Below are 142,741 nucleotides of genomic sequence, written 5' to 3'. Positions count from 1 at the left end.
TCATGCAGAGTGTGGTATGTGTATGGAATGAGCTACCAGAGGAAGTGGTGGAGGCTGGTACAATTGCAACATTTAAGAGGCATTTGGATGGGTATATGGATAGGAAGGGTTTGGAGGGATATGGGCCAAGTTTTTTATTAGATTACTTTTATTTTATTAGATTACTTAGTGTGGAAACAGGCCCTTCGGCCCAACAAGTCCACACCGACTCGCCGAAGAGCAAGCCACCCAGACTCATTCCCCTACATTTACCCCTTCACCTAACACTACGGGCAATTTAACATGGCCAATTCATCTAACCTGCACATTTTTGGACTGTGGGAGGAAACTGCATATGAAGCACCCGGAGGAAACCCACGCAGACACGGGGAGAATGTGCAAACTCCACACAGTCAGTCGCCTGAGGCGGGAATTGAACCTCGGTCTCTGATGTTGTGAGGCAGAGTGCTAACCACTGTGCCGCCTCCCAAGTGTTGGTAGGTGGGACTAGAATGGGTTGGGATATCTGGTTGGCAAGGACGGGTTGGACCAAAGGATCTGTTTCCGTGCTGTACATCTCTATGACTCTAAATGGACTGAGGAGAGCTAAGAGGAGGCACGAGAAAAGCTTGGCAAGAAGGATTAGGGAGAACCCAATGGCATTTTACTCAGATGTGAGGAATCAGAGAATGGTCAGGAAGAAGGTGGGCCGTACAGGGATAGCATAGGGAACTTGTGCGTGGAGTCTAAGCAGATAGGGGAAGCCTTAAATGAGTTTTTTGCTTCAGTTTTCACTAAGAAAAGGGACCTTGTTGTGAATGAGAACTTTGAGGAGCTGGGATACAGGCTTGACCAGATCAAGATTGATGAAATTGATGTGCTGAAAATTTTGGCAAACATTAAGATTGATAAGTCCCCAGGGCCAGACCAGATTTATCCTAGGCTACTCCGGGAAGCGAGAAAGGAGGTTGCAAAGCCGCTGGCAAAGATCTTCGCCTCCTCACTCTCCAAGGAGTCATACCGGAGGATTGGAAGGAGGCGAATGCTCCTTTTTTCAAGAAGAATAATAGGGAAGTCCCTGGCAATAACAGACCAGTCAGTCTTACATCTGTGGTCAGCAAAGTGTTGGAAAGAATTCTGAGGAATAGGATTTATGACTATTTGGCAAAGCACAGTATGATTAAAGGCAGTCCGCATGGCTTTGTGAGGGGCAGGTCATACCTCACGAATCTTATTGAGTTTCTTCGTGGAGGTGATAAGACAGGTCGACGAAGGTTCCCCATGGGAGGCTCATTCATAAAGTCAGGAGGTATGGGAAACAGGGAGATTTAGCTATCTGAATTCAGAATTGATTGGCTGACAGAAGGCAGAGAGTGGTTGTAGATGGAAAGTATTCTGCCTGGAGGTTAGTGGTTTATGGGGTTCCACAGGGCTGTGTTCTTGGGCCTCTGCTCTTTGTAGTTTTTATAAATGACCTGGATGAGGAGGTTGAGGAGTGGGTTAGCAAAATTGCTGATGACACAAAGGTTGGAGGTGTCGTTGATAGTATTAAGGGCTATTGGAGGCTGCAGCACAACATAGAAGGATGCAGAGCTGGGCTGAGAAATGGGAGATGGAGTTTAACCTGGATAAATGTGAAGTGATGCATTTTGGAAGGCCGAACTCGAATGCCACATATAGGATTAAAGACAGGATTCTTGGCAGTGTGGAGGAACAGAGGGATCTGGGTGTGCAAGTACACAGATCCTTCAAGGTTGCCACCCAAGTAGATAGGGCTGTGAAGAATGTATATGGTATTTTGGCTTTCATTAACAGGGGGATTGAGTTTAAGAGCCGTGAGGCGTTGCTATAGCTCTACAAGTCCCTGGTGAGACCATAGTTGGAATATTGTGTCCAGTCAATGGGAGAGGCCATTTTGGATTTGGTGCTCGGCAACGAGCCAGGACAGGTGTCAGATCTCGTGGTGGGACAGCACTTTGGTGAAAGTGATCACAACTGCCTCACATTTAGAATAGCTTTGGAGAGTGAAAGGAGCAGTTACAAAGGGAAGTTATTTAATAGGGGAAAAGGAAATTAAGACGCTATCAGACAGGAGTTGGGAAGTACAGACTGGGAGCAATTGTTCCACAGAAAGGGCACAGCAGACATGTGGAGACTATTTAAGGTGCAGTTGTTGCAAGTGATGCACAAATTTGTTCCTCTGAGACAGGTTAAAAAGGGGTAAGATTAAGGAGCCTTGGATGAGAACAGAGGAGCTTCTCGTCAAAAGGAAGAAGGCAGCTTACGGAAGGTGGAGGAAGCAAGGATCTAGCACAGCTTTAGAGGATTACAGACTTGCCAGAAAGGAGTTCAGAAATGGACTGAGGAGAGCCAGGAAGGGACATGAAAAAGGCTTGGCAAGAAGGATTAGGGAGAACCTAAAGATGTTTTAACTCATATGTGAGGAATAAGAGAATGCTCAGTGAGCAGGTAGGGCCAATCAGGGATAACGGAGGGAACATGTGCGTGGAGTCTGAGCAGATACGGGAAGCCCTAAATGAGATTTTTGCTTCGGTTTTCACCAAGGAAAGGGGACTTGTTATAAATGAAAACTTAGAGGAGCTGGGATACAGTCTTGACCAGATCAAGATTAATGAAGTTGATGTGCTAGACATTTTGGAAAATATTAAGACTGATAAGTCCCCAGAGCCAGACCAGATTTATCCTAGGCTGCTCCGGGAAGCAAGAAAAGAGGTTGCTGAGCCACTGTAGAGAATATTTGCCTCCTCATTCTCCAAGGGAGTTGTACCGGAGGATTGGAAGGAGGCAAACGTTGTTCCACTTTTCAAGAGGAGGAATATGGAAATCCCTTGCAATTACAGAGCAGTCAGTCTTACGTCTGTGGTCAGCAAAGTTGTGGAAAGAATTCTGAGGGATAGGATTTAGGACTATTTGGCGAAGCATAGTGTGATTAAAGGCAGTCAGCATGGCTTTGTAAGGGGCAGGTCATGCCTCACAAATCTTATTGAGTTCTTTGAGAGGTGTCAAGACAGGTCAACAACGGTCGAGCAGTGGATGTGGTGTATATGGATTTCAGCAAGGCATTTGATAGGGTTCCCCACGGTAGGCTCATTCATAAAATCAGGAAGTATGGGATACAAGGAGATTTGGCTATCTGGATTCAGAATTGGTTGGCTGACAGAAGGCAAAAAGTGGTTGTAGATGGAAAATATTCTGCCTGGAGGAGTGTTGAGTGGGCTCCCGCAGGGCTCTGTTCTTGGGGCCTCTGCTCTTTTGAGTTTTTATAAATGACTTGTTTGAGGAGATTGAGGGGTGGGTGAGTAAATTTGCAGATGACACTAAGGTTGGAGGTGTCGTCGATAGTATAGAGGGCTACTGCAGGCTGCAGCGTGACATAGACAGGATGCAGAGCTGGGCTGAGAAATGGCAGATGGAATTCAACCTGGATAAATGCAAAGTGATGCATTTTGGAAGGTAGAACTCGAATGCTGAATATAGGATTAAAGGCTTGATTCTTGGCAGAGTGGAGGAACAGAGGGATCTGGGTGTGCAAGTACATAGATCCCTTAAAGTTGCCACCCAAGTGGATAGGGTTGTTAAGAAAGCATATAGTGTTTTGGCTTTCATTAACAGGGGGATTGAGTTTAAGAGCCGCGAGGTTTTGCTGCAGCTCTACAAGTCCCTGGTGAGACCACACTTGGAATATTGTGTCCAGTTCTGGTCGCCCTACTATAGGAAAATACAGAGGCTTTGGAGAGGGTGCAAAGAAGGTTTACCAGGATACTGCCTGGACTGGAGGGCTGTCCTAATGAAGAGAGGTTGACTAAGCTCGTAGTTTTCTCTCTGGAGAGAAGGATGAAGAGAGGAGACCTGATCAAGGTGTACAACATACTGTGAGGAATGGATAGAGTCAATAGCCAGAGACCTTTACCCAGGGCAGGATTGATGGCTACGAACAGTCATAGTTTTAAGATATTAGGAGAAAGGTGTAGAGGGGACGTTTCTTCACGCAGAGAGTTGTGAATGCATGGAATGCGTTGCCAGCGGTGGTGGTGGAAGCTGAGTCGTTAGGGACATTTAAGCAACTGCTGGACATTCACATGGATAGCAGTGAGTTGAGGGGTGCATAGGTTAAGTTATTTTATTTTACATTAGGGTTAACCTTCGGCACAAAATCGTGGGCCAAAGTGCCTGATCTGTGCTGTACCTTTCTATGTTCTCACTGGATTGTAAGTTTGGGCTTTTCTCTTTCCCCTTTCATAGTGTTTAGAATTTCTTCCTGTACTTTCACTGCATGATATTTGTATTGTCTTCCTCAAACACACCCACTTAATATATTCTTTATTATGTTGCAGTTTCTGCCCACAGCTCCTTTCTACCACCAATTTATTGCTGCATGACATGTGTTTCCAAACCAGTGGCAGTTATATGTCTGCGTTGGTGTTTGTCCCTGGGCCACCATTTTGTGAACTCTCAGCCATCATTTTGTGAGGTGTTGAGCTTCCTTTGTAATGTTAAAAGATTAAGTTGTACTATCTCTCTGGATATTAATGTAATGTTAAAGGGTTAAACTATACTGTCTTTCTCCAAGAAGCTGAACATTCTGGAAGTGGGTGGGGGCGACATTCTGTCTCACAAACAGCATGCAGGAATGTGGATGACTATCCGGAATTGATTTGCGTGTACTGTTGGTAAATCTAAAATGGTTAGAGTACATTTAGACAAAATGGGACAAACACTTGATAAATGGGTCTTTGGTACCAGTTAGGAAATATTTGTTGCGACAATCCACATGATGGGTTAAATTATCGAAGATTGAGCGCTCAACTAAACAAGTTATTGTTGTCCCAGTCGAATTCATGGAAACTCATAACGGCACACAAACCAACAGCCACGCTCAGACAACAACTCACCAGAACGAAGGACCCGATACCCAACATGAGCAAAACTAATGTAGTGTACAAAATACCATGCAAGATCTGCACAAAACACTATACAGGACAAACAGGAAGACAGCTAACAATCCGCATACATGAACATCAACTAGCCACGAAACGACATGACCAGCTATCCTTAGTAGCCACACACGCAGACAACAAGCAACATGAATTCGACTGGGACAACACTACTATCATAGGGCAAGCCAGACAGAGAACAGCCAGGGAATTCCTAGAGGCATGGCATTCATCCACAAACTCCATCAACAAACACATCGACCTGGACCCAATATACCAACCACTACAGCGGACAGCTGAAACTGACAACCGGAAGCGGCAGGGACAGACCACTATAAACACCGGAGGAAACATCAAAGAAGCACTTCGCAGGAGGCTCCCAAGCACTGATGATGTCGCCTAGCCAGGGGACGAAACGTTTGCAACAAAAACTTCCAGCTCGGCGAACAGAACCACAACAACGAGCACCCGAGCTACAAATCTTCGCACAAACTTTGAATTCTAGGTGTTGATTCGAATGCCCACCTCAGTGAAAGTCAAGGGAAAAGATTGCTGGATTCACCTGAGCGACTGTAAACGGTGGAAGATGCACCAAAGGAAGAAAGAGGAAAAGGACTAAGAAGGACTGATTAAAAACTTTAATCTGTACTTCTGTATTGCCGGCTCTGCTATCGATACACCGTGTGTCTCTAAACTTGCCTCCGGTAAGATGACAGAATGGGGTTACCAAGGGAGATTAGTAGTATTATGATGGACTTAACAGGGATATGTCTACTTCTCCTAGGAGAAAGTGAGGACTGTAGATGCTTAGAGATCAGAGCTGAAAATGTGTTGCTGGAAAAGCGCAGCAGGTCAGGAAGCATCCAAGGAGCATCACCTTCTGAAGAAGGGCTCATGCCTGAAACGTTAATTCTCCTGCTCCTTGGATGCTGCCTGACCTGCTGCGCTTTTCCAGCAACACATTTTCAGCTATGTCCACTTCTCTCCAACCAGGGTACCAAAGGGAGGGTCGAGATTTGAAGGCTGGGTAGACGTAAACAGGTCAATCATTTCTGCAGGAGAGACATTCTCACTTGTATCAATGAACAAGGGAACCCATTTGGGGTATGGAATGTTACTAAAATCGATTACTGCAATGGATTGCTTGCCCAAACAGTGGAAGCAGTCATGTTAGAAACATTTAAGGTGCATCTTGATTTCCTGAACAGGAAATGGAACAGGAGGACAGAAACCACATTAGGGCAACAAGTAGCATGTCTTAAACAAAAAGAGTAGGAATCAGCGCAGTCTTGGTGGGCTCTGTTCCTGTGCCATTTTGTATAATGGATCCGATAGTGCCAAAGTCACCTGCCATGTGTATAAAAGTTGGTGAATTCTGCAAATATCTTGGAGCTAGCGCTGAGACGGTGACCTTATAGCACATAGAACATTACAGTGCAGTATAGGCCTTTCGGCCTTCGATGTCACGCTGACCTGTGAAGCCAAACTGAAGCCCATCTAGACCTGTTAGCAATGTTGTGCCAAAACTATTGGTGCTGGGTCCACTACTTTTCATCATTTGTAAACCTGTAAATGATTTAGTGACACCAAGATGTAGTGGTGGACAGCAAAGAAGTTAGCTTAGAGTACAACAGGATCTTGATCAGATGGGCCAAGGAGTGGCAGATGGAGTTAAATTTAGATAAATGTGAGATGCTGAATTTTGGAAAGGCAAATCAGGGCAAGACTTATACACTTAAGGGTAAGGTCTTGGGGAGTGTTGTTCAACAAAGAAACCTTGGAGTGCAGGTTCATAGTTCCTTAAAAGTGGAGTTTCAGGTAGATAGGATAGTGAAGAAGGTGTTTGAAATGCTTTCTTTATTGGTCAAAGCTTTGAGTATAGGAGTTGAGAGGTCATGCTGTGGCTGTACAGAATATTGGTTAGGCTACTTTTGAAGTATTGTGTGTAATTGTGGTCTCCCTCCTTTGGAAGGATGTTCTGTAACTTGAAAAGGTTCAGAAAATATTTACAGGGATGTTGCCATGGTTGGAGGGTTTGAGCTATAGGCCGAAGATGAATAGGTTGGGGCTGTTTTCCTTGGAGCATCGGAGGCTGAGGATTATAAAATAGAGGTTTATAAAATCATGAGGGGCATGGATGGGGAAAATTGACAAGGCTTTTTCCCTGGGTTCACACCGTGACGTCACGATTTTACTGCTCCTCAGATGCTGCCTGAACTGCTGTGCTCTTCCAGCACCACACAAATCCAGGATCTGGTTTCCAGCATCTGCAGTCATTGTTTTTTCCCTGGGTTGGGGGACTTGTGGGCGGCACGGTGGAGAGTGGTTAGCACTGCTTCCTCACAGCGCCAGAGACCCGGGTTCAATTCCCGCATCAGGCGAGTCTCTGTGTGGAGTTTGCACATTCTCCCCGTGTCTGCGTGGGTTTCCTCCCAATCCAAAAATGTGCAGATTAGGTGAATTGGCGAGGCTAAATTGCCTGTAGTGTTAGGTGAAAGGGTAAATGTAGGCGAATGGGTCTGAATGATTTGCGCTTCGGCAGGTCGGTGTGGATTTGTTGGGCCGAAGGGCCTGTTTCCACAATGTAAGTAATCTCCAGGATGAGAGGGGAAAGATTTAAAAATAACCTAAGGGGCAACTGTTTCACACAAAGGGTGGTGAGTAAATGGAATGAACTGCCAGAAGAAGTATTGGAGACTGGAACAATGACAATATTTAAAAGGCAGCTGGATGAATAGGAAGGGCTCAGAGCGGTATGGGCCAATTGCTAGTAAATGGGACTAGATTAATTTAGGATATCTGGTCAGCATGGATTAGTTGGACTGAAGTGTCTGTTTCCATGCTGTACATCTCTGTGACTCTAAGTGTGCTGCTACACTATTTAAAGTCATCGAGGGATTCACTTGAGCCCGATAGCTACTTCTTTTTCCTGACTAGAGCTTCAATATCCATCGTCAGCGAGGGGTTCTTATACCTGTCAGCTTTTCTCTTTACCCTAACAGGGACATACTGTCCCTTGACTCTTCAAATTGCACTTTTAAGAGGCTACCATTTGCTAGTCGTTCCTTTTCCTGACTTGCATTAGTCATTCTCCAGTCCTCTGGTACTTCACCTAAGGCCAGAGAGGAATTAAAATTTTTTGTCAGAGCTCCTGCAATTTCCTGCCCTTCCTCCTGCAGCAACCTGGAATGCCCCCACTGCTCCACTATAGAATTATTTGCAAGGAACTGTTCCCAGTCAGCTTTGGCCAGTTTCTGCTTTATTTTAATAAATTATGCCTTTCCCCCCATCCAAAGTGTTTTTTGCAAGCCACCTTTTCACTTGTCCTTAAGTAATTTGAACCATGTTGTTTTCACTATCACGAAAATGTTCCCCCACTGCTATATTAAACACTCATCCAGCTTTTTTCCCCAGAATCAGATCCAGCACTGTGCTGTCCTAAATTGAGCCTTCGACATGTTACTACAAACAAAACTTTGCTGGATTAAATTCCAAGAAATCACCCCCTCTAAACCCTTTCACTCGGTACTTCTCAATGCAGACTGTCATAAATGCTTAGCCTTATCTTTGCACTAATGTGCTAAGGTCCTCCATAATTGAGGATGGAGATGTTTATACAGTCTTCTCCTCCAGGGAGTTGTTTAATTGTCTGCCTCTATTCACGACCAGACACAGCAAATTGTAGAGCTTAGGTCTGAACTGTTGGTTGCGAAATCACTTGGCCCTATCTATCATTGTGTGCAATTCTGGTCTCCCTCCTATCAGAAGGATGTTGTGAAACTTGAAAGGGTTCAGAAAACATTTAGATTAGATTACATTAGATCAGATTATATTACAGTGTGGAAACAGGCCCTTTGGCCCAACAAGTCCACACCGACCCACCGAAGCGAAACCCACCCATACCCCTACATTTACCCCTTACCTAACACTACGGGCAATTTAGCATGGCCAATTCACCTGACCCTGCACATCTTTGGACTGTGGGAGGAAACCGGAGCACCCGGAGGAAACCCACACAGACACGGGGAGAACGTGCAAACTCCACACAGTCAGTCGCCTGAGGCAGGAATTGAACCCAGGTCTCAGGCGCTGTGAGGCAGCAGTGCTAACCACTATGCCACCGTGCCACCCACCATGCCACCCACACTCCACACAGTCAGGTTGTTGCTAGGATTGCAGGGTTTGAGCTACAGGGAAAGGCTGAATAGGCTGGGACTGTTTTCCCTGGAGTGTCAGAGGCTGAGGGGTGCCCTTATAAAACCATGAGGGACTTGGAAAGAGTAAATCGATATGGTCTTTTCCCCAGGGTGGGTCCAGAACCAGAGGGTGAGGTTTAAGGTGAGAGGGGAAAGATTTAAAAGGGGTATAAGGGGCAATTTTTTCACACACAGGGTGTTGTGTGCATGGAATGAGCTGCCAGAGGAAGTAGTGGAGGCTGATACAATGACATTCAAAAGGTATATGAACAGAAAGGGTTTAGAGGGATATGGGCAAGTACTGGTAAATGGGACTAGATTAGATTAGGATATTTGGTTGGCGTGTGTAAATTAGACTGAAGGGTCTGTTTCCATACTGTATATCTGTATGACTATCTGCTGTTTCGCAATTAACTGTATTTTGTCACTTCATTATGCTGACACATCATTTGTAGGTGTACCCAGTGTTGCTCCATTGAACCTCTTAATTGTTCGATCTCTTGACTTGATGAGTATGCTGGGCCATGCAATTACAGATTGCCTTAGGGCACAATTTGATTGATGGCCAACAGCACCTCATGGATGCCCAGAATTGAGTTGCAAGATCTGTCAGAAATCTATTGCATTTAGCAATGTGATAATGCTGTGCAATAGGATGAAAGATATTCTCAATGTGGTGTTGCAACTTTGTCTCCACAAGGATTGTAGAATGATCATTGTTAGGATGAAGTCAAGTACATTTTTTTCCAAGTTGTTCATTCCTTCTCACTTGTGCAGACCCAGGCAGGAGGAAGCTATGTGCCTTAGGGTCAGCTCAGTAAGTGGTGTTGCTGCCAAGCCATTCTTGGTGGTTAACATTGAAATGTCCCACAGCCTCCCTGACATTACAAGTGCTGGGCATCGCTTTTCCAATTAATTTTCTTCCCGTGGGCCCCACGTTTCTGGTTGGTGCTTTATTCTCTCCCTGACTCTCTGAGTACTCACCCTTGTCTCCTCTATGGCCTCCCATTGATCACCCGAGCGCTCGCGACTTTAATTTTAGCGCCAAGACCAACCGTCAGATCCCGTCTCCATGGCAACTCCCGCCACGAACCGGCGGCGGGTATTTAAGGCGCGGCCGGTGACGCCCGTTCCCCAGAGACGGCCCCGTGCGGGAGACAGAGAGATTTAAAAAGTAGAGATTAAATTAAACAAAGAGGGTGGGGCCTGGGGAAAGGCGGCGTGTGGCCGCCAGAAAAAGACGGGAACGGCGCTGGAGGGGCTGGGGCTGGAGTTTGGGGGGAGTTTGGGGGCTGGAGGGGCGGGGGGAGTTTGGGGGCTGGAGGGGCGGGGGGAGTCTGGGGGCTGGAGGGGTGGGGGGGAGTTTGGGGGCTGGAGGGAGTCTGGGGGGCGGGGGGAGTTTGGGGGGTGGAGGGGCGGGGGGAGTTTGGGGGGTGGAGGGGCGGGGGGAGTTTGGGGGGGTGGGGGGGGAGTTTGGGGGCTGGAAGTGGGGGGGGAGTTTGGGGGCTGGAATTGGGGGGGGGGAGTTTGGGGGCTGGAAGTGGGGGGGGGAGTTTGGGGGCTGGAGGTGTGGGGGGGGAGTTTGGGGGTGGGGGGGAGTTTGGCGTCTGGAGGTGTGGGGGGGGAGTTTGGGGGAGGGGGGGAGTTTGGCGTCTGGAGGTGTGGGGGGGAGTTTGGGGGTGGGGGGGGAGTTTGGGGGCTGGAGGTGTGGGGGGGAGTTTGGCGTCTGGAGGTGGGGGGGGGGGTTGGGGGCTGGAAGTGGGGGGGGAGTTTGGGGGCTGGAAGTGGGGGGGGAGTTTGGGGGCTGGAAGTGGGGGGGGGGAGTTTGGGGGCTGGAGGTGTGGGGGGGAGTTTGGGGGCTGGAAGTGGGGGGGGGGGGTTGGGGGCTGGAAGTGGGGGGGGGAGTTTGGGGGCTGGAAGTGGGGGGGGGGAGTTTGGGGGCTGGAAGTGGGGGGGGGGGAGTTTGGGGGCTGGAAGTGGGGGGGGGAGTTTGGGGGCTGGAATTGGGGGGGGGGAGTTTGGGTCTGGAGGTGTGGGGGGGGAGTTTGGGGGCTGGAGGTGTGGGGGGGGGAGTTTGGGGGCTGGAGGTGTGGGGGGGGAGTTTGGGGGCTGGAGGTGTGGCGGGGGAGTTTGGGGGCTGGAGGTGTGGCGGGGGAGTTTGGGGGCTGGAGGTGTGGGGGGGGAGTTTGGGGGCTGGAGGTGTGGGGGGGGAGTTTGGGGGCTGGAGGTGTGGGGGGGGGAGTTTGGGGCTGGAGGTGTGGGGGGGGGAGTTTGGGGGTGTGGGGCGGGGAGTTTGCGGTGGGAGGGGTGTTTGGGGTGGGGGGGAGTTTGGGGGCTGGAGTTGGGGGGGGGAGTTTGGGGGCTGGAGGTGTGGGGGGGGGAGTTTGGGGCTGGAGGTGTGGGGGGGGGGAGTTTGGGGGTGTGGGGCGGGGAGTTTGCGGTGGGAGGGGTGTTTGGGGTGGGGGGGAGTTTGGGGGCTGGAGTTGGGGGGGGGGAGTTTGGGGGCTGGAGGTGTGGGGGGGGAGTTTGGCGTCTGGAGGTGTGGGGGGGAGTTTTGGGGCTGGAGGTGTGGGGGGGAGTTTGGGGGTGGGGGGAGTTTGGGGGCTGGAGGGGTGGGGGGGAGTTTGGGAGTGGGGGGAGTTTGGGGGCTGATGGGGTGGGGGGGAGTTTGGGGGCTGGAGGGGTGGGGAGGAGTTTGGGGGTGGGGGGAGTTTGGGGGCTGGAGGGGTGGGGGGGAGTTTGGGGGGTGGGGTGGGAGTTTGGGGGGTGGGGGGGAGTTTGGGGGTGGGGTGGAGTTTGGGGGTGGGGGGAGTTTGGGGGCTGGAGGGGTGGGGGGGAGTTTGGGTCTGGAAGTGGGGGGGGGGAGTTTGGGTCTGGAAGTGGGGGGGGGGAGTTTGGGTCTGGAAGTGGGGGGGGGAGTTTGGGTCTGGATGTGTGGGGGGGGAGTTTGGGGTCTGGAGATGTGGGGGGGGAGTTTGGGGCTGGAGGTGTGGGGGGGGGGAGTTTGGGGGCTGAAGTTGGGGGGGGGCAGTTTGGGGGCTGGAGGTGTGGGGGGGGAGTTTGGGGGTGGGGGGGAGTTTGGGGGTGGGGGGGAGTTTGGCGTCTGGAGGTGGGGGGAGTTTGGCGTCTGGAGGTGTGGGGGGGAGTTTGGGGCTGGAGGTGTGGGGGGGAGTTTGGGGGCTGGAAGTGGGGGGGGGAGAGTTTGGGGGCTGGAAGTGGGGGGGGGGGGAGTTTGGGGGCTGGAAGTGGGGGGGGAGTTTGGGGGCTGGAATTGGGGGGGGGGGAGTTTGGGGTCTGGAGGTGTGGGGGGGGAGTTTGGGGTCTGGAGGTGTGGGGGGGGGAGTTTGGGGGTGGGGAGGAATTTGGGGGATGGGGGTGTGGGGCGGGGAGTTTGCGGTCGGAGGGGAGTTGGGGGTGGGGGGGAGTTTGGGGGCTGGAGGTGTGGGCGGGGGAGTTTGGGGGTGGGGGGGAGTTTGGCGTCTGGAGGTGTGGGGGGGAGTTTGGGGGCTGGAGGTGTGGGGGGGGTGGAGTTTGGGGGCTGGAGGTGTGGGGGGGGTGGAGTTTGGGGGCTGGAGGTGTGGGGGGGGTGGAGTTTGGGGGCTGGAGGTGTGGGGGGGTGGAGTTTGGGGGCTGGAGATGTGGGGGGGTGGAGTTTGGGGCTGGAGGTGTGGGGGGGGGAGTTTGGGGGTGGGGAGGAATTTGGGGGATGGGGGTGTGGGGCGGGGAGTTTGCGGTGGGAGGGGAGTTGCGGGTGGGGCGGAGTTTGGGGGCTGGAGTTGGTGGGGGGAGTTTGGGGGCTGGAGGTGTGGGGGGGGAGTTTGGGGGTGGGGGGGGAGTTTGGCGTCTGGAGGTGTGGGGGGGAGTTTGGGGGCTGGAGGTGTGAGGGGGGTGGAGTTTGGGGGCTGGAGGTGTGGGGTGGAGTTTGGGGGCTGGAGGTGTGGGGGGGGAGTTTGGGGGCTGGAGGTGTGGGGTGGAGTTTGGGGGCTGGAGGTGTGGGGGGGGAGTTTGGGGGCTGGAGGTGTGGGGGGGGGGAGTTTGGGGCTGGAGGTGTGGGGGGGGGGGAGTTTGGGGGTGGGGAGGAATTTGGGGGATGGGGGTGTGGGGCGGGGAGTTTGCGGTGGGAGGGGAGTTGGGGGTGGGGGGGAGTTTGGGGGCTGGAGTTGGGGGGGGGAGTTTGGGGGCTGGAGGTGTGGGGGGGGAGTTTGGGGGTGGGGGGGGAGTTTGGGGGTGGGGGGGAGTTTGGCGTCTGGAGGTGTGGGGGGGAGTTTGGGGGCTGGAGGTGTGGGGTGGAGTTTGGGGGCTGGAGGTGTGGGGTGGGAGTTTGGGGGCTGGAGGTGTGGGGGGGGGAGTTTGGGGCTGGAGGTGTGGGGGGGGAGTTTGGGGGTGGGGAGGAATTTGGGGGATGGGGGTGTGGGGCGGGGAGTTTGTGGTGGGAGGGGAGTTGGGGGTGGGGGGGAGTTTGGGGGCTGGAGTTGGGGGGGGAAGTTTGGGGGCTGGAGGTGTGGGGGGGGAGTTTGGGGGTGGGGGGGTAGTTTGGGGGTGGGGGGGGAGTTTGGCGTCTGGAGGTGTGGGGGGGAGTTTGGGGGCTGGAGGTGTGAGGGGGGTGGAGTTTGGGGGCTGGAGGTGTGGGGTGGAGTTTGGGGGCTGGAGGTGTGGGGTGGAGTTTGGGGGCTGGAGGTGTGGGGTGGAGTTTGGGGACTGGATGTGTGGGGGGGAGTTTGGGGGGTGGAAGTGGGGGGGAGTTTGGGGGGTGGAAGTGGGGGGGGGAGTTTGGGGGCTGGAAGTGGGGGGGCAGTTTGGGGGCTGGAATTGGGGGAGAGTTTGGGGGCTGGAATTGGGGGAGAGTTTGGGTGCTGGAAGTGGGAGAGTTTGGGGGCTGGAATTGGGGGGGCAGTTTGGGGGCTGGAATTGGGGGAGAGTTTGGGGGCTGGAATTGGGGGAGAGTTTGGGGGCTGGAAGTGGGAGAGTTTGGGGGCTGGAAGTGGGGGGGAGTTTTGGGGCTGGAATTGGGGGAGAGTTTGGGGGCTGGAAGTGGGGGGAGAGTTTGGGGGCTGGAAGTGGGGGGAGAGTTTGGGGGCTGGAAGTGGGGGGGGGAGTTTGGGGGCTGGAAGTGGGGGGGGAGTTTGGGGGCTGGAAGTGGGGGGGGGAGTTTGGGGGCTGGAAGTGGGGGGGGGAGTTTGGGGGCTGGAAGTGGGGGGGGGAGTTTGGGGGCTGGAAGTGGGGGGGGGGAGTTTGGGGGCTGGAGGTGGGGGGGGAGTTTGGGGGCTGGAAGTGGGGGGGGAGTTTGGGGGCTGGAATTGGGGGAGAGTTTGGGGGCTGGAATTGGGGGGGGGGGAGTTTGGGGGTTGGGGGTGTGGGGAGGAGTTTGGGGCTGGAGGTGGGGGGGGGAGTTTGGGGGTGGGGGGGAATTTGGGGGATGGGGTTGGGGGGGGGAGTTTGGGGGTGGGAGGGGAGTTGGGGGGAGTTTGGGGGCTGGAGTTGGGGGGGGAGTTTGGGGGCTGGAGATGTGGGGGGGAGTTTGGGGGTGGGGGGAGTTTGGGGTCTGGAGTTGGGGGGGGAGTTTGGGGGCTGGAGGTGTGGGGGGTAGTTTGGGGGAGGGGGGGAGTTTGGGGGCTGGAGGTGTTGTGGGGAATTTGGGGGCTGGAGGTGTGGGGGGTAGTTTGGGGGCTGGAGGTGTGGGGGTGGGAGTTTGGGGGCTGGAGGTGTGGGGGGTAGGTTGGGGGTGGGGGGGGAGTTTGGGGGTGGGGGGGAGTTTGGGGGCTGGAGGTGTGGGGGGGGGGAGTTTGGGGGCTGGAGGTGTGGGGGGGGGGGAGTTTGGGGGCTGGAGGTGTGGGGGGGGGGAGTTTGGGGGCTGGAGGTGTGGGGGGGGAGTTTGGGGGCTGGAGGTGTGGGGGGGGAGTTTGGGGGCTGGAGGTGTGGGGGGGGAGTTTGGGGGCTGGAGGTGTGGGGGGGGGAGTTTGGGGGCTGGAGGTGTGGGGGGGGGAGTTTGGGGGCTGGAGGTGTGGGGGGGTGTTTGGGGGCTGGAGGTGTGGGGGGGGGAGTTTGGGGCTGGAGGTGTGTGGGGGGGGGAGTTTGGGGGTGGGGGGGAATTTGGGGTTGGGGGTGTGGGGGGGGGAGTTTGGGGGCTGGAGTTGGGGGGAGGGAGTTTGGGGGCTGGAGGTGTGGGGGGGGAGTTTGGGGGTGGGGGCGAGTTTGGCGTCTGGAGGTGTGGGGGTGAGTTTGGGGGCTGGAGGTGTGGGGGGGGTGGAGTTTGGTGGCTGGAAGTGGGGGGGGAGTTTGGGGGCTGGAAGTGGGGGGGGAGTTTGGGGGCTGGAATTGGGGGGGGGGAGTTTGGGGGCTGGAATTGGGGGGGGGGGGAGTTTGGGGGCTGGAAGTGGGGGGGGGGAGTTTATTATTCTGTCCTAGTTATATTAAGAAAATCTGGGGTTTTAAAGTGAGGTACATAAGATAATGTTTGCCTATTCAATCTTGTTATCGTGGCAGCTGGACTGATTACAAATCAGACAACACGAGGTTTATAGCCCAACAGACTTATTAGTAGTTGCAGCTTTTGGATGCTGCTCCTTCATTAGGTAGTTATGGAGCAGAATCATAAGACACAGTCTATAGGAAAAGATTCGTGTCATGCATCTGAAAAGATACATTGAACAAACTTAGATTGCTGTTAAGTCTTTCACTTTTAGAATAAGTTGCAGGATTTGGTTCATTAGTCGAGGTGGAATTTAGACATTAATGTAGCTCAAGGTTTTTGTCTGGGGACACTGGTTCAAACATGACCATGGCAGCTGGTGGAAATTGCAAGTTAATCCTCAATGATGTCCTGAATGCTTCATTTTTAAATGAAAAGACCCATCTGGTTCACCAATGACCCTTTTTAAAAGAGGGCATGGCTTTATTTGGTCTGGTCTGTGTGTTCACAGCAATGTGGTTGACTGTCCTCTGACATAGATTAACAATTCATGCAACACAAGTGTAAGGGGAGATAGGAGAAAAAATCTTAAATGCTGACCTTGCCAGAAACATTCCATGGATAAGGTTCCACAGATTCCAGCTTGGAAGTAGGCAGTAACAAACTAAGGGGACAGCATAAAAAAGGCTGACCACCCAATACTGCATAGAAGAGACAAAGATGTCACAAGTGTCTTGGTTGAGATGAGCTTCAATGTATTTCTACCACTTGTATGAAAAGCAGTCTCTCTCTCTCTCATCTGACCCCCAGTGGATACTGGTTTTAAGGTGGTGTTTGCAATGCATTCTCTCGTGATTCAGACCCATTGCAGGCATCAATGTAACAAGACTTGAGGACAGAAATGCATTCAAAAATCTAAGCAATAGACAAGGATGGTGGCCACTCTAGCCATCCCAATAAGACTACCAAAATATCTCTAGAAGGATTTCTTCCAATACAGTGATTGTTTTAGTTGTAACAATGCTGGAAATCATCATAGTGTAGTCTTTCTTGAATTTGTTTCTCCCGATCTTTCAAAAACACCAGAACAAATGGATGACCTAGGACCCAGTTTTCACCTTCTCCAATGTCTGAATAACTAGAGGAGTGGGAATGAAAAATTATGTAGGTGCCAATAAAGTAGAATTGATCGCATACACATTTAGCCCTTATTAAAATTCATTCATGGGCTGTAGATGTCATTGGCCAGGCTAGCATTTATTACCCACTCTTAACTGCCCTCTGGAAAATTGTCAAATCACTTTGCTATGGGTCTGGTGTCAGTTTATGAATTGACAAGTATGGGTTGCGAGAGTAGTGGTGCTGGAAAAGCACAGCAGGTCAGGCAACATCCGAGGAGTAGGAAAGTCAACGTTTCCGGGCAAAAGCCCTTCAGGGAATTATGGGTTACCTTGCCATCTTTGCATATTGCCCACAAAGACCTCTGGTTGACAAAGGGACACTGCTCATGTTCAGCTGGTTTGTGACTCTAGCAAGATGTTCCTTCATAATCCACTTTGAGTCTGAATCAAAGTCACTCCAAAGGTTTTGTCTCATTCCACTTATCCGAAGAGGTATATATGACAACTGGGGATACCCTCTGAAATGGTTCTGGTAAAAAGTTTGGGCAACTCCGTTTGTGTTTTGGATACCCAAGTGGTCTGTGAATTATACTCTGACCTGCAATGCATAATACAAATGCTGGAAAAGTCTGTACTGCATCACTTGAAGTGCATGCTATAACAATTTATGTAGTCCTGGATGGATACCCAAGTGGTCTGTGAATTATACTCTGACCTGCAATGCATAATACAAATGCTGGAAAAGTCTGTACTGCATCACTTGAAGTGCATGCTATAACAATTTATGTAGTCCTGGATGGTGTTGCACATCAACTGTTGGAGTGTACTTCTCTAAAGCATAGAGAGTTCCATTACACTAGTACCACAATCCTATGCATCAATTAGCAACAATCTTGTGACATGTTTGTGAGTAACAAGAAATGTATTTATTTAAGCTGCTAACCCTCCCTTCTGTCCAGGTTTGAGCAATCTATTCTTTTTTTAAACCCCTGCACCAACTTTAATTTTTTGTCTCCTTTCCTGGGTTTGGGTCAGACTACAGCACAGAGATGCCCTTTGGTCCAAACTGGTTCATGCTGACCAAAATGTCAGTCCACGCTAACCCCGTTTACCTGCAGTTAGCCCATATCCTTCTAAATCTTTCTTATCCACGTATTTGTCAAATATCTTTTTAAATGTTAATGTCCACCACTTTGGCTGGCAGCACATTCTATATGTGTACCACCCTCTGTCTGAAAAGAAATTTCCCCTCTGATTCCCATTTATTCTTTCACCTTACCTTAAACTGATGACCTCTAATTCTTGGTTTCCCCAACTCTGGTGAAAAAGACTGCATTCACCATATCCATGCCTTTCATAGACTTCTAAGATTCCCCTTCAGTCTTCTATGCTGTAAAGAAAATCAGAGTTGAAAAATGTGGTGCTGGAAAAACACAGGGCAGGCAGCATCCAAGGCACAGGAGAATCGACGTTTCGGGCATATTCCCTTCTTCAGGAATGAGGCTGGTGTGCCAAGCGGGCTGAGATAAAAGGTAGGGGGGAGGGAATTTGGGGGAGGGGCGCTGGGAATACGATAGGTGGAGGGAGGTGAGGGTGATAGGCTGGAGAGGAGGTGGGGGCAGAGAAGTCGGGAAGAAGATTGCAGGTCAAGAGGGTGGTGCTGAATTCTGGGGGTGGGGTGGGACTGAGATAAGGTGGGGGGAGGGGAAGCTGGAGAAATCTACATTGATCCCGTGTGGTTGGAGGGCTCCTAGGCGGAAGATGAGGCGCTCTTCCTCCAGGCGTCGTGTGGCCAGGGTCTGGCGATGGAGGAGGTCAAGGATCTGCATGTCCTTGTCAGAGTGGGAGGGGGAGTTAAAGTGTTCAGCCACGGGGCAGTTGGGTTGGTTGGTGCGGGTGTCCCAGAGGTGTTCCCTGAAACGTTCAGCAAGTAGGCGGTCTGTCTCCCCAATGTAGAGGACACCACATTGGGTGCAGCAGATACAGTAAATGATGTGTGTGGAGGTGCAGGTAAATTTGCGATGGATATGGAAGGATCCATTGGGGCCTTGGAGGGAGGTGATGTGGGAAGTGTGGTTGCAAGTTTTGCACTTCTTGCGGTTGCAGGGGAAGGTGCTGGGAGTGGAGGTTCAGTTGGTGGGGGGTGTGGACCTGACAAGGGAATGGTCTCTCCGGAACGCTGATAGGGGAGGGGAGTGAAATATATCGCTGGTGGTGGGGTCCGTTTGGAGGTGGCAGAAATGACGGAGGATGATACGATGTATCTGGAGGTTGGTGGGGTGGAAGGTGCGGACCAGTGGGGTTCTGTCCTGGTGGCGGTTGGAGGGGCGGGGCTCAAGGGCGGAGGAGCGGGCAGTCGAGGAGATGCGGTGGAGGGCATCGTCGACCACGTCGGAGAGGAAATTGCGGTCTTTGAAGAAGGAGGCCATCTGGGTTGTACGGTATTGGAACTGGTCCTCCTGGGAGCAGATGTGGCGGAGGCGGAGGCGAAGGAATTGGGAATATGGGATGGCGTTTTTTACAGGGGGCAGGGTGGGAGGAGGTGTAATCTAGGTAGCTGTGGGAGTCGGTCAGTTTGTAGTAAATGTCTGTGTTGAGTCGGTCGCCCGAGATAGAAATGGAGAGGTCTAGGAAGGGGAGGGAGGAGTCTGAGACGGTCCAGGTAAATTTGATGTCGGGATGTTAGTAAAGTGGATGAACTGTTCAACCTCCTTGTGGAAGCATGAGGTAGCGCCAATACAATCATCGATGTAACGGAGGAAAAGGGGGGTGGTGCCAGTGTAGCTGCGGAAGATGGACTGTTCCACATATCCGACGAAGAGGCAGGCATAGCTGGGGCCCATGCGGGTGCCCGTGGCTACTCCTTTGGTTTGGAGGAAGTGGGAGGATTGGAAGGAGAAGTTGTTAAGAGTGAGGATTAGTTCAGTCAGTCGAAGGAGGGTGTCCGTGGAAGGCTACTGGTTGGGTCGGCGGGAGAGGAAGAAGCGGAGGACTTGGAGGCCTTCGTGATGGGGGATGGAGGTGTATAGGGACTGGATGTCCATGGTGAAGATAAGGTGTTGGGGGCCAGGGAAGCCTGAAGAAGGGCTTGTGCCCGAAAGGTCGATTCTCCTGCTCCTCAGATGCTTCCTGGCCTGCTGTGGTTTTCCAGCACCACATTTTTTAACTCTGGTCTCCAGCATCTGCAGTCTTCACTTTCTCCCTGTAAAGAAAAACAGCCTGGCTTGTTCAATCTCACTAAATTTCAGTCCCTTGAGTAAGATATTGCATTTACACAATTTTACTGTTTGTTAAAAAAACTGAGCTTAAAGTACAAATGTCAAATGCACTTCAGGTGGTCTGTCTGTTGTAACCGTAGAGTGAAGTGGAGGTGCTGGTGCTGGATTGGGGTAGATTAGGTCAGAAGTCACATGACATTAGGTTATAGTCCCAATAGGTTTATTTGAAATCACAAGCTTTTAGAATGCTGCTCTTTTTGTCAGGTTGGATTGTAACCTGGTGTTTTATGATGATTTCCGACCATAACCATTCAGCAGTGTTCTACTTTGTTTCAATCACTTGATGATACACCAAAATGTCCATGGCAGTGGAATTTTTCTTCAAGCTTACGATGACTGTTGCTTGTAGAGGGGGAAAAAAGCCATCTGAGAAAGCTTCTCTGCATTTTATACGGATCAAGTCTAGGGTTTGAGAGCAATGGCATTAGCCCTTACTCCAGATGTCATCAGATGGGATGCTTGTTTCCTAACACTAAGGAAACCCATGAGCGAAGCAAGTGACAAGCATATGAGGCTGAAATTTGAGCCTACCATCTGTTTATATTGATCAAAGCTTTCTAGTAAGAGACCCTGGGGACTGAGAATTGATCCTTGTATTTTGAAGAGTTGCAAATTCAAATTTCATCCTCCAATGGTATTTTCTTCTAATCCATTTCAATGGTGGAAATCAACTAGAGATGGGGCTATTCCAACGGGACTTTGAGAATAGATAAAGTAATGTGTTTTGTGGTTTTTCAAGCCACTGTCTATTTTTGGGGTGTTCCTTGCTAAATATATTATGGCCAGGGCAGGAGAGAGAATCAACTGACCACATCCTGTTGAGACATGCTTCTATCACCAATAGGACAGTAGTACTAGCAAAGGCTGTAACACTTCATTTCCACTGGCAAACAAGATTTGGATTTGATGTAGCTCCAGTGCACCTCTGCAATTGATTTGTAGTCCAGACTTTTTAGGACCATTTACCACAAAACTGGATTCTTGGGGAGCAAGAGACGAAGCAGTTGAATTTATTGTCAAGTATACCAAGGCACAGTGAAAAGCTTTGTCTTGCGAGCAATACAGGCAGATCAGAGTTAAGGAGCATTGATAAGTAAATAATAGGTAAACCGGCAAAAACACAGGTACAGGCAAATGTTAAGAGTTTGAGTCCATTCAGTATTCTAACAGTAGGGTAGAAAATGTTTCAAAACTGGTTGGTGCATGTGTTCAGGCTTCTATACCTTCTCCAGTGCTGAGTGTTAGGATGAAATATTGTCCCCAACCTTACTGATTAGTTTCCTGACTCACTGGCCACGGAGGATCCAGTTGCAGAAAGTGGGGCTAAGTCCGAGATCACTCAAGTAATCGGTCTCGAGGGGTTAATAGTGTTGAAGGCTGAACTGTAGTCAATGAGTAGGATTCTTACATAACTGTTCTTGATATGAGGGAGGATTTAAGGGCAGGTGATTTGGCATCTGATGCGGATCCATTGGTCCGACAGACAAATTTGGAGTGGGTCAAGAGTAGTGGGGGAGGCTGGAGTTCATTAATGCCATGACTAGCCTTTCAAAGCACTTCATGACCACTAAAGTTAGGACTACTGGGTGGTAGTCATTGAGACATGCTGTATGAGCCACCTTAGGCACAGGGATGATGTTAGCCCTGTTGTAAACAGGTAGGGGCAGTGGCCTGCTGCAAGGAGAGATTGAAGATGTCCGAGAAGACTTCTGTCAGTTAATCTGCACATGCTGAGTGCACGGCCTGGTACACCGTCTGGTCCCATCGCTTTCTTGGATTTGCACAAAGGAAAATTGATCTGACTTCTGATGCAGTGACTGGGATAGGTTCATCAGGAGTTGTCAGAATAGGTATTAACTCTCCACTGAAATTCTGCTTAATGTGAGCAGAGAAGGCATTGAGACGATCTGGGAAGGATGTGTCATCATCTGCTATCAGGTGTATATATGCTGTCACATTTAGCTTTCCTCCAGTTCTTAAAAGATTAGCATTGCACATTGAAAGAATGCCTGAAATTACCCCAGAGGTGCTTTCCCAACTTTATGCATGTTGCCATAGAATAATATTGGGAATGAGGATTTGTGCCTAACAAAAAGGGGCACTACTCATGTCCAGCTGGTTTTTGATGATTGCAAGACATTCCTCGTTATTCCTTTTTGTTCTGCATTGTCTGAGTCAAAGCCACTTAATTTTGTTTTCTCCTACCACTTATCCAAAACTAGGATGCGCTCTTGAAATGCTTAACAAGTCATGGTAAATATTTTCAACAACTCCTTGAGTATCCAAAGCACTAAAATAGCCAGTGGATAGTATAATAGCTGAGGCTGTGCACCTGGCAGTGGGGATAAATCACTCAGAATATAGTGTCTGGAACAGGGTTTGAAGATGAGCAAGTTTCTGCTCAGCTGCAAATGTAGATTGTGCCTGACAACCCTCCTGAAGCAACCCTGCCGAATCTCAGCAACAACTGCAATACAACAGCTGTTCCCCCAGAAGTGGCGACCAAGGCCAAGTAAATTTATAATCTGTGGTGATTATAGAGAAATCTGATCCCAATTCTAAGTCCCACGTATGTGATCCACCCTTTAAAAAACCCTTTTCTATTAAAGAATAAAAAGGTGGTTGACAGGGCAACCAGGGCCCAGTCCCACTGAGAAAATTCGATCAGATCTGAGATATTAAAATGGCTTCTCTAACTCTTAACCTTGTAGGACTGATGAAGGACTTTTGCCCGAAATGTTGATTTTCTTGCTCCTCAGATGCTGCCTGACCTGTGCTTTTTCAGCATCACTCTAATCTCCAGCATCTACAGTACCCACTTTTGCCTACCATGTAGAACTGGTTGGGATCAGTGGTGTTGTCCAGTATAATGTCATCTGCTGAGACCAGTTCTTGGTGGTGAAGTCTGCATCCCCACTGCAGCAGGGCAATGATTTGTGGCCCAAGACTATTTAAAAATTTCTCTCCCACCTTCCTCTGACCACCCCTTGCCCCCAAACAAAAAAGTGCACTTTGTCGATGGAACAGAAGTTGAAGACTATTTTAAAAGAAGCTTGTTTGCTGCAATCCAGCCCGTGAAGTATATAGTTATTTGATAAGTGTCACATCTCCCAATGGGCAGAGTAATGGAGCAAACCACCTGGTGCTGGGTTGTTGACACACCTACCACACTAAAGGATCTACAGTGGGAAATGGAGATCCAAGAAGTTAGCTCCCCTTTTGAAAATGACTGTAAGGTGACTCTGATTCAGTTTTTTACAACTGATTCACCCAGGTTAATTTCTTGGAGTGGTGAGTATCTCGCAGGAAGCGCACTACCTTTTTTTCCTAACATAGAAATAGAACATAAAGTACAGCACAGAACAGGCCCTTTGGCCCACAATGTTGTGCTGAGGATAATCCTAATGCGCATGTCCAGCAGTCACTTGAATGTCCCCAGTGACTCAGCTTCCACCACTACCGCTGGCAATGCATTCCATGCATTCATAATTCTGTGTGAAGAACCCTCCTCTGACATCTGGTCTATACCTTTCTCCCAATATCTTAAAAACTATGACCACTCGTGCCAGTCAATCCTGCCCTGGGGAAAAGTCTCTGGCTATTGATTCTATCCATGCCTTTCATTATCTTGTGCAACTCGATCAGGTCTCCTCTCTTCCTCCTTCTCTCCAGAGAGAAAAGTCCGAGCTTAGTCAAACCTCTCTTCAAAAGGCAAGCCCTCCAGTCCAGGCAGCATCCTGGTAAATCTTCTTTGCACCCTCTCCAAAGCCTCTGTATCTTTCCAGTAGTCGGGCGATCAGAACTGGACAGAATATTCCAAGTGTGGTCTCACCAGAGACTTGTAGAGCTGCAGCAAAACCTCGCGGTTCTTAAACTCAATCTTCCTGTTTTATATTAGATTAGATTACTTACAGTATGGAAACAGGCCTTTGGCCCAACAAGTCCACACCAACCCGTCGAAGCGTAACCCGCCCAGACCCATTCCCTTACATTTTCCCCTTCACCTAACACTACGGGCAGTTTAGCCTGGCCAATTCACCTAACCTGCACATTTTTGAACTGTGGGAGGAAATTGGAGCACCTGGAGGAAACCCACGCAGACACGGGGAGAGTGTGCAAACTCCACACAGTCAGTCGCCTGAGGCAGGAATTGAACCCGGGTCTCTGGCACCGTGAGGTAGCAGTGCTAACCACTTTGCCACCGTGCGCCCATCCTGTTAATGAAAGCCAAATCGCCATATGCTTTCTTAACAACCCTATCCACTTGGGTGGCAACTTTGAGGGATCTGTGTACTTGAACACCAAGATCCCTCTGATCCTCCACATTGCCAAGAATCCTGTCTTTAATCCTATCTTCAACATTCAAATTCAACCTTCCAAAATGCGTCACTTCGTATTTATCCAGGTTGAACTCCATCTGCCATTTCTCAGCCCAGCTCTGCATCCTGTTTGTCACGCTGCAGCCTGCAGTAGCCCTCTATACTATCATTGGCACCTCGAACCTTTGTCATCTGCACATTTACTAACCCAACCCTCAACCCTCAACCTCCTCATCCATGTCATTTATAAATATTAGTATGTAGGGTCAGTTGCACTCAGGCCTGGTCTTAATGGGTCAGAGTCTGAGTCTCCATGTCTGCATTTTCTTTCCTGTCTTTGCTTAAGGAGTATTTTGGATGTTTTTTGATATTAGTCTTTTGAGCCATTTTCTGAACATAGAGACCTACAGTATCATGGAGGGGTTCTCCCTGAGCCCCAGAAACTTGGGATGCCCAAATCAGCCCACTTTAGTTAATTGAAGTTGTTGGAGTTGTTATGGAGAAGAAGTAGACAGGAGGTTCACATCCAACCTTGCCCCACTAAGATGTTCAAGCTTAATTTGTTCTGCTGACATTAAGAAATTTGATCTCCGGGGGGTGTGTTTCCTGTCTTGCAGGCACGATACAACAATTTAATAATACTCTGTAAATGCTGTTGTTTAAGGAAAAACCTAATCACGCACTGCTTGAAGAATAATCTAACCACATTAGATTATTTCCAGAAATGACTTCACGTGTTTTAGGATGCCATGTGACTATGGGGAATGGCAGTGGGTGGTGTATTGCATTCATGACTGACTGTGATGTAAAATCCTGTTTTAAAGGGAGGACTGTTCCCTTAATCGAAGGACATCTTTTGACATGGCTCAGCAAGCCTCGTGAAGAGTATTAAGTGATTCTCCAAAAAAAGCTTATACTTGCTGAATAAAATTGTGGCTGTTTACAAGCTGGCTTGTAAGAATCTCAAGAAAGGAACCTAACATTTGGCGATGAGAGTGGAATTCAAACATATATGTGAAACCTCAAGGCAGATTTGAGCAAGTGATGGTCTGCGAGACAGTAACGGGAGATGATGGGCCCACTAGGTAAAATTTACCTTGATCTCTCACTAAACCTATCACTCAGTCATTCCCTTGGACTCTGTAGTGATGGAATCTGAGAACGTACGCACTTGTACACCAGTGAGTTGTCTCAGGAAGGTTAGAGTCCTCAACTATAAGTTCTCAAAGGGAGGTTAGAGTCCTTTAATACCAGAATTTGAGGCTCTGGAACATAGCACATATGATAAAGGATAACTACTGTCTGTCTCAATCACCCTGCCTTAGAACATAGAACAATACAGTGCAGAACAGGCCCTTCAGCCCTCGATGTTGCGCCGACCTGTGAACTATTCTCAGCTCGTCCCCCTACACTATCCCATCATCATCCATGTGCTTATCTAAGGATGGTTTAAATCTCCCTAATGCGACTGAGTTAACTACATTAGCAGGTAGTGCATTCCACACCCTTACCACTCTCTGCATAAAGAACCTGCCTTTGACATCTGTCTTAAATCTATCAGTTTGTCGTTATGCCCTCTCGTACGCACTGACGTCGTCGTCATCATCCTAGGAAAAAGACTTTCACTGTCTACCCTATCTCATCCTCTGATCATTTTGTATGTCTCTATCAAGTTCCCTCTCAGCCTTCTTCTTTCCAATGAGAACAGAACCAAGTCTCTCAGCCTTTCCTCATAAGACCTTCCCTCCAGACCAGGCAACATCCTGGTAAACACCTCCGCACCTTTTCCAATGCTTCCACATCCTTCCCAAAATATGGGGACCAGAACTGTACACAATATTCCAAGTGTGGCCGCACCAGCGTTTTGTATAGTTGCAGCATGATATTGTGGCTCCAGAACTCAATCCCTCTACGAATGAAAGCTAACACACCGTATGCCTTCTTAACAGCACTATCCACCTGGGTGGCAACTTTCAGGGATCTATGTACATGGACTCCAAGATCCCTCTGCACATCCACACTACCAAGAATCTTTCCATCGACCCAGTACTCTGCCTTCCTGTTATTCTTCCCAAAGTGCATCACCTCACATTTAGCTGCATTGAACTCCATTTGCCACCTCTCAGCCCAATTCTGCAGTTTATCCAAGTCCCCCCGCAATCTGTAACATTCTTCCACACTGTCCACGACTCCACCGACTTTAGTGTCGTCTGCAAATTTACTAATCCATCCACCTTTGCCTGTGTCTAAGTCATTTATAAAAATGGCAAACAGCAGTGGTCCCAAAACAGACCCTTGTGGCACACCAATAGTAACTGGACTCCAGGCTGAATATTTTGCATCAACCACCACTCGCTGCCTTCTTTCAGAAAGCCAGTTTCTAATCCAAACTGCTAAATTACCCTCAGTTCCATGCCTCTGCATTTTCTCCAACAGCCTACCATGTGGAACCTTATCAAAGGCTTTACTGAAATCCATGTATACCGCGGCAACTGCCCTACCCACATCTATATGCTTGGTCACCTCAAAAAAACTCTGAGGTTTGTGAGACACGACCTGCCCTTGACGAAACCATGTTGACTATCTGAAATCAACTTGTTGCTTGCCACATGATTATAAATCTTATCTCTTATAATTCTTTCCGGTTGTTAAGATGGGAAACCCGAGCTGAAAATGTGTTGCTGGAAAAGCGCAGCAGGTCAGGCAACATCCAAGGAGCAGGAGAATCGACGTTTCGGGCATGAGCCTTCTTCAGGAATTAGAAGGAATTCTTCAGGAACATTCCTGAAGAAGGGCTCATGCCAGAAACGTCAATTCTCCTGCTCCTTGGATGCTGCCTGACCTGCTGCGCTTTCCAGCAACACATTTTCAGCTCTGATCTCCAGCATCTGCAGTCCTCACTTTCTCCTAGAAGATGGGAAACCCCCCATGTGAAGGTCTGGACCTTGGAAGTGGGTGTGGAGACTGAGGACACTGAACTCTTACTTAGAGAAGTTTAGAAAGTTGAGACTTTTAAAATTTGACAGATATTGGGGAAGTCGGGTGTTGCAACACCTTTGCATCGGTTATGCTGGGGTGACCCCCCACCCCCAAAAAGTGAGGAACAGTTAGGGGGCCTGTTAAGATGTTTAAATAAAAAATTGGGAAATGCAATTTGCCCAATGTTAGGAACTTGGGACATTAATGTTTAAAAGCAGACAAGGCAATTTGGAAACATTGGGACTAAATGACAAACTTGAATATCTGTGTGGAGAAAGACTGCTGAAGAAATAACGATTAAATGTAAACAGGCCAGCTGGGAGAATAACACACCATCTCAACAAGGGGTTAGAGTGTGTGATCGTGAGGGAATCACTAAGTCTTGGGGAAGGTGCTGTAGAGTCAGTGTGAGGATTATGATGCCAAAAGAGAAACAGGAGAAACTGAGAAAGAAGGCAAAATAAGGAATCGGGGTTGAAATTCCAAGCTGGACCCTTGCGTGGGAACAAAATGGAGGTATCTCCTGACATGTCTCATCTGCCAATAATGTTTAGAAATAATGACACCGTCCAGGAGGAGGATTGGCAAATTCTGCCCAACGGGACCCCCCATATACCCTAATCCCTCTGCCAGCATTTAGTCACCTCCGTCTCAGTCCAAGGGCCAACAACCATTGCCCTCACCCTATCCTCTAACACAGTCTGCTCCTCCACAACCTGATCGTCAGCCCCCTGCAAGTATTGACCGTCCCCACCCTGACCAGAACCAGACTTCAGAAAGTTTCACCAACCCGGTCACTTTCAGAACTCTATCAAAAACCTAGACAGGGCAACAGACTAACCTCTTTGAGAGACATAGGGGGCAGAACAACTGCTGGATATAACTAAAGTATTAGAGTAGAGCCCAAAGCAGGGGGAGGAGGGTTCAAATTTCTGGAATGGGTTTTGCTCCACAAATGCCATAAATGCAGGAAATCCCTCATCTCCATTTATTGCCCTCCTGTTGCAGTGTGTTCCAGAAGAGGTGGTCACCGCTGTTAGGACCAACAATTTGGGTTGGCCGGGCAACACCCGCCCACACATGAGAAGGGCACTTATCTGCTACTGGTATAGCATAAAAGACTCTATACAGATTAAGGCCAAATATGAAATTGTACAGCGTCCTCCTCGTCAGCCCTATCACAGGGACTCTGCTCCTGTTATAGACCCTGACTCTCTCAGGTGCCATCATATGGAAGCCCAGTGTCATACCCCAGGGTGGGTCAACAGATGGTGCTATGGGTGTACCACTCACCCGAATGGGCCAAGTGCACCTCTGTCACCCATGCCCCTTTTGCTCCCTTTCTGCAACAGTAAGTCACTTCCAAAACCATAGTGGTCTGCCCTGTTTGGCAACACCAAAGTCAGCTCGGTTGTGCCAGGAATCATTGGCAGCAAAGCAGACCCCCAAAGCAGGAGACAACCTTTCTCTACCAGCAACCCTTTCTCAGCCTGACTACCCTCCCTTCTGAATTACCCTAGATTGACGAAGGACCCTGAGGATGAACTGATAGTCTGCTTGAATATTGAGGGCAAGGAAATCCCCTTTATAAAAGCAAATTATTGCAGATGCTGGAATCTGAAACCAAAAGAGAAAATGCTGGAAAATCTCAGCAGGTCTGGCAGCATCTGTAAGGAGAGAAAAGAGCTGACATTTCGAGTCTAACTGACCTTTTGTCAAAGCTGGTTGTCAGAGCTTTGACAAAGGGTCAGTTAGACTCGAAACGTCAGCTCTTTTCTCTCCTTACAGATACTGCCAGACCTGAGATTTTCCAGCATTTTCTCTTTTGAAATCCCCTTTATGATTGATACCGGGGCCACAGCTTCAACACTGGAAACCTCCTGTATGTGCTGGCACGGGTTTAGGCTCTCACCAACCTTCATGAACCTCCAGTGGTCTAACCGGGCAGGAGAGACCATACCCCGGACGGAACCACTAACTGTTCGGTTTGGCCCCCAGACCCGTTCTGTCCAATTTCCTCAAACCAGTGAATTAGGGATCAATCTGGCAGGAAGGGATTTGTTGTATTTCCTGAGTCTAGATTCTCTGCCTTGATGAGGACACCACCATTGGGGCGGCACGGTGGCTCAGTGGTTAGCACCACTGCCTCACAGCGCCAGGGACCTGGGTTCAATTCCAACCTTGGGTGACTGTGGAGTTTGCACGTTCTCCCAGTGTTTGTGTGGATTTCCTCCAGGTACTCCGGTTTCCTCCCACAATCCAAAGGTGTGCAGGTCAAATGGATTGGCCATGCTATATTGTGGAGAAAGTGAGGTCTGCAGATGCTGGAGATCAGAGCTGAAAATGTGTTGCTGGAAAAGCGCAGCAGGTCAGGCAGCATCCAGGGAACAGGAGAATCGACGTTTCGGACATAAGCCCTTCTTCATTCCTGAAGAAAGGCTTATGCCCGAAACATCGATTCTCCTGTTCCCTGGATGCTGCCTGACCTGCTGTGCTTTTTCATGCTATATTGTCCATAGTGTTAGGTGTATTAGTCAGATGGAGCTGGGTCTGGGTGGGTTACTCTTCAGAGGGTTGGTGTGGACTTGTTGGGCTGAAGGGCCTGTTTCCATACTTTAGGGAATCTAATCTAAACAAAAAAAGAAGTAATATCACTGAGACAATTTTGGAACAGTTGTGCCCCCCAGTGGTGGGATGTCAATTTGAGGCCAGAGGATTTTACTCTAACCCTGCAGGCCCCTGATCCATGTAACCCTTTGCTATGATTCCACTGAGCTAGCAGCCACCTTTGTTCCCTTCCTGGGATCCATTGTCACTATCACCATAATGGGCACATTGAATGTAAGGAAGGATCAGTCCTGTTAGTGGACATTCCTGTCCACCTCTGTCATCAACCAGGTCTGGTTTCTCTCCATACCACCTTGTCTGTGAACAAGGGCTATAAAGCAAAGGCCAAGGGATTCCTAGCACACTGGGATCTGACTGCTGCAGTAAACAGTGTCATTGACGTGCCCCAACAACTGACCAAGGGGAATTTAACTGATTTTATTCCAGTCCTTTCACCTTAGTGGGCTCACTCTGCCATCATCAACCCCAACACCACCCCTCGGAAGATCCCTTTCCTGATCTCTGGTTGACCTCGAACATGAACTCGGATACTTCCCCGTAGACCCTATAAAGATCCAGATTATACCAGGGCAAAACTGCCTCCAATACCCCCAGAACCCCCTAAGACCAGAAGCAATAGAAGGGATATCAACCTTAATAGATACGTCCCTCCAAGGTGTTCTAGTCCCCTGCCAATCACCCTGCAACACCCTCCTTCTACCTGTCCCAAAGCCAGGATGCTCAGGATGGTGATTAGGACATGGTCTCAGACTGATCAATACAATCATCCAGCCTTTACTCTCTCTCTCTCTCTCTCTTTCTCTTTACCTTCTGTCATGGAAATTAAATTGACTTGACTCAATTATTAGCAAGAGCAAAGAAAGGATCTTTATTTTAAATCCTGCAGGATTGACTCATTACACTAAGCCAGATGCCTCAATGCAAGGAGTACTGAACATTATACAGATGCTTGCCTTATAGCGTTCCTTATCAGACTCTCGAGGGCAAAGACTGGTGGAAACTCGAGTTGTTATCCTCTCATCCCCCGGTCCTAGACATAACAGTTGTTCAGCTTTCGCTGAGTTTGACTACCACAAGGTCGAGTTGAATGTTTACAGAATTCAAACAGAGATAAGCTAACTGCAAACCTTCATCAAAGCATCGTTTACAAAGCTCAGTACTGCATTGAATTTAGGCAAATCATTCTCTTTTAAATTTCACAGTAAATGGATAATTTTCCATTACTCCTTCAAAGGTCAGCAGTACACTTGGACATGCTTCCCTCGGGGATTTGTCCATTCGCCCACTTTTATTCTCCCAGGTATTGCACTGGCAGCTTTCGGAGCTTCAGCTCTCGGGCAGCGTCACCATTGTCCAATATGTTGATGACTTGCTCCTAGCTAGCCCTTTGGAATCTGCTCACATCAGATACCAACCATCTCCTGAACGCCCTCCATTGTTGGGGATATCTCATACCAGAAGAAAGTGAGAGCTGCAGATGTTGGAGATCAGAGCTGAAAATGTATTACTGGAAAAGTGCAGCAGGTCAGGCAGCATCCAAGGAGCAGGAGAATCGACGTTTCGGGCATGACCCCTTCAGGATATATCATACCAGCCAGCAAGATTTAGCGCACCCAGCACTGTCACATTCCTGGGAACCTTGCTGAGTGTTTCTGATAGACGATTGACCCTGGAGCATTTTGCACCCATTTTCGTGACCCCCCCTGCCCACAAGCGCCAAGCAAATGTGTGCTGCCTTAGGCCTAGTTAACTACTGCTGACAGTGGCTCCCTAATGTAATGTTACACTCCAAATAGTTAACCACTTTGGCTCAAACACCTTCACCCTAAATGAAGAACAAAAGTCAGCTTTCACTGAATTAAGAACGGCCCCAACACTCTGAAGATAATTGTATGACAGGCCCTTCCAGCTGTATACCACTATTCTAGAGGACTGTGTAACTGCTGTTTTAACCCCAAACCCACAGGCATAGACAGTGGCCTATTACTCAACTCTCCTTCACTCTATCGCTATGGGCCTCCCACCCTGCTCACAAATTCTCCTCCCGGCTATCTACTCCCTTGTAACAGCTGCTTCCAATATTACTCTCCAAAAACCCTGTCTATTCATCACATGCTATTGTAGTCCTTCTGACCTCCCATCAGACCCAACACCTTATCAGGCTTGTCTGAGTTGTTATGAGTTAGCTCTTCTCAATGACCCCCTTCTGACCTTCTACTGCTCAGCTGTGAACTCAGTGACCTTTCTGAGTATCCCTTCAGAGGAGATCCCAGAACACCCAATGATTGCTTTTTGAGCAACCACTTAATTTGCCCTTGACCAAACCTTGTAGATGCTCCATTACCCGCACCGGATTTTACCCACTTTGTGGATGGTAGTTCCTCTATCGCTCTTAGGAGTATCCCATTTAGGGTACACAATCATGACCCTTCGCCACCTTGGAATCTGCCTCCTTCAATCCCCCAGTATCTGCTCAAAGCAGAACTCTTTGCTCTAACACTGGCTTGTATCCTGGCTACAGGAAAATCTGTACACACCCGCAGTTTGCTTTTGGCCTGGCCCATAACTTTGGCCAGCTATGGTCAAATGTGGATTTCTAACCTCCTCAGGGACATCTATTCAGAACTCACTATGTCCAAAATCTCCTTAAAGCCATCCTCCTCCTCAAGCAATTGGCCATAATCAAATGTGCTGCCCATGTAATGAACAATATGGACATTGGCAGTGCCAGAGCTGATGGAGCTAAAAGTTCTATGGTGTCCTCTGGGAACTGGCAGGTGCTAAATCAACCACCTACCTCAAACACTGCAGTGTTTACAGGGGGATGCCCTGACCTAGAAAAACAAATAAGGAAGATGCATGGGTGTTTGCACTCATCGTCAAAAGGCCTCTGGATCATCTCAGCTGGCCAAGTATCTATATCTGATGTTTTATTCCCAATGCTTATGGACTGTCTTCATACTGATACCCACCTTGGGAAGGAGGGAATGTGTCATGTACCTGTTCGCACCCCTGACTGGCCAAAGCAACCCAAAAGTGTGTCAAATCATGTCTAAAATGTCAACAAAATAATGCCTGTTAAGGGTGCGGTGCGTGACAGGGAGAACATCTTGCTTGATGGCCCATGTGTGTATTCAGCTTGATTTCATTGAATTGCAGTGTGTACGTTACTATAAGTATTGTCTTGTTGATGTATTTAGTAGATGGATTGAAGCCTTTACAACCACCAATAATAAAGCCTCAACGATAGCAACATTACTCTTGACCAAGATCATAAGGAGTTGGAGTTCTTCTGCAGTTTAGTTCAGACAATGGCCCCCATTTTGTCGGGAAAATCCACAATGAGCTATTTGAGGTGCTGCGTAGCGAGCAGCAATTCCATTGTGTTTACCACCCACAGGTGGCAGGAATAGTGGAAAGGGCAAATGGACTCTTGAAACCAAAATAAGTTAATGTCTGAAACAGACCTCCAACTGGTTGAAGGTCTTGCCTTTGACCCTGCATCATGAGGATCACCCCACACCCGACCACTGGACTGTCGGCAGCAGAAATAATTTATGGCCGATCCAGTAGGATCCCTTGGGATGCTGACACAGACCCACCCACTCATGTAGATTTTATTATGGGAGAGGAAATGCAAAGATACTTTGAGTAGCTAACATCGTCACTAAAGATTCTCCATTTACAGGTAAAACATGCCTTTTAAATGCCCATAAAGAGAGAGAGTCCACCACTGCTACTAGCAGGGCATTCCATGAACTCACAACTCGCTGAGTAAAGAATCTACCCCTAACATCTGTCCTATACCTACCACCCCTTAATTTAAAGCTATGCTCCCTCGTAATAGCTGACTCCATACGTGGAAAAAGGTTCTCATGTCAGTGTAGGTGTTATTTGTAGCCATCCCTGGGTGGACCCCCCCTCAACCTATACACTACAGATAATTCAGATGCCCCCCACATCCCCCCCCCCCCACAACAGACTAGATGTGCAGTAGGTCAAAGCAGGAAGTTTTAGAAGGATGCCATCAGGATGGTGCATAGAGCGGTAGACTCAGACTCAGACCCCTAGCTGCATAGGGACCCCGGGAAGAAATGGAACGGTTTGTTATGATCCCATGAGCTATCCACTTTGCATCTCAGGACTGGAATGGGACTGTACCTACACTTTGGTTCCCATGAATGTTTTTGGGCACGAGGCGATGTGCCGCAGGCATTGTCAGGTGAGCCATGGAATAGTCACCTGCACCTGTGACAAGGAAAGGTGCTTAAATGTTACTGCAGGAAGACCATTTATTTGTGTGAACTGTAACAGAGCCCATGTCAGTTCAGCCATTTGTTCATATCCTTCGTATGATTACCAACTGATCGGATCAGGAGGAAACTCCAGCCAGGAGAGAAACTGGAGATATAAACAGTTTGTGACTGCCGATAACTGAGCAATAAAATGCTACCGGGCCTAAAGAGGGTGTCTGTTCCTTCTCAACCGTACCTTTTTACTCTGGCCACCCTGACTCTCCCGGTCCTGTTCGCTGTAGGGGCAGTAGAACCACTCACTGCCCCATGCCCCATAGTTTTACGAGCTGTTAGGAGTTTTGTGTGGATTGGAAGGACTCAGTAACTCTGGGATCTTCCCTTGGCGATGGCTACTAGGGGGCATTGTCCCTCTGAGGGTCAGCGGGAACAATGGCAACAAAGAACCAGAATTTCTTCACTTGTGGGTTAACCATCCTGGGAAACAGTATAGTGAGGGGACTAGAGGCAGTTAATCAGGAATTGGTGGCGTTAAGGATCTATGTACAACAGACTAGATGTGCAGTAGACTATCAATTGACCCAACAAGGGGGAGTGTGTACAATAGTAGGAGACAAATGCATCACCCATGACACAGATGAATCATACAACATTACCCACGCCATCCAATCTATTAAGAACCAGTTGGATAATTTTCAGACAAGGTCCCAAGAATGGTGATGGCTGGCTAGGGTGGTGACTGGGAGGATCCTGGGGATCCTATCTACTGCATGGACTAGTAATTCTTGTTATAATCGTATGTAGTGTGTCAATAAGTTGCTTAAATGCAGGCTGCCAGATTCTTATGAATAAGTTGGTAGTGCCTTCTTCAGCTCCATTTAGTTGGTTATCGTGGAATGATAAAAGGAGGGAATGAGATGGTAAAGGGTTAATTTGTTCTGCTGAAATTTGATGTCCTGGGGGGTGGTTTTCTGTCTTGCAGGCAGGATGTGACATTCTAATCCTACTCTGTAAATACTGCAGTTAAAGGAATAATCTAATCTCACACTGTTTTCAGAAACAATCTAATCACCGGTGATACAGAACGGTCCAACTACTTGGAGCGTTCTGTGGCAGCGAGGCCAGGCCCATCCTTCCCAACACCGGGGACAGGTAGAGCCTCCGTACGTAGTGACACTTGGTGTTTGCGTACTGGGGATCCACACACAGCTTGATGCAGCCACACAAAGGTGGCCATCAGGGTGAAGGTGGCATTGGGCGTGCTTTTTCCCCTGTTGCCCAGATCTTTATACATGATGCCCCTTCGGACCCGGTCCATCTTTGATCTCCGCATGAAGTGGAAGATGGCCCGGGTGACTGCGGTGGCACAGGTTCTGGGGATAGGCCAGATCTGTGCCACGTATAACAATACTGAGAGTACTGATGACCAGGTTTTTACCCGCGATGGAGCGTGACCGTTGCTCTCATCTGCCTAGTTTCTGCCTTACTTTGCTGATACACTCACTCCTCCCAAGACTTGGCGTGTGCCCCAGCCCCTCAGAACCAAATACCCACCACCTTCAGCTGGTCAGTCCTGATGGTGAAGGGGATGGAGCAGAGGTGGGGAACTTTTTCATGTTGGAAAGCTGCATTATGTTAGTTGTAATCTAATATGGCCGCATCCAAGAAACTTCAATTATATATATTCTTCAAAATTCACATTATTTTGTAAAAGTCTAACTACGATGTACGAACTAACTAAAAAAAGACAAAGTTAATTCTAAAGTTAACTAACCTTTTTTAATGACTTTGTTCTAACTGCTTTTTGTAGGAAAGCATTTGAATATTTGGTTGCAGCATGGAGGTCTGCAGACCTCGAGATGGGTATCCGTCATTTGTGACCTTAAGGGCATCTTGACTTTGGTTAAGTAGGAGAATGTAGATTTGCAGCAATAAGTGGTTGTTGCCGAAGGCATGGGTATTCTATTGCATTTTTCCATATTTCAATCTGATCTTTCTTAGCGTCTTTAAAGGACTTTAAAAGGACTTTAAAATGTCATCTTCTGAGAGCTCAATCAATTCCATCTGTAGGTCTTTAGGAGCCTTGGAGACATCAACCAGGTCAGGTTGAAATGCTAATTTGAGTGTGGTATCATGATTCTCAAAGTCGGAGAACCTTTCATTGTATTGTCCAATTAATAAATCTATAACAGCTGCGTATTCTTCAAATGATTCGCAAGAAACCTCCTGTTCATCAATGACCTTTTGCTAACTGGGGAAAATGTTCAGCCGAAATTTCCTTAAGAAGAAGAGTTTTGAAAAAAAGATAGCTTTTTTAGAAATGCTTGGTTTTTTTTTGCCACATTTTGTATATAGACCTAGTTTTACCTTGCAAAGAAATATTCAAATCATTTTGCTTTGGCATGACATCACACAGAAATGCAGCATTTCTATAGAAATCTTCTTTCATTAATTCGCATTGCTGACTCTGTTCTTCATAAAATTTAATTATCTGTTCTTGCAAAGATAAAATTTGTGCTAACACCTGTCCCTTCGATAGCCAATGTACTTTAGAATGATACGGTAGATCCGCACTGAATACCTCGTCACCCAACTTTAGCATGTTACGAAACTGACGATGCCATGTTGCATTTCACGAATACAGGTAACAATATTGGGTGGCACAGTGAACATAGAACATAGAACAATACAGCACAGAACAGGCCCTTCGGCCCACGATGTTGTGCCGAACATTTGTCCTAGCTTAAGCACCTATCCATGTACCTATCCAATTGCCGCTTAAAGGTCACCAATGATTCTGACTCTGCCACTCCCACAGGCAGCGCATTCCATGCCCCCACCACTCTCTAGGTAAAGAACCTACCCCTGAAATCCCCCCCCCCCCCCCATACCTTCCACCCTTCACCTTAAATTTATGTCCCCTTGTAACACTCTGTTGTACCCGGGGAAAAAGCCTCTGACTGTCTCCTCTATCTATTCCTCTGATCATCTTATAAACCTCTATCAAGTCACCCCTCATCCTTCGCCGTTCCAATGAGAAAAGGCCTAGCACTCTCAACCTATCCTCGTATGACCTATTCTCCATTCCAGGCAACATCCTGGTAAATCTCCTCTGCACCCTCTCCAAAGCTTCCACATCTTTCCTAAAGTGAGGCGACCAAAACTGCACACAGTACTCCAAATGTGGCCTTACCAAAGTCCTGTACAGTTGCAATATCACCTCACGACTCTTGAATTCAATCCCTCTGCTAATGAACGTTAATACACCATAGGCCTTCTTACAAGCTCTATCCACCTGAGTGGCAACTTTCAAAGATCTATGAACATAGACCCCAAGATCCCTCTGCCCCCCACCTTACTAAGAACCCTACCTTTAACCCTGTATTCCACATTCTTATTTGTCCTTCCAAAATGGACAACCTAACACTTGACAGGGTTGAACTCCATCTGCCACTCCTCAGCCCAGCTCTGCATCATATCGAAGTCCCTTTGCAGCCGACAACAGCCCTCCTCACTATCCACAACTCCACCAATCTTCGTATCGTCTGCAAATTTACTGACCCACCCTTCGACTCCCTCTTCCAAGTCATTAATAAAAATTACAAACAGCAGAGGACCCAGAACTGATCCCTGCGGATCTCCACTTGTAACTGGGCTCCAGGCTGAATATTTACCATCGACCACCACTCTCTGACTTCGACCGGTTAGCCAGTTCTCTATCCAACTGGCCAAACTTACCACTATCCCACGCCTCCTGACTTTCCGCATAAGCCTACCATGGGAAACCTTATCAAAAGCCTTACTAAAATCCATGTATACTACATCCACTGCTCTACCCTTATCCACATGCTTGGTCACCTCCTCAAAGAATTGTAAGGCAAGACCTACCCCTCACAAATCCATGCTGGCTGTCCCTAATCAAGCAGTGTCTTTTCAGATACTCATAAATCCTATCCCTCAGTACCCTTTCCATTACTTTGCCTACGACCGAAGTAAGACTAACTGGCCTGTAATTCCCGGGGTTATCCCTATTCCCTTTTATGAACAGGGGCACAACATTTGCCACTCTCCAGTCCCCTGGCACCACCCCCATTGACAGTGAAGACTAAAAGATCATTGCCAACGGCTCTGCAATTTCCTCTCTTGCTTCCCACATAATCCTAGGATATATCCCGTCAGGCCTGGGGGACTTGTCTATCCTCAAGTTTTTCAAAATGTCCAACACATCTTCCTTCCTAACAAGTATCTCCTCTAGCTTACCAGTCCGTTTCATACTCTCCACTTCAACAATACGGTCCCTCTCATTTGTAAATACTGAAGAAAAGTACTCATTCAAGACCTCTCCTATCTCTTCTGACTCCATACACAGGGAGAAAGTGAGGTCTGCAGATGCTGGAGGTCAAAGTTGAAACTTTATTGCTGGAACAGCACAGCAGGTCAGGCAGCATCCAGGGAACAGGAGATTCGACGTTCCGGGCACAGGCCCTTCTTCAGGAATGGGCCTGTCCCCGAACAGTCCTGACTCCATACACAGTCTCCCACTACTGTCCTTGATCGGTGGTACAGTGGTTAGCACTGCTGCCTCACAGCGGCAGAGACCTGGGTTCAATTCCTGCCTGAGGGGACTGACTGTGTGGAGTTTGCACCTTCTCCCTGTGTCTGCGTGAGTTTCCACCGGGTGCTCTGGTTTCCTCCCACAGTCCAAAGATGTGCAGGTTAGGTGAATTGGCTGTGCTAAATTGCCCGTAATATTAGGTGAAGGGGTAAATGTAGGGGAATGGGTCAGGGTGGGTCGCGCTTTGGCGGGTCAGTGTGGACTTGTTGGGCCGAAGGGCCTGTTTCCACACTAAGTAATCTAATACTTATAACTTGTTGGAAATGTGTTGCTGGAAAAGCGCAGCAGGTCAGGCAGCATCCAGGGAACAGGAGAATCGACATTTCGGGCATAAGCCCTTCTTCGGGCTTATGCCCGAAACGTCGATTCTCCTGTTCCCTGGATGCTGCCTGACCTGCTGCGCTTTTCCAGCAACACATTTCCAGCTCTGATCTCCAGCATCTGCAGACCTCACTTTCTCCTTATAACTTGTTGCAAAGTGTCACTTAAGATAGTAGATTTAGCACAGAGATTTTGCTGATGTAAGATACAATGAAAAGAAATGAGAGCATCTGGATCTGATAATACTTTTTATCTGCAATAAGCCCTTTTTATGTTTTTCTGTCATGGAAGGTGCACCGTCTGTACATACACTCACTAAATTAACCAAATTCAGTTTAAATTAATGACATTTATCTTGAAAGTTTGTAAAGATATCTATTCCTCGTGTTCTACCTGTAAGAGTGCCCAAAGCCAGTAACTCATTGTAGCAAATAAAATCTTCTGTTATGGCCCGAATGAAGTATAAAACCTGCGCTGAGTCAGTAGTATCAGTTGATTCATCCAAAGCGATTGAATAATATGTGTTTTCCTTTTGGAGTATTTGTTGGAGGAGTTCTGTTACGTTGAGGGCTAATTCATGCTGCCGATCAGTCATGGTTCTCCTTGAAAGAAGCAGTTGTTTGTACTTTGGAACATTATCGTGGTCTAAGCGCCCCACAACTTCGACAATACATTCTTTTACGATTTCCACATCGCTGAAAGGCTTCCCTCTTTTTCTGAGTATATAAGCTATTTTATATGTTGCTTCAGTGGCATTTTTTCCGGGTCTTAATACTGCTTGAAATAACTGTCTTTGCTTTTGCTTTTCATCTTTTAATTTCTGCAATGCCACCTTCCACACCTGTCCCTCTAATTTAAATACTTGTGGTCCTTATGTGTGGCATAATGCTGATAAGCATTATATTTCTTCAATGTTGATATTGCAGTATCATCCTATCTTTAGCAGACACAAAATAATATTGCAATTCCCAATCCTCATTAAAACCTGTTTTCTTCCTTCAGCGTTCTCTTGGTCATCTTTGACATGATGGGCTGTTAAGTGACAAAATAAAAAAACACAAATGTTGATACTGTTAGACTGTGTGTAACTATTCTCAAATTTCACTTCAAATGGAAAGTCACGTGCACTGTTGTCATAAGTTGATAAACACTGGCGTACTGGATATCCACAGACTCTCTCCAACCAGCCTTGGGTGATAGTGGCGCCAGTCAGGCGGGGAAGATAACGTACATTCTAGAGTCGCATTATAACTACATCATGGGCATAGCAGGTGCCGAAATAGCCCTTATAGCTTCCCAATTTTTTAGTCTGTGAGGATTATTTCATTGAATTTTCTTTTACTCTCTGGTATTTTAAAAACATTCACTTTAAGATCAAAATAAAATTAAAGGACAAAAAAGCTAATAAAAAATAATTTGTTCTGCAAAATTTGGATTAATTGAAAAGGCCACACACAATGACCTAGACGGAATGGGGCTATTGGGTGCAGCCGTTTTGACACGGCTGTTTGGGTGCCCGCTGATTTGGCGCAAGCCCATTTGGCAACGCACGTTTTGGCGCTAGGAAAAAAATTGTTGGTTGATTCATCATCATTCAAAGGTAGAACTTTAAAGATTTTTAAAACTAACTATTGAAATATAAAAACATTAAATCTGTTAATCACTAAAAACTGTAACGTAGCTTTTATTTGGTTCATTTAGTAATTATGAGCAAGGCTATTCAAGTACTTGATAACATCCATGTTTTCAAATCTAAGAACAATTTCATGTATCCTTCTATCTGCATCTCTATACTGTTTTAATTTCTATGGTGGTTCATGCCCAGCTAGTAACCCTTCATAATATGCATCTCTACCTTTCTGTACTTTACACTGGCCATCTATTAATTTTCCATATGGTGGGAGGTTGCATGCTAAGTTCGTATTGTCATCAACGGTGGGCTGCCTCCGCATGATTGTTTGTGCAGTCTTTCCCGGTTAATATTCTCTGAAAGTTCTAAATCTCATGGAGAAATAGAGGAGTTTGTGTTCCATTTCCTCGTCTGGTCTGACAATCAACATATGTATCTTCAAACCAGTTCAGTAAATCTTGAAGTTCTTGCGGCAGTTCGGTCACTAGAGCATCCAGATATTCATCGAACTTGTTCAAAGGTACAAAGGCAAGCGCAATAATCATTCTAGCTTTTAACCCGAAATCAGGGTCAGTGTTATACAAACCAGTGAACCCCAGTCTAGCTAAATGTTTTTGCATATTTTGAGCTAAATGAAAAAAAGCATCCTTTTTATTTGGTCTTCAGGGAATATGTCCTTCATAGCACTGTGCGCAGCTTGTTCAAAATTGCAGACGATTGAAGTGGGTTTCAAATTGGGTTCCATTTCTTTCAATAACTAACATTCTCACGTATGTGGTGCGTTGCTTGTTGGGCAAAAGAGCATACACGAAAAGGTGAATACCTCAGTGTTATTTTGCTAGAATTACATAAATCTGAGAAAAGAGGATGGGAGCAATACTGAATGTGCCATCAGCAAACCACATATTAGATTAGATTAGATTACTTACAGTGTGGAAACAGGCCCTTCGGCCCAACAAGTCCACACCGACCCGCCGAAGCGTAACCCACCCATACCCCTACATTTACCCCTTTACCTAACACTACGGGCAATTTAGCATGGCCAATTCACCTGACTTGCACATCTTTGGACTGTGGGAGGAAACCGGAGCGCCCGGAGGAAACCCACGCAGACACGGGGAGAACGTGCAAACTCCACACAGTCAGTCGCCTGAGTCGGGAATTGAACCCGGGTCTCTGGCGCTGCGAGGCAGCAGTGCTAACCACTGTGCCACTGTGCCACCCACAAATCAGATGTCACTAAGTGTTGGAGCCAGCTCTGTCTTTTGAAGATTAATATCCAGTCGGGACCTGCTCTGTTATCACAGTAAAAAATTTTCTTCCACGCCTGGTTGAGGGATATATATTCTGTAGCATTCTGGCACAAATTGTTGCAAATTAGTTGGATTGGTGGGTGTGTTCATGACTGAATTACGCTTTCTGCATATTATTTTCCTCAAAGCAGACATATTAGGAATGACGAGGACGGCTAGACTAGCTTGGGATATGTCTGTCAAACATGCACTAACAACTACAGTCGGTGACTCGAGTCTCCTCTGCTCTCTTTATTTTAGTTTTCACAAGTATAACCTCTAATTGTGCAGCAGAAGCTTCATGTGAATGGTTGTTCAGCTCCCTCACCACCCCTCCAGCTTTAGTATGGACCCGTGCTTTGCACCGATTCTTTTTTTTATTTTATTTTAATTTTTTTTCTCTTCTCACAATGCCAAAATTTCAAGTCGCTGTCAACTTTGCTTCTTTTGTCAAAGACGTAGAGGAATCCATTTTGTTAATACCTCCTCAGTCAGCCATATGGATAAAACTATTAAAAAAATATAAAAAGATGGCAAAAGAACGAAACCCTGTGGCAGCGCAGCCGCGGTTAACTCAACTGAGGCTGAGGACTAACTGTTGCCTGAGCAAACGGCTAAACGAGGAGAGAGCTAGTTTTCCTGTTTCCATATGTACTAGCTCAATTTATACAAAGGAAGTGCAAACAGCAACGTACCTATTGGTCTTTTCAACGCTGCATGCTCAACTACTATATACAAAAATACTTAGTACAAAAAAATGCATGCAATTATATGTTTACATGCACAAATAGTATATTTATGTTGAAATTAAACTTACCTACACCATTCGATAAACATGCGTGGTTATTCAACATAACAGATGGTTATATAACAGATATATTGTAATTTTGTTACACTAAAGCTGTCCATACAGACAGATTTACAAATAAAGAAGTATTCTTAGTGCCAAAACATCTGTCGCCAAATGTGCTGGCGCCAAATAGGTTTGGCGCCCAAACGGCCGTGCCAAAACATACCAAACCTGGCCTAGAAGGCTGCAGGTTCCCCACCCCTGGGATAGAGGATTGGTAGGCCCAGTTCCTGAAGAGCATGGCCTCGCTCTTGCCTCGGTTGACCTTTGCCCCCGAGGCCCATTCAAACTGGTCACAGATGCACATGAGTCTGTGCACGGACAGAGGATCCGAGCAGAAAACGGCGATGTCATCCATGTACAGGGAGGCCTAAACCTGCAGGCCCCTGCTGCCAGGAATAGTCACCCCTCTCAGGCTCGCATCCTTCCTGATGGAGTCGGCAAATGGCTCTATGCAGCACATAAACAAGGCAGGAGAGAGAGGACAGCCCTGCCTGACTCCAGATCTGACTGGGAAGCTACCTGATTCCCACCCATTGATTGAGACTGCACTGACAATGTTGGTGTAGAACAATCTGATCTAATTGCAGATTCCCTCCCCAAAGCCCATTTTGGAGACAACGTCTCTCATATACGTGTGTGATATCCTGTCAAAAGCTTTCTCCTTGTCCAGGCTGATCAGGCAGGTGTCCACCCCCCTGTCCTGCACGTAGGCGATCGTATCCCTGAGGAGTGCGAGACTCCCAGCAATTTTCCTGCCGGTACAGCACAGGTTTGGTCAGGGTGAATCACTGACCCCAAAGCAGACCTGACCCGGTTGGCGATAACCTTTGACAGAATTTTGTAATCCCCAGTCAATAGTGAGATTGGTCTCCAATTTCTGAGTTCCTCCCTCTCCCGCCTTCCGCTTGTAGATGAGGGTGATGATGCCTTTCCTCATGGATTCACTCATGGTACCTGCCAGAAGCATACTGACATACACCTCCAGCAGGTCCTGGCCAATCAAGTCCCACAGAGCGGAATAGAGCTCGACCAGTAAGCCGTCGCTTCCGAGAGTTTTATTCTTTTCGAAGGACTCGAGGGCCTTGGTCAGCTCATCCAGAGATAGAACACGGGACAGGCTAGACCAGCCACTGTCGTCTAAGACCTCCATGATGGAGGACAGGAATGACTGGGAGGCCGCGCTGGCGGTTGGCTTCGAGTCATACAGACTGGCATAGAAGGATTTGCTGATCCTCATGACATCAGCCTGAGATGACGTTACCGAGCCATCTTCTTCCTTCAGGCTGCTGAGCACGGAGCTCTCTTTGTGCACCTTCTGGATGAAGAAACATGAGCACGTTTCGTCTTGCTCCACGGAGCGGACCCTGGACCGGAAGATTATCTTGGAGGCCTCCGAGGCAAAGAGCGAGGCTTGTTGACCCTTCACCTCCTGGAGGTCCTCCGTGACATCGACCCTCATCGTCTGCAGCAGGTTCTGCATACTTGCCTGGAGCTGGGACAGTTTTCCCCGCCTCTCTCTTGCTTCCTGAACACCTTTTGAGGATGAAGAACCTCTTGATGTTCCCTTTTACTGTTTCCCACCAGTCTGCTGGAGACTCAAAGGAGGGGCTTCACGGTTCTCCAACCTGCGTAGTCCCTCTTGAGCTCCTCAATGTTCCCTGGGGACAACAGCTTAGTGTTCAGCTTCCACGTTCCCTTACCAGCCCACTGCTCGTCCTGTAGGTGACAGTCGGCTGGCAGGAGGTAGTGGTCAGAGAAGAAAACCGGCTTGACGTCGGTGGATCTGACTGAGAGCGTTCGGGACACAAACAGGTAATCTATCCTTGAGCGGATAGACCCGTCTGCCCATGACCAGTGTATCTATGCTGTGCTCCATCTGCAGGGGCGCTGAAGACGTTGTGCAGCTTGGCATCTTTTACCGTGTCCATCAGGGCTCTGGACATGGTGTCCAGTTTACTGTTTTTCCCCCCGCCACCCCACCACTGCTGGATCGTCCATCTGCATCAATGATATAGTTGAAGTCCCTGGCCAGAATGACCAGCCTGGACATAGCCAGCAACAGTGGGAGCTGCTGCAGGACGGCCAACCGTTCACTCTTACCCACTGGGGCGTACACATTAATTAGTCTCTAGAGCGTTTCTGTACATGACATCAGTGACGAGGAGGTGCTTGCCCATCTCCTTAACCTCAGATGGTGAAGTTTCCTCCTCACAACAGGATACCCAGGCCTGAGGAGCAGTTATCATTGCCCCCGACCAAACTGACGGCCCATGGGCCCACAAGCTCGACCATCTCCTGTAGCTGCTGTGGTGCGGTAACCCCCACTGCTGCAGAAACAGGACATCGGCTTCAATAGACAATAGGTGCAGGAGTAGGCCATTCAGCCCTTCGAGCCTGCACCTTAATGTTGGCTAGGAAGGCCATCGTAGAAACACATCACGTAGCAGATTTAATGCCAAGCACGTTTAATACTTGGGATTTTTATCCCCATTTTTAACAGTTTTGAGGTTACCCATGTCCATTTGCCGCTGGTCCTGTCCCTCTGCGGTAGCTGTCTGCATCCCCCATGGTGAACATGAACTGCTGGACCCTCGCGGGTCTGAGGTAGCTGCCCAGCTCCTCACTGGGGCCATTTTCCCACTCCGGTGTCATCGGGCCGGGACCAGGGTTCGCACAGTCCAGTTCTATATCTGACAGCGGGGCTGTCAGAGGGTGGCTGCTCCCAGTAACCTGGGTACCTCCTGGCTTTCACTTTGTGGGGGGGTGGTCTTTACCAGTTGCCTCAGGAGGTTTGTCCTTTCTTGTTTGGCAGGTACTGCCCTCCTTTCTCCCCGCAGCGCTCTGTCTCTTCTCTTGGTGACGACCCTCCTTGTGCCTGTCCTCACCCTCCGAAGAGCTGTCTGTGTCTTCCCCGTGCAGCTGCCATTTCCCCCTTTCTGAGGTTTTGGCGGCCTGGTGGGTTTTCTTCCTCCTGTTTTTTACAGGAATCCATTCCTCTGCCTCCTTCGTTCCCTCCTCCTCCTCCATTGCGTCCGTCTGTCCTGTAGGAGCTTCGATCAGCAGCTGTACCTCCGGTGGCTGTCCTCTGCTCTGCTCCAGCCTGTCCTTCCTTTTGCGTGCCCCCAGACACTGTTCCCTTGCTGGTTTGTGCTGCCTTGCTGGTCTTTTGCGGTCCACCTCAGGCCACCTGCACATAGGCAGCGGCTCCTCGTCTTGGGCAGGCCTTGTACACGTGGCCCGCCTCTCCGCACAGATTGTACTTCTTGGCTTCTTTGCTTGGTTGGGTGACCCTCCTGCTTGCAGTTCCGACAGATAGTAACCTTATAGTCCGCCGAAATGTGGCCTGACCTCCCGCAGGTTCGGCACACTTTCGGCTGCCCTGCGTACGTCAGGTACCCTCTGCTCCCTCCGATAGCAAAGCTGGAGGGTGGGTGGAAGATGGCGTCGACCCTCAGGGTTACCCTGACCTGCCATTTGCTAGTCCAGATCCCGAAAGGGTCAACCACATCGGTGCTTTCTCCCTCGACCTGCACGTATCTTCCCAGGAAGGTCAGGACATCAGCTGCTGGAACATAGAGGTTGTACATATGAATCGTAACAACTCGACTCCACTGTGCAGGAAGCACACGCAACAGGACGGCCGACAAGGTGGAGAACAGAGGCTCCCCTTCCTTTTTCTTTGAAGACCTTGCGGAGCTGCTCACATTGCTTCACACTCCTGTCGGTGACGTCAAAGTAGCCTGCCCCAGGGAGGTCCTGCAGGCAGTACACATCCTTCTTTGAATTTCAAAAATATGCTTTATTCATAAAATTATTTGGATCTCTATACAATTGGTCATGCCATTCTTGTGCACAGGCAGTACACATCCTTTTTGTTATTTCAAAAATATACTTTATTCATAACTACTTTGATCTATACAACTGGACATGCCATACATATGTAAACATTCCATTTGTTTGCATACCGAAAACAGAGTAATCATTCCTATTTACAGGTCGGTACGATTACATTTTTAGCTGAGGCGCCAGCAGAGCCCAAATGACTACGTGGCCCCCTGTTCTTCTTTCGGCAGGCAGATGTTACACAGTGGTCTTTCCCCACTGCGCCTTGGCAGCAGCTGCCCCAAGCTTCAGCGCGTCCCTCAACACAGTCCTGGACCTTGGAATGTGCCAGTCTGCAACACTCGGTCGGGGTCAACTCCTTCAGCTGGAGGATCAACAGGTTTCGGATCACCCAGAGAGCGTCCTTCACCGAGTTGATGATCCTCCAGGTGCAGTTGATGTTCGTCTCGGTGTGCGTCCCGGGGAACAGACCGTAGAGCACGGAGTCCCGCGTCACGGCACTGCTTGGGACGAACCTCGACAAACATCACTGCATTCCTCTCCAGACTTCTTCTGCATTGGCACATTCCAGAAGGAGGTGTGTGACAGTCTCGTCCCCCCCGCAGCCGCTTCGAGGGCAGTGTGCGGTGCGACTGAGAGTCCGGGCGTGCATAAAGGATCTCACAGGCAGAGCCCTTCTCACCACCAGCCAAGCCATGTCTTGGTGCTTGTTGGAAAGTTCTGGCGATGAGGCATTCTGCCAAATGGCTTTGACCGTCTGGTCAGGAAACCGCTTGACAGGATCCGCCCTCTCCTTTTCCCGAAGGGTCTCAAGGACACTACGTGCTGACCACTTCCTGATGGACTTGTGGTCAAAGGTGTTTTTCTTGATAAACTTCTCCACGAAGGACAGGTGATACCGAACGGTCCACCTACTCGGAGCGTTCCGCGGCAACGAGGCCAGGCCCATCCTTCGCAACACCGGGGACAGGTAGAACCTCAGTACGTAGTGACACTTGGTGTTTGCGTACCGGGGATCCACTCACAGCTTGATGCAGCCACACACAAAGGTGGCCATCAGGGTGAGGGTGGCATTGGGCGTGTTTTTTCCCCCATTGCACCGGTCTTTGTACATTGTGTCTCTTCGGACCCGGTCCATCTTTGATCTCCACACGAAGTGGAAGATGGCCCGGGTGACTGCGGCAGCACAGGTTCTGGGGATAGGCCAGACCTGTGGCACGTATAACAATACTGACAGAACCTCACACCTGATGACCAGGTTCTTACCCGCGATGGAGAGCGACCGTTGCTCCCATCTGCCCAGTTTCTGTCTCACCTTCCTGATCCGCTCCTCCCAGGTCTTGGCGCACGCCCCAGCTCGCCCCCCTCCACCCTCGAACCAAATACCCAGCACCTTCAGGTGGTTGGTCCTGACGGTGAAGGGGATCGAGGATTGGTCGGCCCAGTTCCCGAAGAGCATGGCCTCGCTCTTGCCTCGGTTTACCTTGGCCTCCAAGGCCCATTCAAACTGGTCACATATGCACATGAGTCTGTGCACGGACAGCTGATCCGAGCAGAAAATGGCAACGTCTTCCATGTACAGGGAGGCCTTAACCTGCAGGCCCCCGCTGCCAGGAATAGTCACCCCTCTCAGACACGCATCCTTCCTGATGGGCTCGACAAATGGCTCTATGCAGCACATAAACAAGGCAGGAGAGAGAGGGCAGCCCTGCCTGACTCCAGGTCTGACTGGGAAGCTATCTGATTCCCACCCATTGATTGAGACTGCACTGACAATGTTGGTGTAGAGCAGTCTGATTCAATTACCGATTCATAGAACATAGAAAAATACAGCGCAGTACAGGTTACAGCAGGCACTTGGGGCTGTTTTCATTGGAGAAAAGAAGGTTTAGGGGTGACTTGATAGAGGTGTACAAGATGATTAGGGGTTTAGATAGGGTTGACCATGAGAACCTTTTGGCCCTCGATGTTGCGCCGATCCAAGCCCACCTAACCTACACCAGCCCACTATCCTCCATTTGCCTATCCAATGCCCGTTTAAATGCCCATAAAGAGGGAGAGTCCACCACTGCTACTGGCAGGGTATTCCATGAACTCACGACTTGCTGAGTAAAGAATCTACCCCTAACATCTGTCCTATACCTACCACCCCTTAATTTAAAGCTATGCCCCCTCGTAATAGCTGACTCCATACGTGGAAAAAGGTTCTCATGGTCAACCCTATCTAAACCCCTAATCATCTTGTACACCTCTATCAAGTCACCCCTAAACCTTCTTTTCTCCAATGAAAACAGCCCCAAGTGCCTCAGCCTTTCCTCATACGATCTTCCTACCATACCAGGCAACATCCTGGTAAACCTCCTCTGCACCCGTTCCAGTGCCTCCACATCTTTCCTATAGTATGGCGACCAAAACTGCACACAATACTCCAGATGTGGCCGCACCAGAGTCTTATACAACTGCAACATGACCTCAGGACTCCGGAACTCAATTCCTCTACCAATAAAAGCCAGTACGCCATATGCCTTCTTCACCGCACTATTTACCTGGGTGGCAACTTTCAGAGATCTGTGTACATGGACACCAAGATCCCTCTGCTCATCCACACTACCAAGTATCCGACCATTAGCCCAGTACCCCATCTTTTTGTTACTCTTACCAAAGTGAATCACCTCACATTTACCTACATTGAACTCCATTTGCCACCTTTCTGCCCAGCTCTGCAACTTATCTATATCCTGCTGTAACCTGACACATCCTTCCTCACTGTCAACAACTCCACTGACTTTCGTATCATCTACAAACTTGCTCACCCAAACTTCTAACCCCTCCTCCAGGTCATTTATAAAAATGACAAACAGCAATGGTCCCAAAACAGATCCTTGCGGAACACCGCTAGTGACGGCACTCCAAGATGAACCTTTGCCATCAACTACTACCCTCTGTCTTCTTCCAGCCAGCCAACTCCTAATCCAAACCTCCAACTCACCCTCAATGCCATACCTCCGTATTTTTTGCAGTAGCCTACCATGGGGAACCTTATCAAACGCCTTACTAAAATCCATATACACCACATCTACTGCTTTCCCCTCGTCCACCTCCTTAGTCACCTTCTCAAAGAATTCAATAAGGTTTGTGAGGCACGACCTGCCCTTCACAAAACCATGCTGACTATCCTTGATCACATTATTCCTATCCAGATGTTCATAAATCCTATCCCTTACAATTCTCTCTAAGACTTTGCCCACTACAGAAGTGAGGCTCACCGGCCTATAGTCACTAGGGTTATCCCTACTCCCCTTCTTGAACAAGGGAACCACATTTGCTAGCCTCCAGTCTTCTGGCACTACTCCTGTAAACAACGAGGACATAAAAATCAAGGCCAATGGCTCTGCAATCTCCTCCCTTGCTTCCCAGAGAATCCTAGGATAAATGCCATCAGGCCCAGGGGACTTATCTATTTTCACCCTTTCCAGAATTTCCAACACCTCTTCCCTACATACCTCAAAGCCGTCCATTCTAATTAATTGTGACTCAGTATTCACATTGACAACAATGTCCTGTTCCTGATTGAATACTGACGAAAAGTATTCATTCAGTGCCTCCCCAATCTCTTCAGCCTCCACGCAACTTCCCATTACGATCCTTGACTGGACCTATTCCTACCCTAGTCATTCTTTTATTCCTGACATACCTATAGAAAGCCTTTGGGTTTTCCCTAATCCTACCAACTAAGGACTTTTCATGTCCCCTCCTTGCTGCTCTTAGCTCTCTCTTCAGGTCCTTCCTGGCTACCTTATAATTCTCAATCGCCCCAATTGAACCTTCACGCCTCATCTTTACATAGGCCGCCCTCTTCCCTTTAACAAGGGATTCCAATTCCTTATTAAACCACGGCTCCCTCACACAACCCTTTCCTCCCTGCCTGACGGGCACATACTTATCAAGGACACTCAATAGTTGCTCCTTGAACAAGCTTCACATATCAATTGCGCCCAAGCCTTGAAGCCAGTTTTCCAAGCCACGCATCCTAAGTCGTGCCTCACCGCATCATAATTTCCCTGCCCCCAGCTATAACTCTTGCCCTGCAGTGCACACTTATCCCTCTCCATCACTAGAGTAAAAGTCACCGAATTGTGGTCACTGTCCCCAAAGTGCTCACCTACCTCCAATTCTAACACCTGGCCTGGTTCGTTACCCAGAACCAAATCCAGTATGGCCTCACCTCTTGTTGGCCTATCTACATATTGTGTCAGGAAACCCTCCTGCACACATTGGACAAACACTGACCCATCTAACGAACTCGAGCTATAGCTTTCCCAATCAATATCTGGAAAGTTAAAGTCCCCTATAACAACCACCCTATTACTTTCACTCTTCTCTTGAATCATCCTCGCAATCCTTTCTTCTACGTTTCTAGGACTATTAGGAGGCCTGTAAAAAATTCCTAACAAGGTGAGCTCACCTTTCCTATTCCTAACCTCAGCCCAAACTACCTCAGATGGCGAGTCTTCATCCATCGTCCTTTCCACAGCTGTAATACTATCTTTGACAAGCAATGCCACACCTCCCCCTCTTTTACCCCCACCTCTAAACCTACTAAAACATTTAAACCCTGGAACCTGCAACAGCCAATCCTGTCCCTGTTCTACCCATGTCTCCGTAATAGCCACAACATCGAAGTCCCAGGTCCCAGCCCACGCTGCAGGTTCACCTCCCTTATTCCGTATACTTCATGTATTGAAGTATACACACTTCAAGCCTCTCCTGCGCACTTTTATAGGGAAAAAAACCTACCCAGGTAAGCTTGCGCTACACCAGCTTCCGGGTCCGCACCGCGCTCTATTTAAATTTGAAAGTTTTTTTTAAGCCGTTAAATAAACGTCACCGAGCCTTCAAACAGCCCTTACCTGCTCTGCTGAGAGAGTGAGGAGGTCGGTTCGATTACATTTTTAGCTGAGGCGCCAGCAGAGCCCAAATGACTACGTGGCCCCCTGTTCTTCTTTCGGCAGGCAGATGTTACACGGTGGTCTTTCCCCACTGCGCCTTGGCAGCAGCTGCCCCAAGCGTCAGCGCGTCCCTCAACACAGTCCTGGACCTTGGAATGTGCCAGTCTGCAACACTCGGTCGGGGTCAACTCCTTCAGCTGGAGGATCAACAGGTTTCGGACCACCCAGAGAGCGTCCTTCACCGAGTTGATGATCCTCCAGGCGCAGTTGATGTTCGTCTCGGTGTGCGTCCTGGGGAACAGGCCGTAGAGCACGGAGTCCCGCGTCACGGCGCTGCTCGGGACGAACCTCGACAGACACCACTGCATTCCTCTCCAGACTTCTTCTGCATTGGCACATTCCAGAAGGAGGTGTGTGACAGTCTCGTCCCCCCCGCAGCCGCTTCGAGGGCAGCGTGCGGTGTGGCTGAGAGTCCGGGCGTGCATAAATGATCTCACAGGCAGAGCCCTTCTCACCACCAGCCAAGCCATGTCTTGGTGCTTGTTGGAAAGTTCTGGCGATGAGGCATTCTGCCAAATGGCTTTGACCGTCTGCTCAGGGAACCGCTCGACAGGATCCGCCCTCTCCTTTTCCTGAAGGGTCTCAAGGACACTACGTGCTGACCACTTCCTGATGGACTTGTGGTCAAAGGTGTTTTTCTTCATAAACTTCTCCACGAAGGACAGGTGATACCGAACGGTCCAACTACTCGGAGCATTCCGCGGCAACGAGGCCAGGCCCATCCTTCGCAACACCGGGGACAGGTAGAACTTCAGTACGTAGTGACACTTGGTGTTTGCGTACCGGGGATCCACGCACAGCTTGATGCAGCCACACACAAAGGTGGCCATCAGGGTGAGGGTGGCATTGGGCGTGTTTTTTCCCCCATTGCACTGGTCTTTGTACATTACATCTCTTCGGACCCGGTCCATCTTTGATCTCCACACGAAGTGGAAGATGGCCCGGGTGACTGCGGCAGCACAGGTTCTGGGGATAGGCCAGACCTGTGCCACGTATAACAATACTGAGAGTACCTTACACCTGATGACCAGGTTTTTACCCGCGATGGAGAGTGACCGTTGCTCCCATCTGCCCAGTTTCTGTCTCACCTTCCCGATCCGCTCCTCCCAGGTCTTGGCGCACGCCCCAGCTCGCCCCTCTCCACCCTCGAACCAAATACCCAGCACCTTCAGGTGGTTGGTCCTGACGGTGAAGGGGATCGAGGATTGGTCGGCCCAGTTCCCAAAGAGCATGGCCTCGCTTTTGCCTCGGTTTACCTTGGCCCCCAAGGCCAGCTCGAACTGGTCACAGATGCACATGAGTCTGTGCACGGACAGCTGATCCGAGCAGAAAACGGCGAAGTCATCCATGTACAGGGAGGTCTTAACCTGCAGGCCCCCACTGCCAGGAATAGTCACCCCTCTCAGACACGCATCCTTCCTGATTGATTCGGCAAATGGCTCTATACAGCACACAAACAAGGCAGGAGAGAGAGGGCAGCCCTGCCTGACTCCAGATCTGATTGGGAAGCTATCTGATTCCCACCCATTGATTGAGACTGTACTGACAATGTTGGTGTAGAGCAAACTGATCCAATTGCAGATTCTCTCCCCAAAGTACATTTTGGAGTGGACATCCCTCATATATGTATGCGATATCCTGTCAAAGGCTTTCTCCTGGTCCAGGCTGATGAGGCAGGTGTCCACCCCCCTGTCCTGCACGTAGACAATCGTATCCCTGAGGAGTGCGAGACTCTCAGCGATCTTCCTGCCCGGTACAGCACAGATTTGGTCAGGGTGAATCACTGACCCCAGAGCAGACCTGACCCGGTTGGCGATGACCTTTGACAAGATTTTGTAGTCTGTGTTTAATAGTGAGATTGGTCTCCAATTTCTGAGTTCCTCCCTCTCCCCCTTCCGTTTGTAGATGAGGGTGATGATGCCTTTCCTCATGGATTCACTCATGGTACCTGCCAGAAGCATACTGACATACACCTCCAGCAGGTCCTGGCCAATCAAGTCCCACAGAGCGGAATAGAGCTCGACCAGTAAGCCGTCGCTTCCGAGAGTTTTATTCTTTTCAAAGGACTCGAGGGCCTTGGTCAGCTCATCCAGAGATAGTGGCTGGTCTGGCCTCTCCCATGTCCTGTCGTCTAAGACCTCGTGATCGAGGACAGGGACGACTGGGAGGCTGCGCTGGCGGTTGGCTTCGAGTCATACAGACTGGCATAGAAGGATTTGCTGATCCTCATGATGTCAGCCTGAGATGACGTTACCGAGCCATCTTCTTCCTTCAGGCTGCTGAGCACGGAGCTCTCTTTGTGCACCTTCTGGAAGAAGAAACATGAGCACGTCTCGTCCTGCTCCACGGAGCAGACCCTGGACCGGAAGATTATCTTGGAGGCCTCCGAGGCAAAGAGCGAGGCTTGCTGGCCCTTCACCTCCTTGAGGTCCTCCGTGACATCCACCCCCATCGTCTGCAGCAGGAGCAGGTTCTGCATACTTTCCTGGAGCTGGGACAGTTTTCCCCGTCTCTCTCTCACCTCCTGACCACCTTGAGAATGAAGAACCTCTTGATGTTCCCTTTTACTGTTTCCCACCAGTCCGCTGGGGACTCAAAGGAGGGGCTTCACGGTTCTCCAACCTGCGTCGTCCCTCTTGAGCTTCTCAGTGTTTCCTGGGGTCAACAGCTTAGTGTTCAGCTTCCACGTTCCCTTACCAGCCCGCTGCTCATCCTGTAGGTGACAGTCGGCCAGCAGGAGGCAGTGGTCAGAGAAGAACACCGGCTTGACGTCGGTGGATCTGACCGAGAGCGTTCGGGACACAAACAGGTAATCTATCCTTGAGCAGATAGACCCGTCTGCCCGTGACCATGTATATCTACGCTGCGCTCCGTCTGCAGGGGTGATGAAGACGTCGTGCAGCTTGGCATCTTTTACCGTGTCCATCAGGGCTCTGGACGTGGTGTCCAGTTTACTGTCCCCCCCGCCGGATCGTCCATCTGCATCAATGATACAGTTGAAGTCTCCGGCCAGAATGACTGGCCTGGACGTAGCCAGCAACAGTGGAAGCTGCTGCAGGACGGCCAACCGTTCACTCTTACCCACTGGGGCGTACACATTAATTAGTCTCACGAGAGCGTTTCTGTAGGTAACATCAGCAACGAGGAGGCGCCCGCCCACCACCTCCTTAACCTCGGAGATGGTGAAGTTGCCTCCCCGTAACAGAATACCCAGGCCCGAGGAGCGGTTATCGTTGCCCCCCCGACCACACTGACGGCCCATGGGCCCACAAGCTCGACCATCTCCTGTAGCTGCTGAGGTGCGGTATCCCACACTCCTGCAGAAACAGGACATCAGCTTTAACGTTGGCCAGGAAGGCCAGTGTTGAAACACATCGCGCAGCAGATTTTATGCTGCGCACATTAATACTTTCAATTTTTATCCCCGTTTTTTTAACAGGTTGTAAGGTTACCCATGTCCGATTGTCGCTGGTCCTGCCCCTCTGGGGTAGCTGTCTGCATCCCCGTGCAGTACGCAAACTTCTGGACCCTCGCTGGGCTGAGGTAGCTGTCCAGTTCCTCACTCGGCCCATTTGGGTCCACGCTGTCTGTTTCTATATCTGACAGCGGGGCTGTCAGAGGGTCGCTGCTCCCAGTCACCTGGAGCTGTGTGGCGGTGGGACCCTCCTGGCTTTCACCTGGTGGGGGGTGGTGGTTTCCCATTTCCTCAGGAGGTTCATCCCTTGGTTGGCAGTTGCTGCTCTCCTTTCTCCTCGCAGCGCTCTGCCTCTTCTTTTGGTGACGACCCTCCTTTCTTCCGTCCTCACTCTCCGAAGAGCTGTCCGTATCTTCCACCTGCAGCTGCCTTTTCCCCTTTTTCTGGGAGGTCTTGGTGACCGGGTGGGTTTTCCTCTTCCTGTTTTTCACCACGGTCCATTCCTCTGCCTCCTTCTTTCCCTTCTCCACCTCCTCCTCCTGTCCTGTTGGAGCTTCGCTCGGCAGCTGTACCTCTCCAGTAGCTGTCATCTGCTCTGCTCCGGCCTGTCCTTCCTGTTGCGTGCCCCCTGACACCATTTCCTTGCCGGTTTGCGGTGCCTTGCCGTCCTTTTGTAGCCCACCTCTGGCCATCTGCGCGTAGGTGGCGGCCCCTCGTCTTGGGCAGGCCCTGTACATGTGGCCCGCCTCCCCGCACAGATTGCAGTTCTTTTCCTCCTTGCAGTCTTTGGTCGGGTGGCCCTCCTTCTTGCAGTTCCGACAGATCGTGACCTTGCAGTCCGCCGCCATGTGGCCTGACCTCCCACAGGTTCGGCACACTTTCGGCTGCCCTGCATAAGTCAGGTACCCTCTGCTCCATCCGATAGCAAAGCTGGAGGGTGGGTGGAGGATATTCCCACTGGCGTCCACCCTCAGGGTTACCTTGACCTGTCGTTTGCTGGTCCAGATCCTGAAAGGGTCAACCACATCGGTGCTTTGTCCCTCGACCCGGACGTATCTTCTCAGGAAGGTCAGGACATCGGCTGCTGGGACGTGGGGGTTGTACATGTGGATTGTAACAACCCGACTCCTCTGTGCAGGAAGCACACACAACGGGACTGCCCACAAGATGGAGAACAGTGGCTCCCCTTCCTTCTCCTTGAAGACCTTCAGGAGCTGCTCACATTGCTTCACGCTCCTGAAGGTGACATTGAAGTAGCCTGCCCCAGGGAAATCCTGCAGGCTGTACACGTCTGCTGCGGCGAACCGACAGCACTCGAGCAGAATCTTCTTGACGAACACCGTCCGATCGACTGGTGTACGCTCTTCCACCTTCTTGACAGATACCCGGACTGTGTTGAGAACGCCCTGCCCAGGGCTGCGGGTAGCTGTTGAGGCCATAGCTCTGAGGTTGGGTGGTCCCTGAATTGGCGTTAGGCCGAAGCCAGCATGAAGATCCACCAAAAGCAGGTCAGCATAACCAAATGATCCTCCAACATCCAAACACAATGCAGCGATGATCTCTACTAGCTCTGACTCGCAACTCGACACTCATCCTGATAAGAACAGACACTTTTTTTTAGCCAAAAGGCCAAGAAGTTACCTGGAGATGTGGGTACCTCCCGGGTGTGTGCTGGGCTTTGCCAGTTACGTCAGAGAGTTCGTTTCCTGGTTGGAAGGGTGCTACCCTCCTTTCTCCCCGCGGCACTCTATCTCTTCTTCTGGTGATGACCCTCATTGCGCCCCTCTTCACCGTCTGAAGAGCTGCCTGTATCCTCCCCGTGCAGCTGCTGTTTCCCCCTTTGGGAGGTTTTGGGGACCTGTTGGGTTTTCCTTTTTCCTGTTTTTCACAGGTATCTATTCCTCTGCCTCCTTGGTTCCCTTCTCCTCCATTGCCTCTGTCTGTCCAGCTGGAGCTTAGGTCAGCTGCTGTACCTCTCCGCTGGCTGCTGTCTGCTCCACCTCAGCCTGTGCTTCCTTCTGGGTGCCCCCAGACTCCGTTTCCCTGCTGTCTGGTTGGACCTGCTAGTCTTTGGGGGTCCACGGCTCACAATGCCTCCTCCAGCCATCTGTGTGTTGGTGGCAGTCCTTCGTCTTGGGCAGGTCTTGTACATGTGACCTGCCTCTCCACACAATTCTTAACCTCCTTACAGTCCTTGGTCAGGTGACCCTCCTGTTTACATTCCTGCAGATGGTCACCTTACAGCCCACTGCCATGTGTCCTGACCTCCTGCAGGTTCGGCACACTTTAAGCTGCCCTGCATGTGTGAGGTAGCCCCTGCTCCCTCCGATTGCGAAGCTGGAGGGTGGGTGGAGGATGTTCCCACTGGGGGGTCCACCCTCAGGGTTACCTTGACCTGCCACTTGCTGGTCCAGATTCGGAATTGCTCCACTACATCAGTGCTGTCTCCTTCCAACTGGACGTACCCTCTCAGGAAGGTCAGGACATCAGCTGCTGGGACGTGGGGGGGTTGTACTTTTGGATTGTAACAACCTGACTCCTCTGTGCAGGAAGCACAATCAATGGCACCACAGACAGGATGGAGAACAGAGGCTTCCCCTCCTTCTCCTTGAATACCTTCAGGAGCTGCTCACACTGCTTCACGCTCCTGAAGGTCACATCGAAATACCCAGCGCTGGGGAAATCCTGCAGCCAGTACACGTCTGCTGCTTGGAATCTGCCACACTCCAACAGAATCTTCTTCACTAACACAGTCTGATCAACTGACTTACACTCCTCCACCTTCTTCAGTTACCCTGACTGTGTTCTGAATCCCCTGGTCTGGGTATTTCCCCCCCACCCCCAACTCTCGTTGCAAAGTCCACATGCTGATGGAATTTAGGGAGTATAGTCTTGAGATTCATATGGTTAAAATCTCCAGCAAAAATAAACAGTCCATCAGGGTGTGTATTCTGCAGTCCACTAATAGCCCAATACAGTTCACACCGTGCCTCCTTAGCATTGGCACTGGGAGGAATATACACCCTGACTATAAGGACAGCAGTAAACTCCCGTGGCAAATACAAAGATCTGCATCTAACAATATCAAACTCCACCAGTGATGAGCAGTAGCTGGAGACGAGCAGAGTCCTTGCACCATTCTGTGTTGATGTAGACACAGACTCCCATCCCGAGCCTTACTGCACAGAGCTGCATTTCTGTCAGCATGGAACAAGGCGAGCCGGTCTAGCTGGATGGCGGTGTCTGGAACTCTGTCACTGAGCTATGTTTCCATGAAAACCAGGATGCAGCAGTCTCTGAACTCACAGAGAAACCTGCCTCAGATGGATGCAGTCCAACCTGTTGTCCAGGGAGCAGACACTGGAGAGCAGAATGGGTGGGAGAGCTGGCCGGCTAGGGTTTGCTTTTAGCCTAATACGAACTCCTGCCTGCCTTACCCCGCTTCCCCTTCCTTGTACACCGCTTCTGATGTTTCAACACCCGGCCACTGGCATCAGGCGAGGCTGAGGACTGAAGGCCTGGTCTCCGCAGCGAGCCAAGATCATGTAACTTCTTCAACAGCTCTCCATTCGGGTTTGTTTTTGGCTGGATCCTGGACTGGAGCAGTGTTTGCAGACTGTAACAGTATCTGCAAACACCAGGTTTCCTGTTCCTGTTCCTCCTGTGCCTTTAGAAAACTGAACTTTAAATAGCCCAAGATCAGGAGAGGCTGCTGCGAGCTGCTGCTGTGCTGCCATTATGTTCTACTCAGTGGGAAAGCTGTTTTCTATCAGTCTGTGCCCCTCAACCTTTGATCTCTATAGATCATTCTGTCTACTCCAACGAAAACAGCCTGAGCTTATCCAACCTCCTTTATAGCTGAAATGCTCCATCCAGGAAACACCCTGGTGGATGTCCTGTGTACTCCTTCCAGTCAATCACTTTCTTCCTATAGTGTGGTGACCAGAACTGCACACAGCACTCCAGCTGTGGCTTAACTAGTCCTGGGCAGCTCCAATAGAGCCTCCCTGGACTTTATACTCACTACCATGGTTGATAAACGCAAGTGACTTCTATGCCTTCTCAATTATGGTATTAACCTGCGTTCAAGGATCCATGGGCAAGCAGCCCCATAACTGGCATAAGTCAGACATCATCCAGCAAGAGTTTGGTCTATTAGCTATAGCTTTAGTGAGCGGTATCCTCCCTGACCCTTCCAGTGTTCTCAACTTGATGCACAGAGTAGGCTTGTCACAAATACTGATAAGCTCTGGTAAGCAAAGTTGCTGGTAGAGCTGTGGTATTTCAAGTATGAATTAGATGTTAATATTAATGATCCTGTTTGTCACTTGATAGGGACCCCATCATCTTTGGCTCTGAAAATGAGTACGTAGGGTCAGTCGCACTCAGGTCTGGTTTTGTGGGTTAGAGTCGGAGTCTGTGTCTGCATTTTCTTTCCTGACTTTGCTGAGGGAGTGTTTTGGATGCTTTTTGGCATTAGGCTTGTAGCCTTCCTGAACATGGAGACGTACTGTATCATGGAGGGGTTCTCCCTGAGCTCCAGAAACTTGGGGGATGCCCAACTCAGCCCATTTTAGTCAATTACAGAATGTAGAGCGTTACAGTGCAGTACAGGCTCTTCGGCCCTTGATGGTTCCACAGGTTGGTGTAACAATCTGAAGCCCACCGAACCAACACTATTCCATTTTAGAACATAGAACATTACAGCGCAGTACAGGCCCTTCAGCCCTCGATGTTGCGCCGCCCTGTCATACCAATCTGAAGCCCATCCCACCTACATTATTCCATATACGTCCATATACATGTCCAATGACGACTAAAATGCACTTAAACTTGGCGAATCTACTACCGTTGCAAGCAAAGCATTCCATACCCTTACTACTCTGAGTAAAGAATCTACCACTGACATCTGTCTTATATCTATCTCCCCTCACTTTAAAGTTGTGTCCCCTCGTGTTTGCCGTCCCCATACTTGGAAAAAGGCTCTCCCTGTCCACCCTATCTAACCCTCTGATGATCTTGTATGTCTCTATTAAGTCACCTCTCAACCTTCTTCTCTCTAACGAGAACAGCCTCAAGGCCCTCAGACTTTCCTCATAAGGTCTTCCTTCCATACCAGGCAACATCCGAGTAAATCTCCTCTGCACCCTTTCCAAAGCTTCCACATCCTTCTTATAATGTAGTGACCAGAACTGTACACAATACTCCAAATGTGGCCGCACCAGAGCTTTATACAGCTGCAGCACAACCTCATTGTTCCAGAACTTAATCCCTCTATTAATAAAGGCCAAAACACTGTATGCCTTCTTAACGACCCTGTCAATCTGGGTGGCAATTTTCATGGATCTGTGTATATGAACACCGAGATCTCTTTGCTCATCTGCACTCCTAAGAATCTTACCATTAGCCCAGTACTTTGCTTTCCGTTTACTCCGTCCAAAGTGTATCACCTCACACTTGGCCACATTAAACTCCATTTGCCACCTCTCAGCCCAGCTCTGCATCCTATCTATGTCTCTCTGCACCTACTACATCCTTCGTCACTATCCACAACTCCACTTAGTGTCGTTCACAAATTTACTAACCCACCCTTCTAAGCCCTCATCCAGATCATTTATAAAAATGACAAACAGCAGTGGACCCAACACCGACCCTTGCAGTACGCCGCTAGTAACTGGACACCAAGATGAACATGTTCCATCAACTACAACCCTCTGTTTTCTTTCAGCAAGCCAATTCCTGATCCAAACTGCTATGTCTCCCACAATCCCATTCCTCCACATTTTGTATAATAGCCTACTGTGGGGAACCTTATCGAACGCCTTGCTGAAATCCATATACACCACATCAACTTTTTTTACTCTCATCTACCTGTTTGGTCACTTTGTCAAAAAAAAAATAAGATTCGTTAGGCACGACCTACCCTTCACAAAACTGCGCTGACTATCCCTGATCAGATTATTATTTTTCAGATGGTTATAAATCCTATCTCTTTTATAACCTTTTCCAACATTTTACCAACAACTGAAGTGAGACTCACTGGTCTGTAATTACCAGGGTTGTCTCTACTACCCTTTTTGAACAAGGGAGCCACATTTGCTATCCTCCAGTCCTCAGGCACTATTCCTGTAGACAATGATGATTTGAAGATCAATGCCAAAGGCTCGGCAATCTCTTCCCTTGCTTCCCAGAGGATCCCAGGATAGATCCCATCCGGCCTAGGGGACTTGTCTGTTTTCACACTCTGCAGTATTTCTAATACCTCTTCCTTGTGAACCTCAATCTCTTCTAGTCTAGATGCAAGTATCTCTATCTTCCTCGCTAACATTTTTATTTTCTATAGTGAACACTGCCGAAAAATATTTATTTAGTGCTTCCCCTATCTCCTCTGACTCCACACACAATTTCCCACTATTATCCTTGATTGGCCCTAATTTAACTCTCATCATTCTTTTATTCCTGACATACCTATGGAAAGCCTTAGGGTTTACCCTGATCCTATCCACCAACAACTTCTCATGTCTCCTCCTGGCTCTTCTGAGCTCTCTTTTTCGGTCTTTCCTGATTTCCTTGTAACCCTCAAGCGCCCTGAGTTTTCACATTTTGTCCTAACATAAGCCTTCTTCTTCCTCTTGACCAGGGATTCCACTTCCTTAGTAAACCACGGCTCACGCGTTCTATATCTTCTTCTCTGCCTGACAGGTACATACTTATCTAGGACACACAGGAGCTTTTCCTTGAATAAGCTCCACATTTTTAATGTGTTCATCCCCTGCAGTTTCCTTCCCCATTCTACGCTTCCTAAATCTTTCCTAATTGCATCGTAATTTCCCTTCCCCCAGCTGTAACTCTTGCTCGGTGGAGTACACTATCCCTTTCCATCACTAAAGTAAACCTGACAGAATTGTGATCGCTGTCTCCAAAGATCGCTGTCACCTACTTCCAAACCTGGCCAGGCTCATTACCCAGTACTAAATCTAAAGTGGCTTCGTCCCATGTAGGCCTGTCTACATTCTGTGTCAGGAAGCCCTCCTGCACACGGGACAAAAACGGATCCATCTACAATACTCGTACTGTAGTGATCCCAGTAAATATTTGGATAAATGAAGTCCCCCGTGACAACTACCCTGCCTCTCTCACTCCTATCGAGAATCATCTTTGCTATCCTTTCATCTACATCTCTGGGACTATTCAGAGGCCTATAGAAAACTCCCAGCGTGGTGACTTCTCCTCCTTTCCTGTTTCTAACCTCAGCCCATACTGCCTCAGTTAATGAGTCCCCAAACATCCTTTCTACAACTGTAATATTGTCCCTGATCAACAATGCCACACCTACCCCTCTTTTACCACCTTCTCTGTTCTTACTGAAACATCTGAATCCCGGAACCGGCAAGAGCCATTCCTGTCCCTGCTCTATCCATGTCTCCGTAATGGCCACAACATCAAAGTCCCAGGTACCAACCCACCCTGCCAGTTCACCCACTTTATTTCAGATGCTCCTCGCGTTGAAGTACACACACTTCAAACCAGGTTCTCGCTTGCCAGTGTCAGATACTTGATTTGGGAACTCTCTACTCTCATCCTCTTCTGTACCTGTCCTACAATTGTGGTTCCCATCCCGCTGCTGTATTAGTTTAAATCCACCTTTAATAACTTTATCGCATTTCCCACCCAGGATATTGGTACCCCTCTGGCTTAGATGAAGACCATCCTGCTTGTAGAGGTCCCACCTACCCCAGAAAGAGCTCCAATTATCCAAAAACCCGAATCCCTCCCTCCTGCACATCCCTGTAGCCACATGTTCAGCTCCTTTCTCTCCCTATTCCTCACCTCACTAGCACGTGGCACGGGCAGCAAACCAGAGAAAACAACTCTGTTTGTCCTATCTCTAAGCTTCCGTCCTAGCTCCCTGAATTTCTGCCTCAAATCCCCATCTCTCTTCCGACCTATGTCATTGGTGCCAATATGGACCACGAATTGGGGCTGCTCTCCCTCCCCCCGAAGGATCCCAAAAACACGCTCAGAGACATCACGGACCCTGGCACCCGGGAGGCAGCACACCAACCGTGAGTCTCTCTCGTCCCCACAGAACCTCCTATCTGTCCCCCTAACTATGGAGTCCCCAATGACTACTGCTCTGCTCCTCTTCCCCCTTCCCTTCTGAGCAGCAGGTGCCCCACTGCTTTCCCCTGGTAAGTCATCACCCCCAACATATCCAAAACGGTATACTTATTGTTGAGGGGAATGGCCACAGGGGATCCCTGCACTGCCTGCCGGTTCCCTTTCTGTCCCCTAACTGTCACCCATATGTCTTTTTCTTTTATCTGGGGAGTGACTACCTCTCTAAGTCCTGTCAATAACTCCTCTGCCTCCGGAATGATCCGAAGTTCATCCAGCTCCAGCTCCCTATCGCGATTTTCGAGGAGCTGGAGTTGGGTGCACTTCCCCCAGATGTAGTCAGCAGGGATACTAGTGGTGACCCTTACCTCCCACATTCTGCAGGAGAAACATTCCACTGCCCTAAACTCCATTCCCACTATTCTAACTCCCGAAGTGACTACTAAAAAAAAAGATTAGGAAATAAACTAGTTACCTCACATTGTCAATCTGGCTCCCACAACGTTTTTTTAGATTAGAGGAGGAGGATGGGTGAGAGACACTACCCGAGTAGTGTCTCGGGTAACGCAACCACGCAAATATAAACTGCTCTACTTACCTTTCCCAGAAGTCCTTTGCTCGCTCCTCCCTCGCTGGCCTGAGGTAAGAAGTTTAAATATACTTATTGGCCTTCCCGACAATCACCTAGCACCAACGTCACCTCCTCCCGGCTCCTGCCTCTCGCTATATCCATACGTTTATCCAAATACTGTTTAAATGCCCTTAAAGTTTGAGTCTACGACTGTTGCATGGCAGGCCGTTCCACGCCCCTACTACTCAAAGAACAAAACATTTACAGCCCAGGAACAGGCCCTTCAGCCCTCCAAGCCTGAGCCGATCCAAATGTACTGTCTAAACCTGTCGGTCAATTCCTAAGCATCTGTATCCCTCTGCTCCCCACTTACTCATGCATCTGTCCTGATGCATCTTAAATGAATCTACTGTGCCTGCCTCTACCACCTCTGCCAGCAACGCGTTCCAAATGCCAACCACCCTGTGTGAGGTACTTACTGCGTGTCTCTCCCTTAAACTTTCCACCTCTCACCTTGGAAGCGTGATTGAATCCTTCACCCTGGGAAAAACCTTATCTCTATCCACCCTGTCTATACCCTTCATGATTTTATAAACCTCAATCAGGTTCCCTCCACAATCTCCTTTCTAGTGAAAATAAACCTAACCTACTCAACCTCTCTTCATAGCTAGCACCTTCCATACCAGGCAACATCCTCGTAAACCTTCTCTGCACCCTCTCCAAAGTGTCCACATCCTTTTGGTAATGCGGCGACCAGAACTGTACACAGTATTCTAAATGCGGCCGAACCAATGTCTTGTACAGTTTTAACATGACCTGCCAGCTCTTGGACTCAATACCCCATCCAATGAAGGCAAGTATACCATATGCCTTCTTGACCACATTATCCACCTGTGCAGCAACCTTCAGGGTACAATGGACCTGCACTCCCAGATCTCTCTGCTCATCAACTTTTCCCAAGGCTCTTCCATTCATTGTATAATTCGCTCTAGAATTAGACTTTCCTAAATGCATTACCTTACATTTGTCTGGATTGAACTCCATCTGCCACTTTGCTGCCCAACTGTCCAGTCTATCTATATCCTCCTGTATTCTTTGACAGTCCCTTAAGCTTTCTGCTACTCCACCAATCTTTGTCATCTGCAAACTTGCTGATCATACCAACAGTGCCCTCTTCCAGATCATTTATGTATATTACAAACAACAGTGGCCCCAGCACTGACCCCTGTGGAACATCACTGGTCACCTTTCTCCATTTCGAGAAACTCCCTTCAACTACTACTCTCTGTCTCCTGTTGTTCAACCAGTTCTTTATCCACCCAGCTAGAACATCCTGCACACCGTATGACTTCATTTTCTCCTTTAGCCTACTTTGGGGAACCTTATCAAACGCCTTACTAAAGTCCATGCATATGACACCAACAGCCCTTCCTTCATCTAACAACTTGGTCACTTCCACAAAGAACTCTATTAAGTTGGAAAGGCACGATCTCGCCTGTACAAAACCATGTTGCCTCTCACTGATAAGTCCATTCTTTTCTAAATATAAATAGATCCTATCCCTCAGTACCTTCTCCAACCTTCCCACCACTGACGTCAGGCTGACTGGTCTGTACTTACCTGGAATGTACAGGGGGACAACATGAACAACCCTCCAGTCCTCTGGCACCTCACCTGTATTTAAGGATTCCACAAAGATATCTGTCAGGGCCCCAGCTATTTCCTCTCTCGCCTCCCTCAGCAACCTGGGATAGATCCCATCCGGTCCTGGGGATTGGTCCACCTTAATAACCTCTAGCCTACCCAACACATCCTCCCTACTTATGTCAATGTTATCCACAACATGAACACTGATGCAAAGTAATCATTCAGAATCTCACCCATTCTCTCAGGTTCGACACATAACCTTCCTTCGTTATCCTTCAGTGGACCAATCCTTTCTCTAGTCACCCGCTTGCTGCTTATATTAGAATAAAATGCTTTGGGATTCTCCTTAATTCTGCTCTCAAGCTATTTCATGACCCCTTTTAGCCCACTTGATTCCTCATTTAAGACTTGTCCTATTCTTCCGATATTCCTCCAGGGCCCGTTCTGTTCTTAGCTGCCTGGACCTTATGTACGTTTCCCTTTTCCTCTTGGCTGGTCGTACAATTTCTTCTGTCATCCACGGTTCACTAATCTTGCCCTTCCTATACTTTGCTTTCAACGGGACATGCGTATTCTGCACTAGCTTTGAAAGCCTCCCACATCTCAAATGTGGACTTCCCTTCAAATAGTTGTGTCCAATCCACATTTCCCAGCTCCTGCCTGATTTTGATATAATTGGCCAGTTTAGTATGCTTCCCTTCTCTTCACTTCTTTATCCACGAGTATTCTAAAACTTACAGAATTGTGGTCACTGTTCCCAAAGAAATCCCCCACCGCAACTTCTACTATCTGTCCTGGTTCGTTCCCCAGTACCAGGTCCAACTTGGCCCCTTCCCTCGTCGGACTATTGACGTACTACTCTAGAAAACTCTCCTGGACACTTCGTACAAATTCTACCCCATCCAGACCTCTGACGTTAAGTGTATTCCATCACCACTACCCTATTGCCTCTACATCTTTCCATTGTCTGTTTACCTATTTATTCTTCTACATCACGCTCACTGTTGGGAGGCCTGTAATACAGCCCCAACAATGTAACTGCACCTTTCCCTCCAAAACTGTCAACATCCCAGTAAATCTCCTCTGAACACTTTCCAAAGCTTCCACATCCTTCCTATAATGCGGTGACCAGAACTGTACCCGGTACTCCAAGTTGACCGCACCAGAGTTTTGTACAGCTGCAGCATGACCTCATGGCTCCGAAACTCAATCCCTCTACCCATAAAAGCTAACACACGGTATACCTTCTTATCAACCTGGGTGGCTACTTTCAGGGATTTATGTACCTGGACACAGAGATCCCTCTGCTCATCTACACTGCCAAGAATCTTACTGTTAGCCTATTAACTGTTTATTCCTGTTGCTCCTTCCAGAATGAATCACCTCACATTTTTCTGCATTAAACTCCATTTGCCACCTCAGCCCAACACTGCGGATTATCTATGTCCCTCTGTAACCTGCAATATCCTTTGGCACTATCCACAACTCCACCAATCTTAGTGTCATTCACAAATTTACTGACCCATCCTTCTACACCCTCATCCAGATCACTTATAAAAATGACAAACAGCAGAGGGCCCAAAACAGATCCACGCAGTACACCACTAGTAACTGAACGCCAGGATGAGCATTTCCTAGTGAAGTTGTTGGAACTGTTACAGAGAAGAGGTCATAGAGTCATAGAGATGTACAGCAGGTTGTGGGAATGTCACTGGCAGGGACGTTCCCCCAGTGGATCGGTGCTAGCTGAGTAGTGAAGGAGGCAGAGGTGTGAACAGCACAGTCGGATGGCCGTGGCCAGTGCCACAATCCCAGCAATGATAACAATGAACGCTATCAATTCCTGTAGTAGGGTTGTACCCTGAGCCCAGCCAGGAGGCTGCCTAGTCCCATAGGTCCCTGTGGGAGCTCTGATCATAAGGACAGAAGCTGCCTGCTGGATAAATTGGGCCAGGTGTGTGATGTTTTCACTGGGATCAGGAATGTAAGTGCAGCAGTCAGCACCAATGAGGGCATATGTGCCCCCTTTCGCAGCGAGCAGGTAGTCCAGGGCCATCCTGTTCTGCAGAGCCACAGTACGGATGGTAACAGCCTCTGCATTCAGCTGGGCGAGTGCGTCTGCTGTGGAGTTCGCCACCTCCTCTAGTGTGGTGGTGAGTTTGTGGGCTTCCATGTGCAACCGCAGGGTTGTATCGGGGGTGTCATTGGGTCGAGAGCAGCGAGGGCTCGTCTGCTGTGGGTCATGGGCTTTGGGAATGGAAGGGACTGGGTCGGAATGGATGAATGGGCAGTGTTTGGAGTGTGAGCAGCACGGCTCTGGCCTGGTCATGCTTTACATTAATGCTGCTGCTGAGGGCTTGTACATAATTCAGCAAGGCCTCTTGTGTTAGGGGAAGGGCTGTGTCCATGGAGAGCTTTGGGGACCTGGTAGTGGTGGGCGTACGTCACTCCATGAGCACCTCAAAAGGGGTGAGTACGGTCGTGCGGTTTGCTTGACCACGTATAGTGTAAAGAGTTACAGCAAGGCGTCTGGCCAGGTCAGTCCTGTGTATTGGGGGATCTTGTTCAGTGTGGTTTTAAGGGTGTCATTCATCTGCTTGACCATGCCTGATGTCTGGGGTTGGTAGGGGATGTGGTGTCTCCACAGTAACCTCAATGCCTCGTTAATGCCAGTCATGAGCTGATCAGTGAAGTGAGTCCCCTGTCTGTCTGTGTTACTGGGGACCCTGAATCTGGGGATGACATCCCTTAGGAGGCATTTTCCCACAGCTCGTGCACTACCCTTTTCTTCTTCTCTAAATGGATGGAAGCATTCCCCACATGTCGATGATGACAAGAATGTATTTGCAATCTTGTTGTTGGAGCATGTGAACAAAGTCCATCTACAAGTGGCTGAAAGGCTCCTCAGGAGCTGGTAAGTGGTTATACCTGACAGCAGGCTTTCCTGTGTTGTTCTGCAGGTAGATGAGACACTGTAACAGCAAGGCTTGGGCAGCTGCAGCAAATCCTGGTGTGTACCAGGATTGTGAGACAGCGTGTTGTAGTGGTCTCTGTGTTTCCAGAGTGTGCCAAAGTTGATGGAAGGAACAATACTGGCTAAGGGACTCAACTACAACCACAGGGACGCCAAGACAGCAGACTTCCTAGCAGCACTAGAATGCACACTCAGGAACAATGGACTGACAGAAGAGACACAACAAACAGTGAGACAAAGTATCGTACCCCTGATAACAAGGAAAAGACAAACACATAACCTCAACACCAAGGAGAGGGAAGCACTAAAATCACTAAGAAACGATAAGAACATAATCATACTACCAGCAGACAAAGGCAGAATGACGGTCATCCTGGACAAAGCAGAGTACATCCAAAAAGCGTAACAACTACTTGCAGATACCAACACCTACCAAAAGAGGGAGGTTGACCCCACCCCACAGCTCACCAATAGGATAAACAACACACTGAGGAACCTACAAAAAAAACGGACAGATAACCAGGTTTGACCTACAAAGAATGAAACCTGAAAGCAACAACACCCCCAGATTCTATGGACTACCTAAAGTGCACAAACCAGACATCCCACTCAGACCCATAGTATCACTACCAGGGACACCATCACACAAACTGGCTAAAGAATTACAGCAGAAACTGAAACACCTGATCAGCGGATCCAGACACTCTATACAATCAACACAGGAATTCTTGGACATCATCAGAAATATACACATTGACAAGGAAGAAACTATGGTCTCATTCGATATAATGGCACTGTTCACCTCTATCGACAAAACCCTAGCCAGAGAAACAATAGCCAACCTGCTGGACATACAGAACAGACAACAAGACGGGGAACCTATCAACAAAGACTGCATACTCAAACTACTGGATCTGTATCTCACAACACACTTCACATTCAACAACCAAATATATGAACAAATCAACAGCACACCCATGGGCTCACCCATCTCTGGACTCATAGCAGAAGCGGGAATGCAAAGATTAGAACAAACAGTTTTTTTTTAGATTAGATTAGATTAGATTACTTACAGTGTGGAAACAGGCCCTTCGGCCCAACAAGTCCACACCGCCCCGCCGAAGCGCAACCCACCCATACCCCTACATTTACCCCTTACCTAATACTATGGGCAATTTAGCATGGTCAATTCACCTGACCCTGCACATCTTTGGACTGTGGGAGGAAACCGGAGCACCCGGAGGAAACCCACGCAGACACGGGGAGAACATGCAAACTCAGTCAGTCGCCTGAGGCAGGAATTGAACCCGGGTCTCTGGCGCTGTGAGGCAACAGTGCTAACCACTGTGCCACCGTGCCGCCCTGTCTTACCGCAAATTCAACCCAAACTCTGGGTCAGATATGTGGATGACACCTTTGTAATCATTAAAAACACAGAAATAGAGAACACACACCGGATCATCAACGCCACACTCACAGGAATCCGATTCACGAGAGAGGAAGAAAAGGATAGCCAACTCTCATTCCTAGACGTGATGGTTCAGATAACACCAAACGGAGAATTCACTACAAAGGTTTACAGGAAAGCCACACACACAGACCAAGTCCTGAACTACGAAAGCAACCACCCAACACACACAAATGAAGTTGCATCAAGACACTGTTCAAAAGGGCCACAACACACTGCAGTACACCAGAACTGCAAAAAGAAGAGGAACACCTATACAAGGTATTCGCCAAAAACGGATACCCGCGCAACTTCATCAACAGATGCCTAAGGAAAAGACCACGGAACGAGGACATGCCACAACCCAAAGGACTAGCCACACTACCATACATCAGGAGCATTTCCGAACTGACAGCCAGACTACTGCGACCACTAGGACTTATAACAGCACGCAAACCAACAGCCATACTCAGACAACAACTCACCAGAACGAAGGACCCGATACCCAACATGAGCAAAAATAACGTAGTGTACAAAATCCCATGCAAGGACTGCACAAAACACTACATAGGACAAACAGGAAGACAGCTAACGATCCATATCCAAGAACACCAACTAGCCACGAAACGACACGACCAGCTATCCTTAGTAGCCACACACGCAGACAACAAGCAACATGAGTTCGACTGGGACAACACTACTATTATAGGGCAAGCCAAATCGAGAACAGCCAGGGAATTCCTAAAGGCATGGCACTCATCCACAGATTCTATCAACAAACACATCGACCTGGACCCAATATACCAATCACTGCAGCGGAAGCTGGAACTGACAACTGGAAACGGCAGAGACAAACCACTATAAATGCCAGAGGAAACATCACAGAAGCGCTTCACAGGAGGCTCCCAAGCACTGAGGATGTCACCGAGACAGGGGACGAAACGTCTGCAACACAAATTCCCAGCTCAGCGAACAGAACCACAACAAAGAGCACCCGAGCTACAAATCTTCTCCCAAACTTTGAATCCTAAGGGGAGGCAGGGGTGGCCGTGGCTGACGAGGGAAGTTAAGGACCATATAAAGACAAAAGGGAAAAAGTATAACATAGCAAAGGTGAGTGGGAAATCGGAGGACTGGGAAGCTTTTAAAGAACAACAGAGGATTACTAAGAAGGAAATACGCAAAGAAAAAATAAGGCACGAAGTAAACTGACCAAAAATATAAAGGAGGACAGTAAAGGCTTTTTTAGGTATGTGAAAAGAAAAAAAATGGCTAAGACTAAAATTAGGCCCTTGAAGACAAACGGGTGAATTTATTACGAGGAACAAAGAAATGGCAGAAGAGTTGAATTGGTACTTCAGATCTGTGTTCACTGGGGAAGACACGAGCAATCTCCCAGATGTAATAGTGGCTGAAGGACTGAACTGAAGGGAATTTATATTAGACAGGAAATGGTGTTGGAGAGACTGTTAGGTCTGAAGGCTGATAAGTCCCCGGGGCCTGATGGTCTACACCCCAGGGTACTGAAGGAGGTGGCTCTAGAAATCGTGGATGCGTTGGTGATTATTTTCCAGAGTTTGATAGATTCAGGATCAGTTCCTGCGGATTGGAGGGTGGCTAATGTTGTCCTACTTTTAAGAAAGGTGGGAGAGAGAAAGCAGGAAATTATAGACCAGTTAGTCTGACCTCAGTGGTGGGAAAGATGCTGGAGTCTATTATAAAGGATGAAATTACGACACATCTTGATAGTAGTAACAGGATAGGTCAGAGTCAGCATGGATTTATGAAGGGGAAATCATGCTTGACTAATCTTCTGGAATTTTTTGAGGATGTACAAGGGAGACCCAGTAGATGTAGTATACCTGGACTTTCAGAAAGCCTTTGATAAAGTCCCACATAGGAGGTTAGTGAGCAAAATTAGGGCGCATTGGGGGCAAAGTACTAACTTGGATTGAAAGTTGGTTGGCTGACAGGAAACAAAGTAGTGATAAACGGCTCCCTTTCGGAATGGCAGGCAGTGACCAGTGGGGTACCGCAGGGATCAGAACTGGGATCGCAGCTTTTTACAATGTACATTAATGATATAGATGAAGGTATTAAAAGTAATACCAGCAAATTTGCTGATGATACTAAGCTGGGTGGCAGGGTGAAATGTGAGGAGGATGTTAGGAGATTACAGGGTGACCTGCACAGGCTAGGTGAGTGGTCAGATGCATGGCAGATGCAGTTTAATGTGGATAAATGTGTGGTTATCCACTTTGGTGGCAAGAACAGGAAGGCAGATTACTACCTAAATGGAGTCAAGTTAGGTAAAGGAGCAGTACAGAGAGATCTGGGTGTTCTTGTACACCAGTCAATGAAGGCAAGCATGCAGGTACAGCAGGTAGTGAAGAAGGCTAATAGCATGCTGGCCTTCATAACAAGAGGAATTGAGTATAGAAGCAAAGAGGTCCTTCTGCAACTGTACAGGGCCCTGGTGAGACCGCACCTGGAATATTGTGCACAGTTTTGGTCTCCAAATTTGAGGAAAGACATTCTGGCTATTGAGTTGTTTCATGAGGTCAATTCCCGGAATGGTGGGACTACCTTACCCTGAAAGATTGGAGCGACTGGGCTTGTATACCCTTGAGTTTAGAAGACTGAGAGGGGATCTGATTGAGACATATAAGATTATTAAAGGATTGTACACTCTGGAGGCAGGAAACATGTTTCCGCTGATGGGTGAGTCCCGAACCAGAGGACACAGCTTAAAAATACAGGGTAGGCCATTTAGGACAGAGATGAGGAGAAACGTCTTCACCCAGAGAGTGGTGGCTGTGTGGAATGCTCTGCCCCAGAGGGCAGTGGAGGCCCAGTCTCTGGATTCATTTAAGAAAGAGTTGGATACAGCTCTTAAGGATAGTGAAATCAAGGGTTATGGAGATAAGGCAGGAACAGGATACTGATTGAGGATGACCAGCCATGGTCATAATGAATGGTGGTGCTGGCTCGAAGGGCCGAATGGCCTACTCCTGCACCTATTGTCTATTGAAACTGACTGAACTGATGACGTGCAGTTACGTAACTGAAGATCAATCAATCAATCTCTCTGGAATTTCTGGGATACGTGGGTTTAGGTTAGAGTGGTTTTTATTTATAATTTCTACCATATACAACTGATACAGTAAAAACAAGTCAGTGTTCCTCCAAGACCAAGGGTGCTACATGAGCAATACAAATTACACAATTGTACACAGCATAGAAAAATACAGCACAGAACTGGCCCTTCAGCCCACAATGTTTGCTGAGGTTTAATCCTAATGTAAGATATAATAATTTAACCTACGCACCCCTCAACTCACTGCTATCCATGTGAATGTCCAGCAGTCACTTAAATGTCCCCAATGACTCTGCTTCCACCACCACCGCTGGCAACACACTCCATGCATTCACAACTCTCTGCGTAAAGAACCTACCTCTGATGTCTCCTTTCTCCCTTCCTCCTAATATCTTCAAACTTATGACTCCTCGTACCAGTCAATCCTACCCTGGGGAAACGTCTCTGACTATTGACTCTGTCTATTCCACTCATTATCTTGTATACCTCAATCAGGTCTTCTCTCTTCCTCCAGAGAGAAAACTCCGAGCTTATTCAACCTTTCTTCATGAGACAAGCCCTCCAGTCCAGGCAGTATCCTGGTAAACCTTCTTTGCACCCTCTCCAAAGCCTCTGTATCTTTCCTATAGTAGGGCGACCAGAACTGAACACAATATTCCAAGTGTGGTCTCACCAGGGACTTGTAGAGCTGCAGCAAAACCTCACGGCTCTTAAACTCGATCCCCCCGTTAATGAAAGCCAAAACACCATATGCTTTCTTAACAACCCTATCCACTTGGGTGGCAACTTTAAGGGATCTATGTACTTGCACACCCAGATCCCTCTGTTCCTCCACCCTGCCAAGAATCAAGCCTTTAATCCTATATTCAGCATTCGAGTTCAATCTTCCAAAATGCATCACTTCACATTTATCCAGGTTGAACTCCATCTGCCATTTCTCAGCCCAGCTCTGCATCCTGTCTATGTCGCACTGCAGCCTGCAATAGCCCTCAAAACTATTGACAGCACCTCCAACGTTAGTGTCATCTGAAAATGAATAACCCACTCCTCAACCTCCTCATCCAAGTCATTAATAAAAACTACAAAGAGCAGAGGCCCAAGAACAGAGCCCTGCGGGACGCCACTCAACACTCCTCCGGACAGAATACTTTCCATCTACAACCACTCTCTGCCTTCTGTCAGCCAACCAATTCTGAATCCAGATAGCCAAATCTCCCTGTATCCCATACTTCCTGACTTTATGAATGAGCCTACCGTGGGGAACCCTATCAAATGCCTTGCTGAAATCCATACACACCACATCCATTGCTCGACCTTCATCAACCTGTCTTGATACCTCCTCAAAGAACTCAATAAGACTTGTGAGGCATGACCTACCCCTTACAAAGCCATGCTGACTGCCTATAATCACACTATGCTTTGCCAAATAGTCATAAATCCTATCCCTCAGAATTCTTTCCAACACTTTGCTGACCAGAGATACAAGACTGACCAGGGATTTCCCTATTACCCTTCTTGAAAAGAGGAACAACACTCACCTCTCTCCAATCCTCTGGTAGGACTTCCGCGGAGAGTGAGGAGGCAAAGATCTTCGCCAGCACCTTAGCAACCTCCTTTTTCGCTTCACGGAGCAGACTTGGATAAATCTGGTCTAGCTCTGGGGACTTCGTGGAGAAAGTGAGGACTGCAGATGCTGGAGATAAGAGCTGAAAATGTGTTGCTGGAAAAGTGCAGCAGGTCAGGCAGCATCTAAGGAACAGGAGAATCAATGTTTCGGGCACAAGCCCTTCTTCAGGAATGAGGAGGGTGTGCCAAGCAGGATAAGATAAAAGGTAGGGAGGAGGGACTTGGGGAAGGGGCGTTGGAAATGCTATAGGTGGAGGGAGGTCAAGGTGAGGGTGATAGGCCGGAGTGGGGTGGGGGCGGAGAGGTCAGGAAGAAAATCGCAGGTTAGGAAGGTGGTGCTGAGTTCGAGGGATTTGACTGAGACAAGGTGGGGGGAGGGGAAATGAGGAAACTGGAGAAATCTGAGTTCATCACTTGTAGTTGGAGGGTTCCTAGGTGGAAGATGAGGCGCTCTTCCTCCAACCGTCGTGTTGCTATGGTCTGGCGATGGAGGAGTCCAAGGACCTGCATGTCCTTGGTGGAGTGGGAGGGGAATTGAAGTGTTGAGCCACGGGGTGGTTGGGTTGGTTGGTGGGGGTGTCCCAGAGGTGTTCTCTGAAACGTTCCACAAGTAGGTGGCCTGTCTCCCCAATATAGAGGAGGCCACATCGGGTGCAGCGGATGCAATAAATGATGTGTGTGGAGGTGCAGGTAAATTTGTGGCGGATATGGAAGTATCCCTTGGGGCCTTGGAGGGAGGTAAGGGGGGGATGTGTGGGTGCAAGTTTTGCATTTCTTGCGGTTGCAGGGGAAGGTGCCGGGAGTGGAGGCTGGGTTGGTGGGGGGTGTGGACCTGACGAGGGAGTCACGGAGGGAGTGGTCTTTTCGGAACGCTGATAGGGGAGGGGAGGGAAATATATCCCTGGTGGTGGGGTCCGTTTGGAGGTGGCGGAAATGACGACGGATGATACGATGTATATGGAGGTTGGTGGGGTGGTAGGTGAGGACCAGGACAGAACCCCACTGGTCCTCTTTTTGACAAGAAGTTCCTCTGTTCTCGTCATCCAAAGTTCCTTAATCTTACCCCTTCTTACCTGTCACAGAGGGACAAATTCTTGCATCACCCGCAACAACTGCTCCTTAAATAGTCTCCACATGACTGCTGTGCCCTTTCTGTGGAACAATTGCTCCCAGCCTGTACTTTCCAACTCCTGTCTGATAGTGTCATAATTTCCTTTTCCCCAATTAAATATCTGCCCTTGGTAACTGCACCTTTCTCTCTTCAAAGCTGTGGTAAATGTGAGGCAGTTGTGATCACTGTCACCAAACTGTTCTCCCACCACGAGATCTGACACCTGTCCTCGCTCATTGCCGAGTATCAAATCCAAAATGGCCTCTCCCTTTGTCGGTCTGTCTACATACTGAGTAAGGAAACCCTCCTGAACACACCTGACAGAACGGCTTTATCCAAACCATCTGCACTAAGGAGGTTCCAGTCATCGACTCAGAAATGTACAGCATAGAAACAGACCCTTCAGTCCAACCCGCCCATGCCGACCAGATATCCCAACCCAACCTAGTCCCACCTGCCAGCACCCGGCCCATATCCCTCCAAACCCTTCCTATTCATATACCCATCCGAATGCCTCTTAAATGTTGCAATTTTACCAGCCTCCGCCACATCCTCTGGCAGCTCATTCTATACACGTACCACACCCTGCTTGAAAAAGTTGCCCCTTAGGTCTCTTTTATATCTTTCCCCTCTCACCCTAAACCTATGCCCCTCTAGTTCTGGACTCCCTCACCTTAGAGAAGAGACTGTGTCTACTTATCGTATCCATGCCCCTCATGATTTTATGAACCTCTATAAGGTCACCCCTCAGCCTCTGATGCTCCAGGGAAAACAGCACCAGCCTGTTCAGCCTCTCCCTATAGCTCAAACCCTCCAACCCTGGCAACATCCTTGTAAATCTTTTCTGAAATTTTCAAGTTTCACAACATCTTTCCGATAGGAAGGAGACCAGAATTGCACACAATATTCCAAAAGTGGCCTAACCAATGTCCTGTACAGCCACAACATGACCTCCCAACTCCTGTACTCAATACTCTGACCAATAAAGGAAAGCATACCAAATGCCTTCTTCACTATCCTATCTACCTGTGATTCCACTTTCAGGGAGCTATGAACCTGCACTCCAAGGTCTCTTTGTTCAGCAACACTCCCTTAGGACTTTACCATTAAGTGTATAAGTCCTGCTAAGATTTGCTTTCCCAAAATGCAACACCTCGCATTTATCTAAATTAACCTCCATCTGCCTCTTCTCAGCCCATTGGCCCATCTGGTCGAGATCCTGTTGTAATCTGAGGTAACTTTCTTCACTGTCCACTACACCTCCAATTTTGGTGTCATCTGCAAACTTACTAACTGTACCTCTTATGCACGCATTCAAATCATTAATGTAAATGACAAAAATTAGAGGGCCCAGCACCGATCCTTGTGGCACTCTACTGGTCACAGGCCTCCAGTCTGAAAAACAACCCTCCACCACCACCCTCTGTCTTCTACCTTTGAGCCAGTTCTGTATCCAAATGGCTAGTTCTCCCTGTATTCCATGAGATCTAACCTTGCTAATCAGTCTCCCATGGGGAACCTTGTCGAAAGCCTGACTGAAGTCTATAGGTATGTCAGCAATAAAAGAACGACTAGGGTAGGAATAGGTCCAGTCAAGGATAGTAATGGGAAGTTGCGTGTGGAGGCTGAAGAGATTGGGGAGACATTGAATGAATACTTTTCGTCAGTATTCACTCAGGAACAGGACATTGTTGCCGAATTGAATATTGAGTCACAATGAATTAAAATGGATGGCTTTGAGGTATGTAGGGAAGAGGTGTTGGAAATTCTGGAAAGGGTGAAAATAGATAAGTCCCCTGGGCCTGATGGCATTTATCCTAGGATTCTCTGGGAAGCAAGGGAGGAGATTGCAGAGCCATTGGCCTTGATTTTTATGTCCTCGTTGTCTACAGGAATAGTGCCAGAAGACTGGAGGATAGCAAATGTGGTTCCCTTGTTCAAGAAGGGGAGTAGGGATAACCCTAGTAACTATAGGCCAGTGAGTCTCACTTCTGTTGTGGGCAAAGTCTTAGAGAGAATTGTAAGGGAAAGGATTTATGAACATCTGGATAGGAATAATGTGATCAAGGATAGTCAGCATGGTTTTGTGAAGGGCAGGTCGTGCCTCACAAACCTTATTGAATTCTTTGAGAAGGTGACTAAGGAGGTGAACGAGGGGAAAGCGGTAGATGTGGTGTATTTGGATTTTAGTAAGGCGTTTGATAAGGTTCCCCATGGTAGACTACTGCAAAAAATACGGAGGTATGGCATTGAGGGTGAGTTGGAGGTTTGGATTAGGAATTGACTGGCTGGAAGAAGACAGAGGGTAGTAGTTGATGGTAAAGGTTCATCTTGGAGTGCAGTTACTAGCGGTGTTCCGCAAGGATCTGTTTTGGGACCATTGCTGTTTGTCATTTTTATAAATGACCTGGAGGAGGGGCTAGAAGGTTGGGTGAGCAAGTTTGTGGATGATACGAAAGTCGGTGGAGATGTTGACAGTGAGGAAGGATGTGTCAGGTTACAGCAGGATATAGATAAGTTGCAGAGCTGGGCAGAAAGGTGGCAAATGGAGTTCAATGTAGGTAAATGTGAGGTGATTCACTTTGGTAAGAGTAACAAAAAGACGGGGTACTGGGCTAATGGTCGGTAGTGTGGATGAGCAGGGGGATCTTGGTGTCCATGTACACAGATCTCTGAAAGTTGCCACCCAGGTAAATAGTGCGGTGAAGAAGGCATATGGCGTACTGGCTTTTATTGGTAGAGGAATTGAGTTCCGGAGCTCTGAGATCATGTTGCAGTTGTATAAGACTCTGGTGTGGCCGCATCTGGAGTATTGTGTGCAGTTTTGGTCGCCATACTAGAGGAAGGATGTGGAGGCACTGGAACGGGTGCAGAGGAGGTTTACCAGGATGTTGCCTGGTATGGTAGGAAGATCGTATGAGGAAAGGCTGAGGCACTTGGGGCTGTTTTCATTGGAGAAAAGAAGGTTTAGGGGTGACTTGATAGAGGTGTACAAGATGATTAGGGGTTTAGATAGGGTCGACAGTGAGAACCTTTTTCCATGTATGGAGTCAGCTATTACAAGGGGGCATAGCTTTAAATTAAGGGGGGGTAGGTATAGGACAGATGTTAGGGGTAGGTTCTTTACTCAGCGAGTCGTGAGTTCATGGAATGCCCTGCCAGTAGCAGTGGTGGACTCTCCCTCTTTATGGGCATTTAAGCGGGCATTGGATAGGCATATGGAGGATAGTGGGCTAGTGTAGGTTAGGTGGGCTTGGATCGGCGCAACATTGAGGGCCAAAGGGCCTGTACTGAGCTGTATACTTCTATGTTCTATGAAGTCCATATAGATCACATTGACTGCTCTGCCCTCATCAATCTTCTTTGTTACTTCTTCAAAAAACTCAATCAAGTTTGTGAGACATGATTTCCCACGCACAAAGCCATGTTGACTATCCCTAATCAGTCCTTTCCTTTCCAAATACATAAGTCCTGGAAAGATCACATGGAACAGCAGCAGAGCTCTTTGAACGATTACGAGAAGCAAAACTGGTAATAAACTTAAACCAAATGGGATTCGCAAAAGCAGAGGTGATGTTCTTGGGACATAACATTGGTCAAGGAAGGTTGACCCCTCGGAACACAAAGACGAAGGCTATTGAGGAATTTCCACAACCAAACTCTAAGAAAGAGGTGCTTCAATTCTTTGGACTCAGCGGATTCTATCGGAAGTTTGTTCCAAACCTCAGCAGTGTGGTGGCACTGTTAACCGATTTGCTGAAGAAGAACACAAAGTTTCGGTGGACAGAACTACGTCAGGAGGCATTCGACCATTTGAAATCAATATTAACCACCAAACCAGTTTTACTTACACCAAACTTTTCAAAACCTTTTAAAGTCACTATCGATGCGAGTGACATCGGATTGGAGCTGTACTCCAGGAAGATGAGGATGGGATTGAACTGCCAGGTGGTTACTTTTCAAAGAAACTCCACATCCACCAAAGGAAATACTCCACAATTGAAAAGGAACTATTGAGTTTGGTATGGCCTTACATTTTAATGGGCATGTCAGAACAATGTGTCAGAGACGGTTGTGTACACGGATTACAATCCTCTTGCGGGAAAGATAAAAGACAGCTAAGGGACAACATTTTCACACTGAGGGTGGTACGTGTATGGAGTGAGCTACCAGAGGAAGTGGAGGAAACTGGTACAATTGCAACATTTAAGAGGCATCTGGACGGGTATATGAATAGGAAGGGTGTGGAGGGATATGGGCCGGGTGCTGGCAGGTGGGACTAGATTGGATTGGGATATCTGGTCGGCATGGACGGGTTGAACACAAAGGTCTGTTTCCGTGCTGTACATCTCTATGACTCTATTGTTTTATTATTGAGTTGCCCTAACTCTTATCGTTCCATGGTACAATATGACTTTCAAACATTTTGTCCCTTTTATTTTCTTGATAGTAGTTGTCCAATCACTAACCTGCAATCCACCTTCTCCTTTATCTTTGATTTTATAATTTTCTATGCAATGAAACCCACCCCTCCACTATTTGGTTTAAAGCCCTAACAGTGTCAGTTATGCAATTCACCAGGACTCTGATCCCAGCGTGATCAGGTGGAGCCCATCCCATTGGAACAGCTATCTCCTTCCCTAGCCTTGGTGTCAATGTCCCATGAATTCAAACACATTTTCTCCCACATCAATCTTTGAGCCATTTGCTTACCTCTTTAATTGCGTTATCAATTAGCTTGTGGCTCACATAATAATCGGGAGATTGTGTATTTTTGGTTCTGCTTTCTCATTTAGCCCCTAACTGCTCAAATTCCTTCATCAGAGCCTGTTTTCTCTCTCTATATATGTGAGATACAGGGAAATTGAGAATAAAGCCACAAGATTCAATTATTTTGAACAATGTTGATTAATAAAGATTTTAATATTATTCAATTTTGCATTTTCCTAACCTACACATCAATGTAAAATAACCTGTGATTTAAAAACTCATTTTCAAATTGCAGAATTATTGCAAAACATTGCAGAGGGTGAAGTTATGTGATGAGGGGCCTCACTCCTTTTTCAGGCTTTTCTCTCTTTCCTGCAATGGAATAAAATAATCTGTGTAAGAAACATTTCACCAAATGCATCTGGTTAGCTGAAGTTCTGGTCAGAAATTCTTCAAAGCTTCCCCATGTGGATGAAAAAGTTGAGTCAATTTTACAGCTTACCCCGGATTTCATAGAATGACAGACGTCATGATAAGGGTATAATCACAGCTGATTGAACAATTCAATGCCTTTTTGCTCATCTCATAATCCTGTACACCACAGTTAATCAAATCTTTAACCATACTCAAAGACTATCTCCATAGTCTTCTGGGGTAGAGTGTTTGAATCATAGAACCCCCTGCCATGCAGAAAGAGGCCATTCAGCCATTACCCATTTGCACCAATCCCCCGAAGAGCAGTCCACCCAAACCAGGCCCTTATCTTATCCCTGTACCACCACATTTCCCATGGCCAACCCACCTAACCTGCACACCGACGATGGGAGGAAAGCAGAGCACCTGAAGTAAAGCTACACATCCATGAGGAGAATGTGCAAACTTCACACAGACAGTTCGATGGTAGAATTGAAACTGGGCTGCTAAGAGAGCAGGTGCTGCTCAAGGAACTGAATGGTATGCTGTTTGTCCTATGACCCACTAGGGAGGAAATTTCAAGTCCCTATCCAATCAGACCCATATGTGACTCCTGACCCAAAGTATCAGTTACCAAGAAAACACCAAGTACAATTAGGGCTGGTCAGTAAAGCCTGGCTATGTAGCAATGCTAGATAGAGGCAGGAGGCTGGAAGAACACAGCAATGCAGGCAGCATCAACGCAATCCCTCCTCCTGCTGCTGCCTGCCTTGCTGTGTTCCCTCTCCCTCCTGATGCTGAACACTACCCCTGCTCATGACTCCACCCCCATTCCCCCCACCACCACACCCACTCCAGGTACTGGCTCCGACCCCACTCCCAGCTCTATACCCACACCAGCTCCCAGCTTCCAGCCCTGCCGAGTTTTCACCATCCCCCCAGACCTCCCCCTCACTGAGGACGAACGATCAGTCCTCAGCAAAGGACTCACCTTTGTCCCCCTCCGTCCACGCATCAATGAATTTAATACACGCCGTGACATCGAACAATTCTTCCGTCGCCTCCGCATCCGAGCTTACTTTCACAATCAGGATTCCCGCCCATCTTCCGAGGACCCCTTCGCCCACCTCCAACACACTGCATCCACCTGGACACCCCGTGCTGGCCTATTACCTGCCCTCGACCTCTTCATTTCCAACTGCCGCCGGGACATTAACCGCCTCAACCTGTCGACCCCCCTCCCCCACTCTAACCTCTCACCCTCACAACGCGCAGCCCTCCAATCCCTCTGCTCCAATCCTGACCTCACCATCAAGCCAGCGGACAAAGGGGGCGCAGTGGTAGTCTGGCGCACTGACCTCTACATCGCTGAAGCCAAACGCCAACTCGAGGACATCTCTTTCTACTGCCCCCTCAACCATGACCCCACCCCCCATGACCAAACCATCATCTCCCAGACCATACAGAACCTCATCACCTCAGGAGATCTCCCACCCACAGCTTCCAACCTCATAGTCTGGGAACCCCGCACTGCCCAGTTCTACCTCCTTCCCAAGATCCACAAGCCTGACCACCCTGGCCGACCCATTGTCTCAGCATGCTCCTGCCCCACTGAACTCATCTCTACCTACCTCGACACTGTCCTATCCCCCCTAGTCCAGGAACTCCCCACATACGTTCGAGACACCACCCACGCCCTCCACCTCCTCTAAGACTTCCGTTTCCCCGGCCCCAATGCCTGATCTTCACCATGGATATCCAATCCCTCTACGCCTCCACCCGCCATGACTAGGGCCTCCAAGCCCTCAGTTTTTTCCTCTCCAGACGTTCCCAACAGTACCCCTCCACCGACACTCTCATTCGTTTGGCCGAACTGGTCCTCACCCTTAACAATTTCTCCTTTGAATCCTCCCACTTCCTCCAGACCAAAGGGGTAGCCATGGGCATACGTATGGGCCCCAGCTATGCCTGTCTCTTTGTTGGCTACGTAGAGCAGTTGATCTTCCGTAATTACACCGGCACCACTCCCCACCTCTTCCTCCGCTACATTGATGACTGCATTGGCGCCACCTCATCAACTTCACCAACACATTCCACCCTGACCTTAGATTTACCTGGACCATCTCTGACACCTCCCTCCCCTTCCTGGACTTCTCCATCTCCATCAGTGACGACCGACTTGACACTGATATTTTTTACAAACCCACCGACTCCCACAGCTACCTGGATTACACCTCTTCCCACCCTATCTCTTGCAAAAATGCCATCCCGTATTCCCAATTCCTCCGCCTCCGCCATATCTGCTCCCAGGAGGAGCAGTTCCACCACAGAACACACCAGATGGCCTCCTTCTTTAGAGACCGCAATTTCCCTTCCCACGTGGTTAAAGATGCCCTCCAACACATCTCGTCCACATCCCGCACCTCCGCTCTCAGACCCAACCCCTCCAACCGCAACAAGGACAGAACGCCCCTGGTGCTCACCTTCCACCCTACCAACCTTCGCATAAACCAAATCATCCGCCGACATTTCCGCCACCTCCAAACAGACCCCACCACCAGGGATATATTTCCCTCCCCACCCCTCTCCGCCTTCCGCAAAGACCGTTCCCTCCGTGACTACCTGGTCAGGTCCACGCCCCCCTACGACCCACCCTCCCATCCTGGCACTTTCCCCTGCCACCGCAGGAACTGTAAAACCTGTGCCCACACCTCCTCCCTCACCTCCATCCAAGGCCCTAAAGGAGCCTTCCACATCCATCAAAGTTTTACCTGCACATCCACTAATATCATTTATTGTATCCGTTGCTCCCGATGCGGTCTCCTCTACATTGGGGAGACTGGGCGCCTCCTAGCACAGCGCTTTAGGGAACATCTCCGGGACACCCGCACCAATCAACCACACCGCCCCGTGGCCCAACATTTCAACTCCCCCTCCCACTCTGCAGAGGACATGGAGGTCCTGGGCCTCCTTCACCGCCGCTCCCTCACCACCAGACCCCTGGAGGAAGAATGCCTCATCTTCCGCCTCAACCCCAGGGCATCAATGTGGACTTCAACAGTTTCCTCATTTCCCCTTCCCCCACCTCACCCTGGTTCCAAACTTCCAGCTCAGTACTGTCCCCATGACTTGTCCGGACTTGTCCTACCTGCCTATCTCCTTTTCCACCAATCCACTCCACCCTCTCCTCCCTGACCTATCACCTTCATCCCCTCCCCCACTCACCAATTGTACTCTATGCTATTTTCTCCCCATCCCCACCCTCCTCTAGCTTATCTCTCCATGCTTCAGGCTCTCTGCCTTTATTCCTGATGAAGGGCTTTTGCCCGAAACGTCGATTTTGAAGCTCCCTGGATGCTGCCTGAACTGCTGTGCTCTTCCAGCACCACTAATCCAGAATCTGGTTTCCAGCATCTGCAGTCATTATTTTTACCTCGTGGTCCTCCCCCTCCTGATGCTGCCTGCCTTGCTGTGTCCCTCTCCCTCCTGGTACTGCCTGCCTTGCTGTGTTCCTCTCCCTCCTGATGCTGCCTGCCTTGCTGTGTTCACCCAGCCTCCTGATACTGCCTGCCTTGCTGTCTTCCTCTCCCTCCTGATACTGCCTGCCTTGCTGTGTTCCTCTCCCTCCGAATGCTGCCTGCCTTGCTGTGTCCCTCTCCCTCCTGATACTGCCTGCCTTGCTGTGTCCCTCTCCCTCCTGATACTGCCTGCCTTGCTGTGTTCCTCTCCCTCCTGATGCTGCCTACCTTGCTGTCTTCCTCTCCCTCCTGATGCTGCCTGCCTTGCTGTGTTTATCTCCCTCCTAATGCTGCCTGCCTTGCTGTGTTCCTCTCCCCACTAATGCTGCCTGCCTTGCTGTGTCCCTCTCCCTCCTGATACTGCCTGCCTTGCTGTGTCCCTCTCCCTCCTGATACTGCCTGCCTTGCTGTGTCCCTCTCCCTCCTGATACTGCCTGCCTTGCTGTTTTCCCTCTCCCTCCTGATGCTGCCTGCCTTGCTGCCTTCCTCTCCCTCCTGATGCTGCCTGCCTTGCTGTGTCCCTCTCCCTCCTGATGCTGCCTGCCTTGCTGTGTCCCTCTCCCTCCTGATGCTGCCTGCCTTGCTGTGTCCCTCTCCCTCCTGATACTGCCTGCCTTGCTGTGTCCCTCTCCCTCCTGATGCTGCCTGCATTGCTGTGTCCCTCTCCCTCCTGATGCTGCCTGCCTTGCTGTGTTCCCCCAGCCTCCTGATGCTGCCTGCCTTGCTGTGTCCCTCTCCCTCCTGATGCTGCCTGCCTTGCTGTGTTCCTCTCCCTCCTGATGCTGCCTGCCTTGCTGTGTTCCTCTCCCACCTGATGCTGCCTGTCTTGCTGTGTTTATCTCCCTCCTAATGCTGCCTGTCTTGCTGTGTCCCTATCGCTCCTGATACTGCCTGCCTTGCTGTGTCCCTCTCCCTCCTGATGCTGTCTGCCTTGCTGTGTTCCTCTCCCTCCTGATACTGCCTGCCTTGCTGTCTTCCTCTCCCTCCTGATGCTGCCTGTCTTGCCGTGTTCTCCCAGCCTCCTGATACTGCCTGCCTTGCTGTGTCCCTATCCCTCCTGATACTGCCTGGTTGCTGTGTTCCTCTCCCTCCTGATGCTGCCTGTTTGCTGCCTTCCTCTCCCTCCTGATGCGGCCTGCCATGCTGTGTTTATCTCCTTCCTAATGCTGCCTGCCTTGCTGTGTTCACCCAGCCTCCTGATGCTGCCTGCCTTGCTGTCTTCCTCTCCTTCCTGATCCTGCCTGCCTTGCTGTGTTCCTCTCCCTCCTGATGCTGCCTGCCTTGCTGTGTTCCTCTCCCTACTGATCCTGCCTGCCTTGCTGTGTCCCCCTCCCTCCTGATGCTGCCTGCCTTGCTGTGTCCCTCTCCATCCAGATACTGCCTGCCTTGCTGTGTCCATCTCCCTCCTGATACTGCCTGCCTTGCTGTGTCCCTCTCCCTCCTGATACTGCCTGCCTTGCTGTCTTCCTCTCCCTCCTGATGCTGCCAGCCTTGCCGTGTTCTCCCAGCCTCCTGATACTGCCTGCCTTGCTGTGTCCCTCTCCCTCCTGATACTGCCTGCCTTGCTGTGTCCCTCTCCCTCCTGATACTGCCTGCCTTGCTGTGTTCCTCTCCCTCCTGATGCTGCCTGCCTTGCTGTGTTCCTCTCCCTCCTAATGCTGCCTGCCTTGCTGTCTTCCTCTCCCTCCTGATACTGCCTGCCTTGCTGTGTTCCTCTCCCTCCTGATGCTGCCTGCCTTGCTGTCTTCCTCTCCCTCCTGATACTGCCTGCCTTGCTGTGTTCCTCTCCCTCCGAATGCTGCCTGCCTTGCTGTGTCCCTCTCCCTCCTGATACTGCCTGCCTTGCTGTGTCCCTCTCCCTCCTGATGCTGCCTGCCTTGCTGTGTTCCTCTCCCTCCTAATGCTGCCTGCCTTGCTGTCTTCCTCTCCCTCCTGATACTGCCTGCCTTGCTGTGTTCCTCTCCCTCCTGATACTGCCTGCCTTGCTGTCTTCCTCTCCCTCCTGATACTGCCTGCCTTGCTGTGTTCCTCTCCCTCCGAATGCTGCCTGCCTTGCTGTGTCCCTCTCCCTCCTGATACTGCCTGCCTTGCTGTGTCCCTCTCCCTCCTGATACTGCCTGCCTTGCTGTGTTCCTCTCCCTCCTGATGCTGCCTACCTTGCTGTCTTCCTCTCCCTCCTGATGCTGCCTGCCTTGCTGTGTTTATCTCCCTCCTAATGCTGCCTGCCTTGCTGTGTTCCTCTCCCCACTAATGCTGCCTGCCTTGCTGTGTCCCTCTCCCTCCTGATACTGCCTGCCTTGCTGTGTCCCTCTCCCTCCTGATACTGCCTGCCTTGCTGTGTCCCTCTCCCTCCTGATACTGCCTGCCTTGCTGTTTTCCCTCTCCCTCCTGATGCTGCCTGCCTTGCTGCCTTCCTCTCCCTCCTGATGCTGCCTGCCTTGCTGTGTCCCTCTCCCTCCTGATGCTGCCTGCCTTGCTGTGTCCCTCTCCCTCCTGATGCTGCCTGCCTTGCTGTGTCCCTCTCCCTCCTGATACTGCCTGCCTTGCTGTGTCCCTCTCCCTCCTGATGCTGCCTGCATTGCTGTGTCCCTCTCCCTCCTGATGCTGCCTGCCTTGCTGTGTTCCCCCAGCCTCCTGATGCTGCCTGCCTTGCTGTGTCCCTCTCCCTCCTGATGCTGCCTGCCTTGCTGTGTTCCTCTCCCTCCTGATGCTGCCTGCCTTGCTGTGTTCCTCTCCCACCTGATGCTGCCTGTCTTGCTGTGTTTATCTCCCTCCTAATGCTGCCTGTCTTGCTGTGTCCCTATCGCTCCTGATACTGCCTGCCTTGCTGTGTCCCTCTCCCTCCTGATGCTGTCTGCCTTGCTGTGTTCCTCTCCCTCCTGATACTGCCTGCCTTGCTGTCTTCCTCTCCCTCCTGATGCTGCCTGTCTTGCCGTGTTCTCCCAGCCTCCTGATACTGCCTGCCTTGCTGTGTCCCTATCCCTCCTGATACTGCCTGGTTGCTGTGTTCCTCTCCCTCCTGATGCTGCCTGTTTGCTGCCTTCCTCTCCCTCCTGATGCGGCCTGCCATGCTGTGTTTATCTCCTTCCTAATGCTGCCTGCCTTGCTGTGTTCACCCAGCCTCCTGATGCTGCCTGCCTTGCTGTCTTCCTCTCCTTCCTGATCCTGCCTGCCTTGCTGTGTTCCTCTCCCTCCTGATGCTGCCTGCCTTGCTGTGTTCCTCTCCCTACTGATCCTGCCTGCCTTGCTGTGTCCCCCTCCCTCCTGATGCTGCCTGCCTTGCTGTGTCCCTCTCCATCCAGATACTGCCTGCCTTGCTGTGTCCATCTCCCTCCTGATACTGCCTGCCTTGCTGTGTCCCTCTCCCTCCTGATACTGCCTGCCTTGCTGTCTTCCTCTCCCTCCTGATGCTGCCAGCCTTGCCGTGTTCTCCCAGCCTCCTGATACTGCCTGCCTTGCTGTGTCCCTCTCCCTCCTGATACTGCCTGCCTTGCTGTGTCCCTCTCCCTCCTGATACTGCCTGCCTTGCTGTGTTCCTCTCCCTCCTGATGCTGCCTGCCTTGCTGTGTTCCTCTCCCTCCTAATGCTGCCTGCCTTGCTGTCTTCCTCTCCCTCCTGATACTGCCTGCCTTGCTGTGTTCCTCTCCCTCCTGATGCTGCCTGCCTTGCTGTGTCCCTCTCCCTCCTGATGCTGTCTGCCTTGCTGTGTTTATCTCCCGCCTAATGCTGCCTGCCTTGCTGTGTCCCTCTCCCTCCTGATGCTGCCTGCATTGCTGTGTCCCTCTCCCTCCTGATGCTGCCTGCCCAGCTGTGTCCTTCTCCCTCCTGATACTGCCTGCCTTGCTGTGTTCCCCCAGCTTCCTGATGCTGCCTGCCTTGCTATGTCCCTCTCCCTCCTGATGCTGCCTGCCTTGCTGTGTTCCTCTCCCTCCTGATGCTGCCTGCCTTGCTGTGTTTATCTCCCTCCTAATGCTGCCTGCCTTGCTGTGCCCCTATCCCTCCTGATACTGCCTGCCTTGCTGTGTCCCTCTCCCTCCTGATGCTGCCTGCCTTGCTGTGTTCCTCTCCCTCCTGATGCTGCCTGCCTTGCTGTGTTTATCTCCCTCCTAATGCTGCCTGCCTTGCTGTGCCCCTATCCCTCCTGATACTGCCTGCCTTGCTGTGTCCCTCTCCCTCCTGATGCTGCCTGCCTTGCTGTGTTCCTCTCCCACCTGATGCTGCCTGCCTTGCTGTGTTTATCTCCCTCCTAATGCTGCCTGCCTTGCTGTGCCCCTATCCCTCCTGATGCTGCCAGCCTTGCTGTGTTTATCTCCCTCCTAATGCTGCCTGCCTTGCTGTGTTCCCCTCCCTCCTGATACTGCCTGCCTTGCTGTGTTCACCCAGCCTCCTGATGCTGCCTGCCTTGCTGTGTCCCTCTCCCTCCTGATGTTATCTGCCTTGCTGTCTTCCTCTCCTTCCTGATACTGCCTGCCTTGCTGTGTTCCTCTCCCTCCTGATGCTGCCTGCCTTGCTGTCTTCCTCTCCTTCCTGATACTGCCTGCCTTGCTGTGTTCCTCTCCCTCCTGATGCTGCTTGCCTTGCTGTGTTCCTCTCTCTCCTGATTCTGCCTGCCTTGCTGTGTCCCCCAGCCTCCTGATGCTGCCTGCCTTGCTGTGTCCCTCTCCCTCCAGATGCTGCCTGCCTTGCTGTCTTCCTCTCCCTCCTGATCCTGCCTGCCTTGCTGTGTCCCTCTCCCTCCTGATACTGCCTGCCTTGCTGTGTCCATCTCCCTCCTGATACTGCCGGCCTTGCTGTCTTCCTCTCCCTCCTTGTGCTGTCTGCCTTGCTATCTTCCTCTCCCTCCTAATGCTGCCTGCCTTGCTGTGTCCCTGTCCCTCCTGATACTGCCTGCCTTGCTATGTTCCCTCTCCCTCCTGATGCTGCCTTCCTTGCTGTGTTCCTCTCCCTCCTGATGCTGCCTTCCTTGCTGTGTTCCTCTCCCTCCTGATACTGCCTGCCTTGCTGTGTCACTCTCCCTCCTGATACTGCCTGCCTTGCTGTGTTCCCCCAGCCTCCTGATGCTGCCTGCCTTGCTGTGTTCCTCTCCCTCCTGATGCTGCCTGCCTTGCTGTGTCCCTCTCCCACCTGATGCTGCCTGCTTTGCTGTGTTTATCTCCCTCCTAATGCTGCCTGCCTTGCTATGTTCCCTCTCCCTCCTGATGCTGCCTTCCTTGCTGTGTTCCTCTCCCTCCTGATGCTGCCTGCCTTGCTGTGTCACTCTCCCTCCTGATACTGCCTGCCTTGCTGTGTTCCCCCAGCCTCCTGATGCTGCCTGCCTTGCTGTGTCCCTCTCCATCCTGATACTGCCTGCCTTGCTGTGTCCATCTCCCTCCTGATAATGCCTGCCTTGCTGTGTCCCTCTCCCTCCTGATACTGCCTGCCTTGCTGTCTTCCTCTCCCTCCTGATGCTGCCTGCCTTGCCGTGTTCTCCCAGCCTCCTGATACTGCCTGCCTTGCTGTGTTCCTCTCCCTCCTGATGCTGCCTGCCTTGCTGTCTTCCTCTCCCTCCTGATGCTGCCTGCCTTGCTGTGTTCCTCTCCCTCCTAATGCTGCCTGCCTTGCTGTCTTCCTCTCCCTCCTGATACTGCCTGCCTTGCTGTGTTCCTCTCCCTCCTGATGCTGCCTGCCTTGCTGTGTCCCTCTCCCTCCTGATGCTGTCTGCCTTGCTGTGTTTATCTCCCTCCTGATGCTGCCTGCCTTGCTGTGTTCCTCTCCCTCCTGATGCTGCCTGCCTTGCTGTGTTTATCTCCCTCCTAATGCTGCCTGCCTTGCTGTGCCCCTATCCCTCCTGATACTGCCTGCCTTGCTGTGTCCCTCTCCCTCCTGATGCTGCCTGCCTTGCTGTGTTCCTCTCCCTCCTGATGCTGCCTGCCTTGCTGTGTTTATCTCCCTCCTAATGCTGCCTGCCTTGCTGTGCCCCTATCCCTCCTGATACTGCCTGCCTTGCTGTGTCCCTCTCCCTCCTGATGCTGCCTGCCTTGCTGTGTTCCTCTCCCTCCTGATGCTGCCTGCCTTGCTGTGTTTATCTCCCTCCTAATGCTGCCTGCCTTGCTGTGCCCCTATCCCTCCTGATACTGCCTGCCTTGCTGTCTCCCTCTCCCTCCTGATGCTGCCTGCCTTGCTGTGTTCCTCTCCCACCTGATGCTGCCTGCCTTGCTGTGTTTATCTCCCTCCTAATGCTGCCTGCCTTGCTGTGCCCCTATCCCTCCTGATACTGCCTGCCTTGCTGTGTTCCCCTCCCTCCTGATACTGCCTGCCTTGCTGTGTTCACCCAGCCTCCTGATGCTGCCTGCCTTGCTGTGTCCCTCTCCCTCCTGATGCTATCTGCCTTGCTGTCTTCCTCTCCTTCCTGATACTGCCTGCCTTGCTGTGTTCCTCTCCCTCCTGATGCTGCCTGCCTTGCTGTCTTCCTCTCCTTCCTGATACTGCCTGCCTTGCTGTGTTCCTCTCCCTCCTGATGCTGCCTGCCTTGCTGTGTCCCCCAGCCTCCTGATGCTGCCTGCCTTGCTGTGTCCCTCTCCCTCCAGATGCTGCCTGCCTTGCTGTCTTCCTCTCCCTCCTGATCCTGCCTGCCTTGCTGTGTCCCTCTCCCTCCTGATACTGCCTGCCTTGCTGTGTCCATCTCCCTCCTGATACTGCCGGCCTTGCTGTCTTCCTCTCCCTCCTTATGCTGTCTGCCTTGCTATCTTCCTCTCCCTCCTAATGCTGCCTGCCTTGCTGTGTCCCTCTCCCTCCTGATGCTGCATGCCTTGCTGTGTCGCTCTCCCTCCTGATACTGCCTGCCTTGCTATGTTCCCTCTCCCTCCTGATGCTGCCTTCCTTGCTGTGTTCCTCTCCCTCCTGATGCTGCCTGCCTTGCTGTGTCACTCTCCCTCCTGATACTGCCTGCCTTGCTGTGTTCCCCCAGCCTCCTGATGCTGCCTGCCTTGCTGTGTTCCTCTCCCTCCTGATGCTGCCTGCCTTGCTGTGTCCCTCTCCCACCTGATGCTGCCTGCTTTGCTGTGTTTATCTCAATCCTAATGCTGCCTGCCTTGCTGTGTTCATCTCCCTCCTGATGCTGCCTGCCTTGCTGTGTTCATCTCCCTCCTGATGCTGCCTGCCTTGCTGTGTTCATCTTCCTCCTGATGCTGCCTGCCTTGCTGTCTTCCTCACCCTCCTGGTACTGCCAGCCTTGCTGTGTTCCTCTCCTTCCTGATGCTGCCTGCCTTGCTGTGTTCCTCTCCCTCCTGATGCTGCCTGCCTTGCTGTCTTCCTCTCCCTCCCGATGCTGCCTGCCTTGCTGTGTTTATCTCCCTCCTAATGCTGCCTGCCTTGCTGTCATCCTCTCCCTCCTGATGCTGCCTGCCTTGCTGTGTTTATCTCCCTCCTAATGCTGCCTGCCTTGCTGTGTTCTTCCCCCTCCTGATACTGCCTGCCTTGCTGTGTTCCTCTCCCTCCTGATGCTGCCTGCCTTGCTGTGTCCCACTCCCTCCTGATGCTGCCTGCCTTGCTGTGTCCCTCTCCCTCCTGATGCTGCCTGCCTTGCTGTGTCCCTCTCCCACCTGTTACTGCTTGCCTTGCTGTTTCTCTCCCTCCTGATACTGCCTGCCTTGCTGTGTTCCAATCCCTCCTGATGCTGCCTGCCTTGCTGTGTCCCTCTCATTTCTGATACTGCCTGCCTTGCTGTGTTCCCTCTCCCTCCTGATGCTGCCTGCCTTGCTGTGTCCATCTCCCTCCTGATACTGCCTGCCTTGCTGTGTCCCTCTCCCTCCTGGTACTGCCTGCCTTGCTGTGTCCCTCTCCCTCCTGATACTGCCTGCCTTGCTGTGTCCCTCTCCCTCCAGTTACTGCCTGCCTTGCTGTCTTCCTCTCCCTCCTGATACTGCCTGCCTTGCTGTGTTCCTCTCCTTCCCAATGCTGCCTGCCTTGTTGTGTCCCTCTCCCTCCTGATGCTGACTGCCTTGCTGTGTCCCTCTCCCTCCTGATACTGCCTGCCTTGCTGTGTTCCTCTTCCTCCTGATGCTGCCTGCCTTGCTGTGCTCCTCTTCCTCCTGTTCCTGCCTGCCTTGCTGTTCCTCTCCCTCCTGATGCTGCCTGCCTTGCTGTGTCCCTCTCCCTCCGGTTACTGCCTGCCTTGCTGTTCCTCTCCCTCCTGATACTGCCTGACTTGCTGTGTCCCTCTCCCTCCTGATACTGCCTGACTTGCTGTGTCCCTCTCCCTCCTGATACTGCCTGACTTGCTGTGTCCCTCTCCCTCCTGATACTGCCTGACTTGCTGTGTCCCTCTCCCTCCTGATACTGCCTGACTTGCTGTGTCCCTCTCCCTCCTGATACTGCCTGCCTTCTGTGTTCCCTCTCCCTCCAGTTACTGCCTGCCTTGCTGTCTTCCTCTCCCTCCTGATACTGCCTGCCTTGCTGTGTTCCTCTCCTTCCCAATGCTGCCTGCCTTGTTGTGTCCCTCTCCCTCCTAATGCTGGCTGCCTTGCTGTGTCCCTCTCCCTCCTGATACTGCCTGCCTTGCTGTGTTCCTCTTCCTCCTGATGCTGCCTGCCTTGCTGTGTTCCTCTTCCTCCTGTTCCTGCCTGCCTTCCTGTTCCTCTCCCTCCTGATGCTGCCTGCCTTGCTGTGTCCCTCTCCCTCCGGTTACTGCCTGACTTGCTGTGTCCCTCTCCCTCCTGATACTGCCTGACTTGCTGTGTCCCTCTCCCTCCTGATACTGCCTGCCTTCTGTGTTCCCTCTCCCTCCTGATACTGCCTGCCTTGCTGTGTCACTCTCCCTCCTGATGCTGCCTGCCTTGCTGTGTCCCTCTCCCTCCTGATGCTGCCTGCCTTGCTGTGTCCCTCTCCCTCCTGATGCTGCCTGCCTTGCTGTGTTCCTCTCCCTCCTGATGCTGCCTGCCTTGCTGTGTCCCTCTCCCTCCTGATGCTGCCTGCCTTGCTGTGTTTATCTCCCTCCTAATGCTGCCTGCCTTGCTGTGTCACTCTCCCTCCTGATACTGCCTGCCTTGCTGTGTTCCTCCAGCCTACTGATGCTCCCTGCCTTGCTGTGTTCCTCTCCCTCCTGATGCTGCCTGCCTTGCTGTGTTCCTCTCCCTCCTGATGCTGCCTGCCTTGCTGTGTTCCCTCTCCCACCTGATGCTGCCTGCCTTGCTGTGTTTATCTCCCTCCTGATACTGCCTGCCTTGCTGTCTTCCTCTCCCTCCTGATACTGCCTGCCTTGTTGGGTTCCCCCAGCCTACTGATGCTGCCTGCCTTGCTGTGTTCCTCTCCCTCCTGATGCTGCCTGCCTTGCTGTGTTCCCTCTCCCACCTGATGCTGCCTGCCTTGCTGTGTTTATCTCCCTCCTGATGCTGCCTGTCTTGCTGTGTTGATCTCCCTCCTAATGCTGCCTGCCTTGCTGTGTTCATCTCCCTCCTGATATTGCCTGCCTTGCTGTGTCCCTCTCCCTCCTGATGCTGCCTGCCTTGCTGTCTTCGTCTCCCTCCAGATGCTGCCTGCCTTGCCGTGTTCTCCCAGCCTCCTGATACTGCCTGCCTTGCTGTCTTCATCTCCCTCCTGATGCTGCCTGCCTTGCTGTGTTCATCTCCCTCCTGATATTGCCTGCCTTGCTGTGTCCCTCTCCCTCCTGATGCTGCCTGCCTTGCTGTCTTCGTCTCCCTCCAGATGCTGCCTGCCTTGCCGTGTTCTCCCAGCCTCCTGATACTGCCTGCCTTGCTGTCTTCATCTCCCTCCTGATACTGCCTGCCTTGCTGTGTTCCCCCAGCCTCCTGATGCTGCCTGCCTTGCTGTGTTCCTCTCCCTCCTGATGCTGCCTGCCTTGCTGTGTCCCTCTCCCACCTGATGCTGCCTGCTTTGCTGTGTTTATCTCAATCCTAATGCTGCCTGCCTTGCTGTGTTCATCTCCCTCCTGATGCTGCCTGCCTTGCTGTGTTCATCTCCCTCCTGATGCTGCCTGCCTTGCTGTGTTCATCTTCCTCCTGATGCTGCCTGCCTTGCTGTCTTCCTCACCCTCCTGGTACTGCCAGCCTTGCTGTGTTCCTCTCCTTCCTGATGCTGCCTGCCTTGCTGTGTTCCTCTCCCTCCTGATGCTGCCTGCCTTGCTGTCTTCCTCTCCCTCCCGATGCTGCCTGCCTTGCTGTGTTTATCTCCCTCCTAATGCTGCCTGCCTTGCTGTCATCCTCTCCCTCCTGATGCTGCCTGCCTTGCTGTGTTTATCTCCCTCCTAATGCTGCCTGCCTTGCTGTGTTCTTCCCCCTCCTGATACTGCCTGCCTTGCTGTGTTCCTCTCCCTCCTGATGCTGCCTGCCTTGCTGTGTCCCACTCCCTCCTGATGCTGCCTGCCTTGCTGTGTCCCTCTCCCTCCTGATGCTGCCTGCCTTGCTGTGTCCCTCTCCCACCTGTTACTGCTTGCCTTGCTGTTTCTCTCCCTCCTGATACTGCCTGCCTTGCTGTGTTCCAATCCCTCCTGATGCTGCCTGCCTTGCTGTGTCCCTCTCATTTCTGATACTGCCTGCCTTGCTGTGTTCCCTCTCCCTCCTGATGCTGCCTGCCTTGCTGTGTCCATCTCCCTCCTGATACTGCCTGCCTTGCTGTGTCCCTCTCCCTCCTGGTACTGCCTGCCTTGCTGTGTCCCTCTCCCTCCTGATACTGCCTGCCTTGCTGTGTCCCTCTCCCTCCAGTTACTGCCTGCCTTGCTGTCTTCCTCTCCCTCCTGATACTGCCTGCCTTGCTGTGTTCCTCTCCTTCCCAATGCTGCCTGCCTTGTTGTGTCCCTCTCCCTCCTGATGCTGACTGCCTTGCTGTGTCCCTCTCCCTCCTGATACTGCCTGCCTTGCTGTGTTCCTCTTCCTCCTGATGCTGCCTGCCTTGCTGTGCTCCTCTTCCTCCTGTTCCTGCCTGCCTTGCTGTTCCTCTCCCTCCTGATGCTGCCTGCCTTGCTGTGTCCCTCTCCCTCCGGTTACTGCCTGCCTTGCTGTTCCTCTCCCTCCTGATACTGCCTGACTTGCTGTGTCCCTCTCCCTCCTGATACTGCCTGACTTGCTGTGTCCCTCTCCCTCCTGATACTGCCTGACTTGCTGTGTCCCTCTCCCTCCTGATACTGCCTGACTTGCTGTGTCCCTCTCCCTCCTGATACTGCCTGACTTGCTGTGTCCCTCTCCCTCCTGATACTGCCTGCCTTCTGTGTTCCCTCTCCCTCCAGTTACTGCCTGCCTTGCTGTCTTCCTCTCCCTCCTGATACTGCCTGCCTTGCTGTGTTCCTCTCCTTCCCAATGCTGCCTGCCTTGTTGTGTCCCTCTCCCTCCTAATGCTGGCTGCCTTGCTGTGTCCCTCTCCCTCCTGATACTGCCTGCCTTGCTGTGTTCCTCTTCCTCCTGATGCTGCCTGCCTTGCTGTGTTCCTCTTCCTCCTGTTCCTGCCTGCCTTCCTGTTCCTCTCCCTCCTGATGCTGCCTGCCTTGCTGTGTCCCTCTCCCTCCGGTTACTGCCTGACTTGCTGTGTCCCTCTCCCTCCTGATACTGCCTGACTTGCTGTGTCCCTCTCCCTCCTGATACTGCCTGCCTTCTGTGTTCCCTCTCCCTCCTGATACTGCCTGCCTTGCTGTGTCACTCTCCCTCCTGATGCTGCCTGCCTTGCTGTGTCCCTCTCCCTCCTGATGCTGCCTGCCTTGCTGTGTCCCTCTCCCTCCTGATGCTGCCTGCCTTGCTGTGTTCCTCTCCCTCCTGATGCTGCCTGCCTTGCTGTGTCCCTCTCCCTCCTGATGCTGCCTGCCTTGCTGTGTTTATCTCCCTCCTAATGCTGCCTGCCTTGCTGTGTCACTCTCCCTCCTGATACTGCCTGCCTTGCTGTGTTCCTCCAGCCTACTGATGCTCCCTGCCTTGCTGTGTTCCTCTCCCTCCTGATGCTGCCTGCCTTGCTGTGTTCCTCTCCCTCCTGATGCTGCCTGCCTTGCTGTGTTCCCTCTCCCACCTGATGCTGCCTGCCTTGCTGTGTTTATCTCCCTCCTGATACTGCCTGCCTTGCTGTCTTCCTCTCCCTCCTGATACTGCCTGCCTTGTTGGGTTCCCCCAGCCTACTGATGCTGCCTGCCTTGCTGTGTTCCTCTCCCTCCTGATGCTGCCTGCCTTGCTGTGTTCCCTCTCCCACCTGATGCTGCCTGCCTTGCTGTGTTTATCTCCCTCCTGATGCTGCCTGTCTTGCTGTGTTGATCTCCCTCCTAATGCTGCCTGCCTTGCTGTGTTCATCTCCCTCCTGATATTGCCTGCCTTGCTGTGTCCCTCTCCCTCCTGATGCTGCCTGCCTTGCTGTCTTCGTCTCCCTCCAGATGCTGCCTGCCTTGCCGTGTTCTCCCAGCCTCCTGATACTGCCTGCCTTGCTGTCTTCATCTCCCTCCTGATGCTGCCTGCCTTGCTGTGTTTATCTCCTACCAAATGCTGCCTGCCTTGCTGTGTTCACCCAGCCTCCTGATGCTGCCTGCCTTGCTGTGTTCCTCTCCTTCCTGATGCTGCCTGCCTTGCTGTGTTCCTCTCCCACCTGATGCTGCCTGCCTTGCTGTGTCCCTCTTCCTCCTGATACTGCCTGCCTTGCTATGTTCCCCCTCCCTCCTGATGTGGCCTTCCTTGCTGTGTTCCTCTCCCTCCTGATGCTGCCTGCCTTGCTGTGTCACTCTCCCTCCTGATACTGCCTGCCTTGCTGTGTTCCCCCAGCCTCCTGATGCTGCCTGCCTTGCTGTCTTCCTCTCCCTCCTGATGCTGCCTGCCTTGCTGGGTTCACCCAGCCTCCTGATGCTGCCTGCCTTGCTGTCTTCCTCACCCTCCTGATGCTGCCTGCCTTGCTGTCTTCCTCACCCTCCTGATGCTGCCTGCCTTGCTGTGTTCTCCCAGCCTCCTGATGCTGCCTGCCTTGCTGTGTTCACCCAGCCTCCTGATGCTGCCTGCCTTGCTGTCTTCCTCACCCTCCTGATGCTGCCTGCCTTGCTGTGTTCCTCTCCTTCCTGATGCTGCCTGCCTTGCTGTGTTTATCTCCCTCCTAATGCTGCCTGCCTTGCTGTGTTCCTCTCCCTCCTAATGCTGCCTGCCTTGCTGTGTTCCTCTCCTTCCTGATGCTGCCTGCCTTGCTGTGTTTATCTCCCTCCTAATGCTGCCTGCCTTGCTGTGTTCCTCACCCTCCTGATGCTGCCTGCCTTGCTGTGTTTATCTCCTACCAAGTGCTGCCTGCCTTGCTGTGTCCCTCTCCCTCCTGATGCTGCCTGCCTTGCTGTGTTCCTCTCCCTCCTGATACTGCCTGCCTTGCTGTCTTCCTCTCCCTCCTGATGCTGCCTGCCTTGCTGTGTTTATCTCCCTCCTAATGCTGCCTGCCTTGCTGTGTCGCTCTCCCTGCTGATACTGCCTGCCTTGCTGTGTTCTTCCCCCTCCTGATACTGCCTGCCTTGCTGTGTTCCCTCTCCCTCCTGAAGCTGCCTGCCTTGCTGTGTCCCTCTCCCTCCTGATGCTGCCTGCCTTGCTGTGTCGCTCTCCCTGCTGATACTGCCTGCCTTGCTGTGTTCTTCCCCCTCCTGATACTGCCTGCCTTGCTGTGTTCCCTCTCCCTCCTGAAGCTGCCTGCCTTGCTGTGTCCCTCTCCCTCCTAATGCTGCCTGCCTTGCTGTGTCGCTCTCCCTGCTGATACTGCCTGCCTTGCTGTGTTCTTCCCCCTCCTGATACTGCCTGCCTTGCTGTGTTCCTCTCCCTCCTGATGCTGCCTGCCTTGCTGTGTCCCTCTCCCACCTGTTACTGCTTGCCTTGCTGTTTCTCTCCCTCCTGATGCTGCCTGCCTTGCTGTGTTCCAATCCCTCCTGATGCTGCCTGCCTTGCTGTGTCCCTCTCATTTCTGATACTGCCCGCCTTGCTGTTTTCCCTCTCCCTCCTGATACTGCCTGCCTTGCTGTGTCCCTCTCCCTCCTGATGCTGCCTGCCTTGCTGTGTAGCTCTCCCTCCTGATACTGCCTGCCTTGCTGTGTCCATCTCCCTCCTGATACTGCCTGCCTTGCTGTGTTCCTCTCCCTCCTGATGCTGCCTGCCTTGCTGTGTCCCTCTCCCTCCTGATACTGCCTGCATTTGCTTTGTCCCTCTCACTCCTGATGCTGCCTGCCTTGCTGTTTTCCCTCTCCCTCCTGATGCTGCCTGCCTTGCTGTGTCCCTCTCCCTCCTGATGCTGCCTGCCTAGGTGTGTACCTCTCCCTCCTGATACTGCCTGCCTTGCTGTGTTCCTCTCGCTCCTGATACTGCCTGCCTTGCTGTGTTCCTCTTCCTCCTGTTCCTGCCTGCCTTGCTGTTCCTCTCCCTCCTGATGCTGCCTGCCTTGCTGTGTCCCTCTACCTCCGGTTACTGCCTGCCTTGCTGTTCCTCTCCCTCCTGATACTGCCTGACTTGCTGTGTCCCTCTCCCTCCTGATGCTGCCTGCCTTGCTGTGTCCCTCTCCCTCCTGGTACTGCCTGCCTTGCTGTGTTCCTCTCCCTCCTGATGCTGCCTGCCTTGCTGTGTCCCTCTCCCTCCTGATACTGCCTGCCTTGCTGTTCCTCTCCCTCCTGATGCTGCCTGCCTTGCTGTGTCCCTCTCCCTCCAGTTACTGCCTGCCTTGCTGTCTTCCTCTCCCTCCTGATACTGCCTGCCTTGCTGTGTTCCTCTCCCTCCTAATGCTGACCGCCTTGCTGTGTCCCTCTCCCTACTGATACTGCCTGCCTTGCTGTGTTCCTCTTCCTCCTGATGCTGCCTGCCTTGCTGTGTCCCTCTCCCTCCTGATACTGCCTGCCTTGCTGTGTTCCTCTCCCTCCTGATACTGCCTGCCTTGCTGTGTCACTCTCCCTCCTGATACTGCCTGCCTGGCTGTGTTCCCCCAGCCTCCTGATGCTGCCTGCCTTGCTGTGTTCCTCTCCCTCCTGATGCTGCCTGCCTTGCTGTGTTCCTCTCCCTCCTGATGCTGCCTGCCTTGCTGTGTCCCTCTCCCTCCTGATGCTGCCTGCCTTGCTGTGTTTATCTCCCTCCTAATGCTGCCTGCCTTGCTGTGTCACTCTCCCTCCTGATACTGCCTGCCTTGCTGTGTTCCTCCAGCCTACTGATGCTCCCTGCCTTGCTGTGTTCCTCTCCCTCCTGATGCTGCCTGCCTTGCTGTGTTCCTCTCCCTCCTGATGCTGCCTGCCTTGCTGTGTTCCCTCTCCCACCTGATGCTGCCTGCCTTGCTGTGTTTATCTCCCTCCTGATACTGCCTGCCTTGCTGTCTTCCTCTCCCTCCTGATACTGCCTGCCTTGTTGGGTTCCCCCAGCCTACTGATGCTGCCTGCCTTGCTGTGTTCCTCTCACTCCTGATGCTGCCTGCCTTGCTGTGTTCCCTCTCCCACCTGATGCTGCCTGCCTTGCTGTGTTTATCTCCCTCCTAATACCGCCTGTCTTGCTGTGTTGATCTCCCTCCTAATGCTGCCTGCCTTGCTGTGTCCCTCTCCCTCCTGATACTGCCTGCCTTGCTGTGTCCCTCTCCCTCCTGATACTGCCTGTCTTGCTGTGTTCCTCTCCCTCCTGATGCTGCCTGCCTTGCTGTGTTCCTCTCCCTCCTGATGCTGCCTGCCTTGCTGTGTCCCTCTCCCTCCTGGTACTGCCTGCCTTGCTGTGTTCCTCTCCATCCTGATGCTGCCTGCCTTGGTGTCTTCCCCTCCCTCCTGATACTGCCTGCATTGCTGTCTTCCTCTCCCTCCTGATGGTGCCTGCCTTGCTCTATCCCTCTCCCTCCTGATGCTGCCTGCCTTGCTCTGTCCCTCTCCCTCCTGATGCTGCCTGCCTTGCTGTGTTCCTCTCCTTCCTGATGCTGCCTGCCTTGCTGTGTTCATCTCCCTCCTGATGCTGCCTGCCTTGCTGTCTTCATCTCCCTCCTGATGCTGCCTGCCTTGCTGTGTTTATCTCCTACCAAATGCTGCCTGCCTTGCTGTGTTCACCCAGCCTCCTGATGCTGCCTGCCTTGCTGTGTTCCTCTCCTTCCTGATGCTGCCTGCCTTGCTGTGTTCCTCTCCTTCCTGATGCTGCCTGCCTTGCTGTGTTCCTTTCCCTCCTGATGCTGCCTGCCTTGCTGTCTTCCTCTCCCTCCTGATGCTGCCTGCCTTGCTGTGTTTATCTCCCTCCTAATGCTGCCTGCCTTGCTGTGTTCCTCTCCCTCCTGATACTGCCTGCCTTGCTGTGTTCCTCTTCCTCCTGTTCCTGCCTGCCTTGCTGTTCCTCTCCCTCCTGATGCTGCCTGCCTTGCTGTGTCCCTCTCCCTCCGGTTACTGCCTGCCTTGCTGTTCCTCTCCCTCCTGATACTGCCTGCCTTGCTGTCTTCCTCTCTCTCCTGATACTGCCTGCCTTGCTGGGTTCCCCCAGCCTACTGATGCTGCCTGCCTTGCTGTGTTCCTCTCCCTCCTGATGCTGCCTGCCTTGCTGTGTTCCCTCTCCCACGTGATGCTGCCTGCCTTGCTGTGTTTATCTCCCTCCTGATACTGCCTGCCTTGCTGTCTTCCTCTCCCTCCTGATGCTGCCTGTCTTGCTGTGTTGATCTCCCTCCTAATGCTGCCTGCCTTGCTGTGTCCCTCTCCCTCCTGATACTGCCTGCCTTGCTGTGTCCCTCTCCCTCCTGATACTGCCTGCCTTGCTGTGTCCCTCTCCCTCCTGGTACTGCCTGCCTTGCTGTGTTCCTCTCCATCCTGATGCTGCCTGCCTTGGTGTCTTCCCCTCCCTCCTGATACTGCCTGCCTTGCTGTCTTCCTCTCCCTCCTGATGGTGCCTGCCTTGCTCTGTCCCTCTCCCTCCTGATGCTGCCTGCCTTGCTCTGTCCCTCTCCCTCCTGATGCTGCCTGCCTTGCTGTGTTCCTCTCCCTCCTGATGCTGCCTGCCTTGCTGTGTTTATCTCAATCCTAATGCTGCCTGCCTTGCTGTGTTCATCTCCCTCCTGATGGTGCCTGCCTTGCTCTGTCCCTCTCCCTCCTGATGCTGCCTGCCTTGCTGTGTTCATCTCCCTCCTGATGCTGCCTGCCTTGCTGTGTTCCTCTCCCTCCTGATGCTGCCTGCCTTGTTGTCTTCCTCTCCCTCCTGATACTGCCAGCCTTGCTGTGGTTATCTCCCTCCTAATGCTGCCTGCCTTGCTGTGTCCCTCTCCCTCCTGAAACTGCCTGCCTTGCTGTTTTCCCTCTCCCTCCTGATGCTGCCTGCCTTGCTGTCTTCCTCTCCCTCCAGATGCTGCCAACCTTGCCGTGTTCTCCCAGCCTCCTGATACTGCCTACCTTGCTGTCTTCCTCTCCCTCCTGATGCTGCCTGCCTTGCTGTGTTCCTCTCCCTCCTGGTACTGCCTGCCTTGCTGTGTCCCTCTCCCTCCTGATGCTGTCTGCCTTGCTGTCTTCCTCTCCCTCCTGATGCTGCCTGCCTTGCTGTGTTTATCTCCCTCCTAATGCTGCCTGCCTTGCTGTGTTCCTCTCCCTCCTAATGCTGCCTGCCTTGCTGTCTTCCTCTCCCTCCTGATGCTGCCTGCCTTGCTGTGTCCCTCTCACTCCTAATACTGCCTGCCTTGCTGTGTTCCTCTCCCTCCTGTTGTTGCCTGCCTTGCTGTGTTCCTCCGCCTCCTGCTGCTGCCTTCTTTGCTGTGTTCCTCTCCCTCCTGTTGCTGCCTGCCTTGCTGTGTTCCCTTGCCTCCTGATACTGCCTGCCTTGCTGTGTCCCTCTCCCTCCTGATACTGCCTGCCTTGCTGTGTCCCTCTCCCTCCTGTTGCTGCCTGCCTTGCTGTGTTCCTCTCCCTCCTGTTGCTGCCTGCCTTGCTGTGTTCCCTTGCCTCCTGATACTGCCTGCCTTGCTGTGTTCCTCTCCCTCCTGATACTGCCTGCCTTGCTGTGTCCCTCTCCCTCCTGATGCTGCCTGCCTTGCTGCCTTCCTCTCCCTCCTGATGCTGCCTGCCTTGCTGTGTCCCTCTCCCTCCTGATGCTGCCTGCCTTGCTGTGTTCCTCTCCCTCCTGATGCTGCCTGTCTTGCTGTGTCCCTCTCCCTCCTGATACTGCCTGCCTTTCTGTGTTCCTCTCCCTCCTGATACTGCCTGCCTTGCTGTGTTCCTCTCCCTCCTTGCTGTGTCCCTCACCCTAAGGCAGGCAGTACCAGGAGGGAGAGGAACACAGCAAGGCAGGCAGTATCAGGAGGGAGAGGGACACAGCAAGGCAGGCAGTACCAGGAGGGAGAGGAACACAGCAAGGCAGGCAGTATCAGGAGGGAAAGGGACAGAGCAAGGCAGTCAGTATCAGGAGGGAGAGGAACACAGCAAGGGATGCAGCATCAGGAGGGAGAGAAACACAGCAGGGGAGGCAGCATTAGGAGGGAGAGAAACACTGCAAGGCAGGCAGTATCAGGAGGGAGAGGAAGACAGCAAGGCAGGCAGCAGCAGGAGGCTGGGTGAACACAGCAAGGCAGGCAGCATTAGGAAGGAGATAAACACAGCAAGGCAGGCAGCATCAGGAGGGAGAGGAAGACAGCAAGGCTGGCAGTATCAGGAGGCTGGGAGAACACGGAAAGGCAGGCAGCATTAGGAAGGAGATAAACACAGCAAGGCAGGCAGCATCAGGAGGGAGAGGAAGACAGCAAGGCAGGCAGCAGCAGGAGGCTGGGTGAACACAGCAAGGCAGGCAGCATTAGGAAGGAGATAAACACAGCAAGGCAGGCAGCATCAGGAGGGAGAGGAAGACAGCAAGGCTGGCAGTATCAGGAGGCTGGGAGAACACGGAAAGGCAGGCAGCATCTGGAGGGAGAGGACGACAGCAAGGCAGGCAGCATCAGGAGGGAGAGGAACACAGCAAGGCAGGCAGCATCAGGAGGGAGAGGAACACAGCAAGGCAGGCAGTATCAGGAGGGAGAGGGACACAGCAAGGCAGGCAGTATCTGGAGGGAGAGGGACACAGCAAGGCAGGCAGCATCAGGAGGGAGAGGAACACAGCAAGGCAGGCAGTATCAGGAGGGAGAGGGACACAGCAAGGCAGGCAGTATCAGGAGGGAGAGGGACACAGCAAGGCAGGCAGTATCAGGAGGGAGAGGGACACAGCAAGGCAGGGAGCATCAGGAGGGAGAGGGACACAGCAAGGCAGGGAGCATCAGGAGGGAGAGGGACACAGCAAGGCAGGCAGTATCAGGAGGGAGAGGAACACAGCAAGGCAGGCAGTAACAGGAGGGAGAGGGACACAGCAAGGCAGGCAGTCTCCTGCCTGTGTATTTTCTCTTCCAGCATCTGCAGTTTTTTTGTTTCTGTGTAGCAATGCTATCATTCCATCAGCCCGGGTATCTCCTGGTGCCCCATTGTCTGATGTTTAATTGCTCAATTATTTTAGGCATTGCTTTGCTTGAAGTACCGAATAAATGCAGGTTGTTGGTAAGAATGCTTTAAAATTGGGAGTGTTGCCAGTGTCCAGTTGTTAGCCTCTTCACTCCAACATTATAGTTACGCAAACAAGCAGGAAGCTGTCATGTATTTACTGCAGATGGATTTATACATTATCATGGGGTTTAACACCAACCCTCTCTGTTTAGCCATTGGGATAAAGAAATGTACCTTTTGTGGGTGTGGGCTGTTAGGTGCTGAGTTGATGGAGGCCACACTTGCGTTCTTCCAGCTGGGAGAGCCTTTTTGGGAGTGGGGCCGTGTCTGGTTCCCAGCTGATTTCACCGTACCAATTCGGTAGCTGTCAGGAGCCAGGTACTTCTCCTTAATTTTAAGGTTGGTCCGACCTTTCACTGTTCAAATTAAGGTGTGCTGTTAACAAAAGAATCCCCCATTCTTACTGATGAAACAAGAGGCCTGAGAGAGATTCTCACTGCTGGTTGTTGTGTATTTTAATGATCTCGGTATGGATAGCAGACTAAAGCAGTAAATTTGCAGGTTAGTGAAAATTGATGGTGTTGCAAATAGTGAGAGAAATGCTTTCGACAAATAAAACAATGTAGACGGCTGAACAGAGGCAAATGGAATTTAATCTTGAAAATGAAAGGTGATGAATTGAGTGGTAGGACATTTGGAAGTATAGAGGAGCATTTCTGGATTTAAATAAAAGAAGTTGGCAATGATGCATTGGGGAAACTGACTAAAAGGCACTGGTAATGGATAGGGAAAGATCATGTGCAGGAATTACACTCTATCTGACACAAACGTCACAGGAGAGAGGTGGTTCAACCATGGCTTCCCAATGAAATTAGGGATAGTATTAGGTGCAAAGAGGCAACAGACAAAATTGCATATCAAAGCAGCAAGCTTGAGGATTGAGCACAGTTTACAATTGATTAGGTGCACTTTGTGGCAGTTGGCCCAGAGCCTGAACAAGGAGAGGTTAATGCCACCGCTCCTTGTTCAGGCCGTCATCACTTCTCTTTAATTTTTTTGAATTTTTGATTTAGAATGTGAGCTGAAGTTGAGAATGGAGCTTTGAACAGCAGCTTGTTTTAAAATAAAAGAATAAAGAATTTGGTAATTGCACACGGGAATTGGTCGAGAAAGGTGATTGCAGATTCATTATTGAACAGTGCAGATGTTTCAGCAACAGGATGTGATTGGTCAGTCAAGGGGAGGTCAGTTGCTGGCCAGTCAACCACAGAGAATGTAGAGAATGAGAAGCCATAGATTGAACTGGTGATGACTGACGTGAATGGGCTTTGTTGGACAGCAGCCTGCATGCTTGGAAGTTGCTGGACTTTTTGGCATTGACCAGTTTGGGGTGAAGGGCCTGTCTCTGTGCTGTAGGACTTTAGAGTCAAGGGACTCTGGAAAGCTGTGTTTGGATTTTTACTTTCTCAATCATTCTTTAACTAAATATAAAACCAGAGTTTTTTGAGGAAAGAATCTCAGCTCATAAGAAATAAGTGAATATTCCTCAGAGCCTCCTGGATTAATGTGACTTCACAACTCAGGCATGATCAATTTTGTTTTTTTTCCATTCAAGGATTCCATAAAGACCGATGGTTTTGAATCTTTAGTAAGAATGGCCACATCTATGACCTTCACCAACCTCTGCAAGGATCATTCTTCACAAGGAACTCATCGAGGGGACTCCATCCCCCTCCCACTCGCACCATCACCGTACTGCGGAGAATCCGCACCATCCTCAGTTGCTGAGAGTCACCAAACTGCAAAAAGATAGAACATAGAACAATACAGCTAAGGAATAGGCTGTTTGGCCATGTTGTACTGAACATGACACTAAATTAAGCTAATCCCTTCTGCCTGCCCTCGGTCCATATCCCTCCATTCCTTGCATATTCATGTGTTTATCTAAAAGCCACTTAAACGCCCCTATCATATCTGCCTCCACCACCCCATGGTGGTGTGTTCCAGACCCCTGCCAATTTCTTTTATAAAAGCTCTTGTCCCACACATCTCCTTTGAACTTTCCCTTCTCACCTTAAATGCATGCCTCTCTAGTTTTTGACATTTTAACTCTGGGAAAAAGATTCTGATAGTCAACCCTGTCTCTGCATCTCATTATTTTATCGACTTCTATCAAGTCTCCCCTCAGCCTCTGCTGCTCCAGAGAAAACAGCCCAGTTTTTCCAGCCTCTCATTTGCTCACGCCCTCTAATCCAGGCAGCACCCTGGTAAACCTCTTCTGTACCCTCTCCAAAGCCTCCACATCCTTCCTGTAATGAGGTGACCAGAACTGAACACAATACTCTAAGCACGGCCTAATCAAAATCTTAGAAAGCTGTAACATGACATCCTGACTCTTGTACTCAGTGCCCCGACCAATAAAGACAAGCATGCCACACACCTTCTTCACCACCCTATCTAATTGTGTGGCCAATCTCAGGGAGCTGTGGACTTGAACCCCAGAATCCCTCTGTACATTAATGCTGTACAGGGTCCTGCTATTAACTGTTTACTTTTCCTTAACATTTGATCTCCCAAAATGCAGCACCTCATACTTACCCAGATTAAACTCCATCTGCCATTTCTCTGCCCACATCTGTAACTGATCTCTATCCCACTGTATCCTTTGACAGCCCTGTGCACTGCCCACAACTCCACTGATCTTTGTACATCTGCAAACTTACTAACCCACCCATCTACACTTTCATCCAAGTCATTTACATCTAGATCATGAACAGCAGAGATCCCAGTACAGATCCCTTTGGAACGCCATTACTCACAGACCCTCAGCCTGACAAACACCCTTCCACCGCTATCCCCTGCCTTCTATGGACAAGCCAATTCTAAATATACACTGCCAAGTCACAGTGGATCCCTTGCATCTTAATCTGGGACATTGTTGGAATTCCACGTGGATAACATCCACCGCTCTATACTCATTAATCACCTTTGTCACCTCCATGAAAAATTCAATCAAGTTAGTAAGACAGGACCTGCCTTCCACAAAGCCATGCTGACTGTCCCTAATTAGGTCATGCTTTTTCAAATGTGTGTAAATCCTATCCCTAAGAAGTCTCTCCAATAGCTTCCCAACCACCGATGTGAGACTCGCCAGTCTATAGTTTCCTGGAGTATCCTGATTTCCCTTCTCGAACAGAGGAACAACATTAGCTAATCCCCAGTCCTCCGGGACCTCTCCATTGGCTAGTGAGGATACAAAGATCTTGGTCAAGGTCCCAGCAATCTCTTCTCTTGCCTCTCAATAACCTGGGGTAGATACCATCGGGCCCTGGGGACTTATCCACCTTAATGCTCTTTAAGTGCTATTTCTTTCCTCATCTCAAAATACTCCAGCATATTAGCATGCCCCACACTAATCTCACTCTCCTCCATATCCTCCTGCTGGGTGAATACCAACACGAAATACTCATTTAGGGTCTCACTCACATCCTCTGCTGCCAAGCACAATTTCCCTCCTTTATCCTTGAGTGATCCTACCTTCTCCCTCATTATCTCGTGGTGGGAGAACACTTTGGGGACAGAGACCACAACTGCCTCACATTTACCAAAGCCTTGGAGAGTGAAAGCAGTTACCGAGGGAAGATGTTTAATTGGGGAAAGGAAATTATGACGCTATCAGACAGGAGTTGGGAAGTACAGACTGGGAGCAATTGTTCCACAGAAAGGGCACACTAGACATGTGGAGACTATTTAAGGAGCAGTTGTTGCGAGTGATGCAAGAATTTGTTCCTCTGTGACAGGTAAGAAGGGGTAAGATTAAGGAACTTTGGATGTCGAGAACAGAGGAGCTTCTCGTCAAAAAGAAAAAGGCAGTTTATGTAAGGTGGAGGAAGCAAGGATCGAGCACAGCTTTAAAGGATTACAGGCTTGCTAGGAAGGAGCTCAGAAATGGACTGAGGAGAGCCAGGAGGGGGCACGAAAAAGGCTTGGCAGGAAGGATTAGGGAGAATCCTGCAGAGTGTGAAAATAGATACGTCCTCTGGGCCCGATGGGATTTATCCTAGGATCCTCTGGGAACCATGAGGCATGGCACTCATCCACAGATTCAATCAATAAGCACATCGACCTGGACCCAATATACCGACCACTGCAACGGACAGCTGGAACTGACAACCGGAAGCGGCAGATTCAAACCACTACAAATGCCGGAGGAAAGATCACAAAAGCGCTTCACAGGAGGCTCCCAAACACTGAGGATGTCACTGAGACAGGGGACGAAACATCTGCCACACAAATTCCCAGCTTGGCGAACAGAACCACAACAACGAGCACCCGAGCTACAAATCTTCTCACAAACTTTGAATCCTCTGGGAAGCCAGATAAGAGATTGCTGAGCCTTTGGTTTTGATCTTTAGATCATCACTGTCAACAGGAATAGTGCCAGAAGATTGGAGAATAGCAAATGTGATTCCCCTGTTTAAAAAGGAGAGTAGAGACAACCCTGGTAATTATAGACCAGTGAGCCTTACTTCAGTTATTGGTAAAGTGTTGGAAAAGTTTATAAGAGATAGGATTTATAATCATCTAGAAAAGAATAATTTGATTCGGGATAGTCAGCACGGTTTTGTGAAGGGTAGGTCATGCCTAACAAACCTTATTGAGTTCTTTGAGAAGGTGACCAAACAGGTAGATGAGAGTAAACCGGTTGATGTGGTGTATATGGATTTCAGCAAGGTGTTTGATAAGGTTCCCCACAGTCGGCTATTGTATAAAATGCGGAGGAATGGGATTATGGGAGATATAGCAGTTTGGATCAGTAATTGGCTTGCTGAAAGAAGGCAGAGGGTGATGGTTGATGGGAAATGTTCATCCTGGAGTCCATTACAAGTGGTGTACCGCAAGGGTCGGTGTTGGGTCCACTGCGGTTCGTCATTTTTATAAATGACCTGGATGAGGGCGTAGAAGGGTGGGTGAGTAAATTTGCAGACGACACTAAGGTCGGTGGAGTTGTGGATAGTGACGAAGGATGTTGTAGGTTACAGAGAGACATAGGTAAGCTGCAGAGCTGGGCTGAGAGGTGGCAAATGGAGTTTAATGCGGACAAGTGTGAGGTGATTCACTTTGGTCGGAGTAACCGGAATGCAAAGTACTGGGCTAATGGTAAGAGTCTTGGTCGTGTAGATGAGCAGAGAGATCTCGGTGTCCAGGTACACAGATCACTGAAAGTTGCCACCCAGATTGACAGGGTTGTTAAGAAGGCATACTGACGTAATTTGCCCTCCCCTAGTTTTGTGCCTTCCCATAAGGTCCTGACTTATCCTTATTTGTAGCTGTCTTCAACCTTAAGAAGGTGTGATCACTGTTTCCAAAATGCCGTCCCATTGAGAGGTCAGTCACCTGGCCAGGCTCATTAACCAATACAAGGTGCCGAGGGACTGTCCACATACTGTTTCAAGAAACCCTCTTGGATACATTTAACAAATTTTTCCCCGACTAAGCCTCTTGCTCTAAGAGGGGGGGGTCCCAGTCAATATTACAGAAGTTAAAGTCACTCACTATGACAACCCTATTGTTATTGCATCTTTCCATAATCTGCTGATATATTTGTTCCTCAATGTCTTCGTGGCTGTTGGGGGGGGGGGGGGTCTGTAGTGTAATGCTATCAGAGTGATTACAACCATCTTATTTTGAGCTGTATGCATACTGCCTCAGTGGATGAGCCCTGCCGTATGTCCTCTCTGAGTGCAGATATAACATTCTCCCTGATTAGTAATGCAACTCCTCCACCTCTTTTACCTTATAGATCAACAACATTAGCCAAAGTTGAACCACCTCTCACAAGGCAAGGTTCACAACTCCATCGACATGAACTGTCTCTGGTGCGATTCACACACAATGGCCTCACAAAACACTCGTGTTCTGTTACTTTTGGTGGGGTACATTTCTCTTTGTCCATTCAGACCCTGGAGTGAGTCTTCAATCCTGGGACTGCTGGAAGGATCAGCTCAATTCCACCAATTAATGCAAACTGACAGACTAACCTGAATAAGATCACAGACAAAACTGGGTGGGTGTTACCTGCTAGTTGTACCAAGCTTTAGTCGCTGCTATCTTGTGTAACAATGTTTGGACCTGCACTGTGCACCCAACACATTGCCTGCAAGCAAATACCCCACCAACTCCACAGCATCATCTCGGGACTGAACAAAGTGAACTTCCAAGGCAGTGCTTATGCAATCGGAATGAACTCCCTCAAGTTTAAAAAGGTAACGGTGATCTCGTCAAGGTGTTTGAGATGATTAAAGCGTTTAATAAGGTGGGGAGGTTAGGATGGCGATGGAGGAGGCCAAGGACCTGCATGTCCTTGGCGGAGTGGGAGGAGAAATTAAAGTATTCAGCCACGGGACGGTTGGGTTGGTTGGTGCGGGTGTCCCAGAGGTGTTCTCTGAAACGTTCTGCAAGTAGGCGGTCTGTCTCCCCAATGTAGAGGAGACCACATCGGGTGCAGCGGATGCAGTAAATGATGTGTGTGGAGGTGCAGGTGAATTTGTGACGGATATGGAAGGATCCCTTGGGGCCTTGGAGGGAAGTGAGGGGGGAGGTATGGGCGCATGTTTTGCATTTCTTGCAGACCTCATCACCAGGGATATATTCCCCTCCCCACCCCTATCAGCGTTCCGGAAAGACCACTCCCTCCGTGACTCTCTCGTCAGGTCCACACCCCCCACCAACCCAACCTCCACTCCCGGCACCTTCCCCTGCAACTGCAAGAAATGCAAACTTTGCGCCCACACCTCCCCCCTCACCTCCATCCAAGGCCCCAAGGGATCCTTCCATATCCGTCACAAATTCACCTGCACCTCCACACACATCATTTACTGCATCCGCTGCACCCGATGTGGCCTCCTCTATATTGGGGAGACAGGCCGCCTACTTGCAGAACGTTTCAGAGAACACCTCTGGGACACCCGGACCAACCAACCCAACCGCCCTGTGGCTGAACACTTAAACTCCCCCTTCCACTCCGCCAAGGACATGCAGGTCCTTGGCCTCCTCCATCGCCAGACCATGGCAACACGACGGCTGGAGGAAGAGCGCCTCATCTTCCGCCTAGGAACCCTCCAACTACAAGGGATGAACTCAGATTTCTCCACCTTCCTCATTTCCCCTCCCCCCACCTTTTCTCAGTCCCAACCCTCGGACTCAGCACCGCCTTCTTGACCTGCGATCTTCTTCCCGACCTCTCCGCCCCCATCCCCTCTCTGGCCTATCACCCTCACCTTGACCTCCCTCCACCTATCGCATTTCCAACGCCCCTCCCCCAAGTCCCTCCTCCCTACCTTTTATCTTAGCCTGCTGAACACACTTTCCTCATTCCTGAAGAAGGGCTTATGCCCGAAACGTTGATTCTCCTGCTCCTTGGATGCTGTCTGACCTGCTGCGCTTTTCCAGCAACACATTTTTCATCTCTTTTGAACAACCAAGGGGACGTTTATAAAGTGCACAATCAGTAACGTGATGGACGGTGTCAGTAACAGAGCAATCAAGCAGCACCTGCTCAGCAATAACCTGCTCAGTGACCTGCCCAGTTTGGGTAACCCCAGGGCCACTCACCTCCTGACCTCATTACAGCCTTGGGTCAAACATGGACAGAAGAGCTGGATTCCATAGGGGCGGGGAGAGGGACAGCCCTTAACATCAAGGCTGAATTTGTCTGTGTGTGGTATCAAGGAGCCCTGGCAAAACTGGACTCAGTGGGTATCAGGGGACAAACTCTCCACGGGTTGGAGTCTACCTGACACATAGGAAGATGGTTGTGGTTCTGGGAGGTCAGTCATCTCAGCTCCAGGACACCTCTGCAGAAGTCCCTCAGCATGGTGTCCTAGGTCCAACCATCTTCAGCTGCTTCATCAATGACCTTCCCTTCATCATAAGGTCAGAAGTGGGGATGCTCGCTGATGATTGCACAATGTTCAGCATCATTCGCAACTCCTCAGATACTGAAACAGTCCATGTTCAAATTTTCATTCATTCATAGCGTCTGGGCATCACTGCCGAGAGCAGCATTTATTGCCTATTCTTTGTTGCCTTTAAAATGCAACAAAATTTGGACAATATCCAGTCTTGGGTTGATAAGTGACAAGTAGAATTTGCACCACATAACTGCCAGACAATGACCACCATCAATGAGAGACAATCTAACCACCACCACTTGACATTCAACGGTATTACCATCACCGAATCCCCTACTATCAACATCCTGGGTGTTACCATTGACTAGAAACTCAACTGGACTCACCTCATAAACACAGTGGCTACAACAGCAGGTCAGAGGCTGGGAATACTGCAGCGAGTAACTCACCACCTGACTCCCCAGAGCCTGTCCACCATTTACAAGGCATGTGTCAGGAGTGTGATGGAATATTCCCCACTTGCCTGGATGGGGGCTGCTCCAACAACACTCAAGAAGCTTGACACCATCCAGGACAAAGAATCCACTTACTTGGAACCACATCCACAAGAATCCATTCCCTCTAACTCCCTCAGTTGCAGCAGTGTGTACTATCTACAAGATGCACTGAAGAAATTCACCAAAGATCCTCAGACAGCACCTTCCAACCCCACGACCACTTCCAACTGGAAGGACTAGGGCAGCAGGTACATGGGAACACCACCCCCTGCAAGTGCCCCTCCAAGCCACCCACCTTCCTGATTTGGAAATATATTGCCATTCCTTCACTGTCGCTGAGTCAAAATCTTGGAATTCCTGCTCTCAGGGCATTGTGGGTCAATCCACAGCACGTGGACTGCAGTGGCTCAAAAAGGCACTCACCCCCACCTTCTCAAGGTCAACTAGGGATGGCCAGTCAGCAATGCCTGTGTCCTATGATCTTGATAAAGCAGCTGAAGATGATTGGGCCTCAGACACTACCCTGAGGAACTCCTGTAGAGGTGTCCTGGAGCTGAGATGACTGACCTCCAACAACCACGACCATCTTCCTATGTGTCAGGTAGACTCCAACCAGTGGAGCCTCCTCCACTGCCGCTCCCTCACCACCCGACGCCTGGAGGAAGAACGCCTCATCTTCTGCCTCGGAACACTTCAACCCCAGGGCATCAATGTGGACTTCACCAGTTTCCTCATTTCCATTCCCCCCACCTCACCTCAGTTCCAACCTTCCAGCTCAGCACCATCCCCATCACCTGTCCTACCTGCCAATCTCCCTTCCCACCCATCCGCTCCATCCTCATCTTCGACCTATCACCCCCATCCCCAACCCCATTCATCTATTATACTCTTTGCTACCTTCTCCCCACCCCCACCCCCCTCCCATTTATCTCTCCACCCTGGAGGCTCCCTGTCTTCAGTCCTGATGAAGGACTTTTGCCCGAAACGTTGATTTTCCTGCTCCTTGGATGCAGCCTGACCTGCTGTGCTTTGCCAGCACCACTCTAATCTAGACTCTGGTTTCCAGCATCTGCAGTCCTCACTTTTGCCTTTTTCACTAGACCAATAGTCCAGAGACCCAGATAATGTTGGATTTTGAATCCTGCTATTAAAGATGATAGAATTTGCATTTAATAAAGAAAATATGGAATTAAGAATCTAAATGATGACCATGAAAACATTGCCAATTGTTACAAAAGCTCCATCTGGTTCACTAGTTTCCTTAGGAAAGGAAATCTGATGTCCTTACCCAGTCTGGCCAATATGTGACTCCAGACCACAGCAATGTGGTTGATTTTGAGCTACTCTCGATCATACTGTGATCACTCATCCCTAAAAGTTTTTTTACAAGTTTGTTAATGAGCTGTTTAAATAAGCATGACCTTCAGTTGGCTTCTCAACACACTTCTCTCAAACTGTGTATAAACCATTGCAGAAACGTGTGCTTTACTGCGTTAGTGCTCAGTCAATTTACTCTATCTATTTGCAGATTGAAGTTACCCAGGATAACTGTGTGGACTATGCTACATGCTTCTCCTGTCTCTAGGTTAATACCAGGCCCCACACTTCCACCACTGTTTAGTGGCCTAAAAATAACTCCAATCAATGTCCAATGCCCCTTGCTGCTGCTGAGTTCACCCAAACAGATTCCACACATTGTTCTTCTGATCTGAAACCCTCATCATTAATGAACTGATCCCCATCCCTAACCATAAGTGCAAATCCACCTCCTTTTCCTCCTTGTCTGTCCATTCTAAATGTCAGACCCTCTTAAATATTCAGTTCTCAGTCCTGTGTACAGGGACCAGCATTCTGGCAGGCAGGTTTTCTACTGCAGCACCGCTACATTTAAACTAAGTAGCGGGGAGGAGGGGACAAACTGGATGTTTAAAAAGGAAATTGAAGGGAAAGTTAGAACAAGAGAAGTCAAGAAAGACAACTGTATCAACGAGGCAGAAAACTCGGAAAGGGATCATGCTGTAAAGTTGAGTGAAATAGGAGTTGATGGGAAGGGTGAGGACAGTAACAAATTAAAAATACTATACATGAATGCACAAAGCATTAGAAATAAGATGGATGAGCTTGAGGCTCTTTTGGAAATTGGCAGATACGATACTGTGGAGATAACTGAGACGTGGCTTCAAGTGGACAGGGCCTGGGAAATGAATATTCAAGGCTACACGTGCTATCGTAAGGACAGACTGACGGGCAGAGGGGGTGGGGTGGCCTTGTTGGTAAGGGAGGATATTCAGTCCCTTGCGCGGGGGGACCTAGAGTCAGGAGATGTAGAGTCAGTGTGGATAGAACTGCGAAATACTAAGGGTAAAAAGACCCTCTTGGGAGTTATCTACAGGTCTCCAAACAGTAGTCTGGATGTCGGATGCAAGTTGAATCAGGAGCTGAAATTGGCCTGTCGCAAAGATGTCACTACAGTTGTTATGGGGGATTTTAACATGCAGGTAGACTGGGAGAATCAGGATGGTATTGGGCCACAAGAAAGAGACTTTGTGGAGTGCCTCAGAGATGGATTCTTAGAACAGCTGGTGCTGGAGCCGACCAGGGAGAAGGCAATTCTGGATCTGATATTGTGTAACGAACCGGATTTGATCAGGGACCTCGAAGTGAAGGAGCCATTGGGAAGTAGTGACCATAATACAATAAGCTTCAATCTGCAATTTGAGAGGGAGAGGGTACAGTCGGAAGTGACAATATTTCTGTTGAATAAAGGGAACTATGGAGCTATGAGGGAGGAGCTGGCCAAAGTTCAATGGTGCAATACCTTAGCAGGGAGGACCGTGGAGGAACAATGGCGGATATTTCTGTGTATAATACAGAAGTTGCAGGATCAGTTCATTCCAAAAAGGAAGAAAGATCCCAGGAGGAGGCATGGGCGGCCGTGGCTGATGAGGGAAGTTAAGAAACATATAAAGTTAAAAGAGAAAAAGTATAACATAGCTAAGATAAGTGGGAAAACGGAGGACTGGGAAGCTTTTAAAGAGCAACAAAGGATTACTAAGAAGGAAATACGCAGAGGAAAAATGAGGTACGAAGGTAAACTGGCCAAAAATATAAAGGAGGATAGTAAAAGTTTTTTTAGGTATGTGAAAGGCAAAAAAATGGTTAGGACTAAAATTGGGCTCTTGAAGACAGAAACAGGGGAATATATTACGGGGAACAAAGAAATGGCAGAGGAATTAAATGGGTACTTCAGATCTGTATTCACTGGGGAAGACACAAGCAATCTCCCTGAGGTAACAGTGGCTGAAGGACCTGAACTGAAGGGAATTTATATTTGCCAGGATTTGGTGTTGGAGAGACTGTTAGGTCTGAAGGTTGATAAGTCTCCGGGGCCTGATGGTCTGCATCCCAGGGTACTGAAGGAGGTGGCTCGGGAAATCGTGGATGCATTGGTGATTATTTTCCAGAGTTTGATAGATTCGGGGTCGGTTCCTGAGGATTGGAGGGTGGCTAATATTATACCACTTTTTAAGAAAGGTGGGAGAGAGAAAGCAGGAAATTATAGACCAGTTAGTCTGACCTCAGTGGTGGGAAAGATGCTGGAGTCTATTATAAAGGATGAAATTACGACACATCTGGATAGTAGTAACAGGATAGGACAGAGTCAGCATGGATTTATGAAGGGGAAATCATGCTTGACTAATCTTCTGGAATTTTTTGAGGATGTAACTCTGAAGATGGACGAGGGAGATCCAGTGGATGTAGTGTACCTGGACTTTCAGAAAGCTTTTGATAAAGTCCCACACAGGAGGTTAGTGAGTAAAATTACGGCGCATTTTTTGGGGGGCAAAGTACTAGATTGGATTGAAAATTGGTTGGCTGATAGGAAACAAAGGGTAGTGATAAACGGCTCCATTTCGGAATGGCAGGCAGTGACCAGTGGGGTACTGCAGGGATCCGTGCTGGGACCACAGCTTTTTACAATATATGTTAATGATATAGAAGATGGTATCAGCAATAACATTAGCAAATTTGCTGATGATACTAAGCTGGGTGGCAGGGTGAAATGTGATGAGGATGTTAGGAGATTACAGGGTGACCTGGGCAAGTTAGGTGAGTGGGCAGATGCATGGCAGATGCAGTTTAATGTGGATAAATGTATGGTTATCCAATTTGGTGGCAAGAACAGGAAGGCAGACTACTACCTCAATGGAATGAATTTAGGTAAAGGGGCAGTACAGAGAGATCTGGGTGTTTTTGTACACCAGTCAATGAAGGCAAGCATACAGGTATAGCAGGTAGTGAAGAAGGCTAATAGCATGCTGGCCTTCATAACAAGAGGGATTGAGTATAGAAGCAAAGAGGTGCTTCTGCAGCTGTACAGGGCCCTGGTGAGACCACACCTGGAATACTGTGTGCAGTTCTGGTCTCCAAATTTGAGGAAAGACATTCTGGCTATTGAGGGAGTGCAGCATAGGTTCACGAGGTCAATTCCTGGAATGGCGGGATTACCTTACACTGAAAGACTGAAGCGACTGGGCTTGTATACCTTTGAGTTTAGAAGACTGGGAGGGGATCTGATTGAGACGTATAAGATTATGAAAGGATTGGACACTCTGGAGACAGGAAACATGTTTCCGCTGATGGGTGAGTCCCGAACCAGAGGACACAGCTTAAAAATACGGGGTAGACCATTTAGGACAGAGATGAGGAGAAACTTCTTCACCCAGAGAGTGGTGGCTGTGTGGAATGCTCTGCCCCAGAGGGCAGTGGAGGCCCAGTCTCTGGATTCATTTAAGAAAGAGTTGGATAGAGCTCTCAAAGATAGTGGAATCAAGGGTTATGGAGATAAGGCAGGAACAGGATACTGATTAGGAATGATCAGCCATGATCATATTGAATGGTGGTGCAGGCTCGAAGAGCTGAATGGCCTACTCCTGCACCTACTGTCTATTGCCTATTGCTGCCCAGTTTCTGTAATGACAATTAGATCATGCCCAAATATCTCTATATGTGCCTTCTGTATGTCTACCTACACATGTACCAGTATCTGGTTGGCATTGGGACAGAGTATTGCTGACGAAGAGGCTGTCTATAACTGGATGTGGCTACGGACAGGTAAACTGTATGACCTTTTGGGGACACGGGGAGGAGAGAGTTCGAGGTGAGTTTGATCGGATACAGCAAGAAAATGTACTGGAACTACTTGAACTCATAGTGAAAATCCTCTGAGAAACTCAACTCAACTTGCACTTTAGAACATAGAACATAGAACATAGAAGAATACAGCGCAGTACAGGCCCTTCGGCCCTCGATGTTGCGCCGACCCAAGCCCACCTAACCTACACTAGTCCTCTATCCTCCATATGCCTATCCAATGCCCGCTTAAATGCCCATAAAGAGGGAGAGTCCACCACTGCTACTAGCAGGGCATTCCATGAACTCACGACTCGCTGAGTAAAGAACCTACCCCTAACATCTGTCCTATACCTACCACCCCTTAATTTAAAGCTATGCCCCCTCGTAATAGCCAAATTAAATTAAATTTGCCAAAATTTAATGTAAGAATCAGCCCATAGTTTTACTTTCACCCTTTTTGCCCAATAAATTTGTTATTTTGGTGAAGTAGAGCCTCTTGTGAAGATTCTGTGCCTGACCACTATCATAAACAATAAGAAAAAATAAAACTTATAAATGAATGAACAATAAACCAGGAGTTGACCATTCATCCCCTCAACCCCTGCTGTTCCATTCAACATGATCATCACTGGTTTGATCATCACTGCAAATCCACATTCCCACCTACCCTCAATCTTCACTTGTGAAGAATCTCTTCACCTCTATTAATCCCATTCTCACTCTGGGACCTGATTTGTTGAGTATTACAATCAGCTCATAAACAATATAAAATGGTACACAGAGCCAGGAGAAAGCAGTACCTACCCGGTATCTGTTTGCACTGATCTGTTCCACCTGGAATCGCGGGGCACAGTTACATTCAGCAACCTGGCGGCAAACCTGCAAGACAGATGACTCAGCACTGAATAATGGAGCATACTGAGAGAGAGAGAGAGAGAGACAGGCTGTAGTCAGGGAAAGGCCTGGGATTGAAGTTCCGGGAGGACTCCAGGGCACAACCATCTGAGCTGGTGGGGATGGCTGTGAGTATGGTTGAGCTCTGGGAAGGGAATAAAGAAGGCTTTTATGTTCAGTGAGAGGCCTAAGGGAAAGGCCTATCCCAGAAAAGGCAGTAGAAAGGAATCTAAAGGACAGCCTAATAAAAGGCTTATTGCTGTTTCAAAGGTCGCAGATACTGAAAAGTGAACATTGTCTCTCACCTCATCTTCAATCCTGTCTTCATCCTCAGTTCTCCGATGGTGGTCTCTGCTCGGGTGTAGTGCATTAGCAAACTCGTAGTAATCAATGAATCCATCACCATTCAGGTCAAAAATGGCAGCAACTGCCTCCATCTCCACGGAGCTCGTGGGGAATTCTGGCCAAGTGCAGGGACAGATGTTTAGGATCATGCCATTTCTTTCCACAGAACCAGAGAACAGTTAAAGCCCAGGAGAAAGCCATTCAGTCCATCTTACGAACTCTTATCCTCCTGTGACCCTGCACATTGTTCCTTTTCAGCTCAGTCAGATTGTTCAAATTTCTCACAAGCATGGACCCCCATTACAGTTTCTATCTGGGACCTGATGGGTGGGTGAGTGAATTTCAGAGAATTTACAATGGATCGCAGGGAAAAATATAATTCCTAAGGATTAAATGATAATATAAATGAATACTTAATAAGAATGAAAGTTCAAAACTGCCAAGCAGCAGAGCCAAGAATGAGGGGTGTCATAATAGTAATGTCACTTGTTATATATTTCTATATGGACTATGAGAAACTGGAATATAAAATGCAACTTCAGGAACATTTATCATGTGATGTCTTGGACATGAAAAGACTGAAAATCAAAGGAAGCTTTTAAAAAAAAAGATAAAATTGTATTTATGGCCTTAATGTCTTAACAAACAAAGTTTCGGAAGAAATTATAGGATCGATGCTGCCACTGCCAAGCAACAGGTTCTGGACTGTAATTTCTGTCTTGCCACAGACATGGAAGCTGTTGGGAGTTAAAAGAAAGCTGGTGTGAGAGAAATTCCTCTCACTTGCTCTGTCTCTCACTGTCTCAGTCTACTCTACTGCCAACTCAATCAAAGACCTGGGTCTAACTGCCCGGCTACCTGAACTGAGGATCTTCAGTGCCTGAGGATTCAATCAGGCACTGACACTTTGGGAGTAATAGGGTGGCGCGGTGGCTCAGTGGTTAGCGCTGCTACCTCACAGTGCCAGGCACCCGGGTTCAATTCCCATCTCGGGCAACTGTCTGTGTGGAGTTTGCACATTCTCCCCGTGTCTGCGTGGGTTTCCTCCGGATGCTCCAGTTTCCTCCCACAGTCCAGAGATGTGCAGGTCAGGTGGATTGGTCATACTAAATTGCCCGTAGTGTTCAGGGATGTGTAGGTTAGGTTCATTAGTCAGGGGAAATGTAGAGTAATAGGTTAGAGGAATGGGACTGGGTGGGATTCTCTTCGGAGGGTTGGTGCGAACTTGTTGGGCCGAATGGCCTGTTTCCACATTTAGGGATTCAATAAAATTAACAACTCCCCTCAGCCACCCTACCCCATCCTGGTCAGAGTCACAACCACCACATGTAAAGGATTAAGAGTTAGAGGTCACAGCCTTAAAGTAATTTACAAAAGAAGCAAAATGATGAGGTAGAAAGCTTCGGAATATGCTGCTTGGAAATGTGGTGGTGGTGGCAGGATCAATTGAGGCATTCAAAAGGGACATTGGATAATTACTTGATTAGAATCAACGTACAAAATTATTTGGAAAATGCAGGAGATTGGCACATAATTAAATTGGTCAGAGAGCCAGTACAGACATCACAGACTGAATGGCCTCTTTCTGTATTGGAACAATTTTGATTTAATTCTGATTTAAACTTTTGAACTGATATTTCTGTGACACATAGAAATAGCCAGATTGTAAACTCACTGGAGTCAAGAACACTCTGTGTAAACTCCTGCTGACTGATTCGTCCATCTTGATCCTTGTCAATATATCGGAAAATGTCCAGCATTCGGAATTTCTTGCTGCTAATCCACTGCAAGTATTGCTTCCTCCATGTGTTAAAGCTGAAGGTCTCCAGAGCTTGGAGCTGAAATTTGCAACATAGATCAATGACTCCTTACTGATTTATTCATCTGTTTTCTTATTTCTTTTATACATAAAACAATTAAAATCAAACAAGAGTGGACCATTCAGCACCTTAAATCTGCTGTCAGCAGATATGGGTTAAACACACTCATGGTCAGAAGGTCAGAGTATTTCCTAACTATTGAGGGGTTGGAAAGTGTAAATGTGCTAAGAGTCATAGGTGTCCTTATTGGTAAGTCACTGAATGTGAGCGTGCAGGTGCAACAAGTTATGAGAAAGATGAATGAATGTTGGCTTTTATAGCAAGAGGCTTTCAGTACAGGAGGAATGGAGTATTGTTTCAATTGTACAGGAGCTTGCTTAGACCAGGCCTGGAATACTGTGAGCCAATTTGGTCTCCTTCTCTCAGGAAAGACGTTATTACCTTAGAGAGGCTGCAGTGAACATTCACCGGATTACAAGACTGCTTGTTTGGAGGAGCCTTCCACAATGTCCTCCTTCAGTATAAAGAATAAATCAGAAACTTGGTTACTGAGCAGTGGCTGCCTATGGAGTGACCAACTCTTGGAAAATGCTATCTGAGGATCTGCACTGATCCTGTGGAGTGACTCTAGCAGCCCCTGAGTCCAAACCCTGAGCTAAAGCAGCTGGCTCATTCATGTAGTCCTCCCAGATATAAAATGTCCTCAAGTTCCCAGATACAAACATAGAAAATAGGAGCAGGAGGTCATTTGGCCATTATGTCCTGCCTCTTTATGGGGAATGTGACACAATCCTTGTTCCAGTCTTACACTGGCTCCTTCCCACAACTCTTGGTTCTGTACATCAACAACTACTTTGGTGCTGCTTCATGCTCTTGCCTAGAATCTTGACACATTTATTCATTTTGCCTCCACTTTCCATTCCTCTATAACTTTTGCATTGTCAATTTCTGATACTTCCCTTCCTTTCCTTGACCTGTCAGCCTCCATTTCAGGGATTAAGCTGTCCACTGCAAAGCCACTGACTCCTAAAGCTATCTTCACTACAGCTCATCATATCCCACATCCTTCAAGAATTCCATTCCCTTTTCCCAGTTCTTTGGCAACGTTGTATCTGTTTGGATGTTACCACCTTCCAGAACAGTGCTACTGACATGCCTTCCTTCTCCGTGACCATGGTTTCCTGCCCACTATGGTTGACAGTTCCCTCGACTGCATCTGACCAATTACCTGTGCTTCCGCCCTTGCCCCTTCCCATCATGCACAGCAGCATGATCAGGTCCCCCTTGTCTTCTCTCTCCATCCCACCAGCCTCCACATTCAAAGAATCATTCTCCACCATTTCAGACAACTCCAGCAGAATGCCCCCACCAAACACATCTTCCCCTCAGACCCTCGGCTGCATTTCGGAGGGATCATTCCCTCTGGGACACCCTATTCCATTTATCAACCACCAACTCCAGCCCCTTTCCCATCGCACCTTCCCATGTAACCGCAGAAGGTGCAACTCCTGCCCTTTCCCCCCCCCTCCCTGCTCACCACCCAAGGGCTGAAGCAGCCTTTCCGGATCAAGCAGCATTTCCCCAGACCCCCTCCGATCTTGTGGATTATATCCACTGCACCCAATGTGGCCGACTCTACATCAGAGAAAACAAACACAGACTGGGTGACCGCTTTGTAGACCACCTCCGGTCTGTGCACAAACATGACCCTGACCTTCCCTTAGCTGGTTATTTTAACACAGCGTCCTGCTCACATGACCACTGTCCTCAGTGTGCTGCAGTGTTCCAGTGAATCCCAGCACGAACTGGAGGAACAGTGTCTCATTTCAGGTTAGGCAGCTCACAGCTTTCGGGATTTAATATTGAGTTAAAACATTTCAGATTGTGAGCCCACTCCCACTCCTTCCCTTTCTTTTAGTTTTACTTATTACATTCTCTGTCACCACCTCACCCTGCAACTCCCACCCCAGTGGAAGTGGCTGCTGTTTCCAGTCTGGCAGTTAGACACACCATTGTTCTGTCTTTCTCATATTCCAATCACTTAATCTGAATTATTTACCCCCTTTCCCCACCCTGCAGCACTCCAACTGTACCTCCCCAAATATAGTATAAATATTGCTTCTCCACACTTCACCAGCTCTGATGAGGAGTCATCTAGACTCAGAACATTAGCTTGTTCTCTCTCCATGGATGCTATCAGACCCGTTGTGACCTACAGCACATTTTAGTTTCAGTCCAGGTTCCAACATCTGCAGTAATTTGCAGTTTAAAAAAAAAATATCCGGCTGTTTGGAACTTGGCCACAAATCAGCCAAAGTATTCCTCAAGTACTGAACAATTGTGAGGGATGGTGTGCCCCCTTGTGCTCTGTATTTGGACCTCGCTTCAAGGTAAACTGTACTCACCTCATAAAGTCTCTGGACTTTCTCTTGTAGTCGGGTCTGTCTGTCTAATGCTCGTGTCCATAACTGCTCCCACTTTCCCAGGAGATGGGCAACCAAAGGGCTCCTGGCATCTGAGGAGTCAGTGCTTTGAGGAAGGTGGGGTTGAGATCTCCAACAGTGACCCTCCCCTGGAACAAAACAGAACAGCACATCAAAAACACACCTTAACATGAGCAGGTTAAGTGTCATCGCCAACACCCCTCCAATGGAACAGAATCACAACGACCTCCTCACCTGAGTGAATATGAATGGGTGGGGGAACGGAAGGCAACAGCAGAGTGGTGCTGTCAACAGAGCATTCACTGAGAAACCCAGAGTAATGGTGTTGTTGACAGAGAGTACCAGCCCAGCATGTTCCCTCTAGGGTGATGGGAAGGAGTAACAAGCCGAGAGAACAATGGCTATCCAGAGAGATTCAGGATAAAATGAAAAGGAAAAGAGAGGCTTTTAGCAGGTACAAGGGGAATAAATCAGCAGAAGCATTCATGGATTAAAAAACGCGCAGGGTGAAGCTGAAGAAAATAACTAGGAAAGGGAAAAGGGGATATGAGAAATCTCTGGCTGACTAAATCCCAAGATAGTCTGTAAGTATGTCAATGGGAAAAGGATTACCTGGCAAGAGTACGGCCCATTAGGGATCAGCAGGGTAATGTGTGAGTGGGGTAGAGCCCATTAGGGACCAGAGGGTAATCATGTGGGTGGAGTGGGGCCCATTAGGGACTAGCAGGATCATCTGTGAGTGGGTTGAGACTGTAGTCCTGGAAAAGCACGGCAGGTCAGGCAGCATCTGAGGAGCAGGAGAATCGATGTTTCGGGCATAAGCACTTCATCAGGAAAGGCTAATGCCCAAAATGTCAATTCTCCTGCTCCTTGGATGCTGCCTGACCAGCTGTGCTTTTCCAGCATCTGCAGTCCTCACTTTCTCCTAATCGGTGGGTGGAGCCAGAGGACATTCGGAGAGTGTTGAACCAATGTTTTATATCCATCTTCACCCAAGAAAATGACAATGGACAAATCATCAGGTTTGGATGGTGTGTCCCAGACTGCTGTGGGAGGCAAGGGGATAGATTACAGGGACACTGACCCGTATTGTTAATGTCTCTCTGTCCACAGGGGAGGCGCCAGAAGACTGGAGAACGTTAAGGTGGTTCCTATATTTAAGAAGGATTGTAGAGATAAGCCAAAGAACTACAGACCAGTTAGCATCTGTTGGAGAAACTTCTGAAGTATAGCGTCTATCTTCACTTGGAGAGGGAAGGCTTGATCAGTGATAGTCAGGACTGCTTTGTCAGAGGGAGGTCGTACTTAACAAATCTGAATGGATTTCTGAAGTGGTGGCCAGGTATCTAGATGAGGTTAGTTGATGTAGTTCACATGAATTCCAGCAAAGCCTCTAACAAGGTCTCACATGGAATTTATCAAGTAGATAAATGCACATGGGATACAGTCCATCAGGTTTAATGGAAGGCACTAGCTTTCGGAGCACTGCTCCTTCATCAGGTGGCTGTGGAGAATAAGATTGTAGGACACCATCCACTTCTCCATAACCACCTGATGAAGGAGCGCAGCGCTCCGAAAGCTAGTGCCTCCCATTAAACCTGTTGGACTATAATCTGGTGTTGTGTGATTTTCAACTTTTACATCCCCAGTCCAATACCAGCATCTCCAAATCTTGGGATACAGGGTCATTGATAAAGTGGATTCACAATTGGCTCAGTTGTTAGGAGCCAGAGGGCGATTACCGTAGGCTGCTTTAGTGGCTGGAAGCCGATGTCCAGGAGTCTGTGCTGGGTCACCTGTTATTCATTATTTATATAAATGACATGGCTGGCTGCGTGGGGGTTGGATTAGTAAATTTGCAGATTACGTAAAGATTGGTCAGGTGGTTAAAATGAGGTTGATGTTTTGAGCTACAAGAAGATATAAACAGGGTGGTCAATGGGCAGCTAAGTGGCAGATGTGAAACGTGGGAGGTGATACTCTTTAGAAGAAGTAATTTGATCAGAAAGTATTCAATGAATGACATGGCACTAGGAAGTTCTGTTGAACAAGGGAACCTTGGTGTGTTTGCACAAAGATCTCTGAAGGCAGAACGGCATGTTAATCAGGTGGTGAAAAAGTCACATGGGACACTTTCCTTTATCAATGGAGGCATAGATTAATAAAGTAGGGAAGTCATGTTGGAGTTGTATAGAACTATGGTGAGATCACAGCTGGAATACTGTGAACGGTTCTAGATGCTATGTTACAGCAAGGATCTGATTACACTGGAGGGGGTGCAGAGGAGCTTCACCAGGATGCTGCAGGAGATTTGTGAGGAGAGAGCATTTAAGTTATGAGGAATGGTTGGATAGGCTTGGGTTGTTTCTGAGTAGAGCAGACTGAGGAATGATCTGATTGAGGTGCATAAGGTTATGAGGGACATGTGCAGAGTGGATAAGGAGCAGCTGTTCCCCTTAATTGAAAGGTCAGCCACAAGGGGACCCAGGTTCAGGGTGAGGTACAGGAGGTTTAGGGGATGTGAGGAAAACATTATTTAATATTGTCAGTGATGTACACATCCCAATGAAGTAATTAGAAACTTGGAAACCCAGCCTTGATCATGAATGAATATGGCATTTCTCAGGACCCTTACCAGGTGAGGAAAGCTGTTGAAAAACCTGACTGTGATCGTCCAGATTGTGGGAAGTGGGTTTCTTTTTTCTCTCGATTTCTGTTTTCTTTCTCATCAATTCATCCAATAAAACCTGCAAGAACAGCATCAGTGACAGGTTATCACCAACAGTAAGCTGGAAACAGGTCCCAGGGGAGCATTCAGTTCATGGTGACATGTTTTGGAATATTACTTGTACTTTTGAGAAATTTCACTAAAGATCCTTAGTCAGCACCTTCAAAACTCATCATTCCTCATTGTCAATTAGGATCTGTAATTTCCTCTGTAAATGACTCAATGACGATTTCTGTTGATGTTAGGATCATTAAACCTTTTTGTTATAACAAACTAATCAAAACAGCCAGACTTCCCCGACCACTCGCATTCATGACAGCCCATAAACTGACAGCCATGCTCAGACAACAACTCACCGGGAAAAAGGACCCGATACCCACCATGTGCACGACTAACGTAATTTACAGGATTCCATGCAAAGACTGCACAAAACACAATATAGGGGAAACAGGCAGACAACTAACAGTCCACTTCCATGAACACCAACTAGCCACTAAATGCCATGACCAGATGCTCCTATTGTCATACACACAGATGACAGGGACCACAAATTCGAGTGGGACAGCACAATAATCACAGCACAAGCCAGAAAGAGAATAGCCAGAGAATTCCTAGAAGCATAGCACTCAACCACGGACTCAATCAACAAGCACATTGACCTAGACTCAGTATACCAGCCACTACTACAAACAACCGAAAGCAGCAGAAACAGACCCAAATAAATTCCAGAAGACTCAGTACAGCCGCGCTTCACAGGAGGCTCCAAAGCCCTGAAGATGTCACCTAGACAGGGGTTAAAAATGTCTGCAAATGAACTTCCCAGGTCAGCGAACATCTCCACAACCATGACAACCGGCACCCTTTACGTAAACCTTCAACTAATCAAAAGATTTGCATCTCTCTGTAGTTTCACACAAACTGCTTCCTTGATATGTTACAATCATGATGTGGCCAGAAGAAACCAAACAAGTCTGAGTTGATTATATTTAACAAATAGCCTGTGTTACAAAGGTAGAATTGACAGTGAAAGAACAGATTTCCATCTCCAAGCATGTCCAGGTCGTCTGGAGGAAGAGAAGTGTCATCCATTAGAGATGGAATTATTCATGTGACTTAAAGAAGCAGAGAGCTGTGAAAGTTTTAAAATAATTTGTTTGCAGTTTTGTTTGAGTCATCCCAAATCCTGTCATATCACCTACAGAAATACTTATTCAGGGTGGAGTCTTGAGGAGATGGTTCGTTTTCTTAAGAAGTATCAAACATCTGTATGTCTTTGCTCACACGATCAAGCAGTTCAGTGTAGACTTCATCAAAGAGCAGCTGGGGCATTTTCTTTACTTTGAGGTCAGAGAAACCTATAGTGGTTCCCAAAGAGCCTTGTGGAAGACAGCAGTTACTCTAGAGGGAGTTGTACAGAAACTGTGGGAGCAGACTGGGAGAAACATAAGACTTCAGAAGGAATATCTCTTAGCCAAAAGCTAATAAAATCTTCATGAAATATGCAACTCCAGTAATAGCTGGAGTGCAAAGGAGAAATAAAGTACCAGAGGACAATTGAATCATCCTTGACAATGTTGTAAAATAAGGGAACTGTAGTGAGGGTAGGGTGGGACATGGATGTGGAAATACTGAACTGAGATAACAGAAGTCTTTATGAACTACAGTGATGCTGTGTTTAATTTTCCTTTACAATTACAACAATTGTTTTTATTTAAAGACATGAAATCTTGTGGCTTAGTTTTATCAATCGATGGGTGTTTCAATTTCTTCTATAGGAGTGATTGGCCACATTAGGATGGTAACATACAAAGGAAGGAATTCCTAAAAAACTGTCGATATGTATAGTAATAGTTATTGAATCATTTACAGAGAAATAATGGATCCCAACTTGCTGAGGATTCTTAAATAGGTGGCAAGGAATATAGTGATGAAGACACAAAGAATCTGCAAAGGGGATGTAGATCTTTGAAGGAGTGAACAAAAACTTGCAGGTAGATGCAAAGTAGGAAAGTCTGAAGTCGTTCATTTCTTTGGAAGAATCAATTTAAATGGAGCAAGACACCAAAACAAAAAGTGCAGTTTGGAGGACATTGAGTGATCCTGTGCATGAAACACAAAATGTTAATATCCAGGTGCAGCAAGTAGTTAAGGTGGCAAATCGAGGTTTGTCCTTTCTTGCTTGGGGGTTGAAATTGTACAGGCATTGGAGAGGCTGTGTATGGAGTTGGGGGGGGGGGGGGGACATGAGAAGTCATTGGCAGATAGGATCAAGGAAAGCCCGAAAGCTTTCTCTAGGTATATCAGGAATAAACTAGAGTAAGATTAGGGCTAGTCAAGGACAGCAGTGGGAAGTTCTGCATGGAGTCTGAGGAGATATGGGAAGTGCTAAATGAATATTTTTCATCAGTATGCACACAGGAAAAAGACAATGTTTTCGAGGAGAATACTGAGATGCATCTATTAGACTAGACAGAATTGAAGTCCATAAGGAGGAGGTGTTAGCAATTCTGGAAAGTGTAAAAATAGATAAGTCACCTGGGGTCAAGTTTTGCACCTTCTCTAGTAGGTACATCCACATACTGAATCAGAAAATTGTCTTGTACACACTTAACAAATTCCTCTCCATCTAAATCTTTAACACTATGGCAGTCCCAGTCAATGTTTGGAAAATTAAAATCCCCTACAATAGAGTAGTTATGGTAGGGGATTTTAACTTTCCAAACATCGACTGGGACTGCCATAGTGTTAAAGATTTAGATAGAGAGGAATTTCTTAAGTGCATACAAGACAATTTTCTGATTCAGTATGTGGATGTACCTACTAGAGAAGATGCAAAACTTGACCTACGTTTGGGAAATAAGGCAGGGCAGGTGACTGAGGTGTCAGTGGGGGAGCACTTTGGGGCCAGCAACCATAATTCTATAAGTTTTAAAATAGTGATGGAAAAGGATAGACCAGATCTAAAAGTTGAAGTTCTAAATTGGCGAAAGGCCAATTTTGATGATATCAGGCAAGAACTTTCGAAAGCTGATTGGGGGGCAGATGTTTGCAGGTAAAGTGACAGCTAGAAAATAGGAAGCCTTCAGAAATGAGATAACGAGAATCCAGAGAAAGTATATTCCTGTCAGGGTGAAAGGGGAGGCTGGTAGGTACAGGGAATGCTGGATGACTAAAGAAATTGAGGGTTTGGTTAAGAAAAAGAAGGAAGCATATGTCAGGTATAGACAGGATAGATCGAGTGAATCCTTAGAAGAGTATAAAGGCAGTAGGAGTATACTTATGAGGGAAATCAGGAGGGCAAAACGGGGACATGACTGTATTTGGCAAATACAGTTAAGGAGAATCCGAAGGGTTTTTACAAATATATTAAGGAGAAAAGGGTAACTATGGAGAGAATAGGGCCCCTCAAAGATCAGCAAGGCGGCCTTTGTGTGGAGCCACAGAAAATGGGGGAGATTCTAAATGAATATTTTACATCAGTATTTACTGTGGAAAAGGATATGGAAGATATAGACTGTTGGGAAATAGATGGTGACATCTTGCAAAATGTCCAGATTACAGAGGAGGAAGTGCTGGATGTCTTGAAACGGTTAAAGGTGGATAAATCCCCAGGACCTGATCAGGTGCACCCGAGAACTCTGTGGGAAGCTAGAGAAGTGATTGCTGGGCCTCTTGCTGAGATATTTGTATCATCGATAGTCACAGGTGAGGTGCCGGAAGACTAGAGGTTGGCAAATGTGGTGCCACTGTTTAAGAAGGGCGGTAAAGACAAGCCAGGGAACTATAGACCAGTAAGCCTGACGTCGGCGGTGGGCAAGTTGTTGGAAGGAATCCTGAAGGACAGGATGTACATGTATTTGGAAAGGCAAGGACTGATTCGGGATAGTCAACATGGCTTTGTGCGTGGGAAATCATGTCACACAAACTTGACTGAGTTTTTTGAAAAAGTAACAAAGAAGATTGATGAGGGCAGAGCAGTAGATGTGATCTATATGGACTTCAGTAAGGTGTTCGAAAAGGTTCCCCATGGGAAACTGATTAGCAAGGTTAGATCTCATGGAATACAGGGAGAACTAGCCACTTGGATACAGAACTGGCTCAAAGGTAGAAGGCAGACAGTAGTGATGGAGGGTTGTTTTTCAGACTGGAGGCCTGTGACCAGTGGAGTGCCACAAGAATCGGTGCTGGGCCCTCTAATTTTGTCATTTACATAAATGATTTGGATGAGAGCATAAGAGGTACAGTTAGTAAGTTTGCAGATGACACCAAAATTGGAGGTGTAGTGGACAGCGAAGAGGGTTACCTCAGATTACAACAGGATCTGGACCAGATGGGCCAATGGGCTGAGAAGTGGCAGATGGAGTTTAATTCAGATAAATGCGAGGTGCTGCATTTTGGGAAAGCAAATTTTAGCAGGACTTATACACTTAATGGTAAGGTCCTAGGGAGTGCTGCTGAACAAAGAGACCTTGGAGTGCAGGTTCACAGCTCCTTGAAAGTGGAGTCGCAGGGAGATAGGATAGTGAAGAAGGCGTTTGGTATGCTTTCGTTTATTGGTCAGAGTATTGAGCACAGGAGTTGGGAGGTCATGTTGCGGCTATACAGGACATTGGTTAGGCCACTGTTGGAATATTGCTTGCAATTCTGGTCTCCTTCCTATCGGAAAGATGTTGTGAAACTTGAAAGGGTTCAGAAAAGATTTACAAGGATTTTGCCAGGGTTGGAGGATCTGAGCTACAGGGAGAGGCTGAACAGGCTGGGGCTGTTTTCCCTGGAGCGTTGGAGGCTGAAGGGTGACCTTATAGAGGTTTACAAAATTATGAGGGGCATGAATAGGATAAATAGGCAAAGTCTTTTCCCAGGGGTCAGGGAGTCCAGAACTAGAGGGCATAGGTTTAGGGTGAGAGGGGAAAGATATAAAAGAGACATAAGGGGCAACTTTTTCACGCAGAGGGTGGTACGTGTATGGAATGAGCTGCCAGAGGATGTGGTGGAGGCTGGTACAATTGCAACATTTAAGAGGCATTTGGATGGGTATATGAATAGGAAGGGTTTGGAGGGATATGGGCCGGGTGCTGGCAGGTGGGACTAGATTGGGTTGGAATATCTGGTCGGCATGGATGGGTTGGACCGAAGGGTCTGTTTCCGTGCTGTACATCTCTATGGCTCTATGGCAAATGGGATTTATCCTCGGATTCTCTGGGAAACCAGGGAGGAGATTGCCGAGCCTTTGGCTTTGATCTTTATGTCGTCATTGTCTACAGGAATAGTGCCAGAAGACTGGAGGATAGCAAATGTGGTTCCCCTGTTCAAGACGGGGAGTAGAGACAATCCTGGGAATTATAGTCCAGTGAGCCTTATTTCGGTTGTGGGTAAGGTGTTGGAAAGGATTATAAGAGAGAGGATTTATAATAAACTAGAAATGAATAAGTTGATTCGGACTAGTCAGCACAGTTTTGTGAAGGGCAGGTCGTGCCTCACAAACCTTATTGAGTTCTTTGAGAAGGTGACCAAACTGGTAGATGAGAGTAAAGCGATTGATGTGGTGTATATGGATTTCAGTTAGAGAGAAGAAGGTTGAAAAGTGATTCACTAGAGACATAAGATGATCAGAGGATTAGACAGGGTGGACAGTGACAGCTCTTTTCCTTTGATGGTGATGGCTAGCACAAGGTGACATAGCTTTAAATTGAGGGGTGATAGACATAGGGCAGATGTCAGAGGTAGTTTCTTTACTCAGAGAGTAGTAGGGGCGTGGGACACACTGCCTGCAGCAATAGTAGACTCGCCAACTTTCAGGGCATTTAAATGGTCATTGGATAAATATATGAATGATGATGAAATAGTGGAGGTGAGATGGACTTCAGGTCGGTACCTCAGGTTGGCACAACATCGTGGGCCAAATGGCCTGTACTGCCCTGTATTGTTCTGTGTTCTATTGTTGTGTGGAACAGGGCTTTTTTTTTTATTACAGTGTGGAAACAGGCCCTTCGGCCCAACAAGCCCACACCGACCCGCCAAAGCGCAACCCACCCAGACCCATTCCCCTACATTTACCCCTTCACCTAACACTACGGGCAATTTAGCCTGGCCAATTCACCTGACCTGCACATTTTTGGACTGTGGGAGGAAACTGGAGCACCCGGAGGAAACGCAGAACACGGGGAGAATGTGCAAACTCCACACGGAGAGTCGCCTGAGGCGGGAATTGAACCCGGGTCTCTGGCGTTGTGAGGCAGCAGTGCTAACCACTGTGCCACCGTGCCGCCCACGGTGAGGACTGTGTTGTTAGATCTCCTCAGGGCAAGGGGCTCCATGCTGCAGGTGGGGCTTCACACAAAGCTCCTCCCGCAACCCTGCCCCCACACCCCCACACACCCACCCATGGGGACTCCATCACGGGGACTGTATTCACACGGAGTGGGGTGGGTGGGCGAAGCTCAGTGTGCAGGAGCCCCATCAGGTGTTGACTAAGGCAGGCAGCTCAGTTTGGGGGAGCTAACATGTGATGGGGTTCTGTGTCAGGTGCTGATGATGTTGAATAGGGGGATGTGCCCTCAGTGGGTGCTGTGTTAATGGGATGGGGGGGGAGGGGGGTGACCTCACTGAGTGCTGGGTTAATGGGGGGTGGGGTCCTCACTGAGTGCTGGGTTAATGGGGTGGGGGGGGGGTGTCCTCATTGAGTGCTGGGTTAATGGGGGTGGGGAGGGTGTCCTCATTGAGTGCTTGGTTAATGGGGGTGGGGGGGAGGGGGGGTGTCCTCACTGAGTGCTGGGTTAATGGGGGTGGGGGGAGGGGGGGGTGTCCTCACTGAGTGTTGGGTTAATGGGGGTGGGTGGGTGTCCTCACTGAGTGCTGGGTTAATGGGGGGGGGGGGGGAGTCCTCACTGAGTGCTGGGTTAATGGGGGGGGGGCCTCACTGAGTGCTGGGTTAATGGGGGGGGGGATGTCCTCACTGAGTGCTGGGTTAATGGGGGGGGGGTGTCCTCACTGAGTGCTGGGTTAATGGGGGGGGAGGTCCTCACTGAGTGCTGGCCTCACTGAGTGCTGGGTTAATGGTGGGGGGGTGTCCTCACTGAGTGCTGGGTTAATGGGGTGGGGGGCAGGGGGGGTGTCCTCACTGAGTGCTGGGTTAATGGGGGTGGGGGTTAGGAGGAGTGTCCTCACTGAGTGCTGGGTTAATGGGGGGGTGTCCTCACTGAGTGCTGGGTTAATGGGGGTGGGGGGGAGGGGGGTGGTCCTCATTGAGGGCTGGGTTAATGGGGTGGGGGTGAGGGGGGGTGTCCCCACTGAGTGCTGGGTTAATGGGGTGGGGGGGTGTCCTCATTGAGTGCTGGGTTAATGGGGGTGGGGTGAGGGGGGGGTGTCCTCACTGAGTGCTGGGTTAATGGGGGTGGGGGGAGAGGAGGGGGGGGTGTCCTCACTGAGTGCTTGGTTAATGGGGGTGGGGGGGAGGGGGGGTGTCCTCACTGAGTGCTGGGTTAATGGGGGTGGGGGGAGGGGGGTGTCCTCACTGAGTGCTGGGTTAATGGGGGGAGGGGGAGGAGGGGTGTCCTCACTGAGTGCTGGGTTAATGGGGGGTGGGGTCCTCACTGAGTGCTGGGTTAATGGGGGGGAGGTCCTCACTGAGTGCTGGGTTAATGGGGGGGGATGTCCTCACTGAGTGCAGGGTTAATGGGGGGGGGGGTGTACTCACTGAGTGCTGGGTTAATGGAGGGGGGAGGTCCTCACTGAGTGCTGGGTTAATGGGGGGGGTGTCCTCACTGACTGCTGGGTTAATGGGGGGGGGGTCCTCACTGAGTGCTGGGTTAATGGGGTGGGGGATAGGGGGGGTGTCCTCAGTGAGTGCTGGGTTAATGGGGGGGGGGGGTGTCCTCACTGAGTGCTGGGTTAATAGGGGGTGGGGGGGAGAGGGGTGTCCTCACTGAGTGCTGAGGTGTCCTCACTGAGTGCTGGGTTAATGGGGGTGGGGGGTATCCTCACTGAGTGCTGGGTTAATGGGGCGGGGGGGTCCTCACTGAGTGCTTGGTTAATGGGGGTGGGGGGGAGGGGGGTGTCCTCACTGAGTGCTGGGTTAATGGGGGTGGGGGGAGGGGGGGTGTCCTCACTGAGTGCTGGGTTAGTGGGGGGAGGGGGTGGAGGGGTGTCCTCACTGAGTGCTGGGTTAATGGGGGGGTGTCCTCACTGAGTGCTGGGTTAATGGGGGTGGGGGGTGTCCTCACTGAGTGCTGGGTTAATAGAGGGGGTTGTCCTCACTGAGAGCTTGGTTAATGGGGAGGGGTGTCCTCACTGAGTGCTGGGTTAATGGGGGGGTGGGGTCCTCACTGAGTGCTGGGTTAATGGGCGGGGTGTCCTCACTGAGTGCTGGGTTAATGGGGGGGGGGGGTGTCCTCACTGAGTGCTGGGTTAATGGGGGGGGGGCGTCCTCACTGAGTGCTGGGTTAATGGGGGGGGTGGGGGTGTCCTCACTGAGTGCTGGGTTAATGGGGGTGGGGGGTGTCCTCACTGAGTGCTGGGTTAATGGGGGGGGGGGTGTCCTCACTGAGTGCTGGGTTAATGGGGGGGAGGTCCTCACTGAGTGCTGGGTTAATGGGGGGGGATGTCCTCACTGAGTGCTGGGTTAATGGGGGGGGGGGGTGTACTCACTGAGTGCTGGGTTAATGGAGGGGGGAGGTCCTCACTGAGTGCTGGGTTAATGGGGGGGGTGTCCTCACTGACTGCTGGGTTAATGGGGGGGGGGTCCTCACTGAGTGCTGGGTTAATGGGGTGGGGGATAGGGGGGGTGTCCTCACTGAGTGCTGGGTTAATGGGGGGGGGGTGTCCTCACTGAGTGCTGGGTTAATAGGGGGTGGGGGGGAGAGGGGTGTCCTCACTGAGTGCTGAGGTGTCCTCACTGAGTGCTGGGTTAATGGGGGTGGGGGGTAGGGGGGTGTCCTCACTGAGTGCTGGGTTAATGGGGCGGGGGGGTCCTCACTGAGTGCTTGGTTAATGGGGGTGGGGGGAGGGGGGTGTCCTCACTGAGTGCTGGGTTAATGGGGGTGGGGGGAGGGGGGGTGTCCTCACTGAGTGCTGGGTTAGTGGGGGGAGGGGGAGGAGGGGTGTCCTCACTGAGTGCTGGGTTAATGGGGGGGTGTCCTCACTGAGTGCTGGGTTAATGGGCGGGGTGTCCTCACTGAGTGCTGGGTTAATGGGAGGGGGGGTGTCCTCACTGAGTGCTGGGTTAATGGGGGTGGGGGGTGTCCTCACTGAGTGCTGGGTTAATGGGGGTGGGGGGGAGGGGGGGGTGTCCTCACTCAGTGCTGGGTTAATGGGGGGTGGGGGGGAGTGGGGTGTCCTCATTGAGTGCTGGGTTAATGGGGGGGGGTGTCCTCACTGAGTGCTGGGTTAATGGGGGTGAGGGGTGTCCTCACTGAGTGCTGGGCTAATGGAGGGGGGGTGTCCTCACTGAGTGCTGGGTTAATGGGCGGGGTGTCCTCACTGAGTGCTGGGTGAGGGGGGGGGGTGTCCTCACTGAGTGCTGGGTTAATGGGGGTGGGTGTCCTCACTGAGTGCTGGGTTAATGGGGGGGGTCCTCACTGAGTGCTGGGTTAATGGGGGTGGGGGGTGTCCTCACTGAGTGCTGGGTTAATGGCGGTGGGGTTGTCCTCACTGAGTGCTGGGTTAATGGGGTGGGGGGGGGGGGTCCTCACTGAGTGCTGGGTTAATGGGGGTGTGGGGTGCCCTCACTGAGTGCTGGATTAATGGTGGTGGGGGGTGTCCTCACTGAGTGCTGGGTTAATGGGGGGGGGGGGGTGTCCTCACTGAGTGCTGGATTAATGGGGGTGGGGGGTGTCCTCACTGAGTGCTGGGTTAATGGGGGGGAGGTGTCCTCACTGAGTGTTGGGTTAATGGGGGTGAGGGGTGTCCTCACTGAGTGCTGGGTTAATAGAGGGGGTTGTCCTCACTGAGTGCTGGGTTAATGGGGGTGGGGGGTGTCCTCACTGAGTGCTGGGTTAGTGGGGGGAGGGGGAGGAGGGGTGTCCTCACTGAGTGCTGGGTTAATGGGGGGTGGGGTCCTCACTGAGTGCTGTGTTAATGGGGGGGTGTCCTCACTGAGTGCTGGGTTAATGGGGGTGGGGGGTGTCCTCACTGAGTGCTGGGTTAATAGAGGGGGTTGTCCTCACTGAGTGCTGGGTTAATGGGGGTGGGGGGTGTCCTCACTGAGTGCTGGGTTAATAGAGGGGGTTGTCCTCACTGAGAGCTTGGTTAATAGAGGGGGTTGTCCTCACTGAGAGCTTGGTTAATGGGGAGGGGTGTCCTCACTGAGTGCTGGGTTAATGGGGGGGTGGGGTCCTCACTGAGTGCTGGGTTAATGGGGGGGTGGGGTCCTCACTGAGTGCTGGGTTAATGGGGGGGTTGTCCTCACTGAGTGCTGGGTTAATGGGGGGGGAGGTCCTTACTGAGTGCTGGGTTAATGGGGGGGGGGTGTCCTCACTGACTGCTGGGTTAATGGGGGGGTGTCCTCACTGAGTGCTGGGTTAATGGGGGTGGGGGGGAGGGGGGGGTGTCCTCACTGAGTGCTGGGTTAATGGGGGGGGGTGTCCTCACTGAGTGCTGGGTTAATGGGGGGGGGAGTGTCCTCACTGAGTGCTGGGTTAATGGGGGTGGGGGGGGTGTCCTCACTGAGTGCTGGGTTAATGGGGGTTGGGGTCCTCACTGAGTGCTGGGTTAATGGCGGGGGGGTGTCCTCACTGAGTGCTGGGTTAATGGGGGTGGGGGGAGGAGGGGTGTCCTCACTGAGTGCTGGGTTAATGGGGGGGGGTGTCCTCACTGTGTGCTGGGTTAATGGGGGTGGGGGGGAGGGGGGTGTCCTCACTGAGTGCTGGGTTAATGGGGGTGGGGGGAGGGGGGGTGTCCTCACTGAGTGCTGGGTTAATGGGGGGGGTGGTGTCCTCACTGAGTGCTGGGTAAGGGGGGGGGGTGTCCTCACTGAGTGCTGGGTTAGGGGGGGGGGGTGTCCTCACTGAGTGCTGGGTTAATGGGGGGGGGCGGGGGGGGAGTGTCCTCACTGAGTGCTGGGTTAATGGGGGTGGGTGGGAGGGGGGGTGTCCTCACTGAGTGCTGGGTTAATGGTGGGGGGGGGGTGTCCTCACTGAGTGCTGGGTTAATGGGGGTGGGGGGAGGCGGGGGTGTCCTCACTGAGTGCTGGGTTAATGGAGGGGTGTGTCCTCACTGAGTGCTGGGTTAATGGGGGGGGGGTGTCCTCACTGAGTGCTGGGTTAATGGGGGTGGGGGGGGAGGGTGGTGTCCTCACTGAGTGCTGGGTTAATGGGGGTGGGGGGAGTGGGGGTGTCCTCACTGAGTGCTGGGTTAATGGAGGGGTGTGTCCTCACTGAGTGCTGGGTTAATGGCGGTGGGGGGGTGGGGGGGGGTGGGGGGGTGTCCTCACCGAGTGCTGGGTTAATGGGGGTGGGGTGTCCTCACTGAGTGCTGGGTTAATGGGGGTGGGGGGTGTCCTCACTGAGTGCTGGGTTAATGGGGGTGGGGGGGAGGGGGGGTGTCCTCACCGAGTGCTGGGCTAATGGAGAGGGGGTGTCCTCACTGAGTGCTGGGTTAATGGGCGGGGTGTCCTCACTGAGTGCTGGGTTAATGGGGCGGGGTGTCCTCACTGAGTGCTGGGTTAATGGGGGGGGGTGTCCTCACTGAGTGCTGGGTTAATGGGGGGGGGTGTCCTCACTGAGTGCTGGGTTAATGGGGGTGGGGGGTGTCCTCACTGTGTGCTGGGTTAATAGGGGTGGGGGGGAGGGGGGGTGTCCTCACTCAGTGCTGGGTTAATGGGGGTGGGGGGTGTCCTCACTGAGTGCTGGGCTAATGGAGGGGGGGTGTCCTCACTGAGTGCTGGGTTAATGGGCGGGGTGTCCTCACTGAGTGCTGGGTGAGAGGGGGGGGGGGGTGTCCTCACTGAGTGTTGGGTTAATAGGGGTGGGGTTTGTCCTCACTGAGTGCTGGGTTAATGGGGGGGGGGTGTCCTCACTGAGTGCTGGGTTAATGGGGGGGTCCTCACTGAGTGCTGGTTAATGGGGGTGGGGGGTGTCCTCACTGAGTGCTGGGTTAATGGGGTGGGGGGGGGTCCTCACTGAGTGCTGGGTTAATGGGGGTGGGGGGTGCCCTCACTGAGTGCTGGATTAATGGTGGTGGGGGGTGTCCTCACTGAGTGCTGGGTTAATGGGGGGGGGTGTCCTCACTGAGTGCTGGATTAATGGGGGTGGTGGGTCTCCTCACTGAGTGCTGCGTTAATGGGGGTGGTGTCCTCACTGAGTGCTGGGTTAATGGGGGGGGGGGTGTCCTCACTGAGTGCTGGGTTAATGGGGGGGGGTGTCCTCACTGAGTGCTGGGTTAATGGGGGTGGGGGGTGTCCTCACTGAGTGCTGGGTTAATGGGGGGGGGGGGTGTCCTCACTGAGTGCTGGATTAATGGGGGTGGGGGGTGTCCTCACTGAGTGCTGGGTTAATGGGGGGGAGGTGTCCTCACTGAGTGTTGGGTTAATGGGGGTGAGGGGTGTCCTCACTGAGTGCTGGGTTAATGGGGGTGGGGGGTGTCCTCACTGAGTGCTGGGTTAGTGGGGGGAGGGGGAGGAGGGGTGTCCTCACTGAGTGCTGGGTTAATGGGGGGTGGGGTCCTCACTGAATGCTGTGTTAATGGGGGGGTGTCCTCACTGAGGGCTGGGTTAATGGGGGTGGGGGGTGTCCTCACTGAGTGCTGGGTTAATAGAGGGGGTTGTCCTCACTGAGTGCTGGGTTAATGGGGGTGGGGGGTGTCCTCACTGAGTGCTGGGTTAATAGAGGGGGTTGTCCTCACTGAGAGCTTGGTTAATAGAGGGGGTTGTCCTCACTGAGAGCTTGGTTAATGGGGAGGGGTGTCCTCACTGAGTGCTGGGTTAATGGGGGGGTGGGGTCCTCACTGAGTGCTGGGTTAATGGGGGGGTGGGGTCCTCACTGAGTGCTGGGTTAATGGGGGGGGTTGTCCTCACTGAGTGCTGGGTTAATGGGGGGGGAAGGTCCTTACTGAGTGCTGGGTTAATGGGGGGGTGTCCTCACTGAGTGCTGGGTTAATGGGGGGGTGTCCTCACTGAGTGCTGGGTTAATGGGGGTGGGGGGGAGGGGGGGGTGTCCTCACTGAGTGCTGGGTTAATGGGGGGGGGTGTCCTCACTGAGTGCTGGGTTAATGGGGGGGGGAGTGTCCTCACTGAGTGCTGGGTTAATGGGGGTGGGGGGGAGGGGGGGTGTCCTCACTGAGTGCTGGGTTAATGGGGGTTGGGGTCCTCACTGAGTGCTGGGTTAATGGCGGGGGGTGTCCTCACTGAGTGCTGGGTTAATGGGGGTGGGGGGTGTCCTCACTGAGTGCTGGGTTAATGGTGGTGGGGGGTGTCCTCGCTGAGTGCTGGGTTAATGGGGGTGGGGGGTGTCCTCACTGAGTGCTGTGATAATGGGGGTGGGGGGTGTCCTCACTGAGTGCTGGGTTTAATGGGGGGGGTGTCCTCACTGAGTGCTGGGTTAATGGGGGTGGGGGGTGCCCTCACTGAGTGCTGGATTAATGGTGGTAGGGGGTGTCCTCACTGAGTGCTGGGTTAATGGCGGGGGGTGTCCTCACTGAGTGCTGGATTAATGGGGGGGGGTGTCCTCACTGAGTGCTGGGTTAATGGGGGTGGTGTCCTCACTGAGTGCTGGGTTAATGGGGGTGGGGGGTGTCCTCACTGAGTGCTGCGTTAATGGGGGTGGTGTCCTCACTGAGTGCTGGGTTAATGGGGGGGGGGTGTCCTCACTGAGTGCTGGGTTAATGGGGGGGGGGTGTCCTCACTGAGTGCTGGGTTAATGGGGGTGGGGGGTGTCCTCACTGAGTGCTGGGTTAATGGGGGTGGGGGGTGTCCTCACTGAGTGCTGGGTTAATGGGGGTCGGGGTTGTCCTCACTGAGTGCTGGGTTAATGGGGGGGAGGTGTCTTCACTGAGTGCTGGGTTAATGGGGGTGGTGTCCTCACTGAGTGCTGGGTTAATGGGGGGGGGTGTCCTCACTGAGTGCTGGGTTAATGGGGGTGGGGGGTGTCCTCACTGAGTGCTGGGTTAATGGGGGGGGGGGGTGTCCTCACTGAGTGCTGGATTAATGGGGGTGGGGGGTGTCCTCACTGAGTGCTGGGTTAATGGGGGGGAGGTGTCCTCACTGAGTGTTGGGTTAATGGGGGTGAGGGGTGTCCTCACTGAGTGCTGAGTTAATGGGGGGGGGTGTCCTCACTGAGTGCTGGGTTAATGGGGGGGGGGGTGTCCTCACTGAGTGCTGGGTTAATGGTGGTGGGGGGTGTCCTCGCTGAGTGCTGGGTTAATGGGGGTGGGGGGTGTCCTCACTGAGTGCTGTGTTAATGGGGGTGGGGGGTGTCCTCACTGAGTGCTGGGCTAATGGAGGGGGGGTGTCCTCACTGAGTGCTGGGTTAATGGGCGGGGTGTCCTCACTGAGTGCTGGGTGAGGGGGGGGGGGGGGGTGTCCTCACTGAGTGCTGGGTTAATAGGGGTGGGGGTTGTCCTCACTGAGTGCTGGGTTAATGGGGGGGGGGTGTCCTCACTGAGTGCTGGGTTAATGGGGGTGCCCTCACTGAGTGCTGGATTAATGGTGGTGGGGGGTGTCCTCACTGAGTGCTGGGTTAATGGGGGGGGTGTCCTCACTGAGTGCTGGATTAATGGGGGTGGGGGGTCTCCTCACTGAGTGCTGCGTTAATGGGGGTGGTGTCCTCACTGAGTGCTGGGTTAATGGGGGGGGGGGGGTGTCCTCACTGAGTGCTGGGTTAATGGGGGGGGGTGTCCTCACTGAGTGCTGGGTTAATGGGGGTGGGGGGTGTCCTCACTGAGTGCTGGGTTAATGGGGGGGGGGGGTGTCCTCACTGAGTGCTGGATTAATGGGGGTGGGGGGTGTCCTCACTGAGTGCTGGGTTAATGGGGGGGAGGTGTCCTCACTGAGTGTTGGGTTAATGGGGGTGAGGGGTGTCCTCACTGAGTGCTGGGTTAATGGGGGTGGGGGGTGTCCTCACTGAGTGCTGGGTTAGTGGGGGGAGGGGGAGGAGGGGTGTCCTCACTGAGTGCTGGGTTAATGGGGGGTGGGGTCCTCACTGAGTGCTGTGTTAATGGGGGGGTGTCCTCACTGAGGGCTGGGTTAATGGGGGTGGGGGGTGTCCTCACTGAGTGCTGGGTTAATAGAGGGGGTTGTCCTCACTGAGTGCTGGGTTAATGGGGGTGGGGGGTGTCCTCACTGAGTGCTGGGTTAATAGAGGGGGTTGTCCTCACTGAGAGCTTGGTTAATAGAGGGGGTTGTCCTCACTGAGAGCTTGGTTAATGGGGAGGGGTGTCCTCACTGAGTGCTGGGTTAATGGGGGGGTGGGGTCCTCACTGAGTGCTGGGTTAATGGGGGGGGTTGTCCTCACTGAGTGCTGGGTTAATGGGGGGGGGAAGGTCCTTACTGAGTGCTGGGTTAATGGGGGGGTGTCCTCACTGAGTGCTGGGTTAATGGGGGGGTGTCCTCACTGAGTGCTGGGTTAATGGGGGTGGGGGGGAGGGGGGGGGTGTCCTCACTGAGTGCTGGGTTAATGGGGGGGGGTGTCCTCACTGAGTGCTGGGTTAATGGGGGGGGGAGTGTCCTCACTGAGTGCTGGGTTAATGGGGGTGGGGGGGAGGGGGGGTGTCCTCACTGAGTGCTGGGTTAATGGGGGTTGGGGTCCTCACTGAGTGCTGGGTTAATGGCGGGGGGTGTCCTCACTGAGTGCTGGGTTAATGGGGGTGGGGGGTGTCCTCACTGAGTGCTGGGTTAATGGTGGTGGGGGGTGTCCTCGCTGAGTGCTGGGTTAATGGGGGTGGGGGGTGTCCTCACTGAGTGCTGTGTTAATGGGGGTGGGGGGTGTCCTCACTGAGTGCTGGGTTTAATGGGGGGGGTGTCCTCACTGAGTGCTGGGTTAATGGGGGTGGGGGGTGCCCTCACTGAGTGCTGGATTAATGGTGGTGGGGGGTGTCCTCACTGAGTGCTGGGTTAATGGCGGGGGGTGTCCTCACTGAGTGCTGGATTAATGGGGGGGGGTGTCCTCACTGAGTGCTGGGTTAATGGGGGTGGTGTCCTCACTGAGTGCTGGGTTAATGGGGGTGGGGGGTGTCCTCACTGAGTGCTGCGTTAATGGGGGTGGTGTCCTCACTGAGTGCTGGGTTAATGGGGGGGGGTGTCCTCACTGAGTGCTGGGTTAATGGGGGGGGGTGTCCTCACTGAGTGCTGGGTTAATGGGGGTGGGGGGTGTCCTCACTGAGTGCTGGGTTAATGGGGGTGGGGGGTGTCCTCACTGAGTGCTGGGTTAATGGGGGTCGGGGTTGTCCTCACTGAGTGCTGGGTTAATGGGGGGGAGGTGTCTTCACTGAGTGCTGGGTTAATGGGGGTGGTGTCCTCACTGAGTGCTGGGTTAATGGGGGGGGGTGTCCTCACTGAGTGCTGGGTTAATGGGGGTGGGGGGTGTCCTCACTGAGTGCTGGGTTAATGGGGGGGGGGGTGTCCTCACTGAGTGCTGGATTAATGGGGGTGGGGGGTGTCCTCACTGAGTGCTGGGTTAATGGGGGGGAGGTGTCCTCACTGAGTGTTGGGTTAATGGGGGTGAGGGGTGTCCTCACTGAGTGCTGAGTTAATGGGGGGGGTGTCCTCACTGAGTGCTGGGTTAATGGGGGGGGGGGTGTCCTCACTGAGTGCTGGGTTAATGGTGGTGGGGGGTGTCCTCGCTGAGTGCTGGGTTAATGGGGGTGGGGGGTGTCCTCACTGAGTGCTGTGTTAATGGGGGTGGGGGTGTCCTCACTGAGTGCTGGGTTTAATGGGGGGGGTGTCCTCACTGAGTGCTGGGTTAATGGGGGTTGGGGGTGTCCTCACTGAGTGCTGGGTTTAATGGGGGGGTGTCCTCACTGAGTGCTGGGTTAATGGGGGTGGGGGGTGTCCTCACTGAGTGCTGTGTTAATGGGGGTGAGGGGTGTCCTCACTGAGTGCTGGGTTAATGGGGGGGAGGTGTCCTCACTGAGTGCTGTGTTAATGGGGGTTGGGGGTGTCCTCACTGAGTGCTGGGTTTAATGGGGGGGGTGTCCTCACTGAGTGCTGGGTTAATGGGGGTGGGGGGTGTCCTCACTGAGTGCTGTGTTAATGGGGGTGAGGGGTGTCCTCACTGAGTGCTCGGTTAGCAGCTCCTCCAGCTGCCCAATATTTTCGGAGAGAGCCTCCTGGTCTCTCCGACTCAGTG

At 50.3% G+C, this 142,741-nt stretch overlaps 2 protein-coding genes across 4 annotated transcripts in view; both read right to left on the bottom strand.

Moving 5' to 3' along the window:
- Window positions 1–39,314: 39,314 nt before the first annotated feature.
- Window positions 39,315–126,242, bottom strand: LOC148152030 (microtubule-actin cross-linking factor 1, isoforms 6/7-like). 3 transcript variants are annotated; one of them, XM_087993849.1, is made up of 8 exons: window positions 125,373–126,242; window positions 122,699–122,865; window positions 120,149–120,311; window positions 118,434–118,588; window positions 118,039–118,113; window positions 105,370–105,487; window positions 103,923–104,104; window positions 39,315–40,085 (listed from the first exon to the last, which is right to left on the bottom strand). In XM_087993849.1, exons 1-8 carry the CDS (start codon window positions 125,497–125,499, stop codon window positions 40,032–40,034), a joined length of 1,041 nt encoding a protein of 346 aa, XP_087849975.1. In that variant the 5' UTR covers window positions 125,500–126,242; the 3' UTR covers window positions 39,315–40,031. The 3 variants fall into 3 exon arrangements, with proteins under 3 accessions (XP_087849975.1, XP_087849979.1, XP_087849985.1); XM_087993853.1 differs by lacking the exon at window positions 39,315–40,085 and adding an exon at window positions 80,393–80,768; XM_087993859.1 differs by lacking the exon at window positions 39,315–40,085 and having other exon boundaries at window positions 103,955–104,123.
- A 15,615-nt stretch (window positions 126,243–141,857) lies between these two features.
- The window catches only part of LOC148152029 (microtubule-actin cross-linking factor 1, isoforms 6/7-like), a 205,826-nt gene continuing 204,942 nt past the window's right edge, over window positions 141,858–142,741 (bottom strand). Inside the window, exons 18-19 of the mRNA XM_087994130.1 lie at window positions 142,668–142,741; window positions 141,858–141,887 (exon numbers count right to left, since the gene is read on the bottom strand). The exon at window positions 142,668–142,741 is cut by the window's right edge and continues 115 nt beyond it. Coding sequence (XP_087850256.1) covers window positions 141,858–141,887; window positions 142,668–142,741 — 104 coding nt within the window. The remainder of the gene's footprint in view (window positions 141,888–142,667) is intronic.

The sequence above is a fragment of the Chiloscyllium plagiosum genome, unplaced genomic scaffold, assembly GCF_037043375.1.
Source record: "Chiloscyllium plagiosum isolate Xiang-an unplaced genomic scaffold, Cpla_swu_hap1 HiC_scaffold_2, whole genome shotgun sequence".
In the NCBI taxonomy this organism is placed as follows: Eukaryota; Metazoa; Chordata; class Chondrichthyes; order Orectolobiformes; family Hemiscylliidae; genus Chiloscyllium; species Chiloscyllium plagiosum.
The sequence above is the reverse complement of the archived record's forward strand: the minus strand, read 5'-3'. Positions and strand labels throughout refer to the sequence as shown.

What these genes read in the sequence shown, in the direction of transcription:
- LOC148152030 (XM_087993849.1), bottom strand. Translation starts at nt 125,499, where the DNA reads ATGCTGTTCTTGCAGGTTTTATTGGATGAATTGATGAGAAAGAAAACA. An exon ending in TCAACAGCTTTCCTCACCTG is followed by an intron (nt 122,866 to 125,372) that starts GTAAGGGTCCTG and finishes GTTTTGTTCCAG; the next exon opens with GGGAGGGTCACTGTTGGAGA. An exon ending in AAGTCCAGAGACTTTATGAG is followed by an intron (nt 120,312 to 122,698) that starts GTGAGTACAGTT and finishes TGCAAATTTCAG; the next exon opens with CTCCAAGCTCTGGAGACCTT.